Here is a 144,179-nt window from a genome sequence, read left to right on the forward strand (position 1 = left end):
AATTAACTGAAAAACTGTTAGAACTAATAAATAGTTTGAGCGAGGTTGCAGGACACAAGATTAGTATACAAAATCAATTGTATTACTATGTACTTACAATGAACAATCTAAATAGCATTCAGTTATACATGCTACCACATGGTTGAACCTTGAAAATATTACGATAAGTGAAAAAGCCAATCACAAAAGGGACACATTATATGGTACTTCTCTTTACACAAAATGTCCAGAATGAACAAATCCTCAAATGGTCAATTTGAGACAGAAAGCGGATTAGTGATTGTCAGGGGCTGAGAGTTAGGAAGAATGGGAAATGACTGGTAATGGGTACAGCATTCCTTTTGAATGCAATGAAAATGTTTTTGAACTAGTGGTGATGGTTGCACAACCTTGTGATATACTAAACCACACCAAACTATACACTTTACATGGGTAGATTATATGATATATGAATTATATCTCAACATAGCCATTTTTTTTAAAGAGGCAAGGATGGGCAAAGAAGTTGGTGAACATGAGAATATATCCAAAACACATATACAACAATAGCAGCTAAATTGGGGGATTAAAAGCATGGTAGAATTATAATTACGGACAATCATTGGGGTTGCATTCTCCCACGGACACACATGAAATAATTTTAATTTCAAAAAGCCAAAGAACTACAGTTGATTAAAACATATTGAAAACATAAAAAGCCATGAGTTTGGAATAATTTTTTCAAAAGAAAAAAGCCCTGGGGATTTCTGGAACATCAAACTTATTCCTCTGAAAATTGATAATTATAGGGAAAGAAATAAACATTCATCCTGCCTTTCTGATATAAACCGAATTTCAATGTAACTGAATATCCCTGTGGATAAGGGAAAGTTTTTCGGTATAGAAGAATTCTACCTAGGCCTGGGAGTGGGTAAGTTGAGTGGGTGCCTAGGGAATAAAATTTAAGAAGATACTCAGCCCTGATACTAATTAACAAATGCATGAATGTCCAAATTAGAAAATTATTTCAACCATTTGTGAAAAAACTGATTCAGGCAGAGGTCGTTAATGCTTCTAAAACCACTAGGAGAAAAACTGATAGGAAATGTATAAAAATCAGACTGTCACTGCCTGAACCCAAGGGTTAATTTTAATGTCACAAAAAGCAAGACAAACAACATTATATGCCTTCTGATGAGGTTGCAGAAAGTATACCTAGGAAGAAAGCACCACTTAAGAAGGATTCTCAGGGAAAAAAAATTTGAATCATAACATGATCGAGCCTTTAGAACTAACCTGTAGTCCATAGGAAATATTGAACATAAAGAATGCAGTCCACAAGGAAGTGATATACCATATGCCAAAGGAGGGATCTTATACTGGATTCTAATTTCATCAATAAGTCAGTGTAAGGAATAATAAAAGGGGATGGGACTGTTCTAGATTAAGAAAAACATAAGGCTTAAAAGACATAAAAAACACAAGAAACATAACAATCAAATAAAATGATCTTATTTGATCCTAATTCTAAACAGAAATTACAAAATAATTTTTACAAAATAAATGAAATTTGAATATGACTTGGTAATTGAATGATATTAAGGAAATTTTCAAATTTTGTAAGGTATGGTAATAGTATCGTGATTATGCAAGAAAATATTTGGATATTTCTTTTTGAATCGCATATTGAAACATTTAAAGCTGGATGATATGATGTCTAGAATTTGCTTTTAAACATTCCAGCAACGAAACATAACAAGGAGGAAGGGGTAGGTGAAATGAGTATATGGTAAAATGAAGCTGGGGAACAGACACATGGGGTTTGTTATACTTTTGAGTATATTCGAAAAGTTTCACAATAAGGTTCCTGAACCCTGCCAAAGATGGGTACACTGTTATCCAAGAGAAACTCTTTTAACTGTTCACATGTTCTGCACCACGTTTGTGAAATGGAAATTGGAAATGACTTAAATGTTTGTCAATAATAAAAGAGATAAATAGAGGTAAAGTGATAAGAAGTTGTCCTGTCAGCAGCCATTCCCCATTCATGTTTAATAAAATTCTGATTTTATTTATCCCTCACAGAAATGTTTTGCAGATACATCATTATGGAGCCAAGGCATGCGTAGGACTCTCCTTTCTTTTTTGCCAGTAATTGCCCAGCGGTGGGCAGGCAACCAATTTCACCAATGAGAACAAAGGGGAAATTTTGGTGAGAGGCTTCTAAGAAAGATTCATCACACTACATTGATTCTAAGACGTAGTCTTTTTTCATCTCTAAAAATGGCAGACTTCTCACAAGTGATAGCATTTCACAAGCAGTCTGTCAGAGGGCTGTTCAGTATGTTTGTCATTCCCTGTATGTGTGCAGACTTGATCTGAAAACCTGCCATTTGTGGTACAATCCAGAAAGTGCCAAAATGAAAAACCGCAGAACAGATCTTCTTGAGACAACATGGCGCACTATGTGAGGAGATGCTATACCTATGGACCTGAAGTCTCATATAATGTAGGCATTAATGATCTCACTGTTGAGAAATCTGCAGGTAGATTGTTTCATTGCTGGATCAGTGGCTCACAACGTCGAGATGCAGTTTGACATCCCTGGGATTCTTTTTGTCTTCCTCTCATGGGCCATAGGTAACTGCCACAGGTCAGAGCATCATGCCTTTGCCTGACTGTATCCAAAGCAAGAAGAGAAAGGAGGGGACAAAGATGATGACTTTGTGACAACGTGCACAGACCTTATGATGCTAAGTGAAATATGTCAGACAGAGGAAGACAAATACTGTATGTGGAATCTTAAAAAAAGAAAAGAAAAGAAATAACTCATAGATACAGAGAACAGATTGGCGATTGCCAGAAGTGGGGATGGAGGTGGGGAGCAAAATGGATGAAGTGGGTCAAAAGGTACAAATTTCCACTTATAATATAAATAAGTCATGGGGATGTAATGTACAGCATGGTGACGAATGACACTCTACTGCATATTTGAAAGTTGCTGAGAGAGTAAATCTTAAAAGTTCTTGTCACAAGAAAAAATTTTTCTCATTACAAGAAAAAAATTATTTTTAACTATGTATGGGGACGGATGTTAACTAGCCTTATTATGGTGATCATTTTGCAATAAATACAAATATCGATCATTATGTCATATACCTGAAACTAATGTATGTCAATTATACATCGATTTTAAAAATTGAGACAAATTAAAAGAAAAAAAGAACAGCCTAAGAAGACAAGATGAATTAATGTGGTATCCCATTCCTGGAACAGAAAAAGGAACAGAAAAAGGAAAAATGACAAAAATCCAAAAAAAAAGTGTGTTTAGAGTAATATACCAATCAAGGTGGTTTCTTGGATGTGACGGATGCACCATAGAAATTTATTAAGTTTTTTTACAACAGGACAGCGTCTACTTATCATCTTTGCAACTTTTCTGTACGTCTAAAAGTATTCTAAAAGAAAATGTTTTGTTTTTCAACGGGAACCACAACAGTGCTTTCTCACAGATTTTAAATCAACGGGAGACTAAGGCCAATGCTTAACGCATACATGTCAGGTGCGGTTATTGTGATTGTTTGTAAAATGAGGGACACGAGCTCTGACACTAAAGTATTTTAATCAGGGTAAACAAAACGCGTTCGCAAGCAAATCCTCCCACCCTACCCAGCCACACTTCCAGAAGCGCGAGCGCCCGCACGTCAAGACGGGTGCGCGCGCGCGCGCGCGCCGCAAAGGGTGGGGCGCGGAGGACGCCGGCGTGGGCGGGGCCAGCCGCAGTTCCCACGGCGGCCGCGGGCCCCCGGAAGTAGTGTGTACCAGGACTCTGCAGGGCAAAGGCGGTAGATGGCGGGATGCAGTGGCGCCGCCTAGTCGGAGACGCCGCTGCTGTTGCTAGACGACGGGAACTAGCCTTCGTCACTTCCTCAGCCCGCCGTCTGCCCACTCCGCAGGCCGGAACCTAGGATCCCGGAGCCAAGGTGGGCACAGAGTCGTCCTCAGAGGTCCAGGACAGCCGCCAGCCCGGCAGCTGGAGTCGAGGCCACGCCACCTGCGGGGAAGAACCCGAGTCGAGGCGGGAAGATGGCTGCAGACAAGCCTGCAGGTGAGGTGCCAGCGCCCCGCGCGCTGAGACGGCGGGACACGCGGGGGTGGGCAGACCTGGGCGCTGAGTTGTGGGGGCCCGGAGTGAGGCTAGAGATTGGAGACTCAAGAGCGACTTTAATTTGAGCGTGCATGTCTCTCCCCTATCCCATTCCTCGACCGTCGCTCATATGAGCCTTTGGGCCCCAGGTCCGATAGATTTTTACTCAAGTGCAGCTGGAAGCCGCTACTGACTGTCATTGCCCTGCTTTCAAGAATATCTTTGGATAAAACTTAAATGTATTTAGCCTCTGCACAGACTTTTCGACTTCCCAGTGGGGAGGGCAGAGCAGGAAAAGTTTACCCCGGAGCACACAGCTGCCTCAATGTCCCCTGGCGCAGGCTAGGTCTCACCAGGGCTGTTTTGGCCATATGCATCCTGCCTCTGGTCAGGTACATCCTATGTAATTAGCTTTGTTGTAAACCACGTATTTAAATAGACGTGAAATCATAGTGTCACAGATCGCCCTGTGTTTAGAACCTGTTTTTTTCCTAGTTCCTCATGATTAATTGAATCTAGATGATTTTGTTCATGGATTACTGCCCCATTCCTAGAATCATCATTAAGGAATATAAAATTCTTTCCTGCCTACTCTCTGGGACAGAGTTGCATATGTTTCCTTTAAAAAAAAATTAATGTTCTCATTCAATATATTTCCACACAAAAAGAAATTAATGTTTCTCTTTGACATCTATAGTTAGAAGTGATCAATACTTAAACTTTACAGTGAAATTTACAAACGTTCTTAATGTGCTATGGGCTTTAGTAAGCCCTGATCTTAATAACTGACAGATAAACTTGATTTGAAATTAAATCAGTCCATCCTAATACAGGTACAGCTGGATAAAATTGTTAGAGGATTTTTCTTCAGTAATCTACTAAAAAGAAAAATAACAAAGAAAAGATTTAGAAAGGGAGGATATAGAATGTGGTATAGAATTTTAGATAGGCTGGTGAGGGAAAGCCTCTGCTGAAGTGATCTTTGAGCAGACAGCTGAACGAAATGAAGGAGTGAGCCATAGAGAATGGGGATGGGTGGATGGGGATAATGTTTCAGGCAAGGAATAAGCATGATCTGTCCTAGGCTAGACCAACAGGACTGACATCTTCCTTCTTAATTTAGGACAGTGTCCCCCAGGTTTACCATATCTGCTTGCCTATACCCATTGCACTGGGCCTAGAATGACCATTTTAGGCCTATAGCCCATCTAATTTTCAAGGCCTACCTCAATCATAAAGCTTTCTTCTACTTGTTCGTTCATTCACAAAGATTGAGTGCCAGGTAGTGTCTACCATGTTGAAGAAATGGATATGACATACTTTGAGTACCTACTATGCAACCTACTAGAGACAGAGTTATTATAATGGCACTACCATTTGGTAAGAGCTATATAATACATATAGTAGAAGAATAACATCCACAGTGATTCGGGGGGTATTTCTTTTGGTTGGTTTATAGGCCGTGTTGTAGGAAATTTTCTGCTTTGGTAATAAAATTGAATTTGTATTAAGTAGGTGTTTAGTGTGGCTCCCTTGAATCCCCCTGTTCCTCCTCTCCATCACTATTTCAACTGCTTTAGTTCTGGCCTTTTATCTCTTAATGAGATCCATTTCACATTAAACAATCTCTTGACTGATGTTTGTCTCTTACTATCCAATCTGTTTTTCTCACTGCTGCCTTTTTATTTATTTTCTAAAACACTAATTGGATCACACTATTCCCCTGCCTATAAACTTTCTAAGACTGTACCATCTTTTGTGCATCAAAACTTCACTCCTTAATGTCATTTGTGAGGGTCTTAGTCTATTTACAGCTGATAATTTTCTATCAACACATCTAGCTCTTCACACCAGAAATGATTCTCTTGGAAAATGTGTTCTTTTGAGCTTCTGAATGGTAATGCCCTTCTTTCTCTAGCTGGAGAACACTCTCCTCATTCAAAATCTAGTTTATATGCCGCTTCATCTCTGAGCTCCTGAGCCCAGGGCCCTTTTCATGGAGGGTCTTGTGTGCTTGTTCTTCATTAGGTAAGAAAAGAAGCCCATGAAAAGATTTAAGAAGGTGAGTGACCTGATCACACTGGCTATGGTAGAGGGTGAATTTAAGTGAAACAAGACTGGAAACCAAGAGACTAGCTAATGCTAGCTAACGTTGTGACATTAAATTATTCAATGTCACCAAGGCCTGCTCTGCCAGGCACAACAAAGTCTGTCCTCATAGAGCTTATACTGTAGTTTGAAAGACTACCAAATAAGAAATAATTATGATTTCATGTTGTAGTAAATATTGTAAAGAAAAGAAAAATGAATAAGAGGATGGAGGATAACTGAGAGCAAGAATTCTGTTTTGAATAGATTTAGTTAGAAAAGGAAGAGCTCTCTTAGAGGTGGCATTTGAACAGAGATGCTAAAGATAAAGAGCCAGCCATATGGAGGAAGAATGTAGGAGGAGCAACAAATAGGGAATGTTTAAAGAACAGCAAGAAAACCTCTTGAGGAAAGGGACTTTTGTCTGTTAGTTATGCTCTCTCCTCAGCACCTAGAACAATGGCTGGCATGTAGGAGACACTCCATATGTATTTATAGTATAGTGAGCAAATAAGCATGGCAAGCAATAAAGTCACATGTGGTAGGAGACAGCTTGTAGGCCATGGAAGAAGTTTCAGTTCATTCTAACTAATGGGAAGCCCCTGGGAGATTTCAGCAAGGGCATGATGTGATCTGATATATGTTGTAACTGAGCCATGTGATAATTGATGAAGAGTTAGGAGCATGGGGTTTGAAATCAGGCAGCCTGGGTTCATGCTAGCTGTACTACTTAGTATTCGTGAGACCATGGGTCCATTTTAAGAAACCTTTTTTAAGTCTCGGCTTTCTAGTTATAATGAGAATGATAATATCTACGTCACAGAGCTAGTAAAGGGTTAAATGAAATCATCTTAGGCCTTGATTTTTTTAAATGCTGACTAATATTACTTTAGGGTACTGGTAGAATGGAGAGGAGAAGTGAGAAATGTTTACAGAGTAAAACGCAGAATTTGTGATTAGGTATAGACAGTGAACAGAAAACCTTGCATCCTGGGAAAGGTTCTTAGTTGAGCCTCAGTTTTCATTTGTAAAATAGGGGTCCTAATTTATTCCTGATAGCTTTCTAATTTATTTACCGCACAGGGTCGTAGCTTGTGAGGATCAACTGAGGCAAGATGTGCACTTTCGCCTGCATCCTTGGGAAGCAGAATCCAATTAAAGTGCTGACTTTTTATTTGGAAAGTGCAAATCCAGGGTAGTTAGTGAAAGTGAGGGAGACAAGGCAGTAAGGCAGAGGGAGACACAGCACCTTCCATCCTCAGCTACTGTTTCACCTTGAGCCGGGAAGAGACATAGCAGGTCACTTACATATGGGATTTTTCTGGAAGGTTTTCAAAGAAAAACTACACTTCAGAATAGTCCACATGAGAGAGAAAGAAGGGATGATTCATCTGTCCAGCTTCCTCCCATTTTTTGTTTCCAATAGGTCAAGACTCACCTGCTGGGAACTAATTTACCTGAGCTTCTAGGTTGTGTGGGTTCTCAATGACTGATCAGCCAACAGTTCTCACACTTTGAGTTGTATTTCAACTAAATTGTAAAGGGAAGAGTGTCCCAAGGTAGATGGGGAGCCAACCAGAGACAAAGATTGAAGGTACAGGAGAAGGTTCACAAGCTTTGTGTCCCTATGTAACATATAAAAGTCAGTATCACTTTTGACTAAGGGAATGCCTGCCATGTTTTAGAATGATTTATATGACTTTACTTTTGAAAGTTAAAAGGAAAAAAGTGGCTGGAGTTAGAAAACAAAATCCTAGATTTGAATTTATCTGAGAATTTGGACTATGAGAATGGCAGCAATAGGTTTAATAGGTAAAGATTGACATGGGTACGGGAAAGGCAGGACCTGGTGAATAATATAAAGTCAGAAAAAGAGTACTTAAAGAAGGCTTTGAAATTTTGAGAGAGACTAACTATAAAAACGGTAGGAAGAACAAACAGAAAAACTAAGCCAATGCTATTTTTATCATATTTAAAACACCCCAAACCTTTTATTATTAAGCGTTTATGGGAAAAAGTTTGAAGTCCTCTATCTCTCCTATTTCCAGATAACTAATACTGAGTTTGTGTGTTCTTCTAGATTTTTTCTATGCCTACCCAAACTCATACTGACTTTAAAAATACATGTATGCATATGAGGAAATAAACTATGCAACACTGTCCTACCATTTGCTTTTTTTTTTTTAGTGTCAAATAAAGAAAAAAATCCTTAATAGAATCAACTTCATAATTATATATTATATTTTCTAGGTCTTTAAAAAATGTAGTAAAGATTCAGAAGTATAGGTCGGTATTTTATTTAAGGTATAATTTAACATTCCATTAGTTTCAGGTGTACAACATAATGATTCAATGTATATATTGCAAAATGGTCACTACAGTAAGTTAACATCTGTCAACATACATAGTTACAAAAACTATACTTGTTTAATATTTTTTAACTTTTTGTTACAAATAACTTTAAACATCCAAAAAATTTAAATAAATGAATAGCCACATAACTACCACGTATTTCAATGATTCTTTGATTCATCTCTAAATATTTTACCATGTATTTCTTAAAATAAGGACACATACGTACTTCAGAAAATTATCCTACTTCATTAGAAAATTAGTATTTGAATATATCAAATTTCCACAGGTGAACCAAAAATGTGTTTAAAGCTTTAAAGAATCTGTGCCTTAAAGAATTTGTGCCTTTCAAATTAAGATCCGTAACTGGATTCCTGCAATACTATGTTTTAGTATGTATTTTTTTTTTCTTTTGTGACTTTGATTTTTTTTGAAGAAATTAATTTCATTTGCCTTGTAGAACATCCCACATTTTGGATTTGTCCTCCTGGTATCCTTTAATTATTCCTTATCTCTCATATTTTTTATAAATGGAAAGTTATAAAATACTTCATTAGATTTAGGTTTAACACATTTGCAAGAAACTTTGTAGGTAATGCTGTTTACTTTTTATAAAGTACACATCGATTTGTTCACCATTAGTGATGCTAAATTTAATCAGTTAAGATGGTAACAGGAACTTCTTTTTCTATTCACAATTAGAAGTAATCTATGGGATATATACAAATACCAAATTGTTGTTACACACCTGAAACTAATGTCAATTATATCTCGGTTTTTTAAAAAAGAAGTAATCTATAGTGTACTAATTTGTGAAATGCTGAAAATTTGATTCATCCTTTTCATTTTGCCAGTTTTCAGATTAGGGAATTGAGGTAGTGACCTACATTTGCTGTTTTAAGTGTGTTTAATGTTTAAGAATTTAGAGTAATCTTTTTGCTGCATCTACTGCGAGGATGAAGACCATTCTCAGCAGAGTGCCAGCATTCCAGACAATGTGGACATCACTCTGAAGAGACGCACAGTTTTTGCAAAGGGCCCCAGAGAGACTTCAGTTGCATCAATGTAGAACTCAGTCTCCTTGGAAAGAAAAAGAGGCGACTCTGGGGCTGACAAATGGTGGGGCAATAGGAGAGAACTGGCTGCTGTTCACACTATCTGTAGTTGTGTACAGAACATGATCACTGGCTTCCATTACAAGATGAGGTCTGTGTACGCTCACCTCTCCATCAGCATCATTATTCAAGAGAATGGTTCTTGCTGAAATCTGAAATTTCGGGGATGAAAAATACATCCACACAGTTTAGATGAAGTCAGGTATTCCTTGTTCAGTATCTCAAGCCCAGAAAAATGAGTTAATTCTTAAAGCAGGTCTCCCCAATTCCCTGAGCTGTGAATGGGTACCAGTCTGTGGTCCGTTAAGAACTGGGACGCACAACAGGTGAGCGGCGGGCAAAAAAGCGAAGCTTCATCTGTATTTGCAGCCGCTCCCCAGCACTAGCATCACTGCCTCAGCTCTACCTCAGATCATCAGGCATTAATTAGATTCTCATAGGAGCACGGGTCCCTGGTGCCAAAAAGATTGGAGACTGCTGTCGTAAAGGAAAAGGCCTTGAAATTGTATGAAATTCAGCTGCTTTGATTCAACAAGCCACAACTGTTAAAAACATGGATATCAGAACATTTTTGGATGCTATCTATGTTTCTGAAAAAAGAACAGTTCAGCAGGCTGATGAATAAGATCTAAGTTGTCTCGCTACAAAAATGTCAAGATGTCGGATGATTCTTCAGACTTATTTGTGCTATTTTACAGTTGCAATAAAAGTTGTATATTGATTTGAGGGGCGGAATTTAGAGGAGTATTTTGGTCTTATGTTTCAAATTTAAAATCTATAACTGAGCGAGTAATTGATTTATATTTATGGATATAAGTTGAAACCTTAATTATATTTATATTATTGCATTGGCATTAAGGAATACCTGAGTCACTGTTTGCATAAGTTTAAATTTTTAGATTTATAAGTTAAGTTTTCAGAAAATTTTGCCTTAAGTCAAACAATTGTATATAAAACTGAATGTATTAAATTATTTAAAGTAGTTAAAATTATTTTTGAAGGTGTTTAACTTTGTAAACGAAATCAAACATCACAACTCTTTAAAGTTAAAACTCCAAATAGAATAAGGAGAATGTAAAAGTTTGAGGAAAATCTAGGCTTTTTGAATTTGTAACATTAATAAATTAAGTATTAACATTTAAAAACTAGAGTAAATCTTTTTTCTGTTCATAAAAACTACTCCAAGATATGAAAATAAAAATACTCATTGGCAGTAGTAATGTTCTCCTGTCTTCCCCAAAGCATGCTGATATTCTTGATTCTTGATATTATATTTCTTTATTTGTGCAGTGCTGGACAGGGTGCTCAAGTCTATAGCATTTCTGGTCTCATGTTGTTTCTCTGAGTTGTGTAGAAATCAGCCATTATAAATAGGATTTTGATAAGTCAGATATACTTGGTTAAGTGATAGAAAACCACGTGTGAGGTGTGTGAGCCTTAGCTACATGGCGACTTTAGTGAACCTGAATTATTTTTCTTGGAAATGGCATCCTTATTTAAAATTTTCCATTCACAAAGGTATCAACACTATTTTGTGAGTGTAGCAGCAGATTGCCTTAGGCCTTAGCAATTCTTTTTTTTTTTTCTTTGAAAAAAAAATTTCTTGAACATCATTGGAGCTACATTTTGAAAAGTGTAGTTTGTATGGAAGATCCTCCTCCAATCAGATTCGAATTGTTAATATTCTGTAATGGAATGTGTCTGTGCCTTCAGTTAACTGACTTTTTTCAGTTTTGGAAAGCAGTGTGTTTCTTTTCTACTTAGTTCAAATCTGAAGGCAATCATTTGGTTAGAAATGAAGCCTGTTGGCTTAAAGAGTGTCAAGGTTTGTGCACCAAAGAGCTCTGTACGCCTAGAAGGTCAGCCATGTTCATTAGGCCAGAGTAGAAGGAAAGTTAAGCTTATGGATGAACGGTCATACACTCTTTCAATTGGCAACGGAGACTACTTTTGGACAAATAAGGACACATTGTGGAATTATGTACAGACTCTTTCTGGTAAGAAGTCAGAAGTTACATTTCAAAAACCGATTATAGAAATAATACCTATTCCTTGCAGAAAACTTGGAAAGTGGAAAGAGATAGCAAGGAAAATTAAAATAGTAATTCCACTGAAGTTTTGGGTTTTGGGGGACTTTTTGTTTGTTTGGTTTTTGGTTTTTGGTTTTTTTGTTTGTTAGGTTCTATCTTGACATAAACTAACATAGGTAAAATAATGGTTAACATGTAAAAGGCTGTTGTGGAGCTTAGTTCTCTGAAATGTCTGTAGAAATGAGAATTTCAGAGTCTCTTGTCAGACTTAGAGTCTAACTTATTTATTTCTTTATCTTAAAGTTGGCTTTTCTCCTCTCTTGGAAGATTTTAAGAGACTTTGAAAGGTCCAAAGGGATAATGATAGCAGTGGCTATGGGAGCTAATCTGCTTTTGGTAGAAAGTTAATAAAGCTTAAGCTCTTCAGCATCTTGGTGAATTGTTGCGTGTTTCCCTCAGCCCTATAATTTATGTTTCCCTCTGCCCTGTATTTATACATCACTCTTTGACAGTTGGACCCAAAAGTTCCTTTGAAGAATGTCATCTAATCAGGAGGGAATATTTTAGAAGAACCCACAGAGAGGACTTGATGGCAAACTTAAGAATTTTTGTCATTTGTTTTAGTGTCCTTTCTTACGAGGGAAGATAGACTTTTAAAGTAGTTCAGATTTCCTTTAATAATTTGAAGTGTTTATGTTTATTGTTAGAAAATTTATGGTAAACGTATATGAAGTCGAGGTTATGTGTCACTCTAAACTCATACTTTGCTTTCTGGGGTCCTGAAATATCCTGTCCCATTTTTACATATTTTCAAGTAATTGGTGGTTACTGTTATTGTACACCTAAAAGCCTTGCAAAGCTGATGGACTGTGTAAACAGATGGACTGTGTAAACAGTAGTCTTGCAGTCAAACTCATTGTTACTGGCTTTCTAAAGAAAAGGCTGTCTTAACACTGTCGTCTTAAACTGGTGAACTTTCTCCATTAAACTATTAGTTCTTTCTCCTCCCTATCAGGATTCAGTTCTTATTTGTCTATATGCTAATGTGGAGGTGAAATACCAATTTAAGTATCAGCTCACTTTACGTATCAGAAGTAGCACTTCTGATAAATTCAAATACCAGAATACCTTTTTTCTTGGGCAGATCTAAGTCCTAGATAAGCTCACTCAAACATAAGTTATGTTATGCTCTTAATATAAGTGGTGATTCCCAAAAGAGTATATGATCTAAGGGTTTCACAACCATCTAAGGAGCTGTTCCATAATTCGTCACCCTAAATTTCATTGTTAATTTGTACATGTAACGTGCAGAAATAAATATGTTTTTTAAAAGCATAACTTCAGGAATCCTCAGTTATTTTGGTGAAAGGGAAGGGGGAAGGAGCTAATATATATTTAATATTTCTCCAAGCGAAGAGGTTAGGTAGCCAAGGGGAGACCAGACTGAAGATGTGACTGATTCTAAGACGCATGTTGGTTTCATTATGCCGTGTTGCCTTCTTCAGAAAGAGGAAATTAGGAGTCTTTACTGACTGCCGACATGTACCAAGCCAGGGTTTCCCAGAGTCAGCTCTGCTGAGGACTGGTTCTTTGAAATGCTCCTAGAGTTTAGGTTTCTAGGCGGTTATCAAAATGCCCACATCTAAGTCTCACACACCCAGAAGCACCCTTTATGCATCTTGCAGTCACTAGACTCCTGAAGGTAACCACTTATCTGACATCTAAAACCTTACATTAGTGTTAAGTAGGCATTTAAAAATAAAATTTATAAAAAGTAATATATGCTCGTTATAAAAATTTAAAAGTAAAGAGGAATATGAAGGAAAGTAAAATCAATCCAATCCCTCTTTCATCTCACACTCTAGAAGTAAGCATTGAGTTTGATGCCCATCCTTCCAAACTTTATTCTGTACATCTTCAGAAATACATATCTATATATATTTTTATAAAACAGGTTCAGTTGTATAAAACTGTAATCTGTTTCTTTTATATAACAAGATGATGTAGATATTCTTTCATGTATAAGCGTGTAGACTCAGCTTCTTTTTAACATTCAGTGTGTCATTGTATTCCTATACCATGATTTAGTTAACAGTTCTCTTAACTGAAAGATAATTAAGTTATTTTGAGGCATTCACTATTATAAATGACGCTGCAGTGAGCATCTCTGTGTACTTGTGCATGTGTATTTGTAAGGTGAATGCCTACAAGTGGGATCATTTGGCCAGAGGCTGTGTGCATAGCAGTATTGCAAGTTACCTCCAGGGAGATTATAACAATTTGCACTCACACACACAGGTGTCATACTTGAGCAGAGCTTTAGACTTGGTTTGGCAGAGATTTTTACGTTTTTGTTGGATTCTGTTTTTAAATAAGAAAACAACAACAAAAAAATCTAATTTTTAAAGTAGTAAATGGTGGGGCAGGAATCATTAATCTGAGAATATGTATGGACACTTAATTCGTATTAAGGAGGCTCTTTAGATGTGTTCATCCTGGCTTTTGGATTTCCAAGTTGATGAATGCATTCTTTGCCTGAAAATTACCTCCCGAGTTTTCTCATTGTTAAATGTTACTGCATTCCAACTGGATTATAAACTTCTTGAAGGCATTGTACATGCATATACACCTAATGTCCTTGTGTCTCCAGGGCCTGCCTTTGGTATATTCCTGTGGGGACAGACTGATGCACTTGGTCTCCTTAGGTGGTCTTTCATCCAAGTAATAACCAGACCCGACCCTGCTTAGCTTCTGAGATCAGATGAGATAGGCTTGTTCAGGGTGGCATGGCTGTAGACTCAGATTAATATTTTTAAAAGGGCACATTCTCAGCCCAAATGTCCTAATGGACAGAACTATAATTCTAACATAAGTAAAGGAGTGTCTTCATTGTACTTGGCCAGGACTAAGGGAAACATTTAAATTTTTTGAGGAGTGGCTTCTTACTTAGAACACTAATTAGCTGTTATAGTTGAGAGACCTCTAACTTTGGTAACTTCATTAGGAAGAAGACAGTTAAGAAAACTAGGGACACATGCACTGCCAAACTATTATTTCTAAAGAACTGTAAAATTTGTATATTTGCAGATCAGGGAGCAGAGAAACATGAAGGGACCGGTCAGTCCTCTGGGATCACTGATCAAGAGAAGGAGTTGTCCACTAACGCCTTCCAGGCTTTCACGGTAAAAAATGGTTTCTCTTAATCTGCTCCATTTTTAGGATCTGTCAAGTTTGAATCATTTCACAGTGAATTTTTAAATTTATAAATTTCGTTCTGTACTAACTCAAGAGTTAAGTTCAGAGTGAAGGTTTAGTAATAAAATCAAAACATTTTAGAGTTTAAATATGATAAAAAGAAAGGGAATAATTTGAGCCATTCCCAAGTTTTTGTGTTTTCATAAATATGTTTTAACTCTCACAGTGTTGTTTTTGTCTTTAAATTTGTAAGTATACAGTCATTCTTTTTATTTAACTACTCTCTTCAGTTCTTTTCCTTGAACGTGCTTTAAAATGGAACCCCAAAAGTTTGTCAAAACTTTAACTTTTCTGACATTAAAAGATATGGAAATAAAAACCTTGTTTGATTATCAGGTTACATACATATAAGCAAAAGAACTTGATGCTTGGGTGTTCAAAGCATATTTACCTGAAATTAAAATTTAGTGTAGTTAATCATGTTATCTTTCTTGGCCCTGTTAACAGTATGTACCAATTTACTAATATATGTATTATGTGATTATAACATACATAGGTATAGTTTATATATATTTATGTACATGTATGTATGATATGATGTGCATGTTTCAATGTTAGATTCTTAGGAAATAAATATTTCCTGCGATTTCTTTTTATCCCCAGTTTTATTGAGAAATCGACATATCACAATTTCTTAATTGATATAAATGTTGCCATGTCTAGCGACTTTAACTAGTACGTTTGGGGGAATTATATCTGTCTTTTTAAAGAGTTTTTAAATAAAGATGAATGAAATATATTTGGAAATGATCGCGTAGTTCTTAAAACTGGTATGTAATTTTGTATGTGTTTTTCTTTTTGTTTTAGGCTGGGAATTATGATGCCTGTCTGCAACACCTTGCCTGCCTACAAGATGTAAACAAAGATGATTATAAAATAATTTTGAATACAGCAGTAGCTGAGTTTTTTAAAAGTAACCAAACAACAACAGATAGTTTGAGACAGACACTTAACCAACTGAAAAATCAGGTAATACACAAGTGAATTTAGCTATAAAAATGTTGGGGTGCTCTCTAAATTGTGAGGAAAATAGCTAAGGAAAATTAATGTGATTTCTTGTGTGATATTGATAGCACAATTTCTAATATATCTGAAACATTTATTGGTATTTTATTTGTATAAAATAATTCCAGGAAATGAAAAGTGTATTATGTGATTTTATTTTCTATTAGGTTTTTAACTTGAACAGAATAGATTAATATACCAAATTCGAGCTTTGGAGTTTTGAGAAAGAATTAAAGTACAAATACATGAAGAAGCTTAGCCGCTGAGATATTTCTTATTTATAACTACAAAGATCTGATTGTTAATAATGTCAAATTTTTTTATCATTTTGGATCAAGAGATGATTAATTGATTAAGTAGAATATATTTTGATTTATATATGGCTTAGGACTTGCCTTTTTCATTAGTCTAGTCATAACATTTTTCAAATTAGAAGATTAGACCATCGATATTCAGGAAGGCTACGATGACGATGGGATCAGCTAGCAGACATTTAGAGCTTACTATGTAACAAGACCCCACTAAGAACCTTATATATAGCATCTCACTTATTCTTCCCAGTAGCCCTATGAAGTAGCAACTATAATTTTTCTCATTTTACAGATAGGAAAACTGAGGTACAGATAACTTACGTAAACTGTCACAAACACAAGGCTTTTAGGTCATAAGAGCTACACGAACCCAGTTCTGTTTGACTCTAGGACCTGTGCTTGTAATTACTGTTTCATACTGTAGAAGGTCTCAAGACCTTTTTGAGCCCCTTTTCTGTGTTCACGAGTACCACTGTACTGTAGAGTATCACCTTAAAATATGATCTAGTTGGAAATAAGTGACCCCTTCAGGTTCTTCATAATTTTTAATAGAAATAAAGTAATTTTCAACCCTATTAAAATTCTTCAATGAAAATGAGACTAAGGGCCCGCATTTATTAAATGCTCGCTTGATTCCAAATTCCATATTAAGTCCTCTTATGCCTTAACTCATGTAATCCTCACATTCAATCATTGAGGTAGACACTTGTTATCTAATTTTCTAGCAGGGATTTAGGGAGCTTAAAAATTTTAATTTATACAGCTAAGAAGGAAAGGAGCAGTATTTGAACTAGACCATCTGACTCTTGAGTCTGTTCTTGTAACTACCTCAGTCCTTGTAAATTTATATGCCATCACATTTCCTCATTACACTAGTATTTATTAGCCATAACTTTCTCTGGAGCTCCAGAATCAAAGGAAAGATGAGGTTTGTTGATAATCTAGTATATGAGTCCTATGACCTCATAGACAGTTTCTTCCAAGGAACATTTATTGGATCTTAGAGCATAAATTCGTCCTTGAAACTTTTTTTTTTTTCCTTAAAGAATGGAAGGCTCCTGCAAACTTAAGTCAAGAAATCCTTTCACCAGCCTTTATTCTTAGAAAGGTTGGCTTGATAACCCCCCCCCCCCAGTGCCTTCCAACTCTTGAGTTTCCTATAAGTGTTTGTACTCGTGTCTCCTAGCTCTCTCTAAATCATACTTCTATTCAGAGCCACTTGTTCTGGGCATAGTAACACACCCCTCAACCCATTCCACTTCCATTAACATTTTGTCATTTGATGAGTAGTTTTTGTCCTGGCTAGGGTAATGACTAGATTGTTTTTGGTGACTCGTAGAAAATGTGGCAAAGTTATTTATGACATAAGTTCAACCATTACTGAATCCAAAAACTCCTTAATTTATCCAAAACTCTTCTTTCTGGCTAAGAATTAAGCCTTCTTTAGCTCATTTTCTCTCCATTTCCTAACTACTAAGAAGTGTTGTCTCTCTTTGGAAATTGAGTTTTCTCTATTTAAAGAGACTTATTTTTAATCACTTGAAGATAGTGACTTGATAAGCGAAGATTATAAAGAACCCCCCGACTCATCAAGCACGTGTCGTTCATCAGCTAAGACCAATTGATAATATTGAACCCCATTGTCAGCCTCGCCACATGGGTGACTGAAGTCTGCAGAAGTCTTGATTACAAGTCACTATTGTGTCAGGAACCTTCCAATTCCTTGCCATGTGCCAAACCAAGGTTGTTAAGTCCGTGTATATCAAAGTTCTGCTTAATTTAGGGAAATGTTAGTCTTCGAATTAATTAACATGCTCAATAATATATTTCAATCTTTGTATGACAAGAAAGGTTAGTTTTAATGTAGGTAGAATTGCAGTTTCATGTGTTGCATGGAATTACATAATAGTTGCAAAATTTGTTTAAAATTTAAAAGCCCATAGATAGTCATTAGCTTTTAAAATGCAAAGCGGTGTGATTTTTTTCCTTTTGGTATCAGATGTAGACGTTAGGGTTCTAGTAAAGCCATTAAAAGACTATCTTCACCCCATTGTGACAAAGTGTATTTTTGTTGTTCATTACTTCAAAAATCTATTCTTTTTATTAATGGAACAAAACCTGAACCTAATAGGAAAATCAGAAAATATACTTCATAGCAGGCCTGGCACATAGTTATGAAGTAGTTAGCTATTATTTGTTAATGTTTACATTTTACTTTAGTTTTTACAAAATGGAATCAAACTTATATGTACATAACTGAGTAACGTTCTTATGGAAAAGGTGGTTTTGAGTTTTGGACACTCCCCATGTAGCCTCTTTCAGCTCATGAGGCTGCGGAGTGGGAATCCAACTCAGAAACAATGCTGGCCATTAAAACGCTGAAGATACTTTCACAAAGGCAAGGAAGAATCACCTTGCCTTCTACTAAATACTTAATAAAGTCCCATCAAGTTGTTTTACTAAACAGAATTTTATTATGAATGGAATAATTTTTACTGTGAGTAAATAAAATCTAGCGGTCCTGTTGAAAATGTGTAAAACCTCTGAGTACAAAATGTTGGCCTGTGTACCTGTTTATTTATATAGGTTTCTTTCACTTTGGCTGTTTATTTTCCTTCTGTTGTTAGAGCATAGTCCCTGTTGATTGTTTTATAGGTCCACTCGGCTGTTGAAGAAATGGATGGATTAGATGATGTTGAAAACAGCATGTTGTATTACAATCAAGCAGTCATTCTTTATCATCTGCGTCAGTATACAGAAGCCATATCAGTTGGTGAAAAACTTTATCAGTTTATAGAACCTTTTGGTATGTTATCTGTCAACTCAAAAATGTCTCTATCGTCTCATACTTACAAAGGTCTCTGGTGTTTTTACCTAGATAACCTAAATCAGAGAATTACATGTCAGTAAGAAAGAAAAAGAGCTGTGTCAGGTTTTCTTAATGGTTAGAGAAGATAAAAATGATACCACTTTTAGATGAATCCACGTTTTCTTTTAGCATGCACCCACCCCAGTTTTGAGGATAACTGTTAAAAATGCTTTTTCTAATTGGAAAGGCTTGCTGACTTTTTTGTTGTTGTTGCTACTTAAGCACCACCTTAATGTACCTGATCCTTTCTTAATGTATTAAGGAAGGTGTGTTTTGAAATGTTAGGGGACAGTGTAGTATTTTGTCTATTGCCCAACTGAAATAGAGCAGATAGTATTGAATTGTCTGTGTTAGCTTTTTTGTTATCTTAATGAGCTTACAAGTACCAGCCTCAAAAGCAATAAGAAAGGGTAAAGGCAAAGGGAAAAAGTGGGAGCAAATAAAGCAGCAGAGGTGGACCTGGGAAATAGTTGTTAGAGAGTGCTGTTGGTTTCCATCCGCAGTCAGTCAGATTTCAGTTGTGAAATTCTTGTATTTTTCTCCATGGTTACTTTCTTTTAAATTCAAAACACTAATGCCAATTCCTGATTTATAAACACCCGATTGCTAATGTAGTCACTACAAGACAGGTAGGTGGTGGTGGACTGTGATGGCTTCAGGAAGACTTACAGGGTCATCTGCTGCTGACAGCTGCTTGCACAGGTGCTTTCTGTGGCTCCAGCATGGCATTTTAAGGTGTCGCTCTTCTTTCCCCCAATCATGAAGGCATGATACCTGGACATACTGGGCTGGAGAGACAGCAGTGGTGACAGACTGTGTAAAGAGTGGACAGTTCCTGTCTTTTGAAAACCCAGAGTCAGAATTATACTTCCAGGAGGCACAGATGTATTTTTCTATAAAGCTGGTTTTTAGAATTTCCGGAACAGTTCGTGAAATCCTTTCCCTGTGATTGAATGGAGTCTAGCAACCGACGAATATTCAAACTCATTTTTCTTCTTTGAAAATTATTATTGTTGTTTTTTGAACTTTCCTACTTGGATTCTTAATATATATTTATTGAGCATATAGCACAGGCCTAACACTGTTCTGGAATCTGAAGATAATGCAGTGAATAAAACAGAAAAAGTCTTTACTCCTATTAAGCTTACCTTCTAATGGGAGAGCAAGCAACACAATAAATATAGTGTGAGGTAGTTCAATTCTGTGAAGGAAAGGTAAAACTGAGTAAGAGGATAGAGATCGACTGGGATGTTCTTTTTAGATAAGGTAGTCAAGGAAGGCCTGAGATATGACAATATTTGAAAAGAGACCTGGACGAAGGGATTAGGTGAGCCATGCCACTCTCTAGAGGAACAGCATTCCAGCCAGAAGTAATAATATATGCAGAGAACCTGAGGTGAGCTTGAGTTTGTGAGTAAGAGGAACAGGCAACTGTGACTAGAGGTAGGTGAGGAGAATGTTAGGAAATGAACTCAGAATTAGCCAAGAGCAGAACAGGTAATGCATTGTAACCTAGATAAGGACTTGGAGACATGTCCTCTGCACATTAACTGCATCGATTTCAGTTTTAAATGGATTCCACCCTGGCTACTGGTAGGAGTAAGAATGGATTCTGGAGGACTCATGAGGAGGCTCTTAAGGGCTTTTGAAATTTTCTGTTCTTGATTGTAGCAGCCTTCTTTTAGACTTAATTTTTCCTTTTCTCTTTTGCAAGGAAAGGAAGTAGTGTTATGTCATACCAGGTTACTCTTTCTCTCTTGGTTGGGCTCTTCTTCTGAAGTCCTTGTCTTTATATTTTCCTATTGGCTGTTGCAATTTTCTGATATACTCTGATCCATACCTTGCTTTTGTCTCTGTAATCAAATTGTTTCTTTTTTCCATTTCTGTACCTAGAAAGGAAATCTATTTTCTAGAGTCAAATCTTTTTAGAGTTAAAAGGAACTTCAAGTGATCACCTTGTCTCCCCGCCCCCTGCCCTCCCACCCCCCCCCCCCACCTTCAGGCAGGTAAAGTATTCTCCCCATTTTACAGGTCAGCAGGCTGAAGTCTAAAAATTAGTTCAGTGATGTGCAGAGGCCACACATCTACTAAGTAGCTGAGCATGTACCGGAATTGAGGTTTCCTTCCAACTAAAGTATGTGTGCTGATGTTTAGTAGGTATTTTGCCTAAGGAAATTCCCTTGTTAGAATCCCTGAAATGAAACACTCTGAGAAGTCTGATAGAATGGCATTTGTCGACATTGCAAGTTGCTTTCATTCATGGCTCTAGGTGATAAACATTCATTTACGTAAATAAAGACTTAGGCTTTACTTTTTAAAGCTCTGGGGAGTAGTGGTCTGAGATGTTTGCTTCACTTTGGATTGTGACTTTTCTTTTCTTGTTTTCTTTTTTCCCCCTCCAGAAGAAAAATTTGCCCAAGCAGTGTGTTTTTTGCTTGTAGACCTGTATATATTAACCTACCAAGCTGAGAAAGCTTTGCATCTTCTTGCAGTCCTAGAAAAAATGATTTCACAGGGTAACAATAACAAAAATGGAAAGAATGAGGTGAGTGTTCTGAGATGATCGGACTAAAATTTAAATAATAGTTAATATTTATAGTTATTAAATTTAATAGCCTTCTTGAAATATAATTCCATACAGTATGGTGACTATAGTTAATAATACTGTATCGCATATTCGAAAGTTGCTTAGGGAATAGATCTTCAAAGTCCTTATCACAAAAAACTTTGTAACTATGTATGGATGTTAACCAGGTTTACAATATATACAATTATTGAATCATGTTGTACACCTGAAACTAATATACTGTTGTATGTCAATTACATCTCAATTAAAATTTTTTTTAAATAAAAATCAAATTATGCCTACACTCAGATGGCTGGGTAGAGAGTGACAGATGGATTAAATTTTTGATTAATGACAAAGTGGAAGGAAGAAAGGAAGGAAAGGAGAGAGGGGGACGTAATTCACATACACAGAATTTACCGTTGTTCCATTTACTAGTGTACAATTCACTGGTTTCTAGTATACTCACTGAATTGTACAACCATCACCACTTTATTCCAGAACATTTCATCACGCCGCGAAACCCTGTATTCATTTGCAGTCATTCCCTTGCTTTAGCCCCTGGCATCCACTAATCTACTTTTTATCTCTGTGAAGTTGCGTCTTGAGAAGATTTCATATAAATGGAATCATACAATATGTGGGCGTTTGTGATTAGCCTCTTTCACTTACCATAATATTTTCGAAGTTTACCATGTTGTAGCACATACTTCATTCCTTTTTTATGTATTTCATTCCTTTTTATGGCTGAATAATATTTCATTTTATGGCTGTGCCACATTTTTTAATTCATCAGTGGATGAGCATTTGGGTCTTTTTGCATTTTTGGCTATTATAAATAATGCTACTGTGAACATTTATGTACAGATTTTCGTGGAGGCTAGTGTTTTCAGTTCGCTTGAATATATAAGGGTAGAATTGCTGGATCATATAACAACTCTTGGTTTAACCTTAGGAGGAACTATGAACGTTTTTCCAAAGTAGCTGAGTTATTTTACATTCCTTTCAGCAACTTAATGATGGTTTCAATTCCTTAACATTCTTGCCAACCCTCGTTTATCTTTTTTAAAAATTGAAATTATCCTATTGGGTGCAAAGTGAGATCTCATAGTAGTTTTGATTTCCCTGATGACTAAAGATATATGTTAGCATCTTTTCATATGTGAGATATTAGTTTTACAGAATATAAAGATTAGAATTAAGACACTAGCATTTCATAATCTGGTCAAACAGGGTAGCTTTCACTAGGGAAAATTTCACCATCAAAGTTTCAAAAAGAGCACCCATTTACGACGACTGATTCTCACCCTGGTGCATGTTGAAGGCACATTTCAGTGCTCACGTTTTTCACTTGGCTTGTGCTTCCGGTTCTCAAGGGATGGTCTCTCTTCTTGCTCTTATCCTTTTGTTAAAAAAAGAAGTATCGTTGCTTTTTTTCATTTTAACAAGTGTGTATATGTAAAAGTTCAGTTAAATAATCTTAGCATTATTCATAAAAACTGTAGCAAAATATTTCATTTTTATATTTAGTACTTGTGATAGTTAGTGAAATATAATTCAGTTCAACAGATGCTTGCTTGTGTGCTCTGCTAGGTACTAAGGTGACAGAAATGAAAACATTGCAACTCTTGCTTTTCAGGGAACTCAGGTCATTGGAAGGAGAAGGATTGAGCAAATATGTTCAGGGACTGGGAGGAAGGGGGATCGAGAGAAGCTCGGATGTTTGATGTGGGCCTTCAAAGATGTAAATAGTTTGAGGAATCAGAAAAGGAAGGCTAGAGTGGTGTGATGGGGGAATTCTGGTAATCTGAAATGGGTAGTGTGGCGCCTGAGAAATGTAACGGAGATCAGCAGGAGATGAGATTGGCAACTCAAATATGGGTCATGTTGTGAAGAACTGTGAATACTTAACTAGGAATTTAAAAGTATGACATTGGCAGTATTTATACCAGAGAAGGTTTTCAGGAAGGGAGTGACATGATCTCTCCTGAGTTTTGCCTGAGTAATACCCCTGTTTTTTAAACCTAGTCTATCAGTATGCTCAACAGTGAGCTTCTCATAAATAGAGTCGCTTGTCGCCCGCTCTGCAGTATTACACCTGAATTTCTGGAAATGAGACCTGAGATTCTGAATTTTAAAAATGCTTTCTAGGAGATTCAGAGCTGCTCACTTGGAAGTCAGTGATATCATTTAGGTTAACTTTGTTTCACTACCCTACAGGCTGGTAATAACACCAACAAAGATGGATCCAATCACAAAGCTGAAAGTGGAGCTCTGATAGAAGCTGCAAAATCAAAGATACACCAGGTAGCGTAAACTTTAAGAGAGGTTATACATCACATGTATTTACCTGTAGTTATGAATGATGAGGAGTGTGATAGATCATTGAAAGCAGTACATCATTTAAGGCATATGTATTTATTTGGCTTTGAAATATTATAGTTTAGAAGTACATCTAATCTTTCTAAATATATTTTGCTTAAGGTGATAGTGCCATATTATTTCTTATTTATTTTTTATATCATTTCTTATGTATTTATTTATTTATTTATTTATGGTGACATTGGTTAATGAAATCCTATGTCTCAGCTGTACATTTTAACAAGGCATATAGATATTTACGTTGTGTGTTCACCTCCCATAGTTAGATTTCTTTCTGTCACCACATATTTGATCCCCTTTACCCTATCTACCTTCTCCCTCCCCTGTCCCCCCTACTCTCTGGTAACCATTATATATCATTTATTTACTGTATAGAAGATTAAGAGGAATAGCCTAGGAATATGTAGAACGATGAAATCAGTTTGTTGAATTTTTAAAATCCATCGTTAATTAGCCATGTGCAGATAAGAATTGGTAGGATTTTTGCTTGGAACTTAAGTATAAATTTTATTCTACTGCATTTTTAGTTTTTAGAGTATATTCCAAGAGTGCAATAAAAATAGATTAAGATAATTTTAAACTTGCTTTTGTAAGTCACTGGTGTAACTATGGTGTGAACAGATTGGGTTTAATGTCCTTAGTGAGAAAGTAAGACTGCTTCGGTGTGTGTATCCACCATAGTTCTCACATACCAGCGCTTTTCCTCTGACAGTATAAAGTAAGAGCATACATCCAAATGAAGTCTCTGAAGGCCTGCAAAAGGGAGATCAAGTCAGTCATGAACACAGCCGGAAATGTAAGTTTTGACTTGACTGGTTTTTCAGCTTTTGGCTTTTGTCCTAAAACTTTCTTATTTGAACAGTATGTACTTGTCAGTTTTAAATAATTTCTTAGTCTGTTACACTGTGTATACACTGTGTATAACCTTGATAGTGACTTGCGAAGTAATGATCGTACTGTGTCTACAACATAATGTAGTGTGTTTCTTACTTGAAATTATAACAAGCATTACCCCTTGGTATGTAGCCTTCAAAACCACCATTTTAAATAGCTACGTAGTCTTCTGTGGGTGGTTTATCATAACTCACTTAAAACATTTACTGTTATTAGACACTTCAGGATTTCTTTTTTTTAGATGATGCTCAAAACATTTGTTAAAGCTTAACAGTCAAGTTGTAGCCCAAACCTCCCCCTTCCAAATGATCTTTGGCTTTACAGTAAGTACCTTAAGTTTGACTAGTGCTAGAATATTTGAGACATAATTATTCCTTCCTTCCACTTTCTCCAACCCCACTGAGAAATAACCTTTAAGGTGGTAGTGGGAAGAGACAATTGTGAACAGTCTTGATGCTTTTTGGAAAACTGTTAATTAAAAGTATGAAATCACAAGGAGCTATGGTTGGTAGTAAAAATAGTTTAAGAAAATCTCAGGAAGGATCTGGATTCGCCACTGGGTCAGTGTTCAAGTGATTTTTGAGAACAGTTGCAGCCTAGACCTGAGGAAGAAGACTTTGAGGAGAAGAGGGAAAAGTAGCCAACCTGCCACTCTGAAACCTTTTTTGTGAGATAAGAGACATGACCCCTATCTTAGGGTGCCATAGTCATAGGGGAGAGACAAATAGGAAAATAAGTCATTGCAATGCAAAGTAACAGACATACCTGAATCAGGGAACACTTCAGAAGGAAATACTGCCGCCTGGAAAAAGCCTGGAAAGCCCTTATTTCCTCAGTGACCAGAAGGCAGAGAAAGCATGAGGGAAGATTTAGTAAGAAAGCCTGTAGCTAAGCTAAGAATAATAATAAGACCAGGATTCCAAATGTTCTCCTGGATGTTTAATCCCCAGATCTCTGCATGCATTTGCATTTTAAATAGGTACTATTTAGATGACCCTCTGCTGTGAGGATTCTTAGGAGAAGTGGAAGGTGGTCTGCAGTCCCCAGAGATGATCTTTGTAACAGCAAGATTAGCTCTCAAAATAAGGCATTCTGTTAGGAAATTTAATTTCTCTATTCATAGAATGATACATATTTTTGCTACTCAGGAAAGTATTTGATGAATTGTACCTCTTTGTATTCTGAAGGCACATTTATATCCTAAAAAATAAGGAAGATCACCAGTCTGTCTAAAAACCATTAAAATGAAGCCTCTAGTTTGAGTTGTTAATATGGCTTCCAGTTAGTGTAATAGATAAAGACAGTTGATACTTTGCAGACTGTATTCCTCTGCATATACGTTGTATGTATTTTTTAGGTAGACCCTCACTAAGGCAATTTACAAGGTCCTCTGCCAGGTTTCACGTTTTTTAGATTGTGAGAGTAATGGAAAACTTAGAGACTGTAGTTTCTGTGACCGTGACTTAACTGATTCATTTATACTCGAACATGTCAGCACAGCAGTTATGATCTCGTATTGGGCACTTAAACACAAATCATAAGTAACTTATATTTTCTTTACAGTCTGCACCCTCTCTGTTTCTTAAAAGCAATTTTGAGTATTTAAGAGGCAATTATCGAAAAGCTGTGAAGCTGTTAAACAGTTCAAACATTGCTGAGCATCCAGGATTCATGAAAACAGGTAAAAGGAAATTTTAGTATTTTCTTCCTGGCTTTTCTGCCCTTTGTTGCTTGTTTTTTTTCCCAGACTGCTCTTCGGAATGTTTTTTCTGCTCATTTTTTAAATGAAAATATTTTATTATTTCTGCTGTAGATTTCTAGAATTTTACTTCTTGTTTTAATTTTATAAAATGTCTTGCTTTTTCTTTTATTTTTCTTGGCTCTCACTTGCTCTTTCTTTCATTTTGTTATTTAATAATTTTAGAAATTATGTCCAGAGCATAAGGTCTTTGGACTTTTGCTTTGTAAAGTAAGCCCTTTTAAGGAAATGAGATTATAATCTTTTTACTTTTCCTTTTTCGCTCATAAAAGCAATGAATAATATAATTTCTTTAGACTATTAACTATAACAAAAATATTTCTTATAAAATTAGAAAGACAATCACTGTCATCTATTCTTATCTCTAGAAAGTTTTAATGAATTGTTTGATATTATTGGTAAAATAAGAGGTAAAATTTGTAGCTGTCAATTAAGTTCCTATTATTGCTGTTTTATGAGGAGGAAGGAGGAAAATCAAGAAATGAGGTTAAACTATTAAAAATGTTTTGTACCAAGTTTAAAATGCAAAAGCTGCATATGTTTTTTGATTTGTTTTAATTCTATTCCATATACAAGCACAGACCACTCATGCAAATATACTCAAACCTTCCCCCCATTTCCTCCTTTAGTTCAGTGGAGTCATAGAGCATAGAGAAAGGCAGTTTGTCCTATTATAATTCTCTTGGCTATTCCTTTGTTCTGAGTACCCATTTTTAATTCTTCTAAATTTAAATTTTTTAATTTTGTTATTGTCATGGTTTCTCCTCAGAGGACACTGATATCCAAATACTGAACCAATCTCTCAGACTAAACAGATAATATGCTTTGAGAAAATGTTAGGATTGTCTTAACACAGATTTCAGAATTGATATTGGCAATTTCTAAAGTGAAGTCAGGAGCAGTGCACGTAGTTAACAGGTCAACAGTTATGATAATAGGAAGATTTTTACAGAGTAGTTGTATATTTTATGTATGGATTTTTTCATAATAATTTTAAAATATTTAATTTTTCCCATATATAAAATTTAGTTTTTTGTTGCTGATATTTGCATATTAGAAAAGGTTTGAGGATAAAATCATTTTTTAATCATTCACAATACCGCTACCCAGCAGCAACCTTTTTAAAACATTTTAGTGTATGTCCTCCTATTTTTTTCCTAAGCATAGTTTTTCTCTTTTTTAATTATTACTGCTCAATTTTAAAATATTTCAAAAGTCAACCTTTAGTTTTTAGTGTTAAGCATTGAATGCCCTAATTATTAATTTTATCAATCTAGTCAAACATTTTCTGTCATTGAGGAAAAGAGGGACTATCTGTAAATTGTTTTAGAATGTTTGGGAAACTGTTTAGAAAAAGGAAACTAAAGCTTGCATTGCTTTAATTATACCAAAATAAAATCAAAAGAGATGAAGAATTAAAATGTAAAAAAAAAAATCATAAAAGCAACAAAAGAAAACTTGGATGAATATTTTATTTTGTAGTGGGGAGGCCTTGATTAAATATTACCCCAAATCTAAGAACCATAGCACTTAGAAAAGATTACCAAATTCAACCACATAAAAATATAAAACTTTTTATGATTAAAAACATAAACATACACACATTGGACCAAGTCACAAGACAGATGACAAACTGACAGTGGGGAAATATTTGAAGCAGATGTGACAGAAGGTTTCTATAACAGGTAACCAGTGGAAAAACATCTGTAACCAAATTAAAAAATGGGTATAAAATAGGAGGAGGCAGTGTACAGAATAAGAAATACAGATGCCCAACAGACATGAGACAATAGATGCTCAGCCATGGTGATATTTAAAGTGTGAACTACAAGAACAATGGAGACTTACAGTTTAACAAGAAAAACAGGATTTTATATATCTTGCTTTATATATTCTTACTGTTCTTCATTTAATATAGTTTTAGTATTTCTATATATGCTTCATTTTTTTTCAGTATCTACATTGTATTTTGTTATGTGGATACATTACATATATATCATTTTACTCAAATATTTTTATTTTTGCATTTTTGTATTATTTGCCTACAGTTCTGAAAAATTAAATCAGAAAAAAAAAGGTCAGCTAATTAAATCATTTTGCAGGGTTTTATCACCTTTAATAAATGATTGTTTTTTAAGAAAAGGGAGTTTACAAAATTTTCAGGTTTTCTAAATTTCAAATGCCTTGTAAACTGTTCTGTAGAGACTAAGTGAAATTGTATATAGAATTAACTATTGCTAGGTAAGCCGAATTCTTATATGATGTACATCAACAGTAAAAATTGTGGACAGATTTATTTGTGCTTTTCTCAGGTGAATGCTTGCGATGCATGTTCTGGAATAATCTTGGTTGTATCCATTTTGCCATGAGCAAGCACAATTTGGGAATTTTTTATTTTAAAAAGGCTCTGCAGGAAAATGACAATGTCTGTGCACAGCTCAGTGCAGGCAGCACTGATCCAGGTATGTCCTTTGCTGGGGGATAGTTTATATTTTACTACTGAGGAAAGTAAGATTTTAAAGAGCAAACATCTGATCAAAATGTATGCTATGTGTATCTACATACAGGTTACACCGATGCTGACGTTTGACTCAGAATTTTTAGTAGCTATTGCTACTTCGAATAGGAAGGAGTTAAGAGTAATTATCAAACTTAATTCACTTTTTCATGCATTTGAAAATCAGTAATCCTATGTGGTAATGTTAAAAAACAAAATATTTTGCTAAGATTTCTTAATTGTGTCAAACTAGTTTTACTATAGCTTCTTTTCAGGGTTTCACATGTGGTACTATTGGCAGCACCCAACAATCTTTAAGCAATTCCTGATATTTATTCCTTTAGTATTCATATTATATAGATCCTTGATCTGAAATGCTTTAGATCAAGCAGTCGTTTAGCTTTTCAAAATATATTTTTAAAAAACTGATGAAAAAATGTATCTAGAATCACAGATAGTCTTGTTTTATTATGGACTCTGAAACTTTGAATAAGTGAGTAAATAGTCATTTTAGGTATAGTACATTAATTTTTATTTCCATAATAAAGTTCCCCTAACACCTTAACATTGACTGAATATTTCTGGTTAAGAAAAAGCACACAATGATAAATCGATTCCCCAAACTGAAAGTAAAAAGAGTAGACTCTTACAGGATCTAAATATGTGGGAAGGTTAAAAGGATAGTGGATCCTGTCTCTTCTCTTTGACTTCCTGGAACATTGTTGCCTGAGGAGCTTCTCATTTGTTGGCAAATGAGAAGAGACATCTCTGCCCCCACCAGCGTGGGCAGCTGCACGTGACTGGAGAATATTTGTGGGGTTGGGTCTGGAGATCATTGGTAAAGCTGTTAAACTTCAAATTGGAGTCATTGGTATTAAACAAGGTAGTGTTTAAGTTCTTAGTGGAATAAATGCTTTCAGTGTAACTATGATTTTAAATGTAATGATTTATTCTCATCTAATGTTTATCATTAGGCAAAAAATTTTCAGGAAGACCCATGTGTACATTGCTGACCAACAAGAGGTATGAGTTGCTGTATAACTGTGGAATTCAGCTTCTTCACATCGGAAGGCCCCTCGCCGCTTTTGAGTGCCTGATTGAAGCTGTTCAGGTTTATCACGCAAACCCCCGCCTCTGGCTCCGGCTGGCTGAATGCTGCATTGCTGCCAATAAGGGGGTGAGCGCCGCTTGGATATCTTTTTGAACCCACACCTTCCCCCACCCCCCACTGTTATATGGAAAACAAAAAATACTTGGAAACATCCAAGACGTCATCCCCTTTTTAACTCAAGGAATTTATAAAAATAGTCTTCTGTTCTTTAACAGTTTGGATAAAAAAAATGTAGGTTTATCAAGTCATTTGTTAGCATTCTGGTCCTTGGTAAGTATGACAACATGTATCAGCAGACACATTAAATTAAAGAGCCGAAGCCAATAAGGTCCTGTCTGCTAGCTGCCGGGGCAGGATCCATGCCCTCTGCCAGTGGGATGGGTGTGTAACCAGGTGATTGGAGAAGGACTGATGATAACCTAGTGAATGTGGATACAACTGAGTTACACCGCTGCTCCTTCAGTGCCTGGGGGCTTTACTTTCGATTCAGTAAATGTTTAAGAGTGGTGGTCCCCAACCTTTTTGGCACCAGGGACCCGTGCTCCTATGAGAATCTAAAGCCTGATGATCCGAGGTGGAGCTGCAAATACAGAGAAGCTTTGCTCGCTCCCTTGCAGCCTACCTCCTGCTGTGCAGCCCGGTTCCTAACAGTCCATGGACTGATACCAGTCCATGGCTTAGGGGTCAGGGTCCCCTGCTTTAGAGTTCATGGATTACCAGGCTGTTTTCCTCTGACGCATACTTGTCCACAGTGACTGAGAAATAGGGTCATTTACATCAGTGTCCATGCCTAGATTATCTCCAAATGGCCAGTGGAAGCCTTTTGTATCTCAAGTGAGGAGTGGTCAGTGGGAGGCGGGGAAGACAGGTTGTATCAGAGTTACCAGACGTCTGTATCACTCCCGTTTCCTACGCACCCCCTACCCTTGCTGTGCTCTGTGTGTATGTGGAGACTGTGGAGGTATGGCATGAAGTTTTGCCTGGCCTGACTGCTGTAGGTGATACAGGATGTTTACACCACCCCTCCTGTTGCTAAACAGCACTTCCAGAGAAACAACTACAGGAACTAATGAGTTTAAAGAAGTACGTTTGCCTGGTAGTTTGTGTACACCCCACCGGAAGAGATGAGTGTTGTCTTTGAAAGGCTGTAATGATTTATTTCATTGTGCTTTTCCTTTTACAGGGCAATTTTCATATTTGATAATTGTTAAATTAACCAACAAGCATTTCTAGACAGAATTTATACTTTTTTAAAATAAAAAGATTTCTAGAAAGGACTATTCTCTTTAATCTGTTGATGGATATAAGTGTCAGAGGCCTTTATTTCATACAGTTATTGGAAACCAGGGCATTATGTCTTCCTGGGAGTAGAGACATATATTTAGGTTTAACATTTTCTTTTCAAATTACTTACTTTTAGAAATAGTACTTTTAGGATTGTCTTCTATGGATTTTGTTATAAGGTCTCCCATTTTCTTCTAGAAAGTTTTAAATTTGCAATTTTTAAAAAATGGTAAAGATGACTTGATTTCCGTAAAGTGGTAGATACTAGAACACTCACAATCTGTGCTATAATAATCATTTATGATTCCATAAGTAATAATCATCTTTATCCTTCTAAAAATGATCTAGGGTGACCTAAAAGAGAGTAAAAACAACCCCAAAACACTCTTGAATAAAATGAGAGCAAAATCCCAATAGGAGTCTATAAAACCAAATAAGATTCTATACAATTAATTTAGTCAAGACAGAACAAAGCGGTTTATACCCTCAGAAATAAATCCACTTTTGAATTAAATGAAGCAACTTAATTGTTAAGTCGGTAATGCTCAGAAGATCACTTTGTCCTGTGTACCTGATGCGTGTTGCTTCAGACCTCTTGGCTGAAGTGGAGCTTATGTTTTTCTGAGTACTGTGTAGTATATGAGAAAAGATCTGCCAAATAAAAAACATAGACTCAAGTTAAGAGAAGACTATTAAAGTGTGTGTGTGTGTGTGTGTGTGTGTACCATTTATTTTTCTGAGTTCTGAAACTCAGATTCATTAGTGTTGTTGCTGCTAAGGCACTATAAAATAATACGTATGATTCTTTTACATTAAGACTGATCTGACACTTTCTTTCCGACTGTTGATATATTATTAAAGGTATGGTTAATTATTGTGGATTTGTAGTTTTATTTCATCATTGTTTTTGTCTGTTGGGTCACCACAGCCAGCCATCTGATCAGCTTGCATGGCCTTGGGGATCAAGGAAGAGAGTATGGATGAATCGTTATAAATTCATCACCACCACTGGAAGGAGAAATTAAAATGGAAGTCTCTCCAATAATAGTTCAGAATATCAACTTTTTCTTATTTTTCCTTAATATTGTGTGGCTGCCTCCTTGACACAAAATTGGCACCAAGCAGAGCAGTTTTACTGTATTTTTAAGCATTAAGTAATATTTTCTTTTTTAAAATGAATATGCTGTGAATCCTTGTTTTATTAAAAGTCATGTGGAAGCACAGCTGTAATGTTACATTAATGAGTACTAAGTAACGTTGCAGCAACACTGTGTTTAAAGGACTTTTGCAGCTCTGCAAGTTTATATGGGTTGTTCCAGCTTGTTGCTGTTTATGAGAGCCTGGATAACGTTGTAAAATGATTAGTTGAGATTCCACATGCAGGTAAATCAGAGGCAGAGTGAAAGGTAAAGATATATAAAATTGGCCACATTAAGCTCCTGTAGTGAAATAATGTATCTTAGTAAAATATCCTAATGTTCCCTCTCCCTCCCTCACTCTCCCTCTTCCTCCCTGTATAAGTAGCTTTTATTTTTCATTTTAATGACTATAGAGTTTGGGGATTTTCATTTCCTCAGAAGGCAAGAATTGTGCCCATGTGGATCTTAATGTATGTAACTTGTTAGAGTTTATATGTTGTTGGCAATTTAATAAATACTTTCAATTAAGAAAAAAAATCTGTTTTAGGAAGTGGAGCTACTTTTCTTCTTTTTCACTGTGTTTGTGGCTCCCTTCTTCACTCTGATGTCAAAGTGCCCATAATATGCAGCATGGTGCCTGGGGTTTAGAATGTTCTAAAAAGTCGTTCTAAATAAATGCTTGAGTCATTCTTAAATTCTTGAATTGCTTTTTTCATTAGAATTACCTCATTAATAAAATATAGCATGTTGTCATAGACTTTGAACCCCATGTACTCTTTTTCAAGACTGAACATATTACTTTTATCACCCAAAACTCCACATTGATGGACTTTAAGAACTCTCTTAAAGCAACTGGAAAGGCATTAAGTCATTTTTCATACCCCATTTTACAATTTCATTAATTGAAGATTATTTGTATTTTGCAGACTTCTGAACAAGAAACTAAAGGTCTTCCAAGTAAAAAAGGAATTGTACAGTCTATTGTTGGTCAAGGCTATCATCGTAAAATAGTTCTGGCATCACAGTCCATACAGAACACTGTATATAAGTAAGTATTTTGCAAAGAGAAAGTGTATATACTTAATACTATTACACATAATGTTACTTACATATAAAAATATGCTTAAGACTTGTTTCGTAGGAGGAACTACTTTATAACTAGGTTTTATTGCTGTTTCAACATAGGTCCGTAGTAAATGTTATCTGACAGTGATTTTGGTTTATTACCTCCACGGGTGTGGAAATTGTTGATAGCCTAAACTCTGGTCTGGTCAGTGTCATTATTCAGAATGTCCAGAAGAGGGCATCTTGATGTTTCCTCATAGTTTATCATTGTTGCTTTTCATTTAGGTATTTTCTCATACTCCCTAAAGCTAATTCTTAATATTAAGAGAAAAAAGTACGAATACATAAAACATCCAAAGCAACATAAAGTTGTTACATGTAAGAACCTTCTGTTGAACAACTTTTAAATACGAACATTTTTATCTGTATAAAAGATTCCAATCTGGAGTTGTTATTTCTACAGTAGTAGGCTTTGTGAAAAATTTGCTGCTTTTTTCCTTTTCCAAAAAATAAAATTGTTCACTGTGGTTTATAGTTTTTCAAAAGATTTTAAATAGTATCTAGCACATAATATTTTTTAGTCGTAATTTATTTCAACTATAATACAGATTGTTTAAAAAGACTTAAGGTGAAGCATCACTTTTCTACAATTTCAAAATTGTTACTAATTTTCACATTTTTATTTTCTCATAAAACTGACTCAGTCTGATATATCAAACCAATAGAAAGTTATATGAACCCTCAATGAAATTATAAGAGATAATGCTACATTTTGAAAACTTTTAAAAAAGGCATTCTCAAAAGTAAAAATCAACCAAAACAAGACTTCAATATGAAAATTTGTTTTCTTCCCTTGTTTCTAGTTATTATACCTGTCCTGGCCCTCATTACAATATTTCTTATCTGTAACTCCATTACATTAACATTTATTTTACAGATATCCTTCAAGCCGTCTCCCATCCTTGGTCCTGTTGCTAGAGACACAATATGTACAATGTATCTACTTGCAATCTATACTTTTTACACCTTATATATATATATATATATATATAGGATTTGCGTTTTTAGCATTCTCTTATAACTGCTTATATTAAAATTTCTTACCTGTCACAAGGCAGAGTTTTCATTAACTGTTATATAGATTTCATTCTTCATGATAGGAAAGTATTATTTATAATTATGTTATTTACTTAGCTAACTTGGTTTTGTTCTTTTAAGTGACGGACAGTCTTCAGCCATTCCTGTAGCCAGTATGGAGTTTGCAGCCATCTGTCTCAGAAATGCCTTGTTGCTTTTACCTGAAGAACAGCAAGATCCAAAGCAGGAAAATGGGTCTAAAAACAGTAATCAACTAGGCGGAAACACTGAGAGCAGTGAAAGCAGTGAAACTTGCAGGTATTCTGATCTTTCTGAACCTCCTGGCAAAATCCCTTCAGGACTTTTATTTGTAAGCCTCTGTCCTTTCCGTGAATTCCTAAAATCTTCAGCCTGAATGTCCCAAATCCTCTATTTTGAATAATAATATTTGGATAATAACTGCTAACCACTAACCTCCAGAATATTTCTGTATATTTCTAGTTTTCTAGTATAAATTAAATATTATACTAATCTGTAGAGATTGGGAAAGCCTATCTAGTAATAAATAAAACTAACACCATTTTATATATAAAAAGTTCTTTTTATACATGGCACCTTTAAACTCAAAGTCTCCCATCCTAGCATTTTTTTCTTGATTCTAATAGAAATATATGTTTAATGTAGAAAATTTGAAACAAAGTGGTAGGATTTCTTTTTTTCTCCATCAAGGGTTTTTTTTTTTTTTTTTTTTTTTTTACTGTAGTTGGTAAAAGGCAATCAGAAGAATGAGAAATGTGTAAAAATCTTGGAGTGGTTTTCTTTGTGTAGTAAAGATACTGTTTTCATTTAGGTTTTTAAAATCAGTATTGTATACTGGGGAAAAGAAACCAATATTCAGTATAGCTTTAACGTGTTAGTGATACCAAGTTAAGCGTATTTCATTGTTGGCTCTTCTGCACTTTTGTCATAAAAAATTGCATGGAAGTGGAGATAGGAAAACAAAATTTTTACATTTAATTGTTTATTTGTTGCTCTTCATAATTAAGAGTCTCTCTTTTTTTAGCAGTAAAAGCCATGATGGAGATAAATTCATTCCAGCTCCACCTTCTTCTCCATTAAGAAAACAGGAATTAGAAAACTTAAAGTGAGTATCTAAACAAAATTAGCATTGCATCTATTGAAACGAGCACATTGTTTTTAATCTCCCATATGTTGTTAAATTATGAATTATATTGATTGAATGTCAGATGTTAAGCTAACCTTTAAATCTTGTGACAAAAACTACTAGTCAGAATGTGTTATCTTTTTTATAAATTGTTGGATTCAGTTAGTTAATATTTTGTTAGGAATATTTGCTTCTGTGTTCATGAGAAAGGTTGGTCCACACATTTTTTTCCTTGTGATGTCTTTGGTCAGGTTTTGGCTTCAGAGTTATGCTGAACATATAAATTAGTTGGGAAGTACTTCCTCTTCTATTTTCTGAAAGAGTTTATATAAGATAAATATTATTTCTTCCTCAAATGTTCGATAGAATTCACCAGTGAAACCATCTGACCTATGGTTTTGTTCTTAGGAAATTTTTGATAATAAATTCAAATTCTTCAATAGATGCATGCTATTCAGATTTTCTATTTCATCCGTGTTAGTTTGGGTAATTATAAGCCCCATTATTTTTGCTTTGAACAGTCATGTTAATGTTAAAGAAATTAAAAGGAACACAGTAGTCTTATGTTTAGCTACATAATTACCATTTCCTGATGACCTTAGTTTTCTTAAGGTATCATTTCCCTTCTGTGAAGAGCTCCCTTCAACATTTCGTATGGTACAGGACTTGTTTCGCTAGGTTTTTTTTTTTTTTCCTTTTTTAATCTAGAATTGTTTCTATTTCAGCTTCATTCTTGGAGGATATTTTCACTGAATACAGAATTCTAGGTTGGTAGTGGGGTCCCCACCCCTTTCAGTCTGCTCTTTCAAGTTGTCATTGCATTATCTTCTGGCCTCTATTGTTTCTGATTAGAAATTCACAGTCATTGTGACATTTTTCCCTCTGTCAAAATAGATTGTTCTTCAGCAATTAGAGTATGATGAATCTAAGTCTAATTTTCTTTGTTTTTACTTGCTTGGATTAGCTGACTTTTTAAGTTTGTAAATTTATCTTTTAACAAATTTGGGATATTTTTTAACATTACTTCTTCGCATGATTTTTGGAACCAGGCTTAAAAATACAGCATTACTTTTAAGAATTATTTCAATAATAGGACTGCAAGTTAACATGGACAGAATGAGCCATTCTTTCTTATGTTTTTCTCTATTAAGTTGAAAAGAGTGATGAGAGTATAGTTAAAATGTTTATGTATTGCTGATAGCATCGTGTATCGATGCATTACTTTTGGAAAGTATTTCATTTATTCACAATCATTAGTGCTAGTCTTATGTAAGGTACAGGAGAATCAGGTAAAAGAAAGCACTGCCCTCAAAAAAGCAGATGGCAAACACTTAAGAGAAAATTATATTAATAGGTTAGTTATTAGATGGTGAGATTTGGGGTGTCTCTTCTTGTGATAATTTATCACTCTTGTAAATGCAAAATGGCCTCACTTTAAAATTTTGCATTTCTTTCAGTCTACTCAGGGTGCTCACTCTGATGCCAGGGTTTATTGATCACCTATAATTCTTTTTCTGTGAACCTCTTATTTGTAGAAATTACTGTTTTCATATCGGGTTTTTCATCCTTTTCATTTTTATAGACGTTCTTACATATTAAGGAAATTGTTTTTTACCATTTGTCTTGTAACATTGTTTATGATATTTAGTTTTAAAGTTGCAGTTCATGTTTTATAATCTTATTGACCAATTTTTTAACTTTTTTTCATTTCATGCAATGTTTAAAAGAAAGGCCTTCTTGCCTCTAATATTTTAAAAATAGCTTATCAATTGTTTTCTTTTAGCATTTTCACTGTCACACTATCACAACCACCAGTCTAAATTTTTGTTTCATTTTGAATTTATTTTATATAAACATATATGAGGGATCTAGCCTTGTTTTGGTATAATTTTTCATAGTATAGTCCATTTGATTAACTTTATTAAAATTCCAAAATAAAGCATGGAACAACTGTAAAATGCTAAGATTTTTATGTCTAAACAGTTTTAAATGTTTATGTATAAACATTTTTATAAAATAGCATGTATATTTCTGTTTGCATAAAAAAAAATCTGGAGCGATCTATATCAAAACGTTTATAGTACTTATCCGTAAATGGTGGGGTAACCGATATTTATTTATTTTTATTAGATATCTGTTTTTTCCTAGGTTTTTTTTTTTTTTTAATGAACATATTTCATTAATGTCAGTGGCACCTCACCTTACATACCTAGTGTCTTTGGAAGAAAGACTGGCCAGCAGATGTTCCCTTTACTGATCATGTACTGTCAGATCTGTGTGTTCACAGCACAGCATCACTGTCAGTGGGCTCAGCGCTCCAAGCACCCTGCTCAGCCAAACAGCAACTTTTTATCTCTTCGTTTGATTCTGTGAAAGTGTATGATAAATTGCTATTTGTCAGTAATACTGTCTCTATACTGGGACACACACACACACACACACATTCCCACAGTATCCTATTGTCAGGAAGAAAGAATCAATCCTCTGATTATATGGGGGGAAATCTTGAACCTCAAGTGCAGTTAGAAATGAGGAGTTAGTTTAAGGTTTTGAAAGTAGTGTTTTGGTTTTTCAAATTTGACAAAGGTAATTAATTTTTTTTTTAGTTATCTTCAGTTATAATCAAATTCCTTGAATTCTTATTTCTTATATGCATCGTAAGGTAGCAAGAAAATACAAGTACTGTGACAAATTACCAGCGAAACAATGGCAAAACAAAATACACTGAAGAATATTGCTACTGAGTGAGGTAAAATTGAGTTTTTACAAAGCAATCAAATTTTAGGCATATAATTAAAATAAACTCACTATACTAGATTTTTGTCCTGAGTGGAAATGTGTAAAAACAAAGCAAGTTAAGTAAAACTAAACTGGATTTGATATAAAGTAAGCTGATGAAAAAGGGGTGGGTTGTAAAGTTCAGCTAGGATAATATTTGGGAAAATGCTTTACTTTGCCAAGAAATATACCATTTTCCCCCAGTATACCTAATGTTTTCTAGAGATGTCTCTGTTTATGAAGTGAGCTACATTTTATATTTATTTCAGAGTTCATAAATAGGTTAATTTATATGGTAAAAATTCAGGTACTGTCACGTGTCACATAGCATTTTAAGTCAGCCATAGACTTCATATATGACAGTTGTCCCCTAAGGTTATAATAGAGTTGAAAATTTCCTCTCACTTAGTGACATCATAGCACAACACATTCTTCATGTGTTTGTGGTGATGCTGGTATAACAAATCTGCACTACCAGCCATGGAAAAATATAGCACATACAGTTATATATGATACATAATACTTGATAATGATAATAAACAACTATGTTACTGGTTTATGTATTTACTGTATTACACTCTTTATCATTGTTTTAGAGTGTAGCCTTTCTACTTATTAAAAAAAAATTTGCTGTAAACAGTATTTCATGTTATGCCAGCAGCAGCCTCTCACGTCTTGCGTTTTCCATGTCTTTTGATTGCATCATTTTCTCTTATGCTTGATTTATTCTGACGTTTCGTATAGTAACACGCTGTGCGGTAACACGCCTGTAGCCTAGGTACAGCATGAGGCTGTACCAGTCAGCCTAGGTGTGTAGGAGGCCAGACCATCCAGGTTTGCGTAAGTGCACTCTGTGGTGTCCGCAAATGATGAGGTCACCTAATAATGCGTTTCTCAGAACGTGTCCCGTATTAAGCTGTGCATGGTTATAGTACAGATGGTTATATAGTATGAAGTAAATCTTGTCCTGTCCCTGTTCTGTTTTCCTCTCCTCTGAGGGGCAGCCACCGACTAGGATCTTTTATGCCCTTCCAGTGGCGTTTCTTGTGCCTCTTCCAGCATATGCATATAGGGTGGGGGGAGTTTTACACTACCAGTTGCATAGTCTTTCACATTGCTCTATTTCTCGTTTTTCCCATTTGACAACACTGTATATCTTTAGAGATCGTTTGATATTGGTGCAGATCTCTGTTCTCCTAAAAGGAGCATAAAATTGTGTTATAGGGATAGCGTATAACTTATTTAACATTCCTTTATATATAGTTGTTTATAATGTTTCAGTCTTTGCTATTACAAATCATGCTGCAGTGAATATCATTTTACATAATTTTTAAAGGGGATCCTTAAGAAGGTATTTGAAACTATTTTAAAACTTGATTTAGGGAGAGGGGAGGTAGATGTGGTACAAAGGGTCAAATATGTGGTGACAGAAAGAAATGTAACTATGGGAGGTGAACTCACAATGTAAATATATATATATGCCTTACTGTTAAAATGTACAGCTGAAACTTATTGGATTTCATTAACTAATGTCACCATAAAAATAAATACATTTTTAAAATAATTAAAATTAAATTCATAAAACATAAATTCAAAAAAAAATTTTAAACATTGATTTAATTTTTAAATTTATTTGAATGAGTACTGATCTTAGGATTGCTGAATTTATGCATGCAATTTAAGAAGTATGTTGTCCCATGGTTGAACAGCTGCAGAGTTGTGCAAATTAACTTTATATTCTCAAAATGGCATTAAAAGGAAGGGTATGTGCAGGGTGGCATACTTCTCTAAGAGTTTTGTACTTTCCATGGCATAACTCTTTGCTTTCCACATGTCCTAGTAGGAAGATTGGTGATTTTCAGAGAAAAGAAAATTACTTCCCTGTGTTTGTGGGAAGGGACGAAGGATCTCCATGGGGAGTTCCAGCATCATAAAGTGGAGCAAAGATGGGTTCCTGGTACATATTAACCTTTTCTTCTTCTGGAGCAGATGGGGGAAAGGAAATGGAACAAGATGGAAGGAGCCTCAGGGTAGATTTATAAAAAGAACTGCTGTGCGCGACAGTAGTAATGGTAACGTGGAGACAAATGGTGCGGGGGAAGGAGTCATAAAAGATTCGTGTCGTAATTTTTAAAGCCATAAAAGCTCACAGTGCAGTCGCGTGTGTTAAAGGGCAGTTCTGTGGCGGGAGCCAGCTGTCTTCTCCAGAGGGAAGGGCCCCGAGCACGTTGGTTGTGTTAAGACTGCGGAATTCTTAGAGATTTCCTCGATTTCTGACCTGAATTCTTTAATGTGACTGGAAATGTGAGTGACTGGTGTGTAGTTTGGTTTTTATGGACTGTAATATTTGACCTCTTGTACTCTATGATACCCCAGACACCAATGCAAAACCTCATTTCCTATTTCCAGCATAACTAATATGCAGTAAATTATCAGGATTGTTCTGATGGCCACTTCTTATGGTATGGGTTCACCGCCTCTTGAGTGTTTAAAATTTTTTCTCATTTGTACATAAATGAAGATGGCTCCAAAAAATATTCATTCTGTCCAGGTGACAAGTATGTTTTCAGAAGGCATATGACACCTGAAGCAGTTGTGAGAGTCTACATTAAAATCAAGGTAGGTTTCAGAAAAATATTTTTATAATTAAAACAGAAATTCGTCCCCAGATCAGGAAAATGTCTCAGAAATTAACTAAATAGAGTGTAATCTTTAATTCTGAGGCTCAGATGAATTTAGCGGTACTGATACAGTGGATCGGGAAAGGTGTATATATAATGACACTGTTTGAATGTCGCTTCAGTTCTGACCACTCAGACCTCAGCAAAGCCATCAGTTTCATTCAGTTAGGAAAGCACATACACGTGTTCTGCAGCCTCGAATTAAATCAGTGCTCTGATCTTAAGTTTATAAAATAATAGGTGGATTCTGTTTCTAGGCATTTACACAGGAGGACTGAAAACTTGTCCACACACGAATTTCATGTCAGCTTTACTCATGATAGACAAAAGCAAGATACAACCCAGGTATCCATCAATAGGAGAATGGATAACCAAATTGTAGTCTGCTCTCTTTATTGGAGTACTACTCAGCCATAAAAAGGAACAAATGACTAATCCCCAAGTCAATGTGATTTGAAGCTCAAAACATTTTGCGTTTCTTCTTTTAGTTAATATAAGGTACATACTGTACAATTCTATTCATACCATTTATATGACAGGTAAAATTATACAGAAATAATTTATATTGATAGAATTCAGAACAGCAGTTGGGGTAATTAACTGGAAGGAATCGTTCTGGGATGACAGAAATGTTCTGTATCTTAGGTTGGTGGTTGCAAATGCACATTCAAACTCATCAAACCACAACACTTAAAATGATTTATTTTAATGTATATAAATTATGCCTCACTTAAAATTTTTAAGGTTTTTTTAAATTTTATAAAATTGGTATAATTCTAAATATATTCTTTTGGGAAATATAATTTTAGCACTAATGATTGATAAATGGTCAGTTTCCCTTCATATTACTTATTAGGTAGCATGACATTGAAAATTTGACAAAACCTCCTCTGCTTATATGTAACATGTGTTTCTTAGATTCTAAGGCTGCAGTATCCAGTGCCAGATCCACCCATCCCATGTGGCTGCTGAGCACATGAAACGTGCCTGGTAAAAGGCGTACGATACCCGGATTGCAAACCTTACTACCCTCAACATGTAAACTATCTCAGTGACTTTTATATTGATTTTTTGTTGAGATATTTTAGATATTTTGGATTAATTTAAATATATATAATTAATTTGGCCTGTTTCTTTTTAATGTGCCTGCTAGAAAATTTAAAATGACACATATGACTCCAATTATATTTCTTTCTTTTTTTTCCCCAGTTATATTGCTATTGGACAGGGCCGTTCTAAGGTTTTAGAGCTGTATTTGAAGTCTTTATATTTGTTAGTACATGATTTCTACAAATGTGTAATATTATTACTACACCAGTTTTCTCGCATGCCACAAATTTTCGCTGAATAGCTCTTCATAAAAATGTTCATCTTTAAAAGGCCTAATGTCCAAATGAATCTTAGAGTGTAGAAGCTTGTGCAGGATTGATATTTTGGCCATATGTTTTGATTTAATTATTAATGTTGCTGCATGCATTTGGAGATAATGATTTTCTTATACAGTGATTGTATTATAAAGGTGTACTTTTAAGATTTTCTTTTTTAAAAAAAGAATCAAACTTTTATTGACCATCCCTGATATCTTATATTTTTTAAAAGTTTTATTGATGTATAATTCACACCATATAATTCACCCTTAAGTGTACAATCAGTGGTTTTTAGTGTCTTCACAGATATGTGCAACCATCACCACAGTCAATTTTAGAACATTTTCATCACCTCAAAAAGAAACTGTACCTTTTAGCTGTCTCCCCTTTGCCCCTAATCCTCAGTCCTAATTTATCTACTTTATAGATTTTTCTATTTTAGACTTTTGTATGAGTGTCATCATATAATATGTGGATTCTTTCACTTAAGATAATGTTTTCAGGATTCATCCAAATTGTAGTATGTATCATATTTTATTCCTTTTTATCACCAAATGTTTCATTGTATGGATATGCCATATATTGTTATTTCATTCATTGGCGGACATTTGGATTGTTTCCATCTTCAGGCTATTAGAACAATGCTGTAAACATTCACATACAAGGTTTTCGTGTAGACAGGTTTTTATTTTTCTTGGGTGTATACCTAGAAGTAGAATCGCTGGGTCATATAGTAATTCTGCTTAATCATTTGAAAAATTGTCAGACTTTTTTAAAGTGACTGTGCCGTTTTATAATTCCACCAGCAGTATATGAGGGTTCTTGTTTTTTCACATCCTCACCAGCACTTGTTATTAGCCATCTTTTTGATTATACTTTGTAGTGGATGCGAAGTTTCAAAATTTCTCTTAAAATTTTGAGACCCCTGTGGCTTTGATTTGCATTTTCTTTAAGACTAACGATGTAAATCATCTTTTTCTGTGTGTATTGGGCATTCATATATCTTCCTTAGATACATGTTTATGCAGGTCTTTGCCTATTTTTTAATTGGGTTATTTTTGTTATTGAGTTAGAAGAGTTTATATATTCTAGATTCAAGACTCTTAATTAGGTATATGATTTGCAAATATTTTTTCTCACTCTCTGGGTCTTTAGACTTTTTAAGGGTGTCCTTTGAATCATAGAAGTTTTTCATTTTAATTAAATTCAGTTTATCTGTTTTTTCTTTATTTGGTTGTACCTTTCTTGTCATATCTCAGAATCCTTTACCAAATCCAAGGTCGTGAGGATTTATTCCTAAGTTTTCTTCTAAGAGTTTTATAGTTTTAATGCTTACATTTAGGTCTTTGACCTAAACCATTTTGAGTTAAATTTCAGATATGGTATGAGGTAAGAGCTCAACTTAATTCTTCTGCATACTGGTATTATATTAATAATAAGTTCATAGAAGTAGTCATATATTAATTTTTCGTGGTTGCATCATAGTTAAAATAACTGTCATGGGTATGTACTGAGTCTTCCATGTTGCATGTTATAAGAATCTTTGTTATTTATTCTGAGATTGTGATATTAGCTGAAATTTTAACTTCTAAAATTGAAATGGAGGCTGCTCTAGAACCTGGAAAAGAGTATAACAGAAATGGGAAAGGGTAGGAAATAATACTGAGGCCAACATGAGGATTGTCTGTATGAGAAATTAAAATGAAAGCATACGAAATAAAAATGAAATTTCATTTGCCTTTTTTTTAATAAGAGGCTCAGAACAGATAAAAAGAAATATTCAGATAAAATTGAATTAATTCCAGTTAAGTTATTTCACAGTTATAAATTAGTTCATTTAGACTCTGATGTGACACTCTGTGAATTATTTTCCCATTCAGTTAAAAGGGACCTCCCATGCCCTTATGTTTATAAAAGATGATGAATCAAACACATGATTGTTAACATAAATATAGACAGTCTTAGTGTACTTAAGGAATCATATTTCTTTTGGTATCAGCCAAATGGTTTATTGTAGCTTGTGAGACATACCTAAAACAGGACTATGGCTAATAATCTTTTGAATCTCCCATTGCTCTTATTAGAGACCCAGCCCCATTTCAGTCTTATAACTGAGTGTGGTCATACTAAAACTTGTCTACCTAATAAACTGTACCAAACAAGGAACCTGCCTCTCTGACATTTCCTTTATGTTATCAGCAGTTTGTTTTCACATTGGCATGATTCACATCTGCATCTCAGAATTCATTTAGATGAACTGGAGATCAGATTGATCTTAGGCTAGGTAGGATTAGAATAATTCTTCAGTGGTCTGCCACTATGGAAACCCCACAGGGCCACTACTGACGTTCAACAAATCATTTAAGCCCTCTGGACCTTACTTTTCTATCAAATAAGTAAATTGGATTGGGTGATCCTAAGGCCATGTATAAAATGCCACATCTGTGACTATATGCATTTTATTTGCTGCCTGGGGTAGGGCTGGATTCTCTGAGATGCTAGATTTTGTTAAAGAGAAAAACTTTTCATCTTCTTTGTGCTGGGCTTCTCTTTGTGTTGGTTCTGGGTGTTTGTCAGTAAGATTCTTTTTGCATAGAACTGCTATTAGAAAGCAAAATGTTTACAGAAGACACAAAGTGAAAAACTTATCTAATATAGCTTTTACATTTTCTTAAGAGTTGAAAGTTAGCAAGTTTAACATTTTCTAGATGGTTATAAATAAATGGAAAAAGATTGACATACTTTCCTTTGGAATTTTAAAACCCAATACCATATTCAGTTTGTTGTAGAAAATTCCCTTATTGGATTTTTGCTACCAGTTTTTCAGATAATGTTTGCTATGAAGTTGCTTTGTAAATTTATTTTTCTTTTACAAATGGAGACTTACTAGATTTACCCGTTTTAACCTCTTTTAATAAAGGTTAAACTATTTCAGATACTTGATTTAGAGTCATTAATACACTGAGTAGATGGCATGACACATCTTAGTGCCCAATCTCATACAACTTGTTGCAGTAATTTGGTGCTTTAAGGAAAGTTTTTCTGTTTCTATTTTTCATTTATTTACCTTTCCATCCTTCTTCGTCTTTTTCATTCTTTTCATTTGGCATTCTGTGGACCTAGGGCCAGCTCCTCCCGCATGTGAGAGAGAGAGTGTGGGGTTGTGTCAGATCCTCCACAGGGGGGAGAGGCTAGTGTGTCTCTTCCCTTGAGGTATACTCCTTCCAGTCTGCTGAACTGTCAGATCCACTGAGCGCTTGGCAAAGCAGATTGGACAGTGACTCGAGGAAGTAGTGTGGGGGAGGTCACTATTTTAAGTAGCAGCTATCAAAAGTAAAGTGATTTCTCCAGGGGTTTAGTAGATAATGCATGTTTCTAGTGTCACCAGTCTTTGCGAATTATGCGGAGTGCAGTATAATTTTCTAAGAGGAAAAGGAGCATGAGTGAGAAGGTGATGAGAGGTAAGTCGGGGTAAATTGTACGAAGAGGAGCGTAAAGGTTAGTTTCGTGCAGTGAGACTTGCTTAATCCTGATGTTTCTCAATCAGAATGCCAGTCTTAAAGTCTTACATTCACATATTTAAGTATTTTTGATAGAAAGGTTGTTTTATTATTTGAATCTATTACCCTGCTGTGATTTGATACGGTATCTTATGGGAAAAGAGGCTAGAGTTGAGGAAAACAGATTTTTATCTTGTACATAATTACTGTTTGGACTTCCTGGGAAACAGAATCCTGCTGCCAATCTTACATGACTGATTTCTGGACCCAAAGTGGACTTGACAGTGGGCTGGAGCAGTAATAGCCCCCCTACTGTCGGGAGAGGCCAGGGCTGGCCTTTCCCAGCAAGCCTGCCTGAGGTGAGACTCGTCCTGGACCTAGGACCTCACGTAATCAGGGAGATGCCCCTGTCTGTGGGAGCCAAGAAGGAGTTCGCTTGGTCAGCTAGGTGGCCTGCCAGAGGGACAGGTTGGGGGCCTGGGTGCTGGAGAAGTAAATTTAAAACATCGAAACTGTGGTCCTCAGTGAATACCTATTAAACACCTATTGCAGGTGGCGAGAAATTGCTATAGTCTTTGTGCCGGAAACAAAAGATGTGGGCTTCTGCTTTTAATGAGCTTATAATTTTGCCCCCATCTTTGACAACATCACAAATGAAAATGGATATCTGACTTTGTGATTGTCATTCATACAGGCTGCTGGAAACCGGCCCCAGGGGTTCTTATTCTTCATGAGCAATAATAGATACTTGGCTGATAAGTAAATGTTCACTGCCCTTTAAAAATAAGAACTACAAATAAGCCCAAACAGGAAATTAAATTACCCTAATCTCACTACAGGGAGCTAACCACCGAAGTGCTTCTGAAAATGGGAGGTAACCAGCCAGTGCCTCCCCGCTTTGGGCCTGCGAGTCTTCTGTCAGGGAGAGGACTTGCCCCATGGCTGCAGCCACAGGGTGGTCTTGCTGGTGACCAGCACTTGACTGTAGGCTTGTCGGGAAAATCCCTTTGGAAATGCCTCTCACCGCCTGCCTGCTCTTCAGATACACTCCTGTGAACAGGGTGCTCAGAAACAAGATTTAAACTTCTAATGTTTGGATTAAACTCTGTTTTCTTCCTTTTTAAAAATACAGTTTAGATTACATGTGTATGCATACTTATGTATACATTAGAGAAATCATAACGTAATCTTTCTCCTTTATTTTTAGGGCAGTCTTGTGACTTGATAGAGAAGCGGTGCAATAGGATGGGAAGAGCAGTGAGTTGGGAGTCCACAGTGTTGAGTGTTAGCCTGACTCTAGTCACACACTCTAACCTCGAGAACAGTATATTTAATTACTTCGAATCTCAGTTTCTGCATTAATAAAACAAGAAACTTCATTAGGCAGCTTTTCAGCCCTACCATTGTAGCCTAAGGCCATAAATCTCAATTTCCTTTTGCCTTTTCTGGGACCAGTCTACTCTTCTGTGTTGCTAGACGTTGAGGGGCTACTTTTCTTTTAATGGATAATGTCTAAGGTTCTAGCAGCCAGGACTGAGCCAGTGAAGCGGAGGCAGCAGAGTACCCTTGAAGCTGGCCCAGCTGTGCTTTGACTGGAAGGGCCATTTCTAGTCAGAGGATTTCAGAGTGTTAGAAAACTCTGTGCTGATTTGATGGGTGCCTTCTTCCTTAGACTGAAATTACACCAGATGCACTTAATGATATACATATGTATCATAATTTGTAAACATATCTCAGAATCCTGTATCTAAGTCAGGTCGTTTGTGGCCGGCCATTCAGACCGCATTTCTATTTGACAAGGGTTTATTTTAAGATTGCTTTGTGGAGCGGTTGTTTAACATTCAAGTGATCTATTAGTGTCAAGTCTTTAGCTAGACCTGTTTTAAATGAGCTGCCTGTTAAGTAGAAAACCAAACAGAAATTTAGGTTTCCAACCCAACTTAGCAAAATTAGTGTAGCTTAAATTTTTTGTCTTCACATGTTTTTATTTAGCCTGGTTTTTCTCTTGAATATTCATTTAGGATAATAGTAGCTATGTGACTGAAATTCTTTTGGTTACTCTTGATAATGTTGCTGAACAGGAACTATAGATTTCTTAATAGGCTCAGAGAAGATCCCTTTACAGTAGCTAAGTTAAATGGGGTTTTATTAAGTTGTGTTTCATAGCAAAATCACAAATGTGTGTAGGAAGAATCACATCTGCTTGTATAGTTTTAGTTCTAGGATGTTGAAAGAAATGCTCTATGGAAGAAGTTCTCACTAGGTCATTAACTACATTATTTTTTTACAGGCTAAATATATATTGTAACTCCATTTGGTTAATTTGTTGGAGATGAGGGTCAGTTGGATGGAAGCTAAAGATGATTTAGGTAAACAGCTATACTGTGCTTCAGATGGTATAGTTTCGTACATCATTCTAATTCTCACCATTAGTATTGTGACTTCCTTTCTTTCCTGGTGTCCATATTGTCACAGTTATAATTAGGGCATTTTTTCCTATTTAACAAATATAACCCTTGTCAATATTGTTACTCAGGTTTTCAGCCCTTCCCTTTTGTGTTCCAGATGCTCCATACTGGCCTGTAGTGCTTACGTGGCTCTGGCTTTGGGTGATAACCTTATGGCTTTGAATCACGCAGATAAACTTCTTCAGCAGCCCAAGCTGTCAGGCTCTCTTAAGTAAGTGTGACTTGCCCTGTGTGTCCCTGGTTTGTTTTGTTTAGAGGTTTTGAGTTAGTTTGTGGTTCATGTTGCTTCTTTTTATTCCCCCTGTGGAATATATATTTTTATTGTCTAGGGAAAGCAACTGATTAAGAACATTTTTGATTTGGTAATTTCATGCTTGATAGAGAAATTTTTTCAGTTTACTTCAAGGGTGAATGGAAATGGCATTAGCCACGCTAAACATTAAGAGGCAGAAACTTTGGACTCTGGTGTCTGCTCCTAGGTTTGACTAGAGCACATCACTGGAACATAGGATCACATACTAGTCTCCAAATAAGATGAGTCTTCAGAAGACTCACAAAAAAAGGAGTTTGGTCATCATGATGAATCTACTTTGAGGAATGCGATTTAAATAGACAAATAAGATTATTTTTCCAAAACTACTGTACCTGAGTACATGAGTTTTATTTAAACTCTTCAGATGCCTCTTTAAATGCTAAAATTTTCAAAAGCACATCATCTTTTTTCTTATGGAATTGAGTAAATGGCAGCATGCTTTAAATCTTCGTATGATGCTCATGCTGGAAATTTTATCCAAAGCCACAGGTACTCTGCATAATATTATACAGTTGTTGTTTTTTTTCATTCATCCTGTGGGTATATCCTTATAATCTTCAAAATAAAACTACTCGATTTTCTTTTCAGTGGTCTTTGTTTATAATATACAATGCTTAGAATTGTGATTTTATACTGTGAGGAATGATTCAGTAAATGTTTAATTATTTTTGTCTTTAAAAAAAAGTGTTACTTTATATACAAGCAGCTAAAATTAACACTGATTATGGTTATTTCAGGCCATTGTTTCCCAAACATACCTTGCTTGTCCAGTAACATTAGCGTTAGACACTGTCACGGTTCAAATATTAGGGAACTCTTGCTCTTCTTTCAAGCCTCAGGGGATCCTGAGTTCTAGGTGGGGCAGTTGGGTTGCCCCCAAGCTGCCTTCCGTCCTCACCACTACCTGTAGCTCCGTGAGAGACCAGTCACGAACTGCAGCTGCTGCCACCATCAGAGCTGCAGTGCTGAGATTGCAGTGCGCATAGCCACTATTAGAGCAACGTTTTGTTTTTTCTTTTTAGCGAAAATGAAACAAATTTTTGCTGCCTTTTTAAATCGTTTGGTCGACATTGTGATTACTATTCTTAACTAATCCTGGCATTTGTTTGATGGTTTTTAACTTCATTTATCAACTTCTTCCCTCTGAATGTCAGAGAGACAAAATTCCTAGATTATATGATGTCTTAGCTAACTTCTGAGGGATTGGCCAAGCCATATCTGGTCATTTCTCTTTTAATTCTCTTAACCATTCTGTACTAAGCATTGGTTTCTTTATCTTCTCATGAGCATAAGCAGGTCTTTTGGCTTTTGGCAGCCTAAACATCATAGCACCTTTACCCCCACTGCTTGTCACTTTATATACCTAGCCAAGGACTTCTGGGGTTTGGGTGTCATGAAGGCATTTCATTTGGTTAAAAAAAAATTTGTCATTTTAAGTAAATTCACAGAAAACAATTTGAAGTAGTTCATTGAATTTATGTGTTTGTGTTTGTGATGATTGTTGGCTTGTAAATACTACTGTAACAGAATCTTTAAAATATCTTATTTCAAAAAATACTTTAAATTACTGTTTATTTTTTCTTTTAATGTCATTTCTGTTAGGGTGTTTAGTAGAGAAACAAAATGAAAGGTCATAGCAGCCTCTGCTAGTTAGAAGAAAGAAATTACTTAATAAAGAAAGAAAGAGGTCTAAAGTGATTAATGTGCATAAATCCAAGAAAATGGTGAAATTGCAAAGAACCTAAGAATTGAGAACCCAGGATCCATGTGGTCACTCAGTTGGGTCAGGCTAGCTAGAGTAGGTGAGACCTGAGCTTGCCCTTTAAAAGGAGGAGTTATATATTGGCTCATGCAGATGAGGCCTCACTTTGAGCCCAAGAAGGGAGGCCACAAGGGAACAGTTTTGTTTCGTTCTCATGTAGAAAGTTATTAAGATTTTGAGCAAGGGCATAATATGTCTAAGCTGTTTCAATTTTGAAAACTCAATCTGATGATCATGGGGAAAATGGCTCAAAGTAAGAAGCAGGTTATTATAAGCCAGAAGGATGCACATCTGCCCTCACAGTAGTAGGCATAAAATAGATGATTTGAAAAGCTGGAAACCTTTAGAATGGAAGTAAAGTTGATCCATCCCAAATCAGATATCAGTCTGGCATGGTGCTCTGATGCTTTTTGACTGTCCCAGCAGCAGAAACTAGAGCGCTCTGCCACTGAGGCTCCACTCGATAGTCCATCCCAGAACTGGCCTCTTATTTTAGAGTGTCATTGCCGTTTCCCATTATTATTTTCTGTGTAAATGGAACAGCATAAATTTGCCAATTTTGAACTGCTTTCTTAAATGATATGTGTAGTTTGTTCTGACTTAACTAATATAAAAATGATTATCGTATATTTTAAGATAGTTTTATAAAGAGATAACATTTAAGTGACCCTTAATTGATACAAGTTTATAAACTTAGAAACCCAAGTTTATAAAGGACTTGAAATATATGAAACATACACCAAATCTTATTATCTACCATATATTTTTTTAAGTGGTCATTTTATTTATTTGTTTGTTTGTTTTTATTTATTTATTTTAGATGAGGCAACCCTTAGTTGACCTCACAAACTTCAAGGACTTTTTCAGCTTACAATCTCTCTCTCTCTCTCTCTCTCTCTCTCTCTCTTTTTTTTTTTTTTTTTTTGTGCCTGCAGCACCTGGTCATCCTAGGTGGTCTCCCATCCAAGTACTAACCAGGCCCATCCCTGCTTAGCTTCTGAGATCAGATGGGATTGGGCTTGTTCAGGGTGGCATGGCTATAGACATCCTGTATTTTTGTTGACCAACTTTTCAATTTGGAATCTTTTTTTTCATTTTAGGTTTTTGGGCCACTTATATGCTGCAGAAGCCCTCATCTCTCTGGACAGAATATCTGATGCCATTACTCACTTGAACCCAGAGAATGTCACTGATGTCTCCTTAGGGATCTCTTCAAATGAGCAGGACCAAGGTTAATGAGGGCACATTTGATCAGAACTGGTCACCACTGCCTTCCTGTCATCACTCAGGATGTGTGGAAATTTAAGGGCACATTGTGGAGGGAAGGATGTTTTAGATTGGCTGTCTCTCCATTTTTGGCTGTACTTACTTTGTAATAATTGTTGAGCAGTAATTGCTGAGTAGATCTAGAAGTTGGTTATCACATGCTTTAAATTCTCAAAGGTCTTTTGCTTTGAGAATTTGAAAGGCTGATAGCATTAGAACAATTCATTTTGATTCTCCTACTGTATTTTTCTTTTTGGAGAGATCCCACAATCTAGAGGAAAGTGAAATACTGTATGCAAAAGTCAGTTTTAAATTGTGGCTAAGTTTTTTTAAGGGAGTGAGACTGACATTCACTTTATTCAAGGTTATTTCTCAGGCATCGGGTGGTAGGTGGTGATAACATCCTGATGTCTTTTAATAGAACCTTTACTACAAGAAAAGTAACTACTATGACGATTGCCTTGATATTAGATTTCCATTTCATAAAGAAAATTAGGTTTTTAGAATATATACTCTGTTTTCCTGCCTCAGATCTATTTTCATGTCTTTGTAGGATCAGACAAAGGAGAAAATGAAGCAATGGAATCCTGTAAGTGAGAACTTTTGCAAATACTTTAGCTTGGCCAGCGTCTCAAAGATTTAGACTCCAGCCTTCTGTGTCCTTCATTTGTCGGCCTGAGGAGCAGTGCCGTGCTTCATTCTGAGTAGCTCCTGGAGGCGGTGGATTGGGTTGCTCCCTTGCTCCTGGCCCAGCCTCTTCACCAGTGTCTGTGCTCTTCTTCCCCAGCTGGGAAGCGGGCCCCTCAGTGCTACCCCAGTTCCGTCAGCTCCGCCAGGACCGTGATGCTGTTCAACCTGGGCAGTGCCTACTGCCTGAGGAGCGAATATGACAAAGCCCGAAAGTGTCTGCACCAGGTGAGGCTAGAGAGGGCGATGCCAGCCCCTTATAAAACACTCAGCAAAGTGTGTGGAGTATGGGTTTCGTTATTTTGTTCGAAGCTTTTGGTCAGTTTATTAGACATTGGAATATTACTTTTCCAAACTTAAAAATATTCTTGCAAGGTAAACAACTGATCAGTGTTTCAAATGAACCTAATGGAGAGATTTCTTCTGATGATTTTAATAAAAATTTCTAAAGATTGGAAGCCATCTAAATAAGGGACCACTTAAATAATGGTGCATCCATATACTTTAAAACAATGCAGCTGTATACTAAAATGCTAAGACACCCACAGCATATTATTAAGAGAAATGAGCCAATGCAAAACAGTTTCTCTGTAATCCTGTATATGCATAAAGCTCTCTGAAAAGACACACCAGAAACTGCTAACATTGGTTTCAGGGGCTGCAGGATAAGTACCTTGTGGCTAGAGCACTAAAATGGGGAACTTTTCACTAGACACTCACCTACATTTTAATTTTGAGTTGTGTGAATCTGTATCTATTCAAAAAGTTAAATTACAGATACACTTTTCAGAAAGACAGGGTTCAGGAAGCCAGTACCAAATAAACTCCACATACTGGCAATGTATAACTAAAACAGACCTTGGAATTCTACCACTGAAATGATACCTCATCAGCAGGTCTCAAGGAAGCATCTGATTGGATTTCTTTAGGTCACCTCCTCATCCCTGGACCAGTCGTGGGCATGGGCCCTTACCTGTAGTGAGGCAGCAAGTCTCACTGCTGATAGTCCCAGAGAGATTTCACAGAATCAGAAGGGGATAATTCCTCCAAAGGTATCTATAGAGCACTTACTTCTGTGCTCAGCTGTGGGAATAAGTAAATAAGCGGGCATGATCCACCCTGCCCCCGTGGAGCTCACAGTGAGGAAACACCTTCCTGAAAAGGAAATCACAAGGTCAGAGGGTATGCAGAATGTTAAGATTTCTGTGATATAGAAAGTGTCTGTCGCATGGCATATTTACCAGCAGCACATGAGAGAGCCCACATCCTCATATGTTTGTCCGAGTAACTGAAATTGAAATTAAACCTATTCTCAAGAGATATGGTAGCTTCTAGAAATTTGCTTCCTGTGAAAGCCACCTCGTATCTAGCAATGATGATGCTTACTTAGCACATGGAAAATAACCATGAGTGATGTTTAGTGAACTTAGTGACATCCGGTCAGCATTCCTGATCCAAAATCAGAAAAGTTTAGTGATGGACTGTCCAGGGAGACACGTTTGGTATTATCTAGGAGTTGAGTACAGGAGTTAATTGGGTGAGAGTTCGGACGTTTCACTGTTCTCAGTGGAAAGATGAGGGCATTTAACAGCTCTTCAGAAAGTGCCATGGACCCCAGTGACTGCAGCGAACAGGGCTTTTGGTCCACAGTTATAGCATGTATGGTCTAGCTCAGGTTCTCGTGCAGCAGGTGGCCGTGGCAGCTGCCATGCTGGGAGAGACAGATGGGGTCAGGCCTGGCTCGGGATCTGAAGGGGGTTTTGTTTTGGTCCCTTGGTTTTGAGGTTAATCCAGTGGCTGGACGTTTGTTAATTGGGAGGCCTACCCCGCCCGGGAGGGCAGAACAATGATGTGGAGAGTTGGAAAGGGCTCCCACATAGATGTTTCGGAGGTTGCCTGCCCACCGCCGACCATTCTGAACAGCTCTTAAGCAAAAGACCATTAAGTCTCTGAATAGAAATAGCTCCAGACGGTGGTCAGTGCAAAGAACGACAAATGACCTGTGTTAACTCGCCACTCGGAGGGAAAATGGAGATTTTAATGTTTACAAAATGCTGTAACGGTGATCTTGCCTGTATAAAGCTAGGCCAAAGGTATAAAATCTCGTTTTCTGAACTGAGTTGTTACACCTCAGTGATATAAGAGGAAGGAAAGACTCCCCTCTTCCCTCGTGGGAAACTTAGGGGCGTGTGCTCTGGACGAGAATCCCCACGAGTCCACGATTTCTTCCAGTGCTGCCAGGAACTGACCTTGGGCGAGTGTCCGGCCCTCAGACATCCTCCACACTCCCACCTCAGCCCTCAATGCCCTCACTCCCTCTCTGCCTGTCAGATACCGACCCTGCAAGGACTATGGTGGGCTCCCCTTACCACAAAACTCCCCCGTTGAAAGAAACTCTTGTTTCTCTCCACATTCACAATACATGCTCTTCCCTCTCTCCCTAACGTTTAGGTACATTTGGATTATTAGTTACTTGCATGCTTGTTCCTTATCAGGGTAGGCCCCTATCTTGCCCTCACACCCACCCCTGGTAGAAGTACAGTCTCTGCTTAGATAACGGGAAAGAGCAAAGCAGTCTGGAAGCGTGAGCGCCCGGAACTGGGTGAGGAAATCCAATTGGAAAGTAAGGTGAGGAAAGGCTGCAGCCTGGAAAGGCCCGGACTGAGGAAGTGAACCTGTCACCTCAGCACCTCTGACCAGAGTGGTCCAGGCTCACCTTTCTCAGGACTAAATCAGAGAGAAACTGGTGGCTGGTGACATGGCTCTCAGATCTAGGAAAGGACAGCATGTTGCCTAAACAAATTATTTTATTTGACTAAAAATTACATGTTGAGTTTCATTGGTAGGGATCACGACAAAGGCACCCAAGGGCCACCAGAGCAGAACTGTAGTCGTCCCTAGGGGGTTGTGTGGGAATGAGCCTGAGTAAGTTTTCTAACTTGTCATTGGTAGGCCGACATACTCTTTTTTTTTTTTTTTTTTTTTTTTTGACATTACTTGGAGTTTGTGTCAAGCTGTTGGTTTCATGGATGTCTTTTCTTTTGTTTTGAGCAAAGGCGGCTTCAATGATCCATCCTAAAGAGGTACCTCCAGAAGCCATCTTACTGGCGGTCTACCTCGAACTGCAGAATGGTAAGTGATTCCCCTCTCTTCTTCAAAGAGCCTGAGATTTTTGGTGTCTCCCTTTTCTCTTCAAACTGGAGACTTTGCCTTCCTCGAAGACATTACCCATCAAATTCTTCTAAACAAAAGCGTAACAGGGCCAGGAAGTTGTTGGTATCTTACAAATTTCTACTTTTTGCAAGTTAAGCGTATTTCCTTTTATCTGTGAAAATGCAGAATAGCATAACTTCTGACACTTAATTATAATTAACACCTGCTAATTAACCTTTCTCTTAGGCAGGTGAAAGACTCTAATTGAGACCATGACTCAGAATGCCAGTTGCTCTGAGTCGTACACTGGAGTGTTTTGAACTGTTATCATTAATGAGTTTTAAAGAGTAAGCCAGTACTTACTGAAAATTATATTATCCTACCCTAAATCCAGGTGATACCTCTGGGGCATATACAGCCCTCAGGATGTGGCTTACTGGAAGAAAGCCCATGGGCCCTACGTAAGAGACAGTGTGAAGTAGAAAGAGACGTGAATGGGAGAAGTTGGAAGAGACAGAAATATTAAGAATGGAAAGTTATACCTTATTGTAGATCATGGGAATCCTTACAAGGCTCTCTTTTTATAGCGGAAGAAGTGACGATAAGTGCCTGGCACCCGGCAGGCCTTGGCTTCCTGAAAGGCATGTTGGGATTAGTACATGGTTCTAGATCCCTTCTGTGTAGTCTGCCTGTAGACACGTTCTTAACCTGAGCTATACCTTAGAATCAGTAGGGAGCTTTGAACAATCCCATTGCCCGTGTCGCACCCTAGATCTCTTGAATCAGAGTTTCCAGGGGTAAGATGGAGGCATTATGTGATTCCAGAGTGTAGCAAAGGTTGCTGACCACTGCTATTCTAGATCATCTTTTGCCTTCCTTGCAGGATTTTGACGGCTTGCTTTGTATGTGGTGGTATTGTTGTATGCTTTTTTTTTTTTTAACGGGAAGTGTTTTTGTAGGTAATACCCAGCTGGCCTTACAGATCATCAAAAGGAATCAGCTGCTCCCTACAGTGAAAACACTCTCTGAAATGAGAAAGAAGCCAGTGTTTCAGCCTGTCCACCCGATCCAGCCCATCCAAATGCCAGCTTTCACTGTACAGAGGAAGTGATATTTGTTCTTGGAAAACTGTTATCTGAGACCCAGGGGAGTATTTATGGGCCTTTTTAGTTGTAACACAGCAAAATGAATAAAAGACAGATGGTGAAGGGTGCTAGTTTTGAAGATACAATTTAAAATGATTCTAACTCCTGATTTTTTTTTTTTTTTTGCTGGAAGCTTACTTAAGATTAAGGATTCACAAACTCACTTTCATCTGGTTTTCTTTACTCTTTGCTAGACTATTAATTTTGAGCCATCATGTAATATATCTATGTCATAGGCAATTAAAACACGATCTTATCAGAACAGCCTTGTATAATATATTTTGTCTTTCTTGCAACTGTTAGAGTATTTTGGCATTGGAGATTTAGTGTTAAAGTTTTTAAAATTGAGAGAACATGAGCAGTAGATGTGTAGGCCATCCAGAAGCCGACCCGGAAGCAGAGGGGAGAAGCTGATGTGTTTTATGCCTAGTTATGACTACCAGGGCCAGCAAATGTGTACTAAAACCCAAAGGGCTAGTAAGATTGGGGTATGAAGAGATGACCGACCAAAAGAAGAGATGACTGAGCTAATAGGAATCAGTTAGCTTAAAAATCACACATGGCGATAAGCAGGGTTCAAGGAACTGGTCTTATGTCACCCTCCATGCCCTCAGGCAGAAGCAGTGATTCCAGAGTCTGTTAGCAGGGAGTTCAAGGTTTATTACTAACTCTTTCCAAGAGACAGGTATGTGTTGCAGGATCGGCATGGCCAAATTTGTCCATAGGGTCGATATGCTAACGTTAAGTAGGAGGAAAAAAGGCCCTACAGACTTGCTTTATAAGAGTTGGGTAATCCTCCTAGGTAAGGTCATGCTTGGTAGATTCGTCACAGCTTGCCAGGAAGGAGAGTATCTTGCTGTCTACATCTTTTTAGCTCCCTAATAGAGCCACCAAGTTCTGGTAGGTAAGTGTTACACGCTAGCTAAATCTGTGCGGTTCCTCAGTGTCACAATTAGCGAGGAAGTGTTTGGGTAAGTACATGATTTATCCAAAACCTTATCTGAATTGGTCTGGCTAAAATAAAACAGAGTTTGTAGGGATATACACTAGAACTGAGTATTTGTGATGTACTAGATGTTACCTACAGTGGCTCAGAGGGAGTTTTTTCCTCCACTTAAACATGGGCTAGCTGTGCATAGGGGCTCTGTTAGTCTTTTATCACATGGCAGATTTATTCCAGGTAGAAACAGAAAACAGAGGTGGCCTAGCTTCCTCGGGCTCCTTGAAACCTTTTCCAGATGAGACGAGAAGAGGACCCTTACGTTGCTCTGGCGATGGTCCAAGCCGGCATCCTCCGCCTTCCCAACCCCCCAGATAAGCCACAGCTCTGTGGGACCCACCCACCTGCTGCGGGATGGAAGCAGAGTTGCTCAGCCTGGGTCCTTTTTGGAAAGTGAATCCCAATCACTAGGATCCCACAGGGCCTTGGTATGTGAAAGAGGAAGTATACTCGAGGACAAAACACCTTTGGAGAAATCTCAAATTAGAACTTTCCCCGCTTGCTCGTTGGTTTATGGGAAAGCAGGAATTGCTATGACGCAGGTTAGGCCCCATGTTGCTAAATAAGAATACATTCGGCTGCGAGTAGCAAAAAATGGATCCATGGTTTAAAAGAAGAATGTTTTTCTCACTTGAGAAGGGGATTTGTAGGCAGCTATCTGCTGGCCTTGGTTCTAGTTCTCAGTGATGCCATCAGGGATTTGGGTCTATTTTACCATAACACTCTCCTTAGCATTCAGGTGTTCGTCCACATGGTCACAGGCTATACCAGCATTACATCTATAGGGAAGGCAAAAGCAGCCTGTCTTAATAGACTATCAGGGACAAAGCTTCCCCAGAAAACCCCAGCAGATCTCAGCTTACATCTCCTGTGTCACATTTAGTCACGTGGAGGTCCTTAACTGCAGGGGAGGCTGGGAAAGAAGTGCAGTTGCTGGGATAGTCCATTAAATGCTTTCAGCCCGAGGACTATGTATGACACACTGTTGTCAAATTAGCATTCCAACAGCCCTGATTTGCTTTCTACAGCCCACCCTCTGCCGATCCCAGCACATTAAATGTAAGCTTTTCCCCTCTGTGACTATACTGGCTGCATCAGCCAGGAAGGCTTCTTCTCACCCATTTTCTCTGCCTGCATTTGTTAACACCACCTGCTGACTATGCTAAAAGGTTTCAGATGCCACTTCCCTGAACTTTGACCTCACTGTCCCCAATTTTTCCCCTTTTGTGTCTCCTGATACATACCTTTTCTTCTGTGGTAGTTTCCTGTAGTTCAACAGATGTGGGTGCTGTAGGTGTCAACCTCAAAGGATGGCTGCTTCTTTGATGGCAGTGCGAAATTCTCAGAAGAGCCCCATTAGCTTCTGTTAAAGCTCTGCCACCCATTTAGCTGCAGCATCTGCAAAATGGTGCAAACTTCATCTCGGGGATCCCGTCACAGACCCAATGAGAACGTGATTGCAGTCTCCAAAATTGAAAGGCACGAAGAGCTGGGGTAACCTTCCATTTTGACCCCTGGCTCACCCTATAGGAGGGTTCCCGCAGAGGTCTGCTCTAGCCATGTCCTTGACTGGCATCTAGGCCCAGTGACCTCTCTTGGTCCCCTTCCACCTGCCTGCACATGGGCGTTGCTCACCCTCTGCTACCTCTGTCATAACAGCATGCCCTGACTGACATTTCCACCCCCAGTCCCTTACCCAACTAGTTAACTGGGAGCGCTGCCCCTTACTTAACCCAAGTGACTGAGCAAATGCCCTGACCACTCGAGGTTTTTCTGACCTGTTTGCAAAATGAGAGTACCTTTCCTCAGAGCCCAGTATGAGGATTAAAATGAGATGTTAGGTGCAAAGCGTACCTGGTAGACCTTTAATACATGTGAGCCCACTCGCCTCTCCTGTTGCCTAAAGGACCTGCTTGGCCCAGTCACTCTCAACACTGCGTTCCCTCTCTGTGTCTCCCATGTCCCTTCTTGGGAGCCACCTGGAAAAAAGTGATGGCATCGGGGACCCTGGAGCCAGACTGGCTTCAAAACTTCATTCTCACACTGGAACAAGTTTGATGTGACAGAGATTGTTTTGCTTCTTTGTGCCTCAGCTTCTCCATCTGTAAAATGATATGAGCAGGGTTAGAATGAGGTTTAAGGGCCTGGTCATTGTTACTATTGCTGGATGTGCCTGGAGCTCCACATGTTCGAAGGGAAGCGCCATAAAGTTCACTGTGTGATATAAAGGGTATCAAACGGACTGTTGCAGAACCACTGACATTGTGGAGGTAGCACTGCAGGTGGGTGGCAGGGAACAGGGGACTCCTCGAGGTAAGTATGTCCAGTGTCTGGTGCATAGTAGTTGTTCAGTAAATACTGGCATCTCAGGTTCTCGTCTCGTTCTTACCTACCTTGCGCAATAGGCCCTTATCCCATGATGACAAGAGGTCCCGCGTCTCTCTGGCTCAGGTCCCTTCTCCCACCCCTTCATCCTCCCCACGCCTATGACAGCCTGCAGCGCAGCTCTGACTCCTGCCCAGGGGATCCTCAGGAACATCACGGTTTCTTCATGGTACCTGCTTCAGTCCACCCTACCCTGCTTATACCCCATGTGTTGCCCACACGGGATTCTCAGCCATCTCCCAAAAGAAGTCACCATTTCCCACCCCCAGGACTTTGCTTTGGTCTCTTCCACTCCCTAGAACTTTTCCAGTTTCAGTGTGTCCACGTCCTGGCCATCTCGCAGTACTTCTCTGTGCCCCTAACCTGCAAGGAGATTCCTCTTCTTAAGCCCTAAGTCTTCCTTCATTCCATGCATGCTTACAGAGGGCAGTTCTGGGCTGGTGAGCTTTTTTGTTGAGCCCTATGATAACTCGGCCAATTTGCAGGCAAAGTGTATGTTCTGTTCTTTGTCAACTGTTTTCTTCCCCCTCCTGGATTGCATTTTGAAGACAGCTGTGTATTATACAGTGTGGATTGTTCTATGTGAACAATAAAATCTTCTGAACAGAATTTTTGATGATGTTCTTTCTAGGCCTGACAATACCACAGGAACTACTTCTTTCAAGGTGAGGATGGCCTATTAACATAATCCCAAGATTCTTAGGGCCTCAGCATCCTTGACCCTCTGAGCCTTATCAAGTAAGAGTTAAATAGTGGTCCAACACGGGTGGGTTACTGGTGATACTCAGCTGGTAACCAGACCCATATGTACACAAAGCAAGCCATTTACACATTCAGCTTCCTTTTCTCCCTGGCGCTGGGGTAGGAGTGGGGGTGCCACGGGAGGAGGCAGGGAAGTTCATTAGCCCCCTCATTTGGGGCAAAGGAGATCCGTGTGGTGACAAACAATTGTCCTAGAGGATTTAGGAGGATTTGGCGAAGTGTCCCTGTGGGCCCCAAGCCTCCTCCTAATCCGGTCCACATTTCAGACTACTTAGGATCGCATTAAATGTCAAAGCCAGCATTTAGGGAAATATCTACATTTCGTATGCATCGCCCAGGTCAAAAGAAAAGCTGAAATGAACCTTCCCTTCTAGTATTTGGTGCTAGAAGCGCTCTGTGTGGTCCGGAGTGTGAATGGGGAGAGGGGGGCGGTGCCCTTGCGGCCTCCAGGCCCAGGAATGCGAGCTTTTCACATGTAGAAAATGCTAATGCTTTGTTCCAGCCTCTGCCTCCCTGAGGCTTGGAGGCGCCCAGCCGGATTGTCACAGCTGCATTTGCATGTGAGCGGGGCCCCTTGTCCTCATCCCCACCCCCATCTCTCCCCTCCCCCCAGCACAGCTTTACTGGGGACTTCTGGGACTGGTGGAAAGACCATCTGCAAATGGCCTCTGCCATCATTTATTTTAATTCCCGCTAAGGCTACACAGGTAGCCTATTCGGAAATTTTCTGAATATCTTTCCCCCGAGGCACCAGGCAGGTGAATTTTTACTCCAATTTTGTGATGTTATTTAACACTTTCAGTTATTTTATATGAAACAACTTATTCCATCAAGGAAGATCAAGGCGTTGGATGTCAAGTTTCACATTAATGTGGCAAGAACCCTGCATTCGTTGTGACACTTTCCAAGCGCTCCAAACTAACCAAAGAGTCATGAGGCAGCCGGAGCGCAGATGCGCGGTTTTAAAGCGGCTGCCTTGGCGGCCCGGGCCGCGCGAGACGGACTCTATCCCTGGGCGTCGTTCTTGGGCCTCGGGACCCAGAGCGCCACCTGCTGGCGGAATGGTCGTCTGGCTCGGTGAACGAGTCTCGGAAGAGCGGGGGTACTGTCAAGTCTGGAGCGCCCCTTCTCCCCAGCGAGGCTCCACATTTACCGGCTTGGAAACCCACCCCAATCCGAGGCGTGCAGCGCGTTGGAGGTCCAGCATTTCCTAGAGTTGAGCTTTAGCTCTGGCTGACCAACCCGGGGCCCAAAGATACAAACGGAAAACCGCATCCTGCCCCCCAAATGTACTGTTTCCTTCAGTGGTTATGGCATTTATTTGATTCATTCATTTCTTTTCATTTTACTTATTTTCTTGTATTTACTTAATTAGACTTATTTATTTTACTTTATTTTAGTTATTTTTTTTAGTTTTTATTTTGTATTCCACTTTATTTGGTTTATTATTTCATGTCATAATCATTTCATTTTACTGATTTAATTTGTTTCCATTGTGTTTTTTCTCTATCACATTTTTAAATTTAATTTTACTTTCATTTATTCATTTTATATTTTACTTGTTTCATATTCTTTTATTTGTGGCTTTTGTATTTTCCTGCCTCTGAATTTTGAGAAATAGTGAAAACAAATTCTACCTCAGCTAATTATTTTAGGGCGTTTGTCTGATTTCCATAACTAAACTGGAAGTGCCTAAAAGTCAGGGATAAGGTTTGATGTCACTATTGGGCCATGGAAATGCATTAATTGACTGAAAGTCATTAATAACTATGTCTTCAGTTGACACAGTGTAAAACACTCATAGCTTGTCCTATGAATTCGGTTTCTGAACTCCATCAAGGTACATGCACATTGCAAGGCACATTGCCAGGTATACAAGGCAGAAGTCAAGGTGAGAGCACAGAGACCAACCTGTAGAGATCTGAACCAAACAGGACAGAGACAAAGACCCAAGAATTCCGAACAGCTCCTCATTGAGGAAGTGTCATTTCAGGTGGACAGATAAAGAGGAACAGGATGCTGCTGCAGATGATTGGATGACCAGGGACATGTTCTAGATCAATAAAACACACTGCAGAGAACCTTAGCCGCCAAGAGAAAGTTGTCTGTAATTTGATAGGCAAAGTGTTATTTATGAGGGAAGTCTCAGTCTTCAGACTCTGTGGTTCTGTGGGTCCCACAGAGGGCCTTAGCACTTGCGACTCCCCTGAGAGATCACGTGCATTATGGTGTGTGTTCTGGGTTATTTAGGAGAAGGGGAAAATGAGTCACTATTTGCTACTGATTCTCTAGAAAGTACTATAAAGTACATTTCTGAATTTTCACCTTCTCCAAACTTTTATTTTGAAAAATATTTAACTATATGCTTTTTTTTTTTTTAAATGAACTTTAAGAGTAAGATGTGGACATGATTCTTCACCAAGAAATGTTAACATTGATACAACAATTTTATTTAATAATACACAATTAAAATGCCCTTTATTGCTATTTTCCTCTTGATCCAGCATCTACCTCAGGATCCTGTATTGTATGCATTCGTCACAAGTCGTCTTTAATTCAGAACATTCCCCTAACCATTTTGGTCACTCCTGACTTTGATAGTTTTGAGGGCCCCAGACCAGTGGTTCTGGAGAAGTTTTCTCCACCCAGATTTATCTGATTATTTCTCAATACTGTACATGCATTTTTATGGGGAGATGGCCCATTATTTTCATTCATGACATCTCCCCCAAGCTGAAGGCCCTCTCCTCAGAAGCCAGGACTGTAGTTTCTTAAAAAGTTTTCTGTTCTTGCTTTCCTGTCTGTTTATATTCCAGCACCACTATCCTTATACCACTCCCCAAGCCCCGCCCACCCCACCCCCCACCCCCCACCCCCGCCAAAAAAAGAAAGAAAGCACCAAGACTCTGAAATGTCCCTTTCTAAAAACAGCACATTTTCCAAGTTGAGAAACTCAGCTTTCTATTCCCATTTAATTATTATGGCTTTCGTTAGCGCTAATCACCAGAAAGGGAGGGAGGAATCTGGGAGCAAGGGAAATTGGTTGCGACCCATGCAACGGTTAAAAAAAACGTTGGCCATAGGGAACCCGAATCAGGAGATGAACCAGTGGTGAGAAGCTAGTAGCCACCGCTGTCTCTGCTGGAGCCACACCTGCTGAAATATGAGGTGGGCAGCAGTCCCGAGTTGGGGATTAACCCTTCTGCATGTGGGGGCAGATCTTTGGGGGCCTCTAGCTAAGGTAGAGCTTTATGGGATTGGAGACGGGCAGGAATGGGAGGGAGTATAAAGATGGAGCCCAAGAAATCTACAGCGGTTCGTTTGCTTCCGTAGGCCATCTGGGTTTTCCTTTGCTGAGAAGGAAAAAGGAACTTTTTCATTATGATCTAAAATAGAGGTAAGTTTAGGGTGCTGCTGCATGGCTGGATTTCCACCCTTCAAAATCTCACTCGGCTTGAAAAAGGCCTTAATTAGGTCTAGTGGCCCTAACTCGACCTGCAAGGCCAGTATTCCTTTTTTTAGAGGGTGATCCTACTGAATTAAAATTCAATTAATCCGACTTTAAGGGCCAGAAAAACTATTTGTGAAAAATCATTAAACAGCACGTAAAACCCTTTGAGGAACAGTGAATACTAGGAGAGGTACAGCCCAGCTTTTGTTAAAGTACTTTGAGCCCAACGAGTTAACTTTTTTAAGGAATTTTAACAAGATAGTGGTCAAAGTGGAATTTGTTCATGTAGTTTATTTAAGGTTTTACAAGGCCCTGCAAAGAGTCCCTCCCCTGAGCCCGGACAAGAAGAGAGTTTGGTAACAACGTGCTGAGAGGTGCAACCTCGGGGGCATTTTGAAATCTGTGAGGAAACAAAACAACTGGCCCGAACCCTTCAGAAATGTCAGGGTCCTGAAAGACAAAGCAGGGCTGGAGAAGTGTCCCGGATTCAAGGGGACGACAGAGACGTGACCCCTGTAGGCAGCGTGCCACCCTGGGCTGGGTCCTGGGAAGGGGCAAACCAATGTGCCCAGAAAGGACGTTATTGGGACAACTGGTGAAATGCGAATACCATCTGGGGATTAGATAGTAGTACTGTATCAACGCTAAATTTCCTGATTTAGATAACTGTGCTCTGGCTATATGAGATAGTGTTTGTGTTCTTAGGAAACGCACGAAGAAGTGATTAGGGATGGGGGGCATCGTGTCCCCTCCCGAACAGTTGAGAAAAAACAATTTTATATATATAACATATACATAACACATATGCACATATATAATAGTATGTATATATATACTTATATATGCAGAGGGGGAGAGGGAGCCTAACGCAAATGGGGAAAGGTTAACATTTAGGGACTCTAGGCGAAGGCAATATGGGAGTTCTTTGTATTATTGTAATTTTTTTCTACATTTAAATTATTTCAAAATGCAAAGTAAACGAAAATAAAAATAAGTAAAACTAAATGAGAGCTAAAAACTTAAGAAGAGCTAAAAGCTAAACTGAAAGAGAAGGGTGGGATATAGGGAAATAAAATGTTCGCATCAGAGGACATTTGTTGATTTCCTCCTCCTAGATAATACCCTAATAAGATGGGTGCAAGCAGGGTGCACAAGAATTAGGAATCCCCCTAAGAGAGGTTTATAACCTGTCTGAGGACCTAAGGTACTTGCTTGCAACCACTGAAAACCCTCAGTCATCTATACATCCAGCATCCAGCATTAAAGAATCACTGAGGGCCATTGGTACCCAGACTAGAGTCTGTGACTTAGCCTCTGCCTCCAAGGAGCTGGCAGTTTTATAAGGGCAACAGACGTGTAAAATTACTGTAGTGTCTTGACAGGACCTGTACTAGTGGCATGGATGTGGGAGTCTGTGTCTCGGTCCAGGGAGGGAACATACCAGAAATGACTAACTTCCCAGACGGATCCCTTAAAGTAGATTTCGAAGGCTGAGTAGTTTTCCAGTAAAAGAGAGTTGTGAGCAATGGTAGAGGGACAGTCTGCCAAAGCACAGAGGTAGGAGACAGTATGCAATTGCTGAGCAATATTTCGGCAAGTTCACACTGAACAAAGGCAACAGGCTAGAGGCTGGACAGATGAGTCATTGCTGGAGGGCTTAGAGAAGGCCAGGGTCTCTGAGCTAAGATTTGAAGAGGGAGATTGCCATGGATGCATGAAAGCTATGTATTGCACACAGATGGAGGGAATGTCTGGTACAAAAGCACAGAGGTCAGGAATGAGCAAATCCCACTGCGAGGGCTGGTAAATACCCTGGAGTCCAGGAGTCTGCACAAGGTAGGGTTGTGCAAGGTGTTTGCTTCTCACCTGAGCCTGCCTGTTTTCATGTAAATCCTCAGCCTATAGTCCCATGGTCAGGGTCAACTCAGAAAAACAGAAATGACTTTACATATTTATACAGAGAGAATTTAACAGAGAGATTTAATTGGACAGGTGATAGAACCCAGAGGTCAGCTAGAGCAGGAAACTGCTGACACTCCTTGGCTGGAGGGTCAAAGAAAGAGATAATGTTCCCAGAACCCGGGGGCTGAGGTCACCTGCTGCAAGCTGAAATGGCAACGGACATGGAACCCGAGCCATGGAAGAGATGCGTCCATGGCCGAAGGCTGAAGTTGCTACTCAAGCCAGAGAAAGAAGGGAAGGAATGTCATGGCTTTTCCCTTCTTCTCACTCTTCAATCAACTGCTAGCTTCCTATTGGCCAAACCCAGCCAAACCCCGGAACCTGAGGATACAACACTGCAAGGAATAGCCTCTCTGTGATACAGAACAGAGCAGGGGAGAGCAAGGAACAATCTGAGGGCGCACAGGCCCAGAAGCAAGACTTGTCCAGGAATTGTTTTCTGTCCTATATGGAAATCGCACAGTCCTTTTGGTACCAATATCAACATAAACTCATTCAATACCCCAGCGTTCTACAGCCTCGGAAATGATACCACCATTTATTCAACTACTCAGGCCAAAACTGCACCTCCACTCCCACCTCTAGAGTTTTACCTTTCTCTCATCCAATACATCAGCAAATCTCCTGGCTCTTCCTTCCTTCCTTCCTTCCTTCCTTCCTTCCTTCCTTCCTTCCTTCCTTCCTCCCTCCCTCCCTCCCTCCCTCCCTTCCTTCTTTCCTTCCTTCCTTCCTTCCCTCTCTCTTTCTCTCTTTCTTTTCTTTCTTTCTTCTTTCAAAATATACTATAGCCAAAGCAAACCTGAGAAGAACAAAGCTAAGGGTATCATGCTCCCTGAGTACACAAACTCTATTACAAAGCTATAGTGATTAAAACAGAATGGTTATTGGCATAAAAACAGACACATAGATGAAGGGAACAGAAGAGAGAGCTTAGAAATAAACCCACATCTACATGCGCAGTAAATTTATGACAAAGGAGCCAAGAATATACAATGGGTAAAGGATAGTTTCTTGAATAAATGGTGCTGGGAAAATTGGGCAGCTACATGCAAAAGAATAAAACTGATCACTAACTTACACCATAAACAAAACTTAAGTCAAAATGAATTAGACTTAAACATAAGACTTGAAACCATAAAACCCCTAGAAGAAAACATAGGCAGTAAGCTCCTTGACATAGATCTTAGAGATGATTTTTTGATCCAATACCAAATCAAGGGTAACAAAAGCAAAAATAAACAAGTGAGACTACGTTAAACTAATAAGCTGAAGCACAGCAAAGGAAACCATCAAGAAAATGAAAAGGCAATGCACCGAATAGGAGAAAATATTTACAAATCATACATCTGATCAGGGAATAATATCCAAAATGTATAAAGAACTCATATAACTCAATAGCAAAAATAATAATAATAATAATTTGATTAAAAATGGGCAGAAGATCTGAATAGACATCTTTCCAAAGAAGACAGACAAAGACAAACAGATGGCCAACAGATACAGGATGATGCAAATCAAAACTACAATGAGATAATACCTTCCACCTGTTAGATTGGCTATTTTCAAAAATATGAGAAATAACAATGCTGGCAATGTTGTGGAGAAAGGGGAAGACTCGTGCCCTGTTGGTGGGAAATAAATTGGTATAACCCTACAGAAAACAGTATGAAGTTACCTCAAAAAGGTAAAAATAGAGCTACCATATGACCCAGCAAACCCACTCCTGGATATTTATCTGAAGAAAACAAAAACACTTAATCAAAAAGATATACGCACCCGCCATATTCATTGCAGCATTATTTACAATATGCAAGATATGGAAACAATGTAAGTGTCCATTGCTGGATGCAAGGATGTGTGTGTGTGTGTGTATACATCAACATAAACTCATTTATATATACACATACACACACACACATATCACACACACACACACACACACACACACACACACACACTCGATAGAGTACTATTAAGCCATAAGAAAGAATGTACTCTTGCCATTTGCGACAGGGATAGACCTTGAGGGTTTTATGCTAAGTGAAATAAATCAAACAGAGAAAGACAAACACTGTATGATCTCTCTTATATGTGAAATCTAAAAAAAAAACAAATAAACCTAAGCTCATAGATACAGAGAACAGATTGGTAGTTGGAAGAGGCAAGTGGGAGAAGAGAAATAGGCAAACTGGTTTTGTTTGTTTAAATAAACTGAAGTAATAATTTTGAAAAAACAAAACTATATTGTACTTTGTAAATTTGAAGAGGCACGTTTCCCCCCATATGTTAGTGTTTCTGGGATTGAGGGCGCAGAACGTTAAACTGGTCGAGGAGTTTTATAGTGGTGGGTAATAACGGCCTATGCTACAGTTATCCTTGAGGCTTCACCAAACACTCCCCAACTTGGTTGCATGAAACCACCCCATTTTACTATCCTCACAACTTATATGAGTCTGGAATTCAGCAGAGATACCATGACCATCTATTCTCTACACAGCGGCCAAAGCGATCCTTCTAAATCATAAATCAGATCACATGACTCCCTTGACCTAAACCCTGTACTAGCTTCTCAACACCCGGAATAAAATCCGAAGTCCTAGCTTTGATTATGAGGCCCTGTATAACCAGGCCTCTGACTTCACTTCTGACCCAATTTTCTGCCTGTGCTGACACCACTATGGTTTTTCACTGCTGTTACCCTCTTCTCATTCCGGCCTTTGCCCCATGTCACCTCCCCAGAGAGGCCTTCTTTGACTTCTCCATTTAAAATAGCACCCCACCCCCAGTACTCTCGGTCGCCTAACCCTGCTTTGCTTTATAGCACTGATCGTGAGAAGCCAATACACTTCACATTCACTTATGTGTATGTATCCCTCTTCAAGGGAGGGACCGTTTTGTTCACTGCTACCTTCCCAAAGCCTGGCACATAGTAGTAAGTAGGTGCTCAACAAATATGCGATGGGTGAATCCAACTATTGCCTCACTTCCTCACTGTATTACCTGGAGTAAGTCATTCATCCAGTCGGTTGGCAGGTAAGCTAGAGGCTGGCCGTTCCTGCATGGCCTCACTCACGTACTCATTAGTTGGTCATTGGCAGTGGGGTGAAGGGGTTAACTGGGTCACAGGTCTGTCATCCTCCAGCATGTTGGCCCAGATGATCACAGAGGTTCAAGGGCAGTAAGAGGGCAAGCTTCGAATACTTTCAGGTTCCTGCTTATGTCACATTTGCTACTGTCCCATGAGCAAAAGCATATCACATGGTCATCCCAGAGGCATTGTGAGAGAGCACACAAAAAGACGGTGATGGAGGGAAACGCGAACAGCTCGGCGACCATGACTACTACAGTCTGTCCCATCAGGTGAAAATGTTAAATTTCGGGACAGAATTAACAGCTAAAGTGCAATGGGATTGGGGCGTGGCAAGGAGGAGAAATGACTTCTGACCCCAGGCGATGGAAAATCACTGGCCTTTGAGTTGGCCTTAAAGGACAGGTGGATTTAGATGGATGGAGATGGAGGCTAAGGACATTTCAGATGACATAGGATCAAAGTGTTTAGAGGTAAAAATATTGTTAGTAATAATAAGTATAACAACAACATAGATCGTGATCATTTCCTGAGCTTTACATGCACCAGACTCTGAGTTAAATGCTTTAAATGCATTATCTCATTTACTCCTAATAATCATCTAGAAAGCTAGGGTATATTTTTATCCCAATTTTATAGTAAAGGAGAACAAGGCCCAGAGACAGGTTTTTTTAGATATACCAAAAACACAATCCATAAAAGAATAAATTGATAAACTGAACTTTATCGAAATTTAACATTTCTTCAGAGGAAAGAGAATGAAAATACAAGCAACAGACTGGGAGAAAATTCTTTGCAAAGCGTGTACCTGATAAAGGATTTACATCCGAAAAATATATAAAAACTCTCAAATAATAAGAAAAAAACTCAATAAAAGAAAACAAAAACAAAAACAGAACCCTACACAAAAAAAGGCAAAAGCTTTGGACAAACGCTTCACCAAGGAAGACCTAGGATTTGCAAATAAGCACATGAAAAGACACTCAACGTCATTAGACATTAGAGACATGAACATTAAAACCACAGTGAAATATTACTGTATGTCTATTAAAATGGCTAAAATTAAAAAAATGAAATAGATCTTAAAACTTTTGATGAGGATGTGGACAAAACTGAACTCTCTCATACACTGCTGGTAGAAATATAAAATAGTGCAACCACTATTTAAAATCATTGTGTAGGTTCTTAAAAATGTAACATATGATCCAGCCATTCTATTCACAGATGTTTTTTCCAAGAGAAAAGATATACTTGTCCATACAAAGACTTGTATATGAATGTTCATAGTACCCTTATTTGAAAAAGCCGAAACTTGAAAACTATTCAAATGACCATCAATAGGTGAATGAACAAATTGTAGTGCGTCCACATAATAGAATACTGCTCAGCAATGAAAAGAAATGAATCACTGATGCTTATGACCTGGATCATCTCACAGAACTTATGCAGAATGAAAGAAGCCAGATCACCCTCCCAAAAAAGGTACAAATTGTACAAAAGAATACATGTTATATAATTCCATTTATAGAAAATGCAAACTGATTTATAGTGATAGGAAGCAGATTGGTGGTTTCCTGGGGTGGGGTTGACTGCAGGAATTATCAAGGGATCCAAGAAAACTTTTAAGGGTGATGGATACTTTCGTTCTCTTGGTTGTGGTCATGTGTTTATGGGGTATCAATATTACAAAACTCACCAAATTGAATACTTCAAATGTATATAGCTTACTTACTGCATGTAAATTATAACTCAATAAAGCTGTTTCAAAATAGAGAAAGAATAACCTTGGGGACATTAATTGGCAGAGAATATAGGGTAGGCTGGAGTGGGAGTGTCCCAATTATTTATTGCCATGTATGTAACAAAAGACCCCAAAATGTAGTGGCTTATCACAGCAACCATTTTATTATATGTCACAATTTTGTGGCTCAGGAATTCAGCCTGGCTCAACTGAGTGATGCCCATGGCACCGACCTGGTGGTATTCGGGCTGGGTCGCTCTGCATTTTCCAAGCTGGTTTCACTCACATGTCTGGCATCTTAGCGGAAATGGCTTGGAGGCTGGGCTCCAATGTCCCCCTTCCCTCTCCGTGTGGACTCAGGACTCTCTGTGTGATCTTTCCAAGAAGGGACGTAAGACGTCTTGCACGGTGATTCAATCTATCAAAGACCAAGCTGGAAGCTGCTAATTTTCTTAAAAGGTTAAGCCCAGAAATGGCATAGCATCACTTCCGCCATACTTCATTGGTCAAATTAGCCACCTGCCAGCCCAAACTCTAGGGTGGGAGTCAATAGACCCTACCTCTCAGTGAAAGGCCTGAGAGTAGGGGAGAGACTGAGTGGGAACAGCCAGGGCCAGGCAGGAAACATAATGGGTCCTAAGCAGTTGAATTTGGGAATATATGGGTGATGGGCAGGGCTGTGCAGAAGAGTAATAACAAGAGAGATTTGAGACAGAGTAGAGAGGTCTTTGGCCATCAGGTTAAGAAGTTTGAGTTAACTTTTTCAGGTAAGAGGGAGCCCTTGAAATCTGGAGCAGGTGGAATAATGAGGTTCAGGGTCAGGCTGAAACAGAGATAACTCAAATGGCATAGAGTCTTTCAGCTATTAAATCAGAGGGCATTTGGAATAAGCTTAACAATATGGACATATATGATATATATACACACATATATATGTGTACATATGTATATGTTTGATTTTCTGCTATTTTTAAGAAAAACTTTTGTAGTTTTTTGTCTCTTTATTATGAAAGACACGTTTTCTTTTAGAAAATCTAGGCTGAAAGCTTGGCTAAAAGATGGTGGGCCACAGGCAGCCACTTTGGGGTCTTGGGCTGAAAGAGAGAGGAGGGGAGACTGCAACTGTCTATGATGGTGGGAAGGAAGATGTAAATGATTGTGTGACATGGCAAGGTCCAGTGAAGGGTAATGACCAGGCAATGATGAACTTAAGTGGGCGGGCAGGCAGTTTGCAAACTAGTCTGCTCAATAAGGATAGTAAAAACAGAAAGTTAACACTTAAATGTGTGCTTGAGCACCTACATGTGATTAATACTATACATTTAGTAGCTCATTTAATTCTGATGGGCTAGGTACTTGTACCAGGCCAAGTTATATGCATGAGAAATCTGAGGCACAGAGAAGTAACATGCCAGAGATCACATAGCTAAGAGTGATGGAGCTGGGTTGTAAGCCTAGCCCAGCTCCGAACTATTTGTAATAACTACCAAAGCTGGATATTGACTTTTACCTTTCATATGTTCAAGTTTCCGTACTGTCTTCTATATAAAGATCTAGGAGACTAGAGCTTACACTGTATCATCTGACTTGTTGCTATTCTGAACTCAGGGATAAGGAAAGCATATGACACACTTGTTAATGATTCCAAGGCCAGAGTAAGGGTAGAGTCAAGAGTTTGCCCACAGTGTGGAAGTCCATCCCCCCTCAACTGACAGGATGCAAGCAATAATGAATGATTCAATGGCCATCTGTTAGGTGGGTACCCACCCATCCCCATGGTTCAAAATAGTAATCGTGATGTAATATTTGTTTAATGTTTTTAAAAAAATACTCTGGTGTTACATTTTATATTTTTAAAAATTATTTTTATTAAATTTATTGGGATGACATTGGTTAATAAAGTTATGTTTCAAATGTACAATTAATTCAATAACACAACATCTGTATATGACGTTGTGTTTAGCACCCAAAGTCAAACCTTCATTACCATACATTCGACCCCCTCTACCCTTATCTACCTCCCCTAGATTTTAAAAATTATGGGTACATCCTGAGGACGATGGTGAAAAATGCAATTTTGACATCAAAACATGCAAGCACATCAAATATTTCATTATAACATCAGATGGAAAAAACAGATGCAGTTTCTCTGCTGGAAATGTGGTCTAAGCCCCAACCCCAGATCTGAGAGAGCAGTAGGGTCATATTTAAAAACAAAATATGGTTACAGATGAATTCAAGAAAGAATGCAAATATACTGCCTACTACTTAATTTCAGGGCTAGTTTCTTTTTAAAGATGGTTATTATTAAAATACAAAGTGATTTATCTTCAGAACTTGGGGAGGTGTAAGTACTCTTTCTAATGTTAACTTGCACTGGGAAAACTGGAAGCCTGCGTGCTCCTCCCTTGCTAAGGAAGGGTGTTTATTAGCTAGGATGGCAATGAAAATTTTAATACTGGTTTATAGCAGAGGACTGTCTTTGGCCTTTCATCTGGATATGTAGCTCTTGTTCCTCTTATGGATAAGCCTTATTAGAGTCTAATTTTAATTTGTTCTTTATCACATTTAAAAAAATCATAACCATATTTCAATTTGGGTCGTTAGTTGCTTTAAAGATTTCCCTTTCCTACCTATAGTAAATTAAGTCAATGGAAATCAGGAATGTGCTAATTGAACAACTTATACTGCAGCCCTGTTTCCTGGTGAGGTTCTGTCAATTCAAAAAAAAGGAAAGAAAGGGAAGCTATTTCATGAAATCAGAACTTTCCCTACCCCCTCTTTCTCTTTTTTCTTTTCTTTTTGGCTTATTCTGAGCAATTGTCCCCAGGAAACTAACCCACAAACTGCTGTCAAGTTTGATTCCTCTTTCTGGAGTTACAGCCTTCCTGCTCCACCATGATGTCTCAGCTGACATCTCATCTCTGCTATCCACTTGCAAGATATTTTAGAGTCATAGGACCAGGACTGTTGAATTTTTCACCCCTCCTGGTCACTTTTTTTCTTTTCTTTTCTTTTGAAATAAACCTTTTTAGATGTCAGTGGGTGGGGCCAACTGAGAGGGAGACAGCAGGTCTGGCCCATCCTTTTTCTGACCCTCTGGGGCCATCTTCCTTCTGGCAATTCTCTTCCCCCATCTGTTTTCCTCTTGTTTTTGTTTGAAAAAGGGGGGTGGGGGTGGGGGAGGGATTAAAAAACAATCAAAGAAAGGAAAAAGAAACAAACCCCCCAAATACATACAACATCTCTGAGGAAGACTAGTAATGTAGAAAATTCTATAGGAGTGTGTAGAGTCACGTGAGTGTGTTTATGTTTATATGCAGGTCTTGGACTATGGAAGAAACTAAGTAACTTGTACTGGCAATAGATGGTAGTAGCAGAAGTCCTTCCTCTCTAAAGTACAGAATGTTTACTTTTTCATTGGCAAAGAAGGAGCTCTGTTTTGTTTTTCCAGTTTTATTGAGATATAACTGACATATGTTTTGGTTTTATTTGATAATAATTTTGCACTCCTTACATGGTTCAGTCAATGTTCACTGAGCTTGGATTGACTCCAGGTGTTGAGGAGAGGGCTCCTGAGGTCAGCTGAAGACTTGGGCCTTCCTAGTGGGGCTGCCAGGTTCTTCCTCCACCTGGAAGCTCTTGGCATCTCAGGACAGCACTTGAGCCCTACAATGGCTTTGTCCCTTTAGGGAGGTGTTTCTGCAGCCTGGAACTTTCAGCACATTTGTCCAGCTGAGTTGATTTAAGGCCTCCTTCCAGGTTGATCTTTCCTGAAAAAACTCCCTGAATTCTGGTGAGCAAATTCAGAGAAGCTGGGGATGTTTATACTTTTTTTTTTTTTTATCTTTTATAAGGCAGGTATGGTTATTCAGATTAGATACAAGTTATTTTTCTTCTTTTAATTGAAATATAAGTTACAGTGAAATTATGCACAGATCTTAAATGTCAGATTTACAAGTTTTGACAAATGTACAATACACACCAAAATGTTTCTACATGGGTATCTCCAAAGGTCTCATCTTCTCTCCCAGTCAATACATCCTTACCCCCAAGAGCAATTCTCCTATCTCCACTTAGTTTTGCCTGTTTTAGAATTTCCTGTAAATGGAATTACATAGTATGGACTCTTGTGTTTGGCTTCTTTTTCCTAATGTGTTTTTGAAATTCATACAGTTGGTTGTTCTCTGTACAAGTAGGACCCAAGATGTCACTAACGGTAATGATAGTGTTACGGCGGGGGCAAATGTTTCCCCCGTTGGCCTCCAGACCAGATACCCTCTAAAGCCTGGTATGGTGGCCCTCTCTGCTCTTCCAGGTAAGTCTCTTTGCAGCGTCAGGCCAGTTCCTCTCTTCCCAGAACCGCCCAGGCGGCCTGGGGCACCACCCAGATGGCCGCGGGGCCGTCACCCGGGTAGCCTCCTCTGAACAGCTGCCCTCTGCCCCCCACCCCTCATTAAAACTCAAAAGGAAACCGGCCCCTCCGGAGATCAGAATTCAGATGCGTTTAATTCCACGCATCCAACTGCACACAGCCGCGTGATGTTTTGGTGTTGATCAGACATACAGTCCTTAAGAAATTGTAACAAGAAAAAAAAAAAAAAAAAAAGGTGGGGGGTAAAGCCCAGATCTCACGGGCAGTAGATACCAGTCTCTGTTGAACCAGGATTCAGAATGAAATCTTTTATTTTTTTTCTTTTCTAAATAAACGGAAGAGTGGCTCTCTGCTCCCAGCTCCGAAGGTTTCAAAGGTCGTCACACTGAAGCCGGGGGGCGTTCATCTCCCCAGCGGCCTGGAGAAGGGAGGAGGTTGGAGGGAGGAGGGAGGGAGCACACAAAAGCAAGCCTTGCCGAGAGGGCTAATGTTTCCTGTTTGCCTGGAACCCCCTCCCCTGTGTCCCCTCCCCCAGCCCCCTCCCAGCACTCGGCGGAAGTGAGTTTGCTCCTTTGGAGATTAAAAGGATTCCGAATTCCGATCAGTCCCAATAACCAGCGTACTGAGAGGAGGAGGAGGAGGAGGAGGAGGAGGTGGAGGAGGTGGAGGAGGAGGAGGAGGAGGAGGAGGAGGAGGAGGAGGAGGAGAAGGAAGAGGCGGCAAAGCAGAGAAAGAGGGGGCTCGCGCGCGCGTGCACGCACGCAGCCCGAATTGGGGGAGTTGTGCAAAGCCCCAGGAGGCCAGGGCGCACGGCGCGAGCTAAGCCTGGTAGGCGCAGCGCGGCTGGGGCCACCCTAGTCTTGCACGGCGACTCGTTTCAGAAAAATGACGCGGGCGCGGGCCGGCGGCGTTGGCCACGCGGCTCCGGAGCTCACCACGCTGGGCCGTTGCGGGTTCCACTGATTCCAGCGCGCCCGGGAGGAGGCTCCGTCCCCGCGGCTCGAGATCGGAGGGGGGACCAAGGCGAGGGCGAAATGGCCCGATGACAAAGGAAATGTGATCCCCCTTCGCTGCCAAGGTTTCAGAGAGGACGGACGTGAGGAGGAGGAGGGGCGCGGGGCGCGCGCGGAGCTCGGATAGCATTGCACGACGGCTCGCGCGGAGCGGGCAGCGGGTACATCTAATATCTTCCTGCGGATGAATAATTCAGGACGGCCCGCGGGGACCTGCGGCCCCGTGCTGCAGCGCCGCTAAACCGGAGGCGAGGGAGCGCGCGGGAGGCGGCCAGGCCCGGCGAGGCGGGGGCACGAGGGCCCTGTGCCGCGTGGGGCGCGCGTGCGTGTTAAGCAGCGGCAGCCGCGGCCGGCCCAGGCGGGCGCGCGGGAGACTCGAGGCGCGTGGGACGCGCGTGCGTACTACACGCGTGCGGCCGCGGCCGGGCCCCCAAGAGCTGCAGCTGCCGCGGGGCCGACTGCCCTGCAGGGGAGCCAGCGCCGGCCATTCGCAAGCCCGAGCGCAGCACGCCGGGCCACCCAGAAGTCCCTGGCCGCCGCGTCATGCGGTGGGGCGGCCGGCGTCGCGCGGGGGGACACGGGCTTGGCGTCGCGCCGCTCCCGCCTTTACTAGTTTGGGGAGCCTTTCTCTCCCAAAAAGAGACTAAATTCGTTTAAAGGAAAGCAACGCACCAAATACTCGTCGAACCAAATTCTGCTTCTCCCGCCGGGCTGGGATTGCACAGCGGACTCTACTTTAGAGGACTTCCCTCGGCGAGCCAGAAGCCAAGCTCCAGCTGCTCCAGGGAGTAACCCTGACCTCCCTGCCCCCGCTCGACCCTCGCGAGTCAGGACTTGTTCCGGCGCTCCCGCTTCGGAAGGCACGCAACCCCCACGTCCTCCGGCAAGAATCTGTGTCGCCTCTGGATAGTGGCATTTAATGCCCGCAGCGTCGGGGGTGGCAGCGCGCGGGCCGGACGCGGCGAGGCCGAGCGGGCCGCGCCGCTCTGGTGCCTGCTCCTGGATTGCAGGTCTAATCGATGCATTTTTCTGACTGAGTCGGCGGCTCCCCCACCCACCTCGTCCGCGCTCTCCTCTCCTCCTCTTCCTCTCTGGTCTCCTCCCTCCTCCGGGCCTGGTTGCAAATGGCTTCGTTCTCTGAGACCGACTTCCAGATCTGCCTGCTGTGCAAGGAGATGTGCGGCTCGCCGGTGCCGCTCTCCTCCAACTCGTCTGCGTCGTCGTCGTCCTCGCAGACGTCCACGTCGTCGGGGGGCGGTGGCGGGGGCCCTGGGGCTGCGGCGCGCCGCCTGCACGTCCTGCCCTGCTTGCACGCCTTCTGCCGCCCGTGCCTCGAGGCGCATAGGGTGCCGGCTGCAGCCGGCGGCGCGCCGGGAGAGCCACTCAAGCTGCGCTGCCCTGTGTGCGACCAGAAAGTAGTGTTGGCCGAAGCGGCGGGCATGGACGCGCTGCCCTCGTCCGCTTTCCTGCTCAGCAACCTGCTCGACGCGGTGGTGGCCACCGCCGACGAGCCGCCGCCCAAGAATGGGCGTGCGGGCGCCCCAGCGGGCGCGGGCGGCCACAGCAACCACCGGCACCACGCGCACCACGCGCACCCGCGCGCGTCCGCCTCGGCGCCCGCGCTCCCACCGGCGCCTCCTACGCCCGCGCCTCCCCGCTCCGCGCCCGGCGGACCGGCTGCCTCCCCGTCCGCGCTGCTGCTGCGCCGGCCTCACGGTTGCAGCTCCTGCGACGAGGGCAACGCAGCCTCGTCGCGCTGCCTCGACTGCCAGGAGCACCTGTGCGACAACTGCGTTCGCGCGCATCAGCGCGTGCGCCTCACCAAGGACCACTACATCGAGCGCGGCCCGCCGGGTCCCGCTGCTGCCGCGGCAGCGGCGGCGGCGCAGCAGCTCGGGCTCGGGCCGTCCTTCCCCGGCCCGCCCTTCTCCATCCTCTTCCCGGAGCGCCTCGGCTTCTGCCAGCACCACGACGACGAGGTGAGCGTGTGGCGGCTTCCGAGGGGGTGGGGGCGTATGCGTGCGTCCACTCGGGAACCTCAGGAACTCACGCGGAGGGCCTCGCGACCGGGTCCCAAAGCGATTGGGGGTCGGGGAGAGGTTCTTTCCTTTCGGGCTGTTATTTTTCCTTTGGCTACATGGCGGTCTTTGCCTACAAGTAGACCATGGCCTGGGAAGTGTGTGCGCGTGTGTAGAAGACCTGGCTGTGTGCGTGCTGCGAGGGGACCCCCTAAGGGTCCCAAAACGTGGAGTGACCCTAACCTTTTCCTCAGCTAGTTTTCTCTGTGCCAAACGTGGCAACCGTTGTCTCCAATGAGGCGTGAGCTGGAGGAGTTAGATCTGTGTGTGTGTAGACTTGGCCTCCGTGTACGAGGGTTCCCCCACCCCGGTCGCGAGGTTTCAGGACGCCTCTTCGTTTTAGATTTTGACTTCAGTTCTGTTTGACAAAGGGTGCACGCTATTGTTTTAAATAAGGCACGAGATGGAAGATTGTGTATTTGTGTAGACGTGGTCGCCTTGTGTGGGCACACCAGAGGCCTCCCGACATGCCGAGCGTTTATTTTCTCATTTTTGTTTGTAAACTCGTGGATTGTTGCTTTTAAGTAGGGCGTGAGTCAGGGAAGAGATGGCTGTGTGGGTGAGTGGGTGTGGAGTGCGCTTGCTTGTGTGTGGACCTGGTTTCCACGTGCGTGCTTCGGAGGGAAAGCTGTATTTTTTTGTCGTTGGCTCCTTGGGTCATAGGGCATCTGTGGGTCTTTGAAGACCAAACCCTCGATCTTAAGCCCTTCTCTTCATGGCTCTGTTTCTCGCACTGTGTAAAAAATGTGTAAGTGGCCCCTGAACCTTCCCTTGCTTGGAATTCGGCCTCGTGGCCCCGCGGCTGCGCCTAAATGAGCGAAATTGGGGGGACCGTACATTGCTCTTGCTCAGCTTGGGAGTCCCTTGGGCCGCTCCCCACTTCCCCGGCCTCGATCCCAGCTGGAACCGGTTTCCCAGGTTGGGAGGTGTCTCCTCACCCCGCCCCCCAACCCAGGGGTTCGACTTCTCTCGAAGAAAAACTGGATCCCGCCCTACGCGGCTTGAACCCCAGGCTGCGCAGAGTCCGAGGGCTGCACTTAAGCCATTGGGATTGATTTTGCTATTTGGACTGTTGAATAAACCGTTTTTGCTTATTTTTTTCACACCATGTTGACACCTTCCACTCCCCCGAACCTATTAGAGGAAAGGGCCGAAAATTTTGAGCTGTAGGTTCTGCCGAGAGGCTCGGTAACTTGCACGATCTACCTGTAGGGCCGTGAGGTTTGGTATGTGTGCTTGCTATATAGTCTTGGTTTTGGATGTAGAGCAGGAGAACCCTAGAGGGTTCAAAAATTCTAGTGGGAGTTGCTGCCTGCGAGTCGGAGTGGGCGTGCTGGTACCGAGCCCGGCTGAGGCTTGCACAGCGCAGCCTTTTCCATTCCTAACCTGTTATTTGGGGAGGAAGGCGGAGCTATTGCCTGATGGCCTTAAGCCGGCTTCTCCTATTGGAAAAAAGTTGAAATTCTGATCTACTTTTGTGGACGCCTCACTTTAAAAAGTTTCCTTCTAGGTATGAAGCCAGGAGGCAGTTTCTCTTTTTCTTCGTTTTTAAAGCTTTGAATGGATTCATCTTTAAAGTTTTTCCACACTCATGGGTGAATGCTTCCAGTATGTTCTTTCGTCACTTATAGAAAAACGATTGAGCCAGATGCCAATCTGAATCCCAATAATGGAAAGACGGAACCAATTCACTTGAAGATTAGGGTCAGATGGGGGATGGTGGGAGTTGGGAGTGAAGGAGAGTTGGGCACCTTGAATCCGCTACAGTTTTTCCTCCTGGGAGGGGCGTTGATTGAACCCTCCCTCTCAGCAGTTGGGTTTAAATGTCAGGTTTTATTTATATTCCCAGTTAAAGATCCACATACTGTTTATTTGGGCTAAAACAGTAGATGCTCAGTGTTGCCAGACTTGTAAAAGGTTTATACTCTTTTTAAATTATCAAACCATTCCAATGGGATGGGAGAGTGTAAAGTGGGAGGTAAAGCGCCCTTCACTTACCCGGGAGTTAGATTGATGCCCTAAAAATTTACTTTATAACATATGTAAAGTTCTTTGGCAAAAGCATTAAGGTATTTGTTAAGCTAATTACTCTTTAAAAAAACATGACATTTTTTCAGTTTCGAGCAAAATCCTACTTTGCCCGTTTAGTTTTCCATTTAAAGAAAACTCGAAAATTAAGTTTTAGACCTCTTTTTCCTGGATTTAGAATACTAGAAAATTTGAGTTTAAAGATGACAAATTGGTGCTGTGACTAGAGGATTAAAGTGTTACACCAGGTAACACATAGAGAGGTCCCACCCATGGCCTAAATTCTTCCTTTCCTTCCGAAGAAGTGATCGGTAACAGTTTTAAAATATTGTTTGGTCGGAAAGCCCTGCTTTCGACTGGGAAATAGCATGAGGGCACTTTGGGAGGATGACTGTCTTCTATTTGATTGTGACAGGACTGAATACCTAAATTGAGATATTTGGCTATATGTACTATCAATTTTTTAAATGGGCTACTTTAGTGAGTTGCCTCCTGAGACAACAGCCTCCATTAAATAATTCAGGGCGCTCTTGCCTTATGGTGGCTGATGCCACCTGACCTTGGGAAGGAGGGCTGAAGCCTGGCTTTTCCAAACCCTTTTCTTTTGGGGAGGGTGCCTCCAACAGTTGGCCACTCATTCGGGGTGCGGGAGGCTTTTCTCAAGCCTCTCTGTCCCTCCTCGAAATGGCTCCTCAGGATTGACAAGGCGGTGTTTTCAGTGTTTGGTTTAAAACAAATAATAACTTTAAAACCTAAAAGAGGAAGGAGTAAGGGTTTCCAACGAAATGACAAGAATTGCTTGCTCCTACTCTCGTATCTGGCTCTTAAAAAACTAGTTTGGGTTTTTCTCTAGTTGTGTGCGTGTGGATGGTCAGTCCGAAAGGCCTGCAGGCGCCGCGGCCCGGCGAACATACAGGCCGGGAGTCCTAGGCCAGCGTCCCCAAACCCCACTGGTCAGTGCCGTTGGGTCCCGGGAGAGGCACACCGAGGCAGCCCCGCTGTGGGCCTGCGCCGCCGCCGGCCAGCCTGGAGCCCGCAGCCCGCTTCGGCTCTGAGGACGCGGCGGGACCCGTGGCCTCTCCTCACCCCGCGGACACCCGGGCAGGGTCTGCGCACGTGTGGGGGGAGAAGAGGGGTAGGAAGTCGGGCGGGACTCGAGCGCGCTGGCCCAGCCATTCCCGAGTTGCCCTTTAATGTATTATTGGCATATTGGATGGTGAGCCCTTTGCTGCCTTGGAGACAACACCGGAGCAGGGATCTTGGGGCTTCCATGGTGTGTGTTGTGTGTTAAAGGGCTGAGCGTTAGGATTCTGTAAATGGCGGGAGGCCGCGTGGGATCTGAGCGTGTTCTGGTCCTGGGGAGAGGCTCTCACTAGCAGTAGTGAGCCCGCGGGGTTGACACAGTTGCCATTTTGAGCCAGGGGCAACATTGTAGCCTGTCTCATTGCGTATGGTAGGCAATATTGTTTCCAGTTAGGCTGGCCACGGGGTGGGATTTTCCTGAGTCTCTTGGATGGAAAATGGGGTGCAGGTGTTGATACAATTTATAGTCAGTCCCTCCCTTGGGCTTAAAAATAAAAAGCTTCCTGGAAAGATAAATTCCAGAATTCCAACTAGATAAGACCCTAAATATTAAGCCATCCTCGGCTTGGGGATCTTCTTTCCCCAGAAAACCACTCTCCAAAAATCAGCCTTAACCCGCTTCGAGGAAGGCAGGTTTGCTCCCTAAAATAACTGATTGTGGAATAAATTCTTGTCTTGTATCTTATTTTGAATAAGTAATTGTGAACGAGGATTGTACCAGTGTTGGCACCAATATATGTATTTTATTGCACGTTCACAAGTGTCTAAGCTTTTTCAGGCATGAATAGGTAGTGTATGCATGTTTGTGTTAATATGCATGTGCTGTGCAAATTATAAAACCTATACCAAAAGGCTTTTTGTAAGGACAAGAGAAAAAAATGTAATTGTGCATTCTAGTATTTTCTGCAACCCATCTTCGACCCATTCTGTGGGGTTTAGGTGCATTTCTGTCTGTCTGACGCATACATCTCACCTGTTTGCCACAAAACCAAACTTATTGTAACTTAGAAATAATTGGAGATTGCTGCTTTGAATCCAGTTCAGCAGATGACTGTAGATTGAAGTCTGTTAAATAAAGAAAATGCTTAGTGAAAATGTATGGGAGATAAATGTTCATTATTGATTCTTAATTCCTTATCCTTGAATGTAATCTGTGGGCTTTTGGAAAGTCACATTTTAGCTGAGGAATGTGCCTTGTCTTCTTTTCATTAAAGTGCATAGGTTTGGATTTTATCAACATGGATCCAGGGGAAGTGGGCCTTGGCTTTTTTGGCAAGCCTTTGCTGGTGAGGTTGGCTCACAGGCTTAACACCACGCCATGTGCCGGTAATATTTGAGCCTGCAGTGTGGTATCAGCACTGTCAGAGTACACTGGTTTAGAGGTTGCATAGACTTGCTTTTGGTGTACAGACAGGGGTTTTGCTTTCAATGCTAGAATATATATTTTGAAAAAATAAAGATACTTTGGGAAGAAAACAGGCACTTTCCCCCAGACTTCAGTTCTTTATTTGATATTACTATATGTTCTTTTTGCTTCAGATGTTTTCAAGTTAAGAAATTGTACACGGACTAAAAAAACCCAAAAGTGAAGATTGAGTAAAATTTCCTTTTTCCATCACCGTTCTCCCTCCCATTTCAGATACTTATAAATTTCAGGATGCTGAAGCCAACATTAAAATGTAATTTCTTAAAACAGAAGGAACTTTTCATATATTAAATTTTGAGCATAGCTGTTAGCTTTCTGTGTTGTCATTGAAAAAACTTCACATATATATATAATGGAAGTCAGCTTTTGGGGAAGCTTTATAAGGGGAGGTGAAATGGTTAATACTTTTATTGAAGTAGTAGAAAAAGGTTTATAAGTTTCCAATTCAGTAGAAATTTTAACTTATTTGATAATTCGATAATTCTATAGCTCTAAAATTTAACTCTACAAATTGTTTCCTCTGATGCTAGCTTAAAAGTCATATGGTTTGCATGCCATTTCTCCATCCCGTTCTCACACAGGGCAAGGTTTATTTTAGATGTCCTTATATTTAGTCAACAAGGACCATTTTGAGGTTGAGCCAAATTCTACCGTGCAGGTAGTTTCAAAATAATGTTTCTTCCCCATTCCATAATACTCACGAAGAGTTAAAGGAAATGCTTGGCTCACTAAGGCTGTTTTTGCCATCTTTGTTATTTTGGAAAAGCAAGAGAACGATACCGACAAAGAATTACAGTTGCCTAAGGGAGGTGGGGGGCAAGATGCCACCAGTGGCAGACCACCCCATTCCCCCCTTCTGGACCTTTCAAGCATTGTGACTTGCAAGAGGAAGCTTGATGCATCTTTCCTCTTCAGTTGATATGACCTCATGCTCGTTCAGTACTAAATTGTTCTTGAGATTTTGTCTGTACCCACAACTGAGGTGACTGAAACCAGATTGACTTTTTTGATTGATAAGACTGACTTGTTAACAGAGAAATTGGGAGGGGTGGGTGCTGACCACTGGCAACTTACATCGAAACTATTTGACTCAATCCTTATTCCAGGGTAATTCTTTCCTTCTTCAGATGCCATCTCCAGCTTATCTCATGTTTTAAATAGCTGGTTTACAATTGGCTTTGAAGGTAGAGTGAAATGATCCCCTATTCCAGGGTCTCATCTCTCAAAACCAACTGAGATTTGGGGAGATCCAGATTTAATCTGAACACATCAGGCCAATATTTTTTGTCCTCCTTACTGTAGATTTTTTCCATCCCTCAGATAGTTCCTTGCCTGAGCATCAGCTACCACCAAGTTTGTTTGTTTGTTTGTTTGTTTTTTGGTGAATCTGTATAAAGATCCCAGTTTGATGATCAATAGGCACAGCATCCTAAGGAAAAGGTAATCTTTAGTGGTAAAGTTATTATTTTCAGTAATAGTATGGTGAAGTTGTAAATATTGGGAAGGGAAGGCTTGGTCATGAATAAGGGAATAATTCTGGATTATGACTATTTACCTAGACAGGCTCCTGCAGAATAGCACATTCTATCAACATTAATGGGATTTGAATGGAGCAGAGCAATGTACGCACAAGGGTATTACGTTGGGTCAAGGTTAGTTGTGTAGACTGAGGACATTCGAGGGCCCGCAAGGGGGCTTCGGAGCCTGAGCTGGTAAGGACCCCGCCTGGGAATGAGAGAGGAACTCCTGTGCCTTCTAAATGGGTGTCAGCCACTGTGTCCTTTAGTTGTCACTTCTGGAAAGTTTGGTCAGCCATTTCCTTCTTTCTGTCTTTAACCATTTGCAGATAAAAATGTTTTTCTTGAAATGCCAGTGAGTTTTGGGAATGTCATTCATATTCAGACTAATGGGGATAACTATCAAAATTCTACTATATTAAAAAATGCATACGCAGATTTTGCTGCCAAACAAGAATCTGATATGAGTACGTCAGCACAGGCGCTTTAAAACTGGGAATTTGGGTATAGGTGGCATCAGCGGTCACAATCACGATGTGTTTAGACCACATCTGTAAATTTGGTCTGTGCGCTCAAGCTTCTTTGAGACCAATATTATTGGGAGATATTTCTTACTATCATTTATTAGGCTTGTACTGAAAAACGCACACACAAATGTACGAATAAGTGTTGAGCAGAAAAGTGGTTATGGAAAAGAAAGCTTAATAGTAGTTGAAACAGGGTTTTGCAAAGTTTCTCATTAAAGCTTTACTTTACTCGAGCACTCCAGCAGTGTGATTCTAGGTTGAATTCCTGTCCTGTCTCAGTTTCGTCATCTGTAAAATGGCCGTCACACTTATCAGTGTCCTAGAGGATTAGGGGTAAGTGTCACAGCCCAGCCATCTCACAACAGAAGGCGAGGTTCCACATTGCAGCAGCTTTTATTAAGAAACGGCATGTTAGAGTATTGAAGCGGACCTCTCCCTCCCTCCTCTCCCGACTTCTTTCCCCACAGAAGGTGTCTTAGAAGAAAATGAATTTTCAGTGTTAGAAATAATAGCCGAGCTGTGCTTTTATCATTTTACCAGTATCTAAATGGAAAGGTGTGTAGCAATTCAGGTGATGCAAGGTGTACTGGAGAAAAATGCTTAAACCTCGTTTTTACTTTAGAAAAACAGGGACTCAGTTTTAACTTTTGGTCTAGACTATTTTAGTGTTTAAAGGCTCCTCAAGCCTAGGAGAGAATGAGATACACAAGTGGTGTATTCAGCGGCTGACAGTTATCAATAGCTGTCAGCATTTTTTGCAGATGGAAATCCAGTTTATATTTAAAATGAGATATTTGAGAACCACTAATTTTTGAAGCCATGATACTTTTTTTTAATGGGAGCGGGGGCGGGGGGGACTGTGGTATTTCAGGGAAAAGGATCAACTTGCTCAAGGGAACAGTCTGATTTCAGGGACTGAAATATTGTATAAGCTTTAATTTCGCAGTATTGTCAAGCGTGAGTGTGTGTATGTATATGTATGTTGGGGGAATTATCTGAAGAGAAAAGTTATTACTGGAAAGGCCTCAAATCACCATAGAAAAAAATGTGCTACTTTACAGGCCTGTGACGGTGAAATGACTTGTTGATCAGAAACTCTAGTTCTCTTTTCACATTGCTCTTTATTCACAATATTTGGCAAATTTATGTTTTTGAAACTCGTCCTTAAACACCTGATATTTAATGTGAAATTCGTTGCTTGAATCTTGTGTTTTCTTATTTTCGATCTTTTCCATGCCAAGGAGAAAATTAAATAGCAGATAGAAATGCGCCACGGCCTCTTGGCGAAAATGAGTGTGACATTACTGTGTCACTCCAAAATGAGCATACACTCTTATCAGAACAATAATTTAGCAAGGAAGAGTTTTACTTATTCTCTTGAAATTATAATTGTCTCATAGGAGATTTCTACAATATCAGAATGAGAAGGAGGCTTCCTCTGCCAGTTAACCTATCACAGGCATGTTTTATTCTGGATCTCGGGCAATGAAGGCCACTTCCTGCTGCTTCCCCCCCCCCATCCCCCCAACCCCATTCCCTTGAACCCTGGCCTCAACCCTTCAAAGCAAGTACTTTGGCATTAGCAGGTAGAGGCTCTTACACTAGATCTGGCCTCTGTTTATGTTAGTGGGTTTAAGGACTAGTTCCAGAAAGATTTTACCAGATTGTCAGTGGTAATTGATGCAGTTGTGTTTGACTCTCAGAAGATGCTCATACTGCTGCCTTTTTATTCATTTGCCAGGAACAAAGATGTCTTAGTTTTCAAGCCAAAGAATAAATGCCCTTGAAAAATATTAGGGATGGACCCTTCTCTCACATTATGTAGATGGAGGGACACATTTTATGGATGAAAGGGGGAACAGTAAATGGGAAAATGCTTGCAGTTTCTCAGTATAAAGACAGGAGCATGAGCTTTAGAGTAAAAAGACCTGGGTTTAAAATCCCAGTATTGCCGTAAAGTTGCAGTGTGACCTTGGGCAAGTCATTTAACCTCTTGATCTCTGACCTTTTAGGTGGGAGAGATGGGAATGGTTATGTTTTCGAGATCCATCTGTGGGGATAGCTGTAATTTACATGAAGATGCTTTGAAAGAGTTAGAAAAATTCATGTTTTAATAACAACAGAGGCACGAAACTATGTGTAGATATCCTGAAAAGATTTTGGCTTTAACTTTTCCTGCAAGTTGCTGCCAAACAGGTAAAATTTCTTGTTCGTGAAATTAAATATGCTATCTTTCTCAAATATTTTCTGGTGGATGGCCAAGCAATATTCGATGCATGGAATAATTTGAGCAGTTCCTCATTGCCGATAGGACTTGATGTGTTAAGATTTGTCATCAAAATATTTGAATGTCTGCGCCTGAGAATTGTGTTCCGTGCTAAAGATGTATAAGGGCAGTCTGTGACCTGTTCCCTGCCTGAGCCTTGTGGTTAATCTGTTTGGGAAGACAAACCGAAAGAGAGAAAGGTAGATGAAGAGGGGACTTATCACCTCTTTGTGGCTACTTTATATGTGGTCTTATTTAAATTACTGTATGAAATCTAAATGTTTAAGCTCAGGGCATCTAAACAGAGGTTCTGAGGGTGGGGGGGATGAGTTGGAACTGAAGAGAGAGCTTCTGGGAGAACCGTGAAATGTAGGTGGGTGTGCAGATGGGCAGTGTGGTTTCTAGGAACCTACAGTGGAATGACTCTAGAGGAGGGTGTGCAATGCAATTAAACCTTTTACTTAATTTTACCTAATCCTTTCAGCATCCCTAAGGAAGGTGTTAGGGTTCCTTCCTCTGACCCCTCCAAGTGGAATGGGTTAATTATATGTAGAGGAAACAACTGGTGTATCCGTCAGGAGCCAGAGCCACATTAGTTACTTTAAGAGGTAATTTAATGTAAGGAATTGTTGACTGTTACTGAAAGGCAAGAAGAGAATATTAGGGTATCTGGGAAATAGCAACTGTGGGAAGCAGCTGCCATCCTCTCTGCTTCCCACAGAGATCAAAAGGGAAGAGGTTGGAGTTATTAATACTTAGTGGGGTTCCTATGGGTCTGGCCCCTCGGGATGGGCGTGGGAGACGGGATGACAAGACTGGTCCCTCCAGTGTTAGGAAACTGCAAACTGGAATCTGGTGCTGCTGCTACTGGAAGGACTGCCCAGTGCTGCTGGGGTAAAGAAGTCTGTTAAGATCAAGATGTAGACCAAAGTCCTTTCTCCCTCTAGCGTCCCCTATTGGCAGAGTCTAAGTATGACCCAGCTGGCAAGGCAGAGATGTGGGTTTGCTCAGTCCTGGTCCTTCCATTCTCCCAAATCATAAGGGGGGGGGGGGGTGTCAGAAAGAGGATGGGTTTGAGGCTGAGAGATGATAATAATTCTCTAAGCAGCATAGCTGAGAAGGTGGCATTCCTGCCATGAGGGCCATTGCTCCCGGCAGCACCACCTGACTTGATTCTTTTCATGAAACTTTTCATGCAAATATGGGGGAGATCGCAGAGTGATGAGAACCGGAATGTGCCCAGAGTCGGCAGTGCTCTTCCTATCAGTGTGGTTAGAGTCTCCCAGCCCCTTTTCCTGCGTCCAGCTCTCCCCCTGTCGACTTGTGTGCCTACCGAGAGAGACTGCTGTTTTTGTTCCCAGACCTGTTTACGTCCGTTGTACTTGCTCGTGTAATTACACAGTGTAAGCAGAGATGAAACGAGTGCAGGAAATTGTAATTTCTATGAAAAAGGCCTGAATTTCTACGAAAACTGATTTGGTGAAGTAGGAGGCCCTGGGATTACAGCAGCAGGCAAAAATAGCCCCAAATCCCTTTCCTCGTAGAGTTTACGCAGCCAATTTGGGCTTGGGTGATTCTGACCCTTGAGTGGGGGCTGCTGCTGGTCCACAGAGGGAGGGGGGCCTGTGGGTGGCTGCCTGGAAGACCATTCATATCTCCCTGGTGTGAACCAGAGTCTTCTAGCCCATTATGGTTATAATCTTGGGAATGAGCTAGGGACACTCAGTACAGATGGGCTGTAGGGAGGCACTTCCTCTCCCTGCTTTCCCTCCCTCTCCTCTGCCTTTAAGATGGCCAGAGCGCACCCTCCTCCCCACGCTTTGTCCTGCATTTGTGCTGCAGTTTATGCTGCATAACCTTAGGCTGAGAGGGAAGGCCTCACTTCTAGCCTGGTGATTTTTCTAGTTTTATTTGTTTGGTGTTTTTATTTACTGAGGTGTAGATTACATATTGTAAAATTCACCTATTTTTAGTGTACAATTCTGTACGTTTTATTTAACAAGAGTATACAAGGTGTAATCAAAATACGCAACAGTCCTGTTGCTCCCGTCCTCCCCTCCCCCTTAGGCGACCACTGGTCTGTTCTCTGTTCCTATGATTTCGTCTTCTCTAGAATGTGGTACAATGGGATCATCTAGTGTTAAAGCCTTTCGGGTTGGGTTTTTGTTCAGTTGGCATAATGCATTCAAGAGTCATCCCTGTTTTGCAGTACCAGTAGTTCCTCCCTTATATTGTTGAGTAGTTTTGCATTGTCGGAATCTGCTAGAGTTGATACATTCACCAGTTGAGGGGCAATTGTGTTTCCCTTTTTAGTTTTCCTCATCACTTGCATAAGGGTTGGTAACATTTGCATCATTCAGCCTAGGACTGACTTTTTGTTTGAAATCAAATGAAGTAGTATTTCCTGATGAAGTAGTCATGCACTACATATAAGTGAAAACATTTAGAAATTTAAAATGAAGGAGCAATTTAATTTGAGGACAGTGTGGCCGTGGAGACAGTGGAAGCACCTGTTAGCCACCCATCTATTAGTCCTCCCCTTTATTTTCAGTAATCTTCCGGAGAAATTCCCCTTGGTGTTTACCTCCTTTGGCTTTTGTTGTTAGTTTTATCAGAGCTTTCAGGAATTTAGAGGACTATTCTAAGAGGGAATTTTTATTTTACGAATTTAATTAGATTTTAAAAATGCCACATTGGTGAGCTATGAACTAACCCAGTTATCTGGAGCTTTGACTGAGTCTTGGAAGGGAACCCCCTGTAGGTGTTGTGGATGAAGGAAGGTATATGTCTCCACTTTTAAACTGATGGTTTAGTTAGGGGAAAAGGGGTTTTCTGTTAGGATTTATTTATGGTACTAAATGGAAATCCACTTATAAAGGGATAGCAAAATCCTTTCATAGCAAGAGATAATGGTTAATTCTGGACACCCTTTGGGACTAGACCACAACAGCTACTAATTTTATAATCTTCTTATTCATCCTTAAGTCCATTGTACAATAAATAGATTTGCCTTGACACCTCAGAACTGAAGTTACTACCAGTCTTCGTCTGCAGCATCATTCCTTCACTGTCGGTTCTTGGTTATTTGCTATAACTAAAATGTGTGTTTATTGTTAACTATGTATACAAATGTTATTAACATACAGAGTCATGCAAAGGAAGGTATAAATATATTTGGGCACCTCAGACCGGAAGGTATGCTTTTGTAGCACAACTAGTTTTGAACTTTGAAAACAAACCTTTCCCTCTCGTAAAAGGAAGGATGGTGCTAACGTTTGGTGTTTTAAGCAATCACGTTGGAGTGTTGATTGTCTCACAGTCTCCTGTGCAGCCTCACCCAGCACAGGATTTGTCTGCATTTGATGACCGTATGCTGCCTAGTTTATCAGTGCCTATTTATTTGTTGCAGCCCCATAGAACTTACATTCAAGAGGTTTTTTTGTTGTTTGCTCGGTAGGATGCAAAACCAATCAATTCTCGTCTCCCCCCAAAATTAAGGCTTGTAAAGCAACAAATAAATAGGAATAAAATTTAAAAGCCAGGTACAAGATTAAATTATGCAGATGAGGAGGTGATGTTTGGCCTTGGCTTGGGTTTAGAAGAGGGAGATTGGGTTTCAGGCTCTGTTGGGCTCCCTTGCTGGCTTGTAACAGTTTTCTTGGAGTGTAACATGGTGGAGAGCGGGATGTGTTGCATCCGGGAGCCCAGAATGTTTAAGGTATAACATTCTCTTGTTTCAGCAGATTAAGGAACAAAGTCCAAAAACTAACTTGGAGGTCTCTGTCCTGCCTGCCAGGGCCTTCTCATTTCAGTTCCTTGGCTCGCAGTCAGCACTTAGGAGCGTTGTCACTGTGTGAGAGTTCTCACCTGCTCTTGATGCTGAAGGCAGACAGGTTTGCCCACAGTGAACAAAAAAGAGGAACCAACTGAATGATTGTTCAATAAAAACTGTGGAAGACTTGCAAACACCTGACAGGTTAAAAAGGGGAGGAAGAGGTAACAATTTTGTTCTAAATTTGTGTTCTTTAAACACATTAAAGTTTTTTTTTTTTTTTAACTGACATTTTGTTTGCACAGCATTTGTCATTTGGGGTTGTAATTTTTCGAATATGTGTATGCTCGTGGCATACTATCCTCAGCATGTAGTTGCTGGAAGAATGAAAAATTGAGATTTTTCTCGGCAACCTTATATTTCTAGGAAGTAACTCAGACCAATTAATTCTAATACTGGTTTAATTAAATAGGCAACACATAAATATATCTTTGTTCAGATTATCTGTAAAGTTTTTAAAAAGTGTAGCGCAGTTCTGCTTCTTTCCAAAGTATATGACGTGGCTTTGTTTTCCTTTTAAACCCCAACAGCCATTCACACACACGCATGTAGAAATATATCCTTAAAAACATCTGTAGATGTTTTCCTGTAGTGACTTCGCTGTCCATTACTGCCCTGACTTGTTGTTCATGGCATGGAATTTATTTAGCTATTCCCTCATATGGATTTTCTGTTTGGCCATTGCTATTAAAGTACACATCCAATGTCCCTGTTCTAGAAGGATGATCCCTCTCCACCCCCAGCAAGGGAATTGCTAGGAAGCTGGAGAGACCATTTGAAATGCTAATTTGCTTCTGAGAGCTTGCCTCCTACCAGCCACATTTCCTCCCACCCCACCCATCCTTGTTGCCATCAATCTAACAGAAAAATGGTTCGCCCTGTGGTTTTACTTTGCATTTCCGTGATTAGGGCTAGGTAGGCGTCTTTTCATATGTTTATTGGCCATTTGGGTTTCCTCCCAGGATTGCCTGGGTTCCTGGGCCTGCCTCTCCTGGGTTTTTGAAAAATCAATTTGTAGACGTTTCGGATAAATAACTTGCTGTGTGTCGCAAAAGATTTCTCTGAGCCCTGTGGCCTTGCCTCAATTCAGTTTAACTCAGTAGATACTTTAAATCTTAATGTGGTTGACAATAGTGTTACTTTTCCTACACGTTGTATCTTTAATCCCACTTTAAAATATATTCTTGGTGTATCATGAAATGCAATTGAATTTTATTGAGAACAAATGATGAGCCTAATGTTATGACAGCGAATGGTCTCATTTCCCCCCCTTTTTTTCCCCCCTCTGAACCTGCCATTTCTGGGAAACCAGTCTGAATATAGTTGTTCGCTGGGGGTGAGGAGTTGGGTGTTTTAAGGTCTTGACCTGTGAGTGCCAACCAACCCTGCAGTGTAATATGTATGTGTTGGCTGAGTGAGTGTTCATGCTCTGTGGCCATATCCCGGTGATCTCGTCAAAATCTCTTAGATGTTTGGTAGCTTTTAAGGAATGAGATTCTCAGCAGATGTTCTTGCTCACAGCAGACCAGTGGCGGTGCTTGTACCGCTCAGGGCTGTTGCATACCAGTCGGTCCTTCATGTGCTGCTCTGTTGCCTGCTGTATACCAGTTACTGGGCTGGGCCATACAAACCTGCTCTTTTATATGGAGAGAGACAGACAGACAGACAGATACAGCGACACACCAAGCGCGAGCCCTCCGCCCCTGAAGTTTTATCTTCATTGAATTTTTAAATTTCAGGAGATGCAGTCATTGTAATACAGGCAAATGCGAAGTAGGCAAAGAAATATAACTTGCTCATTCTACTCCTCAGGTGTAATTACTGTTAAGTTTGGATTATATCATTGGTCATATTTCTTGTGCCCGTGACATGTTATAACTATCATTTAATCATGCACACACTGATAACGTTGTTTTGAAACTTATTTGTTGACTGCAGCTATAGTTCTACATTTTGCTTTTTTTTAAAAAAAAAAAAATTATAATAATGAATCTGGCACATCCTTGCTTGACAAACAGATCCATAACTCATTCGCTCATCCTCTTTATTTATTGAGGGTATAGTTTAGGTACAGTCAGATGCACTCATTTTGATGAGTTCGGACATACCCATGCTACCTCCACCACAATCAAGACAACATTTCTACCATCCCAGAGCGTTCTCTTGCTTTTTAGTACCTTTTAGTGCTAATCTGGAGAATTTGGCCTGCTGCTCGGGTCATGAATTTTGGTAGTTTTACAGAAACTAGAATGAGCCACAGAGCTTTGGATGACGGAAATGACAGAAAGTTTCAATGTCTGATGTCGTGGCATATTCTGATGCACGGATAGCTCTAACACACCCTAAAATCTTTACCTCTGAGACATTTTAGCCTCTGCGAAGGCCCAGATTCTATCTTCCCTTCTCTTTTAAACATTTGCTCTCTCAGGGCCACAATGCAAATGGCCAGGGCACATTGTTTTCTAGTGAGCAGATGCCTGCTGGGAGGCAAATTCCTCAAGGATTGCTTGGAAAATGTGGAAGTGAATTCCGTTCAATCAACATACTTCTCATTGAGCATCTGCCATGTTCCTGGCTCTCTCCGGGTGTTTTGAGGACATAAAGGACTAGAACAGAGGTTGCCTTCTGGGGACCCTTACATCACTGTAAAGGGAAATGGAATTATTGGGGACTTTGGGTACCGTGATGAATGTTGCACGTGTAAAAGTACTAAATTATTTTTGATTGCGTATTATGTGCCTTTTATTTTTTTAATTCAAGGGCTTAAAAGCGGTATGCAGAGCGAAGTCCTAGCAACAGAGAGCTAGCTTCCTGTGTTCTTCCAGAGGTGGGGGGAGGGGGGGTTGGGGATGGGGGAGCTAAAGTTGTCCTGTTCTTGGAGTCTAGGCCCCTGGTGGTAAGCGCTTCTGAGAAAATTCATAGCTTTCCAGGCCTGCGGGGTCAATCGGAGTTGACAGCTTAGTGGCTTCCATTCCCAAAGACTTTCAGAAACATTTTGATTTTTGAGCTTCTTAGAAAATTTAAATTTTGCAGGAGAAATTTCCCTTTGGGGTGGGGGCAGTTTCTTGCCACGGACCCGGTAGCGTACATGTCATTGAGAACCGCCTTTTGCTGAATGACCATGTGACGCCCAAGCCTGAGAAATTTACAGTAGGTTTTAAGCAGCTTCCTGTGTGCAGGATTGTGGAGTCCTCCATTTAGAAAGTTGAATATGGAGCTCCGTTGGGGAGGAGGGTCCCTCACGGGCCCGACACTATCAGGATTCAGAGTTGACTCCTCTACCTTCCCCCATACGTAACTCTTACACAAGCATGGTCTCTGGCCTCCCAGCAAGAACCGGGTCTACTGAAGGAAATAGGTTGCTGAGCGGAGCTGGAATGGAGGAAGAGCTGGATTCCGTGAGAACGAGCAGAAAGGCATGAAAGCAGACGTTTTGCGTTGGGGGGCAGGTGGGCGGTGCCTGGGTAGAGGGGAGCAGATCACTCACTAGTGGTTCTTCCGGAAGAAGAAAGACCTGGGGGCCTCTGGGAAGCACTTTGCCACGGACTTTGTTGGTGATTAGAACTTTTATCTGCAAAGCAAATGTTCAACCAGTGTTTACGGGAGTTAATTCAAACGGGCTCCAGGGAGCTGTTGGGCTCCATTTAAAACATGTGATTGGGATGGGGAAAGGGGACTTTTCTCAGGAACACGGTCACCCTTGGAACCACCTCGGCCCTCAGAACTAAAGAAAATCTTTCAGTTGCGTCAGCCTGTCCCAAAACTTCCTTACTTGGAAAGCCCAAGTCTCTCATCTACCTTTCAAGCTGTTTGAAGATCCTATCCACTGTCTTGTCCACAGAGTGGGTGCACCAGCCTGCTGCAGGGAGGAAAGGTTGCTCTCATCAGTTCCTGTTCCCCACCTACTCTCTCTCCTTCCAAAGGTTATTTTTGCTGGGGACCCCTGATTAGAACCTCCCTGGGATCACCTATGGTGACGCAGAAGCTGCATTTTAAAAAACAAGCCAACAAAACCCACCTTCCGTGTTTTGAAGGACAGTAAAATGTTCGCGCTGGTTACGGTAACAGCCAGCACAAAGCATGAATACAAAGAAGACCCTCAAGATATAGTTAATGGTTAACTTCAGAGGTATTGGCCTGTTTCCTTTTTTCTCTCTGGAACTTTACTTCGTCGCAGTTAGAGACTCAGCCCCCAAAATTGCACGCCGTGTTTGTAAGGTCCAGGTTTAATAATCTGTGCTGGAGTCACTTGGCCTCCTCATCCCTCTGACAGAGAGGTGGAGGGTGGGAGTGGGCTTCCTAGGGCCCCTCGCCAGGGCCACCGTTTTCTGCCCCGTTTTGTTTGGATTCTACCCCACCCCCCAGGCTTGGGGCAGCAGGAATTCCTCCCCGGGCTCTTTGTTCCTGCTGAAGGGCGGGAATGGCCGCCTCCGGGAATGTTGATCGCCTAGCTTGAGTGGCGAGCACCATTGAAGCCCTCTTCTGTCTCTGTTCCCCGGGGAGTTCTCAGGGCTTAGACGCGGGTGGGAAGGGAGTGTGCCTGGCTACGACTGGCGGCCTCCCATCAGTCACCTCTGGGCTGGATTAAGTGAGCCAGCTTTTGTCCTAACCACAATCAAACTAAATACCGCCTCCCCCGTTAAAATGGTTAATAAGAAATTTGGTTGCTTATTCCTATTCATTGGTTTTTCGTAGTTTGGGGTTTCCCTTCCTAAGAGGTCTGTAGAGTCTCACCTAACTGAGGAACTACCCCCCCCCCAACCTTCACGCCCACCCCCACCCCACAACTCACCAAGAAGCCTCCTGACCGGGATCACCAGCTTTATTTAGGGCTCCCTCCCTGCCTCCCCCCACCCCGTGCCCAATTCATCAATAGCAAAGAGTTTTATAGTATGAGTACACCCCAGTATTTGGAATGTACCCATGCTAAAAATTGTCTGAAATTTTAAATTGGGCAGTGCTCTGTTTTTTTTTTATATGGTAATTCTGGTTCTGACACTCCTTTTAAAGGCATTGGTGGTTGTGGGGGAAGGGGATGCTGGAATCCCCAACCTGAGTGGCTTCTCCCCACAAGATTCACCCCCACCCCTGCCCATGACTCTGCATTTGGGTCCTACAGACCCTTGTTGCGAGGTTCCTCACAGAAGACAGCAGTTTGTCACAGGACACCATGCTTGGAACAGGACTCCTCTGACTTCCTCTCACCCACCCATCACTCCAGGTCCTGGTGAAGAAGAGAGAGGGGTCCTGGCTAAGAATGGGGTGGGGTGATGGATGCTGAGGCTCACCTTGGTGGATTCTAAGGCTCATTTCGAAAGCCAATGCCAGCCAGGAGAGGGAGAGAGAAAGTTCTTCCCACCCACTCCTGCTCCATTGCTGCCAAACACTGAGGTCTGAGTGCTTTTTGCAGGCCAGTGTATTTTTTGGAGGTGAGGCACATTCTCCCACCCCCCATTCTCGTGTTAGGGCGTTTGGGCAGTAGCAGAAGGAGAGTGATTCCTAGGTTTTTAGAAGAGAAGTTGTAGGGTACAGTTTTTGGGGACTTACTCCATATACCATAAGGGCATCCCATTTGGTTCTGGGCACCTGTATCTACCTGCTTTTCTCTAGCACAAGAAGGAAGATTGTCCCTGTAAGATTTCAGGGATTTGCACAGTGCAGAGAGCAGGTCGTAGATCTGTGTTTCTTCTAGCTGTGTATTTGGGGATGGCCTGGAGTGGTATTTATAGGCTCCAGTACTGTTTGGATTTGCTGCCAGCAAAACCATTGACCCTCTCAAACTGGTGTTTTGTTGACAGTGCCATAATTTGTATAGTGTTGCTTATTTTCCTTTGACCGTCAGGAAGCTCAGAGCCAAACTTGTGGTCCCAATCAGGAAAGTCTTACTCTGACATGCTTCTCCTTTCTCGACTCGAGCTTGTTTCTGTGCGTTATTTGGCTTCCTTTTGTAAGTCGCTCATCTTTGATTTAGGTCAGAAAGAGTTTCTGAAACCTCAATATAAAAAAACTGAGTGAAGGATGAAGGGGTTGTAAACTGCCCAGGTTAGGGACAGTTTTTGATCTAGGAAATCTGGCTGATGAGTATGTGAAAGAATTAAGCCATTGTACTAGCACAGTGCTTGTCAAACAAACGCATAATCCTCCCGTGTGCTCTGTCCCTCCCTGGACAGAGTCCAGACCTGTGTCAGGGGTGGCGAAGGAGACTTGTACAACGTGCCTCCCAGAGCTGCCGGGGCAGCTGGGCTACAAAGTCCTCATCCGTAAAAATCAGAGCAATTTGAGAAACCCCAGTGTTAGTCATGTCCCCCGGTAGAGGTGCAGGATCTTCTGACTTACGTCTCCCCACCCTGTCACGGGAACCCTCTGCTGTGCAATTTGGTAGCGCTTGAAACCCCTTCTAGAGGGGTGGGAGGAAGTGGTTAATCCCCACTTCCTTCCCTGGGAGTTTTATGGGCTTCTGGGAACCTGCCTTGCTCTGGCCTTAATGGTCATAAATGGCCCTCTCCCAGGGCAGGCAGGGGCCAGGCCCCTGTGAATCTTTGCCCAGACTTCAGGCAGTTAGGTGCTTAATAAATGCTTTTTGATGGTGATGCCCCTTGGTCTCTCGTAATTGGGAGGTGGGCTGGGAAGCTTTATAGCAGCACTACCTGGGTTGGTGGCCCAGCTCTCTTCAGCCTGGAGACTTTGTGACTAGGGAAGGGTGGACTAAATTTGAATGGCAGGGGAATCCTGGAGGGGCGGGGGGCCGCTTCCTGCGGCTTTCAGCCCCCAGATCTGGCCTGCGTGGGAGCGAGGGGGCACATAGGAAGGCAGCCACAATTGAGGGTTGAGTGAACTCTCTGCCACCCAGTTCCCTTTGTTTCATTCACTAGTTTTCATACGTAGCGGTGACTCCCCAGTAAGATTAATTTTTGATGGGGGGCGGGGTGGGCATTTAGGGTTGCCCGGCTCTTGGGACAGGCTTGCAGAGCGGCCTTTCAGGAGCGTTACTGAGATCTGGCTACGTGGAACGGATGGCTGGGGTGCGCAGCACATTTAATCTTGATTAGCGGCTAAGAGCTCCGGGAAGGAAATCTTAAGGGCAGGAATCACCTCTCCTGCCAGCAGCTCCCTCCTTTTCCCCTGCCCGCTAATCCCCCTGCCTCCCGTTCTGCAGGGTTTTAATTAACTGTGTTTAATCTTCCGCGGGAAGCGGGCTGCCTGCCTGCCTGCTTATCCCGTTACCCGCTGGGTTTTCTGTTCCAACTCAGCCAAGGACAAGTAACATTCTGGGAAGGGCCATTAGAACCTCCCTGAAAACTGTACTGTCTTCTGCTCTCTGGGAAGGTGCAGAGCTGACCCAGAAGGCAACCAGGGCGTGGGCGAGGGTTAATCTGGGCCCTGCCTGCGAAATACCCTGGCCCTCCTTTGTGGAGATGCTCCATAAATCCTCCCGGATTTAATGTTATGCGAATAACTCCAGATAATGCACTTTCTGCTCAGGACTTCAGGTGCCTGGAGGTGAAGGAAGGAAACAAGTGCTTTAAATTCTCAGAGCCAGAAGTATTTTGTGCAAAAAGAATTTTTAGTGACTGCTCGCTATAACTTTACTTATGTTTTCTTATTTCATTCTTTTTTATTTCATGTTTAAATCAGCTTTTCCCTCCCGTTTAAAAATGATGGGGGTGTCGATAAACCCTGGGGCTCTCTACCCCAGGGGTCTCCAACCCCTGGGCAGGTAAGATCTATTTTGCAGGTCAAGGCCTGCTAGAAAGTGAAGCTTCATCTGTATTTCTTTTGCGGCGGCTCCCCAGCACCAACGTCACTGCCTCAGCTCCACCTCACACCCTCAGGCATTAGATTTCTCATGGGAGCACTGGTCCCCAGTGCCAAAAAGGTTGAGGACCACTGCTCTACCCCATAGAGATTCTGATTCTTTAAAACCTGGGTGGGGCTCAAATTTGCAGTTTTAACAAGCACCTAAAAATGCAGGTGGCCTCTTTGAGAAATGGATTTAAATGGTGCCTCAGGAGAAGGGGATTTAAGGTCACAGCAGTCCTGAGCACAGTTTTGTTTTTTATATTGGCATTTAACCCCCAATTGTCAATCATAAATTATCTCTATTTCATTTATCCTATTTAAGTGATTGCACCCGGGTTGTTACACCTGTTTATCATCAGATGCCCTGATGTAAGCAGCCCTTGTTGATGATAATGACGTATTTGGTGCTTCTTCAACTTCAAACCAAAACCATATCGGCTTGTAGCCAGCCCTCCCTCCTCAGAGCCACCTTTGAAAAGAGGAGAGTCAAGGAGGACATTGTGTTTCTAAGAAATTAATCCAAATTCCCAAAGTTCGCCAATCTTAATGACACTGGGACGACCGTCCCAATTTAAACAGGTTAATGAAGGCAATAATTTTTTTTGATTTGCATTGGAGTGAAACTCCCCACAGCCATTGCACGCAGAACTCTGCTCACTGCACACAAAAGCAGCTGGAACTAGGTTAGCTGCTCTGGGACTGGACACTGGTGCCAGATTTCCTGTGTCCACACAGCTGCTGAGGGCGAGGCTCCCTCCCTTGCCAGGTCTTCAGCTGCTAGCATGGCCTCTGTTTGAACAGATCCCCATGGCACCCACCTGGAGGCCTTCCAGGTACCCGTCTGTAGGGCATGGAGCCCACGGGCTGCTGGGAGGTCGCTGGAGGATCCCAGGGCAGCTCGTGGGAGAGAGGCAAGGTGGTCACCCCTCCGCTGAGTTGAGAGTATGACACAGCGCTCCAGAAGAAGCCCAGACCTTTCTTGCCCGTGTGGCTAGTATAGATGCAATGCACACCCAACTTCCATTTTGGCTTAAGAAATAATCCTTTTAGATGACTATCTAGATTATTATTAATAAATCCTACTCTTTTATTCTTTGGAAATTTTATCTGTTAATATTGTACGCTATATCTCAGCATTATTTTTTTAAACATCGTCTCCATGCTTCCCTTGAAAGGCTAAGAGTCTGTAAATAAGCTGCTCTTTTTCTTCTGTAAATCAACTGACTAGCTGTTGTACACAAACTCCATTGGCAGAGGCCGCTTTGACTTAGTCTGCTTCCCCAGCAGCTTTTGACAAGCGAAGAGGTGAATGTTTAAATGGGACACATCTTCCTCAAGTGTCCCCTTTGTTTGAAGGTTGTATTAAAACAGCCGCAGCTGTGCTGTGGGGAATATAGTATTTTAAGACAAAGGTGACCCTTGGGCCTTTGTCCCCTAGACCAAGCCAGGGCTGCCACTCGCTATCCAGGTGACAGTGGGAGATGGTGTGGGTCATATCCTGCTCCTGACACAACTAGACCCACGAAAAGCTTGCAAAGATGTTAGGATCCTTGGGAGCGGGGGTGAGGAGGGTGGAAGGAAAAAGCCGCTGCTGACGCCTCTCGTGGCTGCTGTGCCGGGACGTCCCCACGTCATCTGGCTGAGCAGCTTCTCATATCACCCCCAGGCAGCAGCCTTCCTCCCTTCTCTTCCTTCATTCCCTTTTAAGTCTTGTCCATAAAGCAAATAACTTGTATAAATCAATATTTGTGCCTTTCATACACTCTGGCAGGTTTGTACGGAGTTTTGCTCAGTTACAGATACAAACCTCTCTTCAAAGCCGTGGGTACTAGGTAACTGAGCGTCAAGTGAGATTATACACCAGTTGTGCATTTTACAGATTAACAGTGTTAACTTGCGCAGCCTCGTGAGAGAATAAAGCGCCTTGGGATCTTCGATGAGCTTTCTGGGTCACGTTGCATACCAGCCATGTGACCTGGGCAGTACTTCGGTCTCCACCATCTGTAACATGGAGATGGGACGGTGGCTGGTTAGGTTATGCTTTTTAAATGTGATGAAGGGAAGCCTTTAGCCCAGCGCCTGACTTTACTGCGTCCTCCATGTGGATCCATCCATTTGGCAAGTGCACGGTGAGTGTCTGTCTGTGAGCAGCACAGCATTGTGTTTGGTGAAATGTGGCCCCTTCCTCTTGTGTGGCAAATCAACGTGCTGACAGCCAGAGGGGTCCCTCCGCCCTGAGGCTTGGCTCAGATTGCCGTCTGTGTCCTTTTCTTTTTCATTGTGATAGGACACATTCTAGAAGTACAGCCGACTCTCAACAATGTGGGGGTTGGGGCGCCAAACCCCGTATCGTCAAATCCATTCACAGCTGCCTCAAAACTTAATTACTAATAATCCATTGTTGACTGGAAGCCTTACGGATAACATAAACAGTTGATTAACACATATTTTGTATATTATTTGTATTCTTACACTAAAGCTAGAGAAAAAAGTGTTCCTAAGAAAATCGTAAGGAAAATACTCTTTCAGTACTGTACATATTAGGGAAAAAAAATCCATAGTAAGTGGATCTACGCGGTTTAAACCTGTGTTCAAGGGTCAACTGCAGTGTGTTCAGGTGTACTTTATACTAGAGTGTCAGAGAGCAAAGCACCACTTACTGTTGTGTGACCTCGTGCAAGTTAATCTCTGTTTGCCTTGGTTTCCTCATCTGTAAAATAGGGATGACGATAGGTACATTCCCCTCTCCAAGCACAGACCTGAGACGCTTGAGTTTTGACAGGCCTCCACCCCGGGGTAAGGGTGCATGGCTCTCTGCCCTCTTGGTTCCGCAGGATAGAGGAATCCTGCCAAGGGAGTTTCACAGGATTTGGCCCATAAACTTCATCTTCTTTCTAGAAGTCAGCCAGTCTTCTATTCGATTCTCTGGAGGGATGGGGGGCCTGAGTCATCAGGACACATGAGGCTGTCGGAAGGGTCCCTCAGAAGAAACGAGGAGATGGTTTTGCTAATTCTTCGTTGCCGCTTCATCATTTAATGTTTCTAAGTGTTGCTTCTTTTCATGCTCCTTTGGGGAAAGGAGAGTCAGAAATACACCATTTCAAGTCTTGAGGTTACTTTCCCCTTGCCTAGACAATTTTTTTTTAATACCTGTCACCTCCTCAGTTTTCGCCGCTCAGCCACCAGCGTGGGCAGGCTGGATGAAACCTGGGAGGTGGCCCCAGTGGCAATGCAGCTGGAACTTTACAAAAAGACTGGCAAGTCCCCTGTGGCTGCATCATGCAGCAGCGGGTGGGGGTCACTGCTCCCGTCTCTGCCAGTTACACCAAGTTGCCTGACATGTGGGTTCCATGTACCCAACCCCACGCCACCCACCCAGTGAATTCCCTACATCTGGGGCAAGGTTAAGATGCTTTTTTTTTTTTTTTTTTTTTTTTAAGGACTCTCTTCTTTTAGGAAATGGAATCTTGGGGATCCTGGCCCTGGGAGGTCAGGTGGCCTTAAGTATAGAGCTGAGGGGTTGGGCATGATAACTGTCACTTAAACTGAAAATCCATGCATTGGAAAATGGGCCTCAGTTGGATAGGCAAGGTCAGAAGGAAGCAGGTCTCATGGGGTTGCCGCGAAGTCTTGGTTAAGCCACCTGTCTTTTCACGGGGAAGGCAGAGGCAGAGGCAGAGCCAAGTCTTCTTACCTGCAGTTGTAAACCTGGCGTTTCCACCTTCTCCCCTCCCCCGCCCCCAACTAATTTGTAAATGGCTTGCTTGGAGCATAGTTAGGATCTGGAAATAAAAGCTCTAATCCTTACTCCTACAGTAACCCAGGCCTGTTTTATAGGATAATCCCACCTCTTTCCTCTCACACTTTTTGTCTGGTGGAAGTGGCGGAGTTGAGAGCATCGACTGTAGATCTTTATTTTTTAATAGCGGGGACCTTATTCGAGAATCTGGTACCTTCTCCCCAGAAAGATGTGCACTCACAAATTGAGGGGCTGACCGGTTTAGCTTGTAAGATTTTTGTGGCTTAAAGCATTCTTGGGGGTCGTCTTCAGTTCCTTATATAGAGAGATGGTTATCTGTTATCATGAATTTTATAGTGGAACAAAACCCCACCCAGTCTGGATGGTTTTCCAGTTGAGCCCCTGTGGGACCAAGCCTCACAGTGGTGAAGCCTTAAAGCCTTCTCGTCTCTGTATCTGTATATTGGTGCTTCTTTGCAGGGGATGAGGTAGGTAATGGGGCCAGAAGGGTGTTGAGACAGTTCTGAGCTTGTTTAAAATGCCAGCCCTGTGGCAAATCTGGATTCATATATAGGAGAATGTCGTGTTTGGGGGTGTGTGTGTGGGGGGGGGGGAAGAATTTGCATCAGTAATTGGAATACAGATTTTTTGCCTGTGATTCCCTGAAGGCATTAGGGAGGGAGAAAAGCTAAGAGGAAAATTGTTTCGCAAAGGATTTTTGTAAGGCGTTTGCTTCCCTCTCCCTTCCTCTCATGTTTGACCTATTTATGTACTTTCGGAGTGTTGATGTCATAGCATTTCAAAGGGATATTGTATGTCTTAACTTGGTGACTTGTTTTAAGTCAGCCTAAAATATCCCATCTCCACTAATGATCAGTGGGTTCCCTCCAGGGATGGAAATTGTCACAGAATGTCGTCGTCATCCAGATGACTGGACCATTCTCCCTCCTGAATTCTGGACCCACTTTGGCAATAACTGCAACATAATTGGCAAATACAAATAACCTCTAAGGAAACCTAGCTTGCGAGTGTTAAAGTTCTTTAGATTCTAAATGTATTTGAAGTGAACTCCTGAGAATGGGTGGGGAGAGGACCTAGCTAACCAGAGTACCTCGACCTATAAGGGCGGGTTTTATAGAGAAGCCATTCCCTGCCCCATCCGCCTGTTTCTCTTGTGGGATTAATCATTTCCTTTTGACCTTGTGCTCTGCCCCTAACATGTTGCATTGATCAAATCCCGAAATCTCAAGTCATTTCTCCACCCAGCCCCCACCCACCCCACTGAAATTGGAAATCCTGAGGTGTGCAGGTCGGGGAGGGGGTCTCAACAGAAAGTTAGATCAGAATACGCAAAATGAAAAACAAACTTATTTAAAGCAATCTTCTCCGCCATCCTGGTTTTGTTTTTGTTTTTGCCTTTACAAAAGCTTCCTTTCCCAAAATGTGACGGACAATGTCACTAGTTCAACTCCCAGGATTTTAAAACCTCGTTTGACAATGTTTTTTTGGAGGGGAATGGGGAAAAGGTTTGTTCTTTTTGGTAAATGTTAGTTTTCCGTTCCTTCCTCACCCCTACTCACATTTCAAAAAAATTTCTAAGTAGATTCTTAAATTTAAATTTCTAACTACAGTTAGCAGAAGAATTACAATTGGTGAAACAGTGAATACAGTTAGTCACAGAGCTCAATATAATCAGCAAAAGAGCCAAGTCAAGAACAAGCAAATGCAGAACTGATGGTATGCCTTCCTCCTCCTCCTCAAGGGAATTCTCTCAATGAAATATAAATTATTTGAAGTCTCATTAGTTGGTGTTGTCCTCACCTTGTATTCAGTTAGTAATGATACCAGAGCTTGGCAGCTTTGAGAGGGATGCGACAATTCTGGTTTAAATTAATTACTTCTTGTGCAACAGTCATTGAACATTTTGGGAACTTGGTGGTTTCAGGGTGGCAAAAATGGGGGTGGCAGGGGGACCGAGGAGTGTATCAGAGTTGGAAAAGGAAAAGAAAGGAAGGAAAGTGGATTTTTGCCATCCAGGCATAAGCACAGCTTTCTCTTTTTTGGGGAAGGGATTTTCTGTCCACTTCCTGCTTGCAAGAAGCTGTTTCGTGGGAGGGAGAGAGAATGTGCCTGGAACCCTCCTGCCCGGAGCCTGCCTGAGGAAACCTGTAGGACAAAGGCTTTGTATTGGACTAGCTGCCATCTTGGACCCAGCTATTTTATGATTGGCGGTAAGCCTTGGACGAAATTGGTCACAGATCCCCTGGGGGGGGTAGCCTTTTAGATTGTGGGGTCATGAGTGAAATTAGGGACAGGGACAGTGTTGTGGCCTAAATTGGAGCCCCTGGGGGCACATCCTGGAGAAGGACATTGGGAGCTGTGTTTCTTCCCTCCGACCAGAGTGGGGAGGGGTGGGGGGGGTGGGGGTGGAGACATATAAATAGGTTTTTCCAGCTTCACCATGTGTCCATTGCTGGGTTATGCCTGAGGGGATTGTATTGAAACTTAAGGTATTAGGAGCCAAGATAAATGGTTGGAATAAACACAGAGGGGGTGAGGGACTCCTTAAGAGGTAGGAAGGGGGGTGGGCTCCCCCCCCCTCCAGATGAACTTTTAGGAGCAGAGGCTCAAAGATGAGGACATTTGGCCAGAGGTTTCATCACCCAGAGTCCGTGTTACCGTGCCTTGGGAGTATGCTATTAAAGTTGGGCATGTTAAGCTCAATGAATTTATTCTTGACCCAAAAGCAGTGGGGAGCCATTGAGGGTTTTTTGAGTCTGGGAGTCATGAAACAAGTCAGTTGGAGGACATGAGCAGGAATTGTTGGCACACAGATAAAAATGTCTATGCCACAGGATCCCCAAACCCTAGCTGGGTAGGTGGAAATTTATAGTTATTTCAAGGCGGTGAGAGAGAGGGAGTATTACTTCTGTTAGAAGAGGCAGCAAAGCCTAGTGGTTTCTCCCTTGACTCTCGAGTCGGATTCTGCCGCTTTCTACTTGTGTCTTTGGGCAAACATTAACAATTTGGTATATATCGTTCTTGCTTTCATGGCTTAAAGCAAAAATAAAGTAGGCATCCCTCCTTTACCCTGTTAAGATGATACCGTGAATACTTATTTGTAGTCTGTTCTTCTCATTTCATATAACATGTTAATGTTTGGTATTAGTTATTTAGTATAAACAGCAATTGAATGTAGCTTATCTTGGCAGGTATTTTAGGAATGTGAAGGGGATAGTGAAAAGAATGTGCAATTTCATTAAGTTCTAAGTAACTATATGTAAACACACCCCAGGTCTGCGGGGAAAGCATACAGCGGTATTCTATGCTGTCTAAGCCACAAGCAGATACTCCTTGCTAGCTATAGATTGAGTCAGCAAGGGAATGCGCGTACCTGCTTTTCTTTTTTTACACAAATAAGTAACATCCTCATGTACATTACTCCTTCATTATTTCTTTTCATGTTTTGTAGGTCATTCCATAGGTCTGGAGCATCTCATTCTTTCTCATGGTTCGCCCAGTCATCAATCTGTTTAACAGTTATTTAGCCAGTCCCCTCTTGATGGACATTTAGTTTGCTTCTGATCTCAAACATGGTACTATAAATCATCTGTCTTTTCAAGGAAGTGCCTCATTCCTAGCTTGGTGGCTCGAACATAGAAATATACATCCTGTCGCTTGTAAAGGTCCTTGTTTACTGGAGAAAGAGACGCCCTTTCTTTTTCCTGAGAAGAAATGGAGGTTAGAGCTTTTCCTAAGTTCACATTGGGCCACTGGTAAGAAGTAAGATTAGAGCTCTGGACCCACGAGTGTGTCATACCTGGAGGTTGATTTTGTCAAAAGTACGAGGGACAGACAGCCAGTGGCTTAGAGAGACCCATGGAAGGACAGCTTAGGGTTGGCGCCTTTGGAAATATACTGAGGATTTACACTTTTCCCCTTTCCATTTAATGGTTTTGTTTTCCACCGCATTCTGTGGTAGTTACTGCTGGAGAACCACCTGGTTCGTAGATACAGTCTCAGACATGGAGAGATGCTTCCGTACATGTTTGTGGGCTGTTGAGGTGCTCGAGAAGTCGGCACAAGCTGTTGGGGTTTTGGGAATCTGAATTTTATTCTTGTTCTGCCTCTGTGGCTGCCTGGCTGGTGGCTGCCTGACCAAGGCTCTGGAATGGATTCCAATCCATGAAACTAGTTTTGGTGGAATTAGCTAAGGGCTGAGCTAGGAAGGAACCTTGAATATCCTTAGGCCTTACTCAAGAAGCAAAGGGGATTATTCAGCATTATCTGGTTGAGGAATACCTAGTCCTTGGCTCCTACTCAGTGAAAAGCTGTTTTTGTTTTTGTTTTTGTTTTTAAACAGGTAAAATGAAAACGGTATTTTATTGATTATTTCTCACAATTCTGTAGGTAGACTAGACTCTGTTAAGTTTCCCCCCTCCCCCTCCCCCTACAGCACTTGGTCTTCCTAGGTGGTCTCTCATCCAAGCACTAACCAGGCCTGACCCTGCTTGACTTTCAGGATCAGACGAGATTGGGCTTGTTCGGGGTGGCATGGCCATGGACTCTGCTGAGTTTTCTGTCCTATTTGTTATTGGAGCTAGAAGGTTAGCCAGGCTGGAAGGACCAAGGTGGCTCATTTACCTGGCTGGTGGCTGGCTAGGGCTGTCCACTAGGGTGCCTGGGCTCCTCCATGCATGGTGCTGGTTTCTAGGAGTGCTGTCCAAGCACAGGAACACAGCATCGGCTGCCCCGCTGGAAGGTTTATAGCATGACTTTTCACCACATTCGCCTGGGCGCAAGGCAAGTTGCAAGACCAGGCCAGATTGAAGGGGAGAGGAAATAGACGACAGACACATTTTTAAGGAGAGGAATAGCAAAAAAATGCGCAGCCATCTTTAATTGACCACCAGTGGCTTTTGTCAGAAAAGTTCGTAAACGCACCCAGATGCCACCTGTCAGGGATGGGAACTGGATTTCCCTAACATAACCTAATTTCTGTTCGTAATTTTAGAATTGCAAAATGCAGAATGTGCTTTTCTGTCATGTCCCACCCCGTTCCCTTCCCCTTTCCCCCTGTTGTTTTTGTTTGTTTGTTTTTTGAATGGGAGTGTTTTTCTTCAGGAGTTGGTGAGATGACAAAACAAGATAAGACAGGTGGCCAGAATGTCTCAATTCATCCCTCCGGAGATTTGCTGTAGAACTGCTGATAGAGCAAGGAGAGATGTTCATCATCCCTTTGCTAGTTGGTGAGATACGGTGTTAACCACCCACCTAAATATTTATTGAGCGTCCATGTGCCAGACATTTCTAGGGAGTGGGAATGAAGCAGTGAACAAGGCAGAAAATGCTCAGCCTTTCCTGTGCCTAAATTCTAGTGAGGACACTGACCATGATCACACACACACACACACACACACACACACACACACACATTCAGTTAGTGACAAGTAGTGTGAGTGCTGTGAAGAAAACACAGCAGAATAAGGCGATGGACCCAACACCACACTCCCTACCAGTTTAGTAGTCACAGAAACTGAGGAACCGACATTGAATTGAGGGAGAGTGAGGGTACCTCGTAGGCGTGGGGGCATGTGTGGTTGATTCTCGGGCAGAGGGAACAGCAAGTGTAGCTCATGTTAAAGGAACAAGGACTGGACAGAGAGAGTGGCCTCCAGGGGAGCCACCGGAAGAGCTTTAAGGAGGGCTGGGCTGCAATCTGTCTCTGACTTTTAAGAGTGCTCTCTGCATGGGGAAGGCTCTAGGGCACCAATTGTCTAGAAGCAGGAGACTCTGGGAAACAGTGCCAGGCCTGCTAGTGGTCTGGAAAGCCGTGGCATGCTCAGGAATGATTTCATGGGGGCCAGAAGGGATGAGGAGCATCAGGGACTGTCCCACCTGGGCACAGGTGCTGATAGGAATGAAACAGTCCACAATCCAGGTGGGATAGCACACAGCATGACAGAGAGAAACCCAGAGATGTGGGGTGGTTGGCATCTCCTGCAGACCCCATCCTGAGCAGGGCCTGTAGTTCTCCACTTTGGTGCTGACTTTGGCAGACAGAGAGAAGGTGGTAAGGTGTCCTGCTTGCTTTTCACTTGTCTGCAACTTCCTTATCTGCAACTTTGATCCCATTCATTCCTGTTTATGCTTTTAGACTACACTCAGGCTTCTTTTCCTCCAGGAAATCTGCCGAGATTAACATCTCAGGACTGGTTAGTTCTTTCTGGTTTTCTTCCTCCAGCACTGAAATCGCTGGCCTTCCTCAGTCATCCCTCCTACTGGACTGTGACCTCTGTGAGGGCAAGGGCATAGGGCCAAGCTTGGTACAATAAGGCAAGGTGCATGTATTAGGAGTTCATGTTAAAAACACAATGACATCTGTTGGTGGGGGCTGAAGGAGGCTTGATCTGTCTGGCTAGGAGTTGGAGGGGCAGAGTCCCTGGTTTTGGGCAGACACTGTGGCTGCACAGGAAGTTAGAGACAGGTACAGGTCAGAGGTGGTCATCCAGTACGCTTTTCCCGACTGTGTTTATGGACTCTCTCAACACTCTTTTCAGTGGGCAAACAAAATAGCCCTGGAGAACGCTGGCCCGAAGACCACGGGAGTGGCTTTACAACCGGTGTCGCCCCTGCCTTGCACTCAGCTCGCAAACGTGTCTCGGTGGTCCCCGCCGCGCTCTGGGCCGGAGCCCGAAGGCAGGCTGCCATCCCTCTCCTTCCGGTTTCCACTGCTGGTCGCTATTTGGATTTCATGCATTTTCCTCTTAATGAATTCTTCAGCACCCGCAAAGAGGGGGCAAGTGTATCATCCCCATTTTATGGGTAGAAACAGAGCTCAGTGGGCAGACTTATCCAGCTGGAGAAGGAAGGGGCCACGTCAATTTTTGAACTCAGGTTTTGTTTTGACTCTTCCACACAAGGTGGCCCCAGTTAGGCCCTGGTCTCCTTCCATGTCTAGATGACTGGAATCGCTGCAATCTCTGTCCCCTCGAGGTCCCCCAGCTGCCATTTGTAGCCCTGCTCAGCAGCTTTCCCCCGCCTCCCACGTCGCCTTCCCCTGTGGTCCGGCCAGTGTTCCCTCCAGTCGGCTCAGATCCTAATCACACCAGGGACGGTGTGCCGCTTTGCTCAGGTGGTTCCCTTTTATTGGGTTTGTAGGTCTTCCCACCTTAGTCCCCCTTTCATGCTGTTCTTTCTAAGAAGACGCTTCCTATTTACCTGCCCCACCCCCACAACTTGAAGGGGGAGTCATTTTCTGGATGGCAGTTTTCCCTATGTATTTTGTTTAATTCTCATGTATTTCAGTTAATTCTCCATTTGTTTTAACTGATCCTCTCCAGTGGGTTTCCAAACCCGTGTTGTTTTTGAAAATGAAAGGGGGATGCTGTCAATAATTATGCCTAGATAACACGAACAGACTGGACCTCATCAGACCAACTAGTCAAGACTTCCTAAACACTTTTGATGACTCCTTGAGTCGTTCTTTTAATCTCCCAAGGCTCTTAGCTCAGAGCCTTAAATTGGTGTGAATAGTTAAAAGAATTAGCAATAAACACAGCACAGTTGATAAGGATGTTGCGGGCTTGGAGAGTCAGGCTCAGGCAAGGAGGACCTGAGTGCAGGCTGAACATAAGAGCTGACTCCAAGACAGAGGTTCACCACCCAGGAGAGAAATGTTGGGAGAGCCAGGAAGCTCCGCATAGCTGACCAGAAGTGGGCAGGCCAGCCTGAGACTTCCAGGCCAGCACCGCTTGCAGGAAGACCCTTTGAATTTTAGGTGCAGTGGGATTAATGTGATAGAAGGACTAAAGAAAAGGCACATGGGGCCAGAACAGAACACACCGATTTGGGGATCCCCTACAGCCAAGATATTAGGATCTCACCTTTCCCTGGTTTAGGTGCCAGTCAAAATAAGGGCGACATTTCCTTTACTCAACACAGGAGACAGATGAAACAAGTCAGGGATATTTTAGGACCCTAGCAGAGACCAATATAAGGGCTGTTTCCCTCCATTTTCCTCCTGAAACTTGAGATTACGTAACCGATGGCGCCTGATTGTTTCACCAGCAGAGCTTGGGAATTTTCGTTAACCGCCCCATCAGGTCTGCGAATGCACAGGCAGTGTCTGCTTGGGGGGATGGGGGTGGGGGAGGTGGGAAGGTGGTGTGTGTGTGCGGGGGGAGATGCAGAAGGTGGAGGGGTGCCGACTATGATCCGCTGAGTGAGGGTCGGCAGGCTGCCCATTCAGTTCTGAAGGCCAGCACACAGATGTGTTTTGAAGAGAGGCTTCCTCAAGCAAGTGTTTCATGAATTGGAAAAAAAAAAAAATAGTGGGATTTCTGAGGATGCTCCATATCTGAGACTTGAAATTATTTCTCATTACCATTTTCTCATAACTATGATGAATGGTCCTGGGAATCTGGGCTTCTGAAGAAGAATTTACTCCAATGGGTTTTACCTGTAGTATCCCCAAATGTTTTATCTTTTCTTCAGATTGTATCTTATTACTAGTTTGCTGGCATTTTTTTCTGCCTGAAGTCCTGCTGGCCTGGGTGTGGAGGGGTTCCCTGACTGCTTGCCAGATCCGGCTGTAATTAGTGCTTCTTTTAAGACCACAGCTGTTAAAGAGCTTGCACACTTGTGGAAAGAGGGATGGGCAAACTCCCAGAGACTAAGGGCTCCGCTTCTGGCCTTAGGTGGGCCCGGGACAGCTTCCTGATTTGCCTGGTTTGGCAGCTGAGTTGATCCTTTGCAGTTGGTGGTTTTATCCCCCTTTGTCCCCTGCAATTCCAACGGAGAGGTTGGGCCCTTCTCCCCTCTCCCCGAGGTCACATCCCTTGAGACTGGAATGCAGCTTTTCTACCACCCAGTCCTGTTCCCTGTTGGACCAGTTTCTACTGGTTTGCCCAGGCTCCTTGTCCCACCCTTTGTTGAGTTTGGTTTCTGTTTCCCACACCCGTCTTTAAAAAAGGCCTTTAAATGGTAATTGTGCATAATCTGAGATTTCTTGCTTAGTATTTGTCTTGTTGCCTTCTTATCCCCAGCCTACCTAGGACCCTCTAGGTCACTGATAGATCTTGCTCTCTACAGTTGGCAGGGAAGGTGGGGGGGGAGGGCGGGGGGGGGGGCGGTGGCAGAGGTGGGGGGAGGGAGGAGGTGGAAGAGGAAGGTTAAGAAGACAGGGAAAAGACCCACCCTGTAAACTGCCTGGATCACAGAACAGCCCCAAGGCTCCTGTTCCTCTGGTGGCTCCCAGCTTTGGTGATAGGTGACTAGTTGAAGCTGGTCACCTAGCCTGACTCTGACTATGTGGCTGGTGGTGTCCCTTTGGCTTTTGTGGGGTTGTCTGTGTGGGGTTAGGATTCCCGTTGTTGGAGTAGAGGCCTGCGTGGGTGTATGTGTATATGTGTTTGTGATTTAAATTAATGGCCTAACAAACTGCTAACTTGAAAAGAGTCTTAAAAAGAAATCCATTTCTTGATAAGAACAAAGCCTTTCCTTTTGCCCCCAGCTGTTGCACTGGAGATTTGGTTTGAGCCCCTCCACTCTTGCCCATTTTGCCCTTTACTCCAACATAGGGAACTTTTGAGACAGGCTCTGCTGATTCTTGGGGCTGCAGGGAGGGAGGATTAGCAAAAGGGGTTTCAGTTGCCTGCATGGCTGAGATCACATGTGGACAGGTGTTTTGAAGCAGGGGAAGGCACTCATCACCTGGGGAGTACTGCAGAGAGAGTCTAGGCTTGGGGCTTGGTGACAGATCCCCGTCCTTCACAACTGCACAGGTAGGTCCTCCCGCCCTCTGTGTAGGCATTCACAGAGGCCATGGACTGCTCCCTTGATTAGCCCCCTCCCCAATTTAAATAAGTCCTGCCTATGAACAACGGGAATAAAACAAGTTTCTTACAGCAATAAATACTCCGTTAACCTCTTGATTTGCAGGCAGTGCTTGGTAAATTGTCAACGGATGTGACAGTGTGACATTGAGCTACAGAGAAGGCCAGAGTTGGACTTTCTTGCCCAACTAGATGACAGCTGAGTAACATAGGGGTTCAGCTACTCAACGTAATAGAACTTGCTGGAATTGGGAGAGAAAGGAAAAGTTTCTATTGTGTTCCTATTGGAGGGAGAAAAAAGTGGCTAGAAATATTTTAAAACCTTTTTTGTTATTAATTATATTCTTACCTATTTCTGCCACCTTTCTCTAGACAGTTTCTCCCGGGTGGTGAGCGCCTTTTCTTACTTTGAATCCACCTGTCCACGTAATCTCAACCATGCAGGCAATTGAAACCCCTTTTGCTACTTTAGGGAGTGAAAAGGTTTCAGGTGCACAATGTTGCCCACTGTTTAAGAGGTGAATGAGGACTGAATTACACGGCCACCTACAGAGCCTAGCCATTTTTTTTTTTTTAAAGTCAGCCTCAAAGCGCCAGTGAGTGACTCCCCAGAACACAACAGATGAAAACTGTGCCTTGCTTTCGCAACCTCGGAGGCAACTGGAAAACTGTGTTATCTACGTCAAAATATCTCTTAGGGTCTGGTTTTCAAAATGCATGATTTACAGGGACAGCGATCTTGGTGTTGGAACGAATCTCTTTTATTTGCTGCTAGAAGTTGCATGGGCCACTCATTAGTGCATCAGAGGTCAGATGCTCGCAGGGCGGCAGCTGGGACACTAATGATTTCATACAGCTTTGTGTGCCTGGCCACCTGTGGTGCTGTAAATCGGACTCAGGGCTCTAATTTTTTAAAAAAAACCTCCAGGGAGTTAGTCCGCAGCTTGCCTCTTATGAGATAGAACTTAAGATAATATTTATAGTGGAGGGCAAAGGAAAAATAATACCTAATGGGGGGGGGACCATTGTGGGAAGAATGGTAGCCACCTATTCGAAGTAAATTATGTGGGGCCATTGGAGTTACTCATTTATGGGCTCAATGAGTATTTATTAGGTCCTTAGCTAGTGTGGGGGAGGAACAAACTTTCCTCTACCCTCCGGGTTCATCTGGCTGGTCTAATAATCAAATAGGCATGAGATAGATTAGCAAGAGTAAATAATAGAATGTAATGCATACATGTGTATGTGAGTCCCACAACAGCGTGTCAAGAGACCCCACATGGCGCAAAGCCTTCCGGAGACAGGCAGGGAACATGGCATATGAGGCAGCCTGGCCTAGGGATGAGGTAAGGTGCCTTGGGGGCTTCAAGGGGTCACTCATTGCAGGATGATGTGAACAACAGATGCTTAGTAAACAGGAGTTTGTCTTGCCCTGTAGATAGGTCAAAAGAGGTTATCTTTGATGTCTTATTATGGGTATGGCCCTTAATTCAAGTTCTTCTAGGTAGTTAAGGGAGGGGCAGGAATTTCTCTTGAGCCCAAGGCTAAAGTTGCCTTATCTCAGAAGGGTCTGGACAACACAGAGGCATATCTTGGGGTCATTCCCTTCTGAACCGCATTCTAGGAGGCAAGTATCCAAGCTTCTTCCTGTCAACACTTAAGTTGTTAATGGGAGGGTTTACCCCTTGTTTTTAGGCGTAATTTACATAAAACAGATTATAAGTATGCATTTTGAGTTTTGACTGTCACACACACCTGTGTACCCATGCCTTCCGCCAGCATCCTAGAACATTTCCATCACCCCAGAACTGCCCCCTTGAGTGCCCTCCAGGCACAGTTGTTCTCACCTGCAGCTTCTGAATTTTTTCACCTTAGTTTTGCCTTCATGTAAATGGAATTACGCTGTATATAACTTTTTGATTCTGGCTTTTCGCACAAAGCGAATGCACAAATCAGTAATTCGTTACCATTGCTGAAAAAGTCTTATCATGTAGATATATACCACAGCCTGTTTTTCTGTTGATGTGGAGGTTTTGTTTTTATTTCATAAGTGGAAAAATTTTTAAACGCCCAAGTTTTATTTCAGTAAACAAATTTATTGGTTAAAAAGCATGTTTGGTAGGCAGTAATCCAGAACACAATTGTGGCATATTTTAGTGTCACTCAGTGTCCTATAACTTGGATTTGTTTTGGGACACCCCAAGTATAGGTAAGTAACTTGTCACTGTGGGCCCCCTGTTAAAACCTTCATGAAGTGTGAGAACTGAGAGACACACCAGGCTGTGAGCATCAAACCTCCGCTGGCCTTGGTGGGCATGGCCAGCCGGGAATGTGCCTCAGGCCGCATGGGTTGGGCAAAGATAACAAGGCTCCAGCCTGAAAGCCAGAATCTGACCAGGAGACGAATAGTCCAGAATGAGGGAGCTGTTGCAGGTGAGGTTTGCCAGAGGCAGACGCTGAGAGTTTGGCCTGTGAACTTGTTTATCAGCAGCTGTGAAAGGCAGGGGAAGGAAGCAAGATTCGTGCGGGCCCAGCAAGCCTCTCAATGCCACTGTCAGGGGCAGATCCTTCCAGATCTAGGCTGGGCCACCGGTACAGGGTGGACATTCCAGGTAAAAATGGAACGAACAGAGACATGCGTAGCTGTATTTCCTTCCCTACACTCATCCCTGGAGTTGCCACGTAAATTGTTCCGCAAGGGTATTTTATGGCACCATGATTATACTTTTAAAAAGTAGATGACTGTCTTCTGCCTGCCATTTTTCCTCCCCAAATAAATCCCTTGCCCCTTCCCCGTCTCTGCCGTGTTAGCTCACCCAGGGGGTTTCTCCTGCCCTGTAAAGCTGACTGCAGCTCCCTGATTGGGGTCGGATCACAGAAAAACACGTGCCTGTGTTATACCGTCCCTTCTTGCCTCCTAAAGGCCCTTTCTTGACTCGTTTGCTGCTGCACCCTCATCCTTTGGAGGGGGCTGCGTGTAGTAAGAAACAATTGTTAAACTGTTTTGTCTGTGACTGAAAAAACTGTGGTGGGAGGTGCTGTGCTGCCCGGGGTGGCCATGGGGTGGCCAGGTGTCCTTGGGGTTCCCGTACTTTTTAATGATTTTGACAGTTCTGCGAACCAAAATGTTACCAAATGTGCAGGTTAAGCTCAGCCAAATCATCCATTTAACCATGGAAGCAACTTTCTCATCTTATTAATTATCTGCCATTTTATTTGGTTTTAGCTTTTTTAAAAAAACTAAGGATTCTGTTTTTGCATATGTTAATATTTAAAAAGCAATGCGCTTTTATCCCTGGACTTTTACAGGGAGGGTCCTTCTGGGGGTAAGGAACATGGGGACAGGGCTTGGGCTGTTAGACTAGAGGGGTGGACCTGGTGTGCCCGGCTCTGGGGCCTCGGGACCTGGCCCCAGAAGCCAAGAAGTGGGTGATAGGAAGGAAAAGAAGCACACAGGGGTTGAGGAAGCTCGTGGGATGTGGGCACCAGGGGTGCCGGCTGGGTCTTCTCATGAGCAGGGTAGTGTTATGCCCCGACTTGTATCTCCACGAACCACCAAGAAGCCGACACCGATGCCAGAGCAAGAGGGAGTTTATTTCAGACTCGAGTCCGGGCCGCAGTCCGCACACCGACGCAGCAGTGAGTAGTAGGCGGCCCGGAACATGGGGCTTCAGGGGTATTTGAAGGGAAAAATCGTAAGCATGGGGAGTGATGTCTTGGCGTTACAGGATCGGTTACAGGATCGGTACAAGGAGCTTGTCGCTTAGCAGGGTTGGCTGGGTGATGGCGCCAAGGAACAAGGCGGGGAATTTGGAGAGTCACTTTCCATAGTTGCTCTGATTGGCTGAGTCTAGGGTGGGGTGATCGTCTCGCTTTCTGCGGCTTTTCCGGGAACTGGCCTGTGCTTAAGATGGAGTCTCATACCTAAGATGGAGTCACTTTGGTTGTTCAGTAGTTCGCTGGCTCTGGGAAGGGGAGAGAGGGCAGTGGTCATTGTGAGTGTGAAGATTTTCTCCTAAAACCTAGGAAGGGATCATGGTGTGGCTTTTAGGGGGGCACGAAAACCTACAACACATTACATTTCATGATCTTCACACTATGCTTCCCCGCCAGCACCAGCAACTGCATTGAGCCTACAGTTGTGAGACCTAATGACATTTCTTTCCGGTTCCGGCCCTTTTATTCCGATTTGTTCATGGAACCTAAAAACGTGGTCCAGAGCTGGGCTCCACTTTGGGCTTTTCTGGGACACCCCACCCCGCTCCGCCACCGGGTCATCCTGACGCTTTCTGTTGCTCTGTGCGTCCTGAGAATGAGTCCCGCGGGCTGGCCAGACAGGCAGCCCTGTATGTCTCAGTCTTTTACCCTAATCTTTGGGGATCAGATATGCCTCAACCTTCAGAATTTCCAATTTTAGGAAGTTAATACTATGCACGTACATCTGTTAGTAACAACTCCACAAAATAAGGAATATTAGCTGTTTTTTTTTTCTTCAGTGAAATACATGAACACTCGCTAAACGGTGTAGGTGAAAATCATAAACCACAAATCATGTTCACGCCACTTCAAGTTTTGCTGTCAGATAGCTTGTGCAAAAACTTTTGGCTTCTAGAGCTGCTTGGCTTTCGGAGTTGCAGAAAGGGCATCGTTGTGGGTCTGTATGGGGCCTCGACGTTTGTTTCTCTGGGTGTTTGAGTGGTTTCCCCTGGAACTTATAAGCGTTGATTCTTAACACCGCTCTCCCTATACGTTGTCTGAGACCCCTTCCACCTCCCCACTCTAGAGACACCCCAAATGAGCAGCCCCACGTCTCCCACACCCTTGTGTTTGGGACGATCTACGCAGCAGCCACTACCGAGGGCGCAGAACACAAGGCTCGCTCGCTCGCTGCTCCCGAGCTGGGCTTTTTCGATCTCGGCCTCTACAGAAGCCTTCCAGCCAAGCACAAGCGGACCTTTGCTCCCAGATCCAGCATGGGCCATCTCGCCCAGTCCTTCCCCTACCCCGACTTTTTGTGTATGTTTGGTCTTTCTGGGAATGGAAACAGACACTTGCCAACCTGTGTTCTTGACGTGGATGGAGGTTGAACGAATCAATTCTAGATGCGTACTATCCACACTTGCGAGATGTGTCTCCTGATCTAGCGTCATGCAGCAATCGAATATATGACCAAGTTGAAAAATTTGGGTTGTAGAAAGGACAAGGATAGTCGGTCATTGCAGCGTTGCTTGTGGTTTTTCAAAAATCGCGGCTTTTGTCTATCCCTAGGTACTAGATAAAGAAATGGGGCTGCATCTGCAGATGATGTGCCATGCAGCCGTCAGTAGAACAGCTTGTCTCAGAACATTTTCCAGGTTAATACAGTTAAGTGGAAAAGTTGAGTATAACATGCCTCCTATTTGTGTCTTTAAAAAATGTACATAGGCCTAGACTTATAGCATATTGTTGGATGGTTATATAAGAAAGTAGAAACAGTTGAGTGAGAAATGGGCAGACGTCAAACTATTTGTGCTTGTGTATCTTTTTGTATTAAGAAGGCATGTATGATTTCTATCTAAATAAACACTTTTTTTCAGACCCAGACTCCCTCTCTCACGCCTCCCCCCTTTTCCCCACTCCTAACATCCTTAGTTTGGGCACTGCTATTCTGAGCCCGGGGTGGTTATGCTTGAACAGGGGGTCTAGATTCCTTTCTTTCTCTTCTTCCGGGTCCTCCAAGCCCCAACTCCATGCCGCAGCACGTGGCCAAGGATGCAGGAGCTCTTGCCTCAGGTTTTGGAGCACAGGCATTCCGTGTGCTTTACCTAAATCAAGTGTAAAGCTAGGTTTTGATGTTATTGAATGGACTTAGTTTCCTGGCTGGACTTTACTCCTTGAACTTGGCTTACCGCTTTTAAACGGGAGGGGCTGCGTGAGTGGCACACACCCGAGAAGGCTTCTGGTTGCCACCAGCTGTTCCCCCCTTCATTGCTGTAGTGAGACACTGAGAAGCCCTCTTCGGTGGGCAGATACCTCCTTCTGTCCAGGCCTGAGTTTGTGTGAGACCAGTGGTTCCCAGTCATTGTAAGGGACGTCCAAAAACAAAAACACCACCTCAAAAAGTACGTTTACAGCTGTTAATATGTTATATTTCAGATGGGGCATTTTGATGATGAGGGACCCCTCCATCCTTTCAACTTAACATTCCTCACTTACATGGAAAGTTTTATTTAAAACCGGAAGCTCATTCTTACAGATGTGCGGTAGTCCAACAGGAGTCGTGTGTGTGTGTGTGTGTGTGTGTCACATACAGTTGTGTGTGTTCCTTGTTGGATCACAGGTAGTATAAAAAGTAGATTCCAGAAGCAGACACAAAGCACTAACAAAGCACTTCATTTAAGTGCTGGCTAAGGTAAACCTGCGTGCTTGGTATTTTTATTTATTTTTTCTTTAGCCTCCCCCTTCCTCTCCTGCTGGGCCCACATTCCTAGGTCTTTGTCTCTGCCTGGTATTTTAGAAATTTTGGGAGAGGAAGGCAGTAGGTGGGGCGTCCTGGAAGCTGGGGGCAGGGAAAAGGGTGGTCACTTGCAAGGTCAGAGGTCGAGCCTGCTCCATTCAGCTGGGGCAGCCAGATTGTCGCCATGCGAGGGTGGGGGAGGTGGAAGGTGGGGGCGTGTCCTTGCATCTGCCTGGGAAGCCCCAAACGGGCAGCCCCAGGCCCTGGAATTCCTGCTACCAGAGGACTGTTCCCCCTACCCCCACCCCCTTCCTGGAGCCATAGTTCATGGCCTCTACTACATTTCTGGCCTTGGACCCTCTGCAGGGCCCTTTGGAAGACATGGATTCCAGTTTATGTTTTAAAAAATATCTTGCAGTTGGCTCAAGGAGAATTGCAGCCATGCATATCCTTACCTGTAGATCTTTTTCCACAAGCTCCAAAATGCTGAGTTTTCAACCTTAGAAATCGCAGGTGGATGAGATGCGGAGCTTCTAAATTGAGTACAAAAATCTTCCCAAAGTTTTACTCCAGCTTTCAGCCAGAAAGTTCATAAAATCGATCTCATTTTCAATATTTGGACAGCGTGTTCTTTAAAAAAAAATTCAATGGTTTATCATTTACAAGCACCACGAGGCTTTGCTTTTACTCACTCACAGCTTTTTATAATCAGCTGACTGAGCGTTCCCCACTGGCAGCCTCCACGCCACCTCTGTGGTCCCAGAAGTCAGCCTGCAATGCAAGTGCAGAAACACTTGGCACTTCTGAAGTCATGCGTGTGATGTAGGGCATTTAGAGCTGCATCCATCCCGTGTGAGATGATGACAGGTTGGGGTGTCGTCCAGGGACCCCTGTTAGAGGTATCTGGACCCAGAGCTGCACATGTGAGGGGCCCGGTGCCAGGGGCTTTGGGCACTTGTTGCTACCTTCTGCCCAGGATTTCTTGTCTGACCACTTAATCTGTGGAATTCTTTTAACTCTTCCATTTGTAGGATATCTCGTATGCATGACACCATCAAGGCTCCAAATTTTAGCAAACTTAAAATTCAGAAAAAATCACCCTGGTTCCTTGCAATTGCACAGCTGGCACCTGGAGACTGGCTTCCTGCCTCAGCGCACAATTGTTTCAAAATCCTTTGATTTCTGATATCAAGTCCCCAGAGATAGGGTTCTTGGGATTGTAGGGGTGAAAGGTGTCTCCTGGGATTCCTAGTCAGATCCCGTGTGTTTTCTGCATAAAACCGAAACCTGGACAAGTGACTGGATAGGTGGCCCCATGATCAGATAGTCCCAGGCTTGGACGAACAGCCTAAGGTTCTTTTCCACTCACTGCCTGTGCAGATGAGAGCTCGTTACATTTGCGTGAGGCCACTGACAGAGGAAGAAAGCGGGGGGGGGGGGGGGACCTCTGGACAGTCCACACAGCTGTCCCCAGAACAGGTAAATCCTGAGGAGAGGGAAAGAGAAGCTTGCTCAGCTGTTTGGCAGAAGAGGGGAGGACAAGACAGTTTCATTTTAATTTACAAGGAACCTTCTGATGGGTTTTCACACTTCCCATTAGCATAGGAGTGATCCCTTTATTCCCATGACAAATGGAGAGAGCAAAGGGAAGGAATGTGGTTGAGTTGTTGAAACTGGTGCCAATTGCTTTTGTATCACGTCATAAAAAAAAAATAAAAGATCACATCATTAAAAAAAAATTCTCCAGGAATTTTCCCCAAAGTTTATCCAGCTTTGCATCTTTTAGTTAGTATTTTAGAATATTTAGATTGATCAGATTAGAAAGACTAGGCTCATCTCTAAATGGTGGTCCTGCTTTTGAAAATTACTGGTCTTGGAGAAGGCAGATCGCTATCATTTGATTTCAGTTACTGTGGCCGCTGGAAAAGCATTGCACTGGACGAAATTGCTACTAAAGTTAAGAACTGATCACATTTCCCCCTCCTATATAAAATAGAGTCCTTAGCGCGTGCGGTATCACCCATTTCTTAAAAGTAGGAACATAATATCCTAAATCTTTTTCCTGTTTTTGAATCTAAAGGTTCTTAGAAAAACAGCCTAACCCATGCTGGATTACACACCTCCTCATTAACCCCAAGTGGAACAGGCCTGTTTACTGGACTGAGCCATTTGGGATATCATTTCCTAGTGAATGTGCTCCAAGCCAAAACTTTAATTGGTTAATAAAATAACCTGGAGACCAGAGTAGGAGCCATCTCCCTCTGTTTGCCCCGGGGCTGTTTTTGTATGCGACTTTCAGCCTAATAAGAACTCTCTGCCCCTCAGGGCTGACTTTCAGCCTAATAAGAACTCTCTGCCCCTCAGGGCTAGCGCCAGCCTTCTCTCCTTATCTCTGTCTCCCTTAATCCTGCTTCCCCTCCGGGGTGCACTCCTATCCTGGACCTCCAGGATACCTAGCAAGGTGCTGCTGCTGTGTGCTCTGCTTGCCCTGCTCTCACTGCCTGTGTGGCCTTAAGCACGGTGCAACCTCCTGTCTTCATCTGGGGATTAAGTGCCTTGTGTATGTGAGAGAACCCCCTCGGACACCACTTCCTCGCCTCCTGTTGCATGTTGGCTGGTTTGTCCTCACACACCCAGGTGCATCAGAGACAAATTTAAGCTCTGCTCTTGAAAGCAATCCAGCAAACATTTGCAGAGAGTGCTGCTAAGTGCCCTGCTCTGTGGAGGGATACGAGGCTGGCCCAGTTTCTGTGCCAAGGAGCTGTCTCTCTGGAGAGCTCCTCATTTATCAGCAGGTGGAGGTTGTGCCAACCCTTCTCTCTCTCTCCCTCCCAGTAGGCAGGGCCCCAGGGAAATGGAGAACATTGCATAAAGCAGTTCTGTCAGCACGGGCTGCCTCCCAGGGTCAATTCCTTGGAACAACTTGGCAGGAAGAAGAAAGACAAGAAGCTGGCTGACCTTACCACTAGGTTTCTGCCTCCGTTCCAGAAGCTTAAGCCAGTGGCTTGCTTGAGGACCTGGGAGAGCCGTGCTCTGCGTGTTGACCTGACCTCCTTGATGGGGGAGGGTGGTGGCAGCAAGCCGTGGTGTGAGGGCGACTCGTCCCGGCTCCTCCTCACCTTGCTCCACACACCAGAGGCTGGGTTGGCAAGAGACATTTTGGGGGGGGGGGTATATTCCTTCATTCTGGCCACCCAATCTCAGATCAGAAAACACAATCTTAGAACTTTTCCGGGCAATTAACCTGGGATCCAGGGAAACCACCACGTATGTCTTCGAAGTGTCTCAGTTATAGTTCTGAATGAAACGGGAATGAGGGAGTTGCTCGTTCTTTGATTCGGGGTCCAGGGGGTGGGAAAGGAGAGCCAGTTGTGTCCCCTCAGAGTTGGCAGCCCTGCTCCCTCTCCCAGGACGGGGCCGGGCTGCTCGCCTGTTGGGAAGGGGGGTGGTTGGAAGTCCGGGGTCCAGAGCACCCCTGTCGCTGTTCTCTCTGCTCCAGTCCCCCATCTCTCATTAATGCCTGTCCCTCCTCTGGTCCCCAGGTGCTGCACCTGTACTGTGACACTTGCTCGGTGCCCATCTGCCGTGAGTGTACAATGGGCCGCCACGGGGGCCACAGCTTCATCTACCTCCAGGAGGCGCTGCAGGACTCTCGGGCACTCACCATCCAGCTGCTGGCCGACGCCCAGCAGGGCCGCCAGGCAATCCAGGTGAGGCTTTCCCCGCCTTTCACCTCTTTCCCTCGTTCTTCCTTGGACAGAAAGCATGTCCTTTCCCACTGCCTTTCAGATGGCATGTACAGATTACTAGGCAGACGCCGGTGTGTGGGGGCCATGGAACAGTGACCCAGATGAGCTCACGGGATATCTACGCAGCAACAGTCCCTTGGGGGTGGGGTGGGGAGACCTTCTCGAAGTCCTATGACAATAAAAGGGATGTGGCCGAAGATACTGGCCACTAGGGGCTTATTTCAGACACCTAGACTGGGCCCCCATTGCATCATGGGCCTGGTTCCCATTCAGCCCCCTCCCCAAGTCTGAGCGGACAGTAGTGTTCAGTCAGGACTACAGAAAGACTGGGGGTTTGTTTAATGCTTTTCAAACAGAGACCTTTGGTATTCAGATTTATTTACGAGTGAGAAGTAAGCGAGCATGGGAGATTTTACAGTAGGATTCAGAGTCTCCGACTTTTTCCTGGGTGATAAAATCATGTCCTGGTCATTTTGATCCTTGTTTATGTTGAATCCACATCCCTTTGGGGTTGGAAAGGGACACATGTGACTTTGGGGCATGGCAAAGTTCTCTGACATAGCCAAGTAGTAGTGGGTGCCCGAATTGATCTTGAATCTCCTTTCCTGATCCAGGTGACAAACATCTTGAGATGTTTGCCTTGTCTTCACGGATAAGGTTGAAAGTCAAGAAACATTGCTAATCCTCGGGTAGAAATTAGAGAGGAAACCATTATTATTTACATTCTAGAGTTTTTTAAGTAACCAAATTGTTTTAAAATGTGTGATCTTTCTTAGAAATGATAGAGAAACTGACCATGTGCTTTAAGGAGGGAGAATGGAAGGGTGGATTAGCTTTTACTAAGTTTCTCAGCCGCTGTCAACATTCCTATGCATAATGTTGAAGTAATCTTTCTGATGAGTCAGATTATCTGATATCCAAGTCATAAGATTGGAAGTTTGAGAGTCTGTATTTCTGGAATGGCTTATTCTTTCGTATTCTTATGCCTTCAGAGTGTCTCTTGGTTGCTGTTAAATCTTGTTTGCCAGCATCCCCACTAGTGCATAGTTCTGTTTTATTTCTGTTCTAGTTCAGTGATCCTCGGTTCCGTGGATGAAGTGGTTTGTGATTTCTATTTTTATGCCACTTCAGTTAGGACCTTGTCAAATGCCTCCCCTGTTGGCATCTCTCCTGGACACCATCACCTGGGGAGCTTCAAGAACTGCCGATGTATGGTCCTGCCCCGGGTTGCGGTATAATCTGATGAACTCCTTTCTCTCCTTGGAGACTGAGAACACTCACGGATTCTTGAAATACGAAAAGAGAATCGCTGGTATACTTTGTGTTCTGCTGGCATCAGTTATTCTAAGGGAGAAAAATGAGTTGTCATGGTTTGCTAGAAGCTTAAGGAGGAGAGAGGTATGTGGTTAAAATGATGAGATCTTAGAGAAGTAGAAATTTTGAGCTTTTTGTGGAGGGGAGAGAAGTAGAGGGACAGAAGATTTTGCCTGCCACACCCATCTTTATAAAGCAAATATGGTCAGTGTTAGCTAGGAGTCTGCTTTTGTGAGTGTTGAAATGAACTTCTGTAGGAGTGAAATTCAGATGTCACTTGGTACTACTGCGCCCGACACAAATGTAAATGCTGGATCGGGGGAGTACTTTAGGAGAGAGGAGCCAGGTGGCAGGTGGATTCTTGGAGTTGGGAGGCTCAGCATGTTACTCATCTGTATGGCCACACCCAGCCATACAGGTGCACCTCCTGAATTGTCAACTGCATAGGCTGAGTACACTGCCTAGAAAATCTCGGTGTAACCAAGAGGGTGTGGGTGTGGCTCACCATCTCAGTGGCTCTTAGTAATAATTCTTTAAAGCCTAACATGGCATCCAGTGTGATCTGAAGATTGGGGTATGATTGGATACCGTTTCTGTCTGAAAGTTCTCATCAGATGCATTGACCATTCTTAGAAAACTGCCTGTCTGGAGGCCCCCTGTAAGAGCAGAATGTCGGGGTTCATACACGTTAAGAAAGGAGTCCAAGACACGGCCCCTCTTTCCCTCTGAGTTAACTCTGCTGCCAGCACACGTCTTTGCGGTTAGGAGGGAAAGTTGAGGTGTAGGTTGACGACAAGTTATCTTTGCTGAAAAACTATTTGCCAAAAAGCCAGTTCATTCCCACAAAAACCACAGAAACAAATTTGGTCCCCAAGGTTAGAAGACTGGTGTGATCCGGTTTTCATTGAGAACACGTGTTTTGCAAATGGGTTCCTTGTAGGAGTCGGGACACAACCAGTTATGTGTCAAGGAAACCGAGTGAGAATGGGGAGGAGTCTGCACGTGTGTTCAGCTGCCGTTTAACAGAGCCTTGCTATGTTAAGGGAGAGCACTGTTCTGAGAGCTTCAGCTGGAGTCCCTGTCTAATCCCCACGTCATTTACGGTATACTTGGGAGATACTGAGAAGAGCAGCCACTGTGTAACACAGGATATGATTTCGCTTGATCACATAGAGATTTTTAGATTTGAGTGTGAATGTGCAAGGTTTTCTCCTTCGTTGGTCACTAAGGAATGGTTAGAATGACAGCCACTGAAATTTTGAGATGTATCCCATAGGATAAAGAAGTGATGGTGAAATGTTATAAAATAACACACCGATTTGGGTGCTTCGGACACCTGGTTTCTTCATGTAGTTGGTCACAATGTTAGGTATAAATGGCCCGAGCATATAATTTTTACAGTCATTGAAAAGCGTTAATATATTTAAAAGTGTAACAGATGATATGAAGACTATTTTGTGGTCTAAATATGAACATTGGAGAAGGAAGGAATATAGTCAATAAATATACAATTTGGAGAGGGTGGTAAGTTTCTTGAAAATATGCATAAACACCCTGCCCTTGAAGAAAATAACTTAATCTGCTTTAATCAAAATACAGAGTGATTCTGGTCACGGGGTAAGAAGAGCTTCTGATTTGTTTTACAAGGGAAAATTCATAGTAAGTTTGATTTGGAAGGCATTGGTCTAAGAAACTGTCCTATGCTTGTTCATTTGCTCTTAATAACATTAATGTATTAAGCATATCATCCGGGAGCTTTTAAAAGCTGCATATTTGTACCGGCAAATTGGCAGATCCAAGAAATAGTAGATATTCTAGAAATAGGCTTTATTTTTCTAATAACTTAAGAGAGTTAGGACATCAAACCAGTTACAAAGGATGATGGAGGAAGGAGAAGGAATAGATTTACAACTATCATAACAAACACAAAAATAAAAACATAGCTAGATTAAAAGGGTTACATGGAGAAGAGTTGGGAAAAGCATTAAAAAAAAAAAAACCCAAATCCTAAAGGTTATGTAAAATAAAATATCTAAACACATGAAAGCATTCTAAGATTAGAAGTGATACAAGAAACTTATGCATATCAAAAGGAAAACCCGCAAACTAGAAAATATGACAATTAAGTTATTCTATGAAAAAATCATAAAAGTAAGTAAAACAAGAAGACACTAATAAAGGAATAAAAGAGACAAACACAGAAAGGGAAAATCCAACTATTTAATATACTCAGTCTGAGCAGTTACACAGGTAAAATTACACCATAAAAGAGACAAACACAGAAAGAGAAAATCCAACTATTTAATATATTCAGTCTGAGCAGTTACACAGGTAAAATTACACCAGAGTGTTATTTTGGATAAATGACTGAGTACGTACACCATGCATGCTATTTGGGTGGAAGAACATACTATGAAAAAAATCCAGAGCTTTAAACTCATTCTGCCTTTGGGAATCTCCTCTAAGGCAGAGTCCTGCATTCTGAAGGTATTCGTTGTACTGTTACAAATCATCAACAATAGGAGTAAAAATTTTTTAGCTACTTAACATTTGTAAAGAGTTTATGATCACATTAACACACAGTGTTTAGGTAAAGCAAGCAAACTCTGAAGTTGGTTTAAGAAAAATTATGCAAAACCAGAAAATTCACAGAAAAATTGGGGAGAGATGGGGCAGCAATAGACCAAAATATTAATGGTAGTCTTTCCCTTTATGGTAGGACCAAGGCAAAGGTTTCTTCACCTTTATTGAGGTCAGCTGATAGATAGTAAACCACCCATATTTAAAGTGTACAGCATGCGTTTAACATTTATTTCACCCGTGAAAGCATCAGTAGTCAAGATTATGAACATGTATGTCACCTCCAAAAGTTTACTTGTATCCTTAGGGTAATCCCTCCCTCCCTGCTTCCATGAGCCCACACAACTCCTCATCTGCTTTCTGTCGTTGATTAAGATTCCATTTTGTTTTAATGGGTTGGGGAATGAATTTAGCAATTAGTAACAGGCCTTTACTCTGCTCCCCAAAAGTAGTGGTTTAAATAAATACTCAAGGTTTTCATCTCAACTATTAAACAAAGATGCAGGTAGGGATTGGAGAATCTTTTCCTATTTATGTTAACATGTATTCCTATGGCCTGAAATGGCTGCTTAGACTCAAGCTACCACATTTATGTTTTGGGCAATTGAAAGGGATCAGGCATTGCTCCCGCCTTTTACTTTGAGATTTACCAGAAGTTTTGCATAACACGTCTTACATTCATTGGCTAGAAACCCAGTGTCATGACCCACATCAGTTGCAAGGGAGTTTTTATCCAAGCTCACTTCAGCCTTATGTAAGATACAGCTTCTGTTATTTTTCATCTGCTGTTAGTAGTAAGTCAGTAGTAATAAAGGTGAGATGGATGTTGTAAACAAACAGCTATCTTTGCCCTACCTTCTTCCTGATTTGCGTTGTCTCCTCATTTAGAAAAGTAAACACTGGCACTCTCCATGTTAAAGCGAGAGTGCTCGATTTTGCACCATTTAGCACAAAAGTTACGAGAACTGAGCTTTAATGATTGAGCATAAGTATTTTATATTGTATAAATGAAATTGTAAATTAACCTAGACTCTCCAAACTGCTTCGGTCCCCTAACTTCTCTTTTCCTTTGGTCACCTTAATAGTCTTGAGTAAGTAGCCTGCAGATACTTCTGCTTTCCATGATGGAAAAGTTACCACAGTGAATGCTCAGCATGCCCGTTCTCTCAACTCGACTGATATAAACTATCCCAGAAAGTAGGTCAAAGAAACTTTTTTTCCTATTACAGATATGGAAATGGAAGGACAAGATTTGGTTGTTTTGCCCAAGATCCCAGATCTCATTCACCGTAGGCCTTCCCTTTTCATCCGTGAGAATCCACAGACCTGTTGACTGACTTCTCTGTTCTAGGCACTGAAAATAGGTACTTTATGCATACGTAGTAGTGCCTATGTGGTGTGTGCCATTCTTTCCATTTTGCATAGAAAACACTTTGCTTGAAAGAGGTGAACCTCAGGTTACCTGCCAGGAGGCACACTGACACTGAATAGACGGATTGCAGCTTGAACCCTGAACTAATGGCCACTACTCATTTGGGAGGTCGTTCCCCACCACACACAGACCTCGTGCATGTACACCCTAAATGTGAGGGAAAATCATGGTTTAATACACCGTGACCTAATTAAAAAACTTCCCATGCTCTCTGAATTAGGACTCTTGGTTGCAATTGACTAAAAAGAAATGAATAGTCTCAGGTGACCAGGTAGGAGAATATATGGATGGATCAGGCTTCAGGTATCCAGGGACGCTGACCTTAGTGCCAGTGCTCTGAATCGCTTTGAATCACTTTGGTCTGTCTCTCTCCCTCCCTCCTTCTCTCTCTCCCTCCCTCCTTCTCTCTCTCCCTCCCTCTTGTCCCCTCTCCCTCTCCCTTCCCACCCCCCCTCTCTCTCCCCATGCTCACCTCATTCTTGCTTCTGGACCTCGACTTGTTTGTGCAGTGGAGAGAGAGAAAAGTAGACTTAAGAGGTCTTCAGGCCTGCACTGTTCTAGCAAGCCATCTTCAGGGAAAGAGTGGGTTTCCTTTTCCCCTTTCGGGGTAGTGGGGAGGAGGCTTGGAACATCCGTAAGTAAAATCCCAGGAAAGGGCCCTTGATTGGCCTGGCTTCCTTTCTTCCTCCTCTGGCACTGTGGTTGGAGGCACTGTGATTGAGAGCTCCCTTTGGACCAAATGAATGAGTATTGAAAACACCCTAAAAATAAAGGATACTAGGCCCCCAAATCAGGTACTTTAAAAGTACCAGTGTCGTTTTTATAATATATCTGGACTTAGTACAACTTGGAGAATGGGTATTTTAATTTCCACTTACCAGCTTTTGTTTAGAAAAAAAGTTCTTTAGGAACTTCATTTCCTTTCTTCAACCAAGGACATATGTCTTATTAGTTTCCACGCCATAGTCGAAGATGACTAGAGGCTCAGCAGAGGTGTTTTTGCCTTTCTCCAGTCATTTCTGGACCCCAGATCACATCATTGTGATCTGTGTTCGTGTTGGTGCCAAAAGGCTTGAGATTTATGTTGGCGCCACTCCTTATAATAAATAAGCAGCCCAGTACTCCGTGCCGTTTGTGTATTAACCTCCCTAGTGAGGTCATCTTGTCTTAGACACCTCATTCTCCTCCAGGACTGAGGTCCTCATCAACTTATTTTCAATAATTTCTTTTTGTGTAAGTGTCCAATAAATCATTTCTGGATGGGAAGAGTATACATGTTGTAAAAGGCATATTTTCCCCATTGACTTAAAAAAAAATACAGTATTAAATTGCAAGTATCTGATGTACAAAAAAAAAAAATAGTTATTAAATTGCAAGTATCTGATATACAGTTGACTCTGAACCACAGTTCCTAAGTTATGACTCTGAGAAACTTACAGCTTTATCTATATTTAACTTTAGAGCCTTAGTTCTAGAGAAAACACCAGAAGTAAATCCTTGAATTAATTTTAAATAGTCCTGTAAAGAGAATTTACCCTGACGAGGTAAATTTGTCATGCTACCCACAACGAAGAAACCATGAAAGATATTTGTAGTGTGCCTCATCAGTGTTGTAAAGGTGACCACTCATTTTTATTGCTTTTTTAGAACATTTTATTACTTTAACTTTGTTCCTGAAAATACAACTTCCTAGTCGCTTATGTAATTAGAAGATCTTATAAGATGCACTGATTCCCCGAGAGGTTTCCATAACCAGGATCAGGAGTGTAGTGGCTGCACACATAGGAAAGACTTGGCTCTTTAATTATTGCATTTCTGTCACTTTTTCGATGTCATTGAATGCAAGTAAGTGACACATTTATTATCTATACAACCAATAAAGGAAAAAATCCACTGACAATTTTAAGCCAAGTCATAGTTTCAAAGATATTAAATGTAGTAATAAATTACATTGAGAGTGAACTCTGCAGTACTTCCCATGTCTGGTATGGTGGTCTATGAGTTGATGGGTGATATTCGCATTCTCTATTTGACATTAGGGCACTTTTTTTTTTTTAACGCCTGCAGCGCCTGGTCTAACTAGGTGGTCTCCTCCCATCCAAGTACTCACCAGGCCTGACTCTACTTAGCTTCTGAAATCAGACAAGATCGGGCATGTTCAGGGTGGCATGGCCATAGACTATCAGGGCACTTTAAACACCAGTCATCAGGTCACCGCTTTTCTCCAAAGCAGACATCACTAATCAATCGCTTTCTGCACTCTTCCCTAGGAAACCCAGATTTGGCCTCAGACTCCTCAGTACTAAGTGGCTGTCACTCAAGAGTCAGCTTGCGTGCTCTGACTGGCATCGCCTGCCCAGGCTGAGACTTTAAAATCTCAAATGTTTGATTGGATCTGTTAACATCTAGCAGATGATAACAGTTTTCCTCAAGCCCCGTGCTTATGCTTATTGAGTGTTGTATTCCCCCCTCCCCTCCACCCTTACCGCAAACTGTGTTTGAGGTTTACCCAGCCCTTTGCCCCACTGTCATTCCCCCCAGCCCACCTGCCTCTGGTCCCCCTCAGAGGCCCTGCCTTAGATCATGGGAGCTAGTTCAGCAGGTCCTGGTCTGCACATCATGGAATGCGGTGCTTGACTGGATTGTGTACGATTTGGAGAGGGAAGATTTATTTTGTCTCTTGACATAGGGCTTTCACAACTCTCGGTTTAGGAATGATATTTTCCTTGCTTGGGGATGACTGAGATTACAGTAGGAGCTTTGCCACCCCTTTTGCCCGCTTGAAAAATGAAAGAAGTAATTCTTATAGGATGGGAGTTCCAAACCCAAGGACTTGCCAGGGGCCTAAACAGGACAGAACAGGAGAGAGCAAGCCTGGCTAGGAGACAGTAGGGGCAGAGGTGAGGAGACCTCACATGTTAACACCCCCCTAATCCCGCACGTAAACGGGGTGGGCATTGCTCTCTCCAGCCATCTCTTGCTCTGTAGGAATGTCGGCCTGTTTGTTTCCATGTCTTATGGTTTTTAATGGAAAATCAATTTGGTAATCAATTGGGTAAATAATACAACATTGGTATAAATTAAAAACAGTTTGCTACCTCTGTTTACCATTGAGGAAGTTTTAGGTGCTCCTGAATTGGGGATGTGGGGCAGACAATAATATTTAATCCAGTATAGTTACCTAGTGCTTTGATAAGCATGGTTATGGCCATAGACGTGAGCAAACTTGAAATGTATGTATTGTTCCTGTTACAACCCAGCGGCTCAGTACCATGGGCTGTGTACTTAGCCTCCACTTAGTTTGATGTGTATAGACACTGGGGACAGGATCGTGAAGATGGGGCAGAAAAATTGTGTCACGGTGCCCTTCACTTCCAGCTGAAAAAAGAAAGTGGCGTCTGAGCTGGGTTTTGAACTTTAGGGTGGATTTGGAAGAGAAGGCATCCAGGCAGTGGGGTTGATCTGTGAACCATCCACATCAACCTAAGTGCCAGCTCTGATCAGCTCGCCGATCAGCCCTCTGGATCCATAGACATCACAAGGATTGGGACAGTGAGCAGTTGACCACAGCTGTGTTGGGGGAGGGGGGAGGAGCTGCAGTGTGGGTGTGGCTCCCATGCCGTTAATGTGTCCTCCAGGCTGAGAGGATTAAAGTCGATAAAATAGGGGCTCCAATTTTAAGCGACCAAGAGTCCCAACTATTTAGCTTAGAATTGTATTTATAAAAATAAAGGCAGGTCATTTATTGCTTCTAGTTATATGAGATATCCAGACTAGAGACAGAATAGGTAGATTATGGTTGCCATGGGGGCGAGGGAGATAAGGCGGAGATTGACTGCTTAATGGGCATAGAAGTTTCTGTGGGATGGTGAAAGTGTTCCGGACCTAGTGGTGATGTTCGTACAATATTAATGTGTGCTAAATGTCATGAATGGTAAATTTTATGTATTTTACCACAATTAAAATAAGGTAGGAGGTGTGTGTGTTTTACTGCAATTTAAAAACAAAATAATTCAGGAAGTATGACTAGACCTGGGTGTACCCTCCCGTTTCTCTGACAAGCGCCGAGTGGCATGAGGGGAAAGGATGGTTGAGCTCGTGTTGCAGGTGTTTCTCTGAGCACTGGTATGTTACTGACCTGTGCCAGGGCCGCTGTTAGCCCTTCCATGTGCTCTGCTGCGTTTTTCTCGCATTCACCCTTTCCCGAGGCTGGAGACCAGGAACTTGTCCTTTCAACTAGTGGGAGCTGGAGCCAGGATTTGAACCAGGTTACCCGACTCCTAGGGGTGACCATCCAGCCTGGGTTTTGCCCGGGACTGTCCCTGTTTTAGATGTGTTCCATCTTCCGGAAACCCCTGGGTCCAGGGCACACAGATGATTGGTCACCTGTAACCAATCCCTGAGCCTGGTGCGGGCCCCGAACGCTTCCTGCCTCCCTGGGCCCCTCCTGATTTGGGACTCCTGCCCTGACACTGCTGCACCATCAGCAGTCAGCTTGGAATCCCTGATTTAATGCCTCAGGATCTCACAGAAATCCTTGTGGCTTTTCAAGACATGTCATGTAATATTAATGAAAACACCAGGCCTTCTGTCTGGATTAATTTTTTATGAACAATAATACGTCTGATTAAACTGGCCGATTTCCTGGGGCCGGTGGTACCGTAGAGTGGGGGGTGCGGTGCTGCGTATATGGTCTCTGGCCACAGGGCAGGGTTTCCTAGGTGGATCAGACCGTATTCCCAGTGTGCGCTTGGTGTCGGTTCTGGCTGGGAATGACTTGACAAGAACGTGATGGATCACCACGGGCCCACAGCCATTGTACACTCTCACAGGAGGGGTGTGCCTGGCCTGCAGGGTTTCCCCCAGGCGGGGGTGGGGTGGGGTGGGGGTGGGGCCAGAAAGTCCTTGGGAAGCTGCTCCTGTTCCCCGGCTAGTACAGTTCACATCTGATCCTCGTTCCCAGCTTTCGGCTGTGACCCAGCTCCACCGATTTCACTGTGTCAGAGGATCTCTTAATAGTGCTGACATTCACCGTGTAGGTGCCATTTCTCGTACGAGGAAATCCAGCGCTTGCCAGCACCTCCTTCAGTTACATGTCGGACAGATGCCGTTCTCTCTCCCTAAGTGTCTGTTTTCTTCCCAAGGAAGTGAATCAAGCAGCCTGGGGGGTGGGAGGGGGGCCACCAGAGTGTTTTGCTCGCTTTTTCAGGTCTAGAAAAAAAGCAGGCTTTAATAATGTTTTGTCTTGAGTAGTGAAGGCCCTTCTAACTAACGCCCTGAGTTTTTTTCTTTTGGTTTTCCAGCTGAGCATCGAGCAGGCCCAGACGGTGGCAGAGCAGGTGGAGATGAAGGCGAAGGTGGTGCAGTCGGAGGTCAAAGCCGTGACTGCAAGGCATAAGAAGGCCCTGGAGGAGCGGGAGTGTGAGCTGCTGTGGAAGGTAATGGGCCCCCCCCCCCGGGCCTCCATGCGGCCCGCGTTTCTCCACGAACCACACGTGAGAGCCTGGACCCCAGCTCTAAATGTAGAGAGTACTTGGTAGTTTTCCAGAGTTTGTTGGCAGAAGAATTCAGGGGTCCCTGGAACCTTGTGGGTGCTCTCCGGGCAGTAAAACACCCAGAAGCCTTTTCAGAAGCAGTCGGGGCCCCAAGACCGGACGGAGTCCCACGTTTTATGTTGCTCACACGCGCTCAGGAGGAGGCAGAAAGAAGGGAGCACAATCGAAGCCGTTGTTATGAAAGCAGACCGGTGGGAAACATCCTTATTTTTGGTGTCCTGGCTGGTCGTGCTTCCTGACCCCTTGTGGAACGCCGGTTTTCCACTTGGCGAGGGCAGCGCGCGTGTGCCCTTTCTTCCTGTTGGAGCAGGAAAGAGTGCTGAGCCACACTGGTGTGCTGTTTAGATAAAAATCAGCTGGAAAGATGACTCTCCCCACCCGTCACCATCCCGGCAGTTTCTTCTCTGATTTTCTGCCCTGCCTCAGAGGGAAGAGGGGGAACGTGTCTGTGAAGGGCCCTGTGCCCCACCCACGCCAGTCCCATTGTAAAATGACATTTTTTAACACACGAGTAAGGCCATCTACAAAGCTGACTAAAAAGGGGGTGTGCGTGTGTGTGTGTCTGTGTGCCTGTTTCGATCATCCAAACTTCTACCATCATATAAGTGTCGTCTCAGTTTCTGAAGTGACCTTTGCCAGTCACTATGCCCTAGAATGTTCTGGAAGGCCAGGTTGGATTTCGCATTGCACTTCCCATTTAGTTAGCTCCTAGCTAGCTGTTTTCTCTTTCTTCTGATCTCTCAAGGAATATGATTCAGGTGCTCTTTGACAAGAGAAAAGAGTCCTTGAGTGGAAGAAGTCCAAGATTTAATTCAGCACATATTTTTTTAGACACCTGTGTGGGTCTGCCATGGTTTTCAGACAGTCAGCTGTCCCCATGGTCTGTCATTCTCATGCCACCCACGAATGTTAATTATAACTGAAAGGGGCCCACCTCTTGCAACCCGAGAGCTCTGTGGTGAACTCTGCCACAAACTTGCTCTTCTGGATTTGCTGATGAAAAGGCCTTTGTGCATCTCTGCAGATCTCACCTCGGTTATCCTCACTTCTGTGAGGCTGACTCAAAGGCAGTTCTCTTTTAGGAGGACTGGAAAGCAAGTGTTGAGGAGAAGCACATTTGGAAGAAGAATCAATTTCTTCTTCATGCAATAAACTTCATTTCTATTTGCCTGAAAACTCTTTCTCACATTCCTCCAAAATGAACTTGCTCTTTCTGGACACAACTCAGTCCCATTTATCTTTACCTCACCCCGAATCCTGTGAGAATCCCCCTCTCTTTTACTAATTACTGATTTTTCTGCTCCTGCCCAGCAACGCCTTCCTTGCCTATCCTTGCCTGGGAATCTTTTTGTTAGATGATGTTGGGGGGTTTCTTTTCGCCCTTCTGGTTATTAAACATTGAGACACTTGAGTGCCCAGTGACCCAGCTTCATGTATCTGGATGTACCTTTCTTCGTTGTGGCTTATAAATTTCCAGAGGGCTTAGCTTCCTCGTGGGGTTAGCTGCAGCCAGCTAGCTGAGGGATCAGAACCAAAGCCTCGGGGGGGGGGTTTGGTCCAATGCAAGACCAAAGGACAAAGCCTCTCTTTGGTCTGTCCCCACACAGGCCTCTCTGTACACGCATGTCCTGCTTCCAGAGTAGGCAGGCAAAAAAGCATGAGTGGATCAGGAAGCACATCATCACTCCCTATGGGAAAATCTGGTTCAAGTCCCGGCCTCCCAGCAGTGGACCCTTATTCCAAAATAGGCTTCGGAGCACTCAGAACTTAGAGTCCTCTCTGCGGAACAGCGTGAACTAGTTTGGGGACCCGTGTATTATTCCATTCATGAGGGGAAATCGCTTAAAATCAGAGGACTTCTAGGTATTTAATGGAAAAGAATTGGAGAAGTGACTCTCTTTTCACTGGTCATCCAAAATCTCTTATTCCCAAATAGCATGGTTTGAGAAACTCAGACGCAGAAGTTACTTTGGCAGGTCAGAATTCACATGTGTGTGTGTTATAGCATTTTAGATTTAGAAGGCTCCTTTGGAAACGATGTAAGGCCAGTGGTCGCCAAAACCTTGGTGTCTCCACATTTGGGGTCTGGGTTTTTTTAGGCTCCCAGTTGAAGGTTTTTAAAGCCTATTCTTAGATACATGAGGTGAGTGAGGCAAGCAGGTGGGGGGGTGGGGGGTGAGGGGGTGATGGCGGTGGCCGCAGGGGTAATCTTGAATTAGTAGGTCCTCACAAAATCCTTTTACTCTCTACACTCTTCCTACACGTTGGCGGGGGAGGAGGATATCTTTTGAGAGGTTTCAGGCTCTCTCTGTAGCTGCGTTGACGGCTCAGTCTTTTGGGGGTACGGGGCTGGCCTTGTGCTGTAGCGCATCAGGAAGTCTCGCTGCTTCTACCCCTTTCTGCCAGTTTTCTCCCCACCTTCACGGCCACCGCTGTTGCCTGTGCTGGCATCATCCCTAACCTGAGTGATCGTTGGCACGTGCCCACCTCGAGGTCTTTGTGCTTGCTAGCTATTTCATCCTCTGCTTGGATCACTCACCTAAACTTAGCCCTTAGCTTGTCTTGACTTGCAAGTTATCAACTCATGAAAGAGACTGTCTCTGACAATCCTATAACGAGGGCCTCCCTAGTCACTGTCCTTCGTACCCTGTTTATACTCCGACATCCAGCACCATCTGGTTACCTCACGTTGTTTCTTTGTTTGCTTGTTTAATATCTGTCATTTTAAAACGATAAGCTCTGCGAGGGCAGGGGCTATATTTTCTATTGGTCACAGTGTACTTGCAGTGCCTGGCACACAGGGCTCAATACACACTTGTTAGATGGCTTCTTAAAAACTTTTTATTTAATTTCTAAGTTAGAGAAAAGTTGCGGGTACCAATAATAAAAGAACTCCATACATCCTTTCCCTGGATCCCACCCACGGTTTGCATTTGGCTTCATTTTCATCATTCTCTCTTATGTGTATTGTATGTATGCAATTTGAGAGTAAGATGGCGTGTTGGAGACACGATGCCCCAAATACTTCAGTATTTATTTCCTCTGAGCAAGGCCATTCTCTTAGAGAATCACGGTTCATCAAGATCAGGAAGTTTAATCCCAGCACTATTATACTAGTAGCTAATCTAATCCTCAGGTGGTAGCCCCCCCCCCTCCACCCCATCCAAGGTCACTCATTGCATTTGGTTGTCCTGTCTCTTTAGTCATCTGCAGTTACCTGGAACAGTTCTTCAGACTTTGTCTTTGGATTTTGCCATGTTTTAAGAATGCGGATCAGTCGTTTTTGTACATTATCCCTCAGGATGGGTTTGTCTGAGGCTTCCTCGGGACGAATGTCAGGTCATGTTGTGTTCTGTGCTTGGATCTAAGCCTCTGCGGTGTTCTCTCCCTGTTCTCATCTTTCCCTCCAGGTAGAGAAGATCCGCCAGGTCAAAGCCAAGTCTCTGTACCTGCAGGTGGAGAAGCTGCGGCAGAACCTCAACAAGCTCGAGAGTACCATCAGTGCCGTCCAGCAGGTCCTGGAGGAGGGGAGGGCGCTGGACATCCTGCTGGCCCGAGACCGCATGCTGGCCCAGGTGCAGGAGCTGAAGACTGTGCGCAGCTTCCTGCAGCCTCAAGAAGACGACCGGGTCATGTTCACACCCCCCGACCAGGCGCTGTACCTCGCCATCAAGTCCTTTGGCTTCGTCAGCAGCGGGGCCTTTGCGCCCCTCACAAAGGCCACGGGTGACGGCCTCAAGCGGGCCCTCCAGGGTAAAGTGGCCTCCTTCACCGTCATCGGCTACGACCACGATGGGGAGCCTCGCCTCTCGGGAGGCGACTTAATGTCGGCTGTGGTCCTGGGCCCCGATGGCAACCTGTTTGGGGCCGAGGTGACCGATCAGCAGAATGGGACTTACGTGGTGAGCTACCGGCCCCAGCTGGAGGGCGAGCACCTGGTGTCGGTCACCATGTGCAACCAGCACATCGAGAACAGCCCCTTCAAGGTGGTGGTCAAGTCGGGCCGCAGCTACGTGGGCATCGGGCTCCCGGGCCTGAGCTTCGGCAGCGAGGGTGACAGCGATGGCAAGCTCTGCCGTCCCTGGGGCGTGAGTGTGGACAAGGAGGGCTACATTGTGGTCGCCGACCGCAGCAACAACCGCATCCAGGTGTTCAAGCCCTGTGGCACCTTCCACCACAAATTCGGCACCCTGGGCTCCCGGCCTGGGCAGTTTGACCGACCAGCCGGGGTGGCCTGCGACGCCTCCCGAAGGATCGTGGTGGCTGACAAGGACAATCATCGCATCCAGATCTTCACCTTTGAGGGCCAGTTCCTCCTCAAGTTTGGCGAGAAAGGAACCAAGAACGGGCAGTTCAACTACCCTTGGGATGTGGCGGTGAATTCTGAGGGCAAGATCCTGGTCTCTGACACTCGGAACCACCGGATCCAGCTGTTCGGGCCCGATGGAGTCTTCCTGAATAAGTACGGCTTCGAGGGGGCTCTCTGGAAGCACTTTGACTCCCCTCGGGGTGTGGCCTTCAACCATGAGGGCCACTTGGTGGTCACCGACTTCAACAACCACCGGCTCCTGGTCATCCACCCCGACTGCCAGTCGGCTCGCTTCCTGGGCTCCGAGGGCACCGGCAACGGGCAGTTTCTGCGTCCGCAGGGCGTGGCCGTGGACCAGGAGGGGCGCATCATCGTGGCTGATTCCAGGAACCACCGGGTGCAGATGTTTGAGTCCAACGGCAGCTTCCTGTGCAAGTTTGGCGCCCAGGGCAGTGGCTTCGGGCAGATGGACCGCCCATCCGGCATCGCTGTCACCCCTGACGGGATGATCGTCGTGGTGGACTTTGGCAACAATCGAATCCTCATCTTCTAATCACATTTTCGAGGCTTCTCTGTGTTTGGGGTGTGCGTGTGTATATGTGTCTCTCTCTCTCACTTTTTCTCTCTTTCTTTCTCTCTCTCTCTCCCCCCCCTTTCCCCTCCCTTTTGAATTGCAAAGAAGAAACGGTCTCAGGGAAATTTCTTTTTCTTTTGTTTAAAGAGAACAAGAAAAGTACAACATTGCTTAAGTCCTACCTCATCTTTATTTTTTTACAGATGAATGTACTTATCTTTTCTGCAGGGATTGAGCCTGTAAAGTGATAATTTTCTATCTACCTCATAAATCTTTACATTTCCTTCTCCAGCCAGGCCCTCTGCACACCTCCCACCCTCACTCAGTGGAGTTCGCGGTTCCCTCTTCCCCTCTGCGGGGCGTGACAGGCGCAAGCCTGTCCTCTCTACGGCTGGGAGGGCCCTGGATGTGTGTGGTGGGCTGTATTCTGTAGATTGAGCCAAGGAAACACGAAAAACTACTAAGTGTAAAAAAAAAAAAAAAAGTATAAAATGTGGAAAAATAGGATTTAAAATGCTTACTTATAGAGTATTTGTGTTCTTGAGAATACTGTGTTTATGGGGTTAGATTGTGTTGTCTGATCTTGATCTTTTTGGAAAAATCTCTCGCTTTTAATGCTGCGACGGAGAACTTGCCTGTCTCCTTTCGTATCTCGGTGCGCTTGTCCTCCTGTTCAGCATCTTTTTCTTATTCCTAGAAGATGTGGCTGTGACTTTGCTAGTCAAGAAAAGCAGACTTCCTCATGTTTTTAGGTATGTCATCTTTGTTTCTTTCAAGGAGTGTGTGTGTGCGTGGAGCCATCTGACACCAAATTAGTAAAGCAGAAAATGATATACCACCTCCCAAAGAACATTTTCCTTTCATACTTTTAGTTTCTAAAAATAATAGATGTAGTTTGGGATTTTTGATTTAAAAGTATTCTCAAAAGTTAAGTATTTTTAGTTTGCCGTTGGATATAAAGAGTTAAACGGAAGGAAGGAGAAAGTGAACCTCATTCTCAGAAAGAGGGGTTGTCGGACGAGGCCTGGCATGTGGACATGCGTGTGGGTGGACATGCGTGTGCTGAGGTAGAGAGTGTGAGAAAGAAGCAAGTCACCCCCAAACTCTTCCAGACTCTGTAGGAGGCCGGGGGGGTCGATCCCCGACCCTATATTGAATGTTGTTCTGTTAATGCTAGGCGTTTCTTTTCCTAAGGAGAGTAGGCAAAGGAATGAACTTTTATTTTAAAAGCACAATTTTTTTCCTGCTTTGGAAGTTCAGGGAAATAGAATGTTTAAAAGTCACATTAATAGGAACAGCCCATTGTCACATCCTCTGCTCGGGTCTCTTTTTACAGACTGGTCCAGCTCCTGAGCCGAGCTTTATGTAGGACCTCATGGCGAACGTGAATTTCTTCCCCAGAGGCTTTTGAATGTAAAGGATTTTTGTAAACTTAAACTGCCCCAACTCAGAAATGTAGGACATAATGTCTTTTGTTAAACCTGTATCTCGGTACCAAAGAATGAAAATTTAAGCCAGGCTCTCACTGCAAACTGTGGGATGGCATCTGTCACTTTACAGGGTTGGTTTTGTAGTAAGCTGGACTTGGGGACAAAAACCTCATGCTTCTGGGCATTATCTGTCTTTCAGGTGGAAATAAGGTAGAGCTGATAGATAACCTGTTCATCGGAACTCATGGGCCCCTTCATTCTCCCCAAATACTGAATTTAGGACCAAATTAGAAAATTACGCACCCCAGAAGAAAAATGGGCTCTCAAATAGCAGTGTTTACAGGGAGAGGTCTTGCTTAAACAGAAAGACAACAGATCACTTTCTGTTCCTGTAATTAAGAGAAATTCCTTTTGCAATATGGATATAGTTCTAAATGAAAAGAATAAAGAAATGAAGCAATTTGTTTTTGTTATCCCAAGAGAAAAGGAGATGACAGGGACGGTGTATAGCAAGTCAATCAAATTGCTTTTTCTATCCAGCTGTTTTGGACATTTAATTTACCCCTTCGGGGTACCCTGTGTCTTCCCATTGCTTTAGTTCTAGGGTTTCTGAATGACCAAAATGGGGAAAAAACTCATTATTCTTAAAGAACTGCATGCAATAAAGTACCCCAAAATTAAAAAGTACCTTTAACCTGCTGTCTCCCAGCTGCTGTGTTACAGGGTAGGGAGACAGTAAGAAATCTCGTTTTGTAAAAGCGGCTTCTCTTTCATTGAAGAACTTAATAGTGAATCCTTCCCCAATTCCTATTCATTTGTCTTTTATTTTGCTCCTGAGTTCCAGGTTTTTTGAAGAGCTCATGTAATAGAACATTTTTATGGGGGGGGGGGGCGTGTTTTTTACTGTGGACTAACTTGGTGCTGATCCTTCCCTTACACCTGCCCCCAACTACCCAACAAATCATCCTTTAAACACCAAAGACAACTGGTTTTAAATGCTTAAAAATATTTTTATGAAGGAGATGGATCTTGAAAGTTCTTTAAAATGTTGTCAGAAACTCATGTCATGATTATGGCGGGGGTAAGTTATTTCAGGTAGTTACTACCTTCGAAGATTCCATCTTCATTTTTAGCATCATCTTCATTCTCTCTCACTTTTTCTTCCACATTTCCCCACGTGTACAGGAATCTTGGGACCTGAATGGGGAATTTTCTTGGCGAATAGCAGTAACTAAAATGGCTTATTTAACATTGTTCTGTGGCTTTGGTTGTAAAGCCAGAGTTTCCGTGCCTGGCTGAAATGACCGGGTCTTACAATTAATAGACTGACCAGTTTGCAGGCTTAAAGCTAGTGGAGTTGTCGTTCCTGAAATGCTTGTGCAGGTGGGCGGTGCCGCCCGCTTTTACCCATGATGGTGGTACATCTCCTTACCTTTCTGCACCCCAAATTGTGCATCACTGCCATTTGTGAAACATGGTCATGCTTGGGAAGATTTGTTTTTAAAACATTGGCCATTTTTGGCTGCCCACAATTAACTCTTAACCCACAGGGATTGGTGCAAAGCACTTTGGAATGTGTTTATTGTACAATGTGAATGCTCCAAATCAAAGAAAGATAAGAAAAGCCGACATTTGGAACTCCCTAGCGTGAGTGAGGCTGTTGAAAATAGGTGTATTTAAATGCACATGCCCTGCCCATTCCGAGGTGATGCTAGGGCAGGTAGGAAATTGGGTCAAAGAGAAAAAAGTCTTTAATATGGTGAGAGGATCAGGTCCTGGGTGCTGGAAGGGAGGAGGATAAACTATTTCTATTGAGTGAATGTGATATTTAGACAATAAATCCCCATGTCGTCTGACATGGTAGGGCAGGATGGGGAGCTACCAACCGGATTTGAATATATAGGTTTGGGTACTGATATGACTAAAGGAGATCTAAATAACAGCACAGATAAAAACCACTTTTGATTGACACTTAACATTTCAAGTGTTAATCTTTTTTTTTTTTTTTTTTTTTTAAGTCATTCCTTTGTAAACTTGGTCACGAGAAGCAATGCTCTCCCAGAAACCTGTGCCGTATTGTGGCTGGCAGGTGGCACGTGAGTTGGCTGGAGCCCAGGGGCCCGGGCAGTACCCCAGGTGCCCTGACTCTTCAATTCATGGATGCCCTTTTTAAGTCTGACTTACTTGGAGAAAGAAATACAAGGGTACCGTAAACAGAACCTGAATTATGTGTTGGGCCAAAAAAGTTGCCAGATTTAAGGCACTTTGCGATAGAGCTGTAAGAGAATAGCTTGAGATTGGCTCAGTCTGTTTTATTCTAGTTAAGCCAAAGCTTAATGATTTGAAGGAAGTCTTTTTAGGCTTGAAGCAGCAGAATACTGTTTGTATATGTGTTGTCTTCCTCTGTGGGAGATTCTAAGATTGCTGTATTCTGGTAAATAGTGAAAGAAATGCCAAAGTTCTAAGGCTTGTTTTTCTGTTAAAAAAAAAAAAAAAAAAAATCCAGTGGTGCCAAAAAGCATTTAGGGTATTTATTGACGACATCACGCTTGTGTCTCCAACAGTCTGGGGCTGTATAAAAGTCAAACTCTGTCTCCTACTTGCGTGTGATGATATCATGTAGCCACGACCTCCCAAGCCTCTTTAGCTTCCTCTGGCTTCCTGCAGGCCTGAGGCACAGGACACACACACACCACTCCACCCCACCTCACACCGTTTGTTTTTGTTTAGTTTCTACCTCACTTTTGGCAAAAGATATCTACCTCGCGTTAGCATCTGATGAATCTCTGAAAAAAAGAAAAATAGTATTAATCCAGTGGGGAGTGGGGTGGGCATGTGGGAAACTACCTCTAGAAGAAAATGTTTTCATAAATCCAGAACTGATTTCTCCCAGGAGAAATGTTTGATTGACCTTGAAAAAGAAACTTTGAAACCAAATATTCCTGTACTCAGGCAAACATAGTCAGAAATCCAGGTGTTTCTTACCGATCTGGCTTTCTCTCCCACTAGGAATTATGCACACTGTTACCATGTCATTCAGTATTGAACTACTGGTTCATCTGACTATTGGAGGACTTAACTGCAAAATAAAGGCCTTTAGGTCTCTTTTTCTCTCTTCAAGAGGAAAAAACTTTTTATCTGGATTTCGAATGTCTGCAGGTCTACCCTTTTAGGAGCAATTCTAAGGGTCTAGTGACTGGAGACGTCAAATATTTGAAGGGAATGAGAATCTTTAGACTCCACGATTGTATTTGTAGCTTTCTGGACCCAGCAGGATGTCTCACTGAGCAGTGACTGGTAAAGTGTGTTTTGCTCTTTTGTTTTGTGTTTAATTTTTTTTTTTTCTACCAAAGGTAACATGTTTGACGGGTTGTTCTTCTTTCCTCTGCTTGTTTATTAAATACTTGATAAAAGTTGAGAAGCACATTACCATGATATACTGTATTGCCTCTCCACCTCTCTTCTTCCCCTAGTTAATTTTTGTTTTGGTTGGAGAAGAGGGTCCTAAGACCACTGTAATTATTGTGAATTGGGTTTAAAGTGTCATTGCGAAGAAATACCTCAATGATGTCTATTTTTAAACTGATCTTACGGGTTAACAAGCCAGCCTGGTGGGATGTTTTTCATCATCATTTAACCAGTAATGGTTCTAAAAGCTTTGTGTATCCACATGGTCTTAGA

At 42.1% G+C, this 144,179-nt stretch overlaps 2 protein-coding genes and 1 pseudogene across 5 annotated transcripts; 2 read left to right on the forward strand and 1 right to left on the reverse strand.

Annotated features, from left to right (window-relative positions):
• The first annotated feature begins 3,797 nt into the window (after positions 1-3,797).
• CNOT10 (CCR4-NOT transcription complex subunit 10) lies at positions 3,798-57,474 on the forward strand. 4 transcript variants are annotated; one of them, XM_016140755.2, is made up of 20 exons: positions 3,829-4,087; positions 14,799-14,893; positions 15,774-15,935; positions 18,938-19,088; positions 21,554-21,696; positions 23,938-24,024; positions 24,812-24,895; positions 26,557-26,674; positions 29,065-29,214; positions 30,224-30,426; positions 33,710-33,831; positions 35,067-35,243; positions 35,992-36,069; positions 48,982-49,095; positions 52,060-52,190; positions 52,779-52,814; positions 53,013-53,140; positions 53,842-53,964; positions 55,969-56,044; positions 57,025-57,474. In XM_016140755.2, the coding sequence occupies exons 1-20, from the start codon at positions 4,066-4,068 to the stop codon at positions 57,174-57,176; spliced, it is 2,352 nt and encodes a 783-aa protein (XP_015996241.1). In that variant the 5' UTR covers positions 3,829-4,065; the 3' UTR covers positions 57,177-57,474. The 4 variants fall into 4 exon arrangements, with proteins under 4 accessions (XP_015996242.1, XP_015996241.1, XP_015996240.1 ...); XM_016140754.2 differs by having other exon boundaries at positions 3,831-4,087; positions 35,989-36,069; XM_016140756.2 differs by lacking the exon at positions 53,842-53,964 and having other exon boundaries at positions 3,798-4,087; positions 35,989-36,069.
• Positions 51,886-52,004, reverse strand: LOC118602506 (annotated as a pseudogene).
• A 20,460-nt stretch (positions 57,475-77,934) lies between the features above and the next one.
• Positions 77,935-139,552, forward strand: TRIM71 (tripartite motif containing 71). Its single transcript, XM_016140752.2, has 4 exons — positions 77,935-78,966; positions 123,098-123,265; positions 133,934-134,068; positions 137,596-139,552. The coding sequence occupies exons 1-4, from the start codon at positions 78,112-78,114 to the stop codon at positions 139,045-139,047; spliced, it is 2,610 nt and encodes an 869-aa protein (XP_015996238.1). The 5' UTR covers positions 77,935-78,111; the 3' UTR covers positions 139,048-139,552.
• Positions 139,553-144,179: the final 4,627 nt, after the last annotated feature.

Source organism: Rousettus aegyptiacus, unplaced genomic scaffold, assembly GCF_014176215.1.
Source record: "Rousettus aegyptiacus isolate mRouAeg1 unplaced genomic scaffold, mRouAeg1.p scaffold_m13_p_4, whole genome shotgun sequence".
Taxonomy (NCBI): domain Eukaryota; kingdom Metazoa; phylum Chordata; class Mammalia; order Chiroptera; family Pteropodidae; genus Rousettus; species Rousettus aegyptiacus.

Excerpts from the sequence above, each read along its gene's own strand:
- CNOT10 (XM_016140757.2), top strand. The coding sequence starts at position 11,477 with ATGAAGCCTGTTGGCTTAAAGAGTGTCAAGGTTTGTGCACCAAAGAGC. Across the intron at positions 21,697-23,937 it reads ACAAAAATGGAAAGAATGAG|GCTGGTAATAACACCAACAA; the intron begins GTGAGTGTTCTG and ends ACTACCCTACAG. Across the intron at positions 35,244-35,988 it reads GAAAGCAGTGAAACTTGCAG|CAGTAAAAGCCATGATGGAG; the intron begins GTATTCTGATCT and ends CTCTTTTTTTAG.
- TRIM71 (XM_016140752.2), top strand. The coding sequence starts at position 78,112 with ATGGCTTCGTTCTCTGAGACCGACTTCCAGATCTGCCTGCTGTGCAAG. Across the intron at positions 123,266-133,933 it reads AGGGCCGCCAGGCAATCCAG|CTGAGCATCGAGCAGGCCCA; the intron begins GTGAGGCTTTCC and ends TTGGTTTTCCAG. Across the intron at positions 134,069-137,595 it reads AGTGTGAGCTGCTGTGGAAG|GTAGAGAAGATCCGCCAGGT; the intron begins GTAATGGGCCCC and ends CTTTCCCTCCAG.